Source organism: Caretta caretta, chromosome 27 (genome assembly GCF_965140235.1).
Source record: "Caretta caretta isolate rCarCar2 chromosome 27, rCarCar1.hap1, whole genome shotgun sequence".
Lineage (NCBI taxonomy): Eukaryota > Metazoa > Chordata > Testudines > Cheloniidae > Caretta > Caretta caretta.
Genome location: NC_134232.1, coordinates 534,552 through 666,708, shown reverse-complemented (window position 1 = coordinate 666,708; position 132,157 = coordinate 534,552). Strand labels below are relative to the sequence as shown.

Here is a 132,157-nt window from a genome sequence, read left to right as displayed (position 1 = left end):
TCACACTGTGGGATCCCCCACGACACCTGCCCTGCAGCTCAGCTTCAGGAAAGCAGGGTGCAGGCACTGGCATGATGCCACCATCCCTCTCCCCTTAGAATCATAGAATATCAGGGTTGGAAGGGACCTCAGGAGGACATCTAGTCCAACCCCCTGCTCAAAGCAGGACCAATCCCCAATTAAATCATCCCAGCCAGGGCCTTCCCCTGCCAGCTCCCTGGTTCTGTGTTTCGCAGGAACATCCCTCTGGTAGCACAGTTCCCCCCCTCCCTCCCCCAACCCGGGCCTCTGTTCACTCTGCACTCGGAGCACCCCTAGGCTTCCCTTGGGTGTCTCTCAGCCAGACCCCGAGCCCCCCTGCCTAGCTGGCAGGATGGCGCTGTGCTGCCCTTCCCCTGCTGTCTCTGTGACAAACCCAACAGCGAGCGAGGAGGCCAGGCTGAGGGAGCACTGAGCAGCAGTGACAGAGGGGCTGCTGGGTATGTACAGCACCGAGCACCACAAGGCCCACTCCCGCCCAGCGGGCTCCCATACGAACAGCAATAGCAGTGGGGGCTGCAGCCACCAGGTCCTGCCCACGACTCCCTAGCGGGCAGCTGCTGTTTGCAATCCTTCCTCTTCCCATTCCACCCGTAAAGGCTCTGAGAGCCCCACGCTGCCTTCAGAAGCCCCAAAGGCCTGGCCAGGTTCATAGCCAGAGGTGTGGCCAGCAACTTCCAGTCCCCTCCCACTTGAACCCGAGACCTCTAGCATCAGAAGTTGGAGCCTCCAGGGTGCAGGGGAATATAGCGGGTTTGGGGCAATGAACCAGTGCTGGTGACAGTGTATTTCTGCTGCCTCCTAGTGGACACAGCGGTGAAGAGATGCATGAGGGTTTGCTGTGAGGTCCTTGCTCAAAGCATTTCCTTCCCCCATGCCTGTGCGACAGACAGAGGGTTTGCTTGCCCGTTCCATTGCTGTACCCTAGAAGTGGCTGAATTCTCCCTGTGCCACAAGTGCTTTGGAAGGGAAGGAGCCGCAGACTCTGCTGAGGGAAGCTGTCAGAGCACCAGCTTTCATCATCGAATCCTAGAATATCAGGGTTGGAAGGGCCCTCAGGAGGTCATCTAGTCCAACCCCCCTGCTCAAAGCAGAACCAATCCCCAATTTTTGCCCCAGATCCCAAATGGCCCCCTCAAGGATTGAACACACAACCCTGGGTTTAGCAGGCCAAAGCTCAAACCACTGAGCTATCCCTCCCCCACCACTGATGCCTCATGGCACCGAGGTCCCTGGGCTGCAGCAAGTGGCACCTGGCAAATTCCCAGAGTGAGGTGGAAATCCACACTTCCCAAGATGAGAGGCAGGTGGCTGAAACATGGACCCCTCATGCCCCCCACCCCACAAGGGCTGGACCGAGGGCAGCGCTGTGGATGTGTACAACCGGTTTGCAGGCTGTATCCCCAGCGTGTTTGCGTGTGTCACATGCAATCACAAACCCCAGTAGGGCCGGAGCCCTGGAACTCCAGCACGAGGCTCCATCACCTGGTCTAGAGCAGGGGCTCTCAAAATGGGGGTCGGGATGCCTCAGGGGGTCACAAGGTTATTACATGGGGGGGTGCAAGCTGTCAGCCTCCACCCCGAACCCCGCTTTGCATCCAGCATTTATAACGGTGCTAAATATATAAACAAGTGTTTTTAATTTATAAGGGGGGTCGCACTCAGAGACTTCCTATGTGAAAGGAGTCACCAGGACAAAAGTGTGAGAACCACTGGTCTAGAGGAGCACATCTAGCCAGGGGCAGATTAAGACTTACTGGGGCTCTGGGCACAAAGAACATTCCCCCCACCCCCATTTTTAACATGGGCCTAGTAGCCTTGGGCAGGCAGCAGGGGCTGCGCTTTGCTGTGGGGAAGCTGATAAGGTGATCAGCTTCCCCCTGCTCGCACTGCCAGCCTCTTCGTGGTGGGGGTCTGAGGTGGGCCTTAGCCCCCCTTGCCATGAGGTCCCACCCCCTGCTCCTCCTCTTCCCCCGAAGCCCCTCCTCCTGGCCAGGCCGGAGGTGGGCTGTGGTAGGAGCCGCCCAGGGGGCCTGGGCTGCTGTGGGGAGCCCTGGATGCTCCAGCCACCCTTGGGGCGGCTCTTACCACATCTTGTCTCCCTCCCGGCTTCTGGCCTCGCCAGAGGGCGGGGCCTAAGGGGAAGAGGAGGAGCCGGGCACAGTTCCGGCACTGGTGGGCTCCCCAATTCTACAGAGGTTCCGGTGCTCCTGTGGGGGCCCCCAAATTGTCCAGGGCCACGTGGGCCTGTGCATTAATCTGCCACTGATCATAGCCAGCCTGCAGGGAGCCATTCACTCGTAAGGACATGCTGTGCTTTTCCCGGCCCTGGTTCATACATGGGGGGGTCCCAGCCCTCCCGAGGGCTGGGGGTTGCTGTGACCCCGTTGCCCTCACACACACACGATGAGAGGTGCCTTCACTCCGGCCCTGAGAGATACAAACTTGGCCCTCAGTAACATTTTGAGTATTGCTTCCCCAAAGAGGCGGGGGGGGGGGGAACGGGGCGGGCGGGCGTGCATCAGCTGGGATAAAGCCAAAGCAGCTGAGATCAGCTGGGGCAGGAGCAGAACCCAAGTTAAAGCCCCAGTGATGGCCAGAAGCAGTTAGAACAGGTGAAAAGAACAGGAGTGTTGAGGATACAGACTAACACGGCTGCTACTCTGAAACCTGTCATTATGGAAGTGGTGAGTTTGTCAAATACTTTCGGGGAGGCTGTATCTCTGAAGTCTGTTGCTCAAATAATCCCAAATTTGGACCACTCGCCCTGCGTTGCACCCCCATAGGGCACAGCAAATTTCAAGCTAATACGCACACAGGTTTCAGAGCATCTGGAATTATCCACCTTTAAACAGAAAGTGATGCTCAACTGCAGAATACCGCCTGCCCCTTTGTCTGTGTCTGACTCGGGGTGGGTGAGGGGTGCAGATCCCTGCTCCACGCCCTCCCAGCCACGCTGTCACTGCTGTCCACTGCCGGACGCCTGGGAACACCCTGGCCTTGGCTGGACAGAAGGTGACTTCTGGGCAGGGTCTGGGTCTCTGCGCTTGTTGGCTTCCAGCCCTGGGCTGCTCGGTGCATCTCACGGCTTCCCTCTGCTGAGTGGAATTCACCAGTGCAGGGCAGCGCCCAGCGCCCACTTACATCTCTTGTCTTTCTGTCTGTCTGTCTATGTCTGTGTGTCATGGCTAGCTATGTCTCTGTGTCTGACTGTGTCTGTCTATGTGTCTCTCTCGGCATCTGTCTGGTTTTGTCTCCGAAGACTCAATGATTTTCAATAAGCATTTTCTTGCATTACATTACAGAACCCTGCTGCCCCTCCTCCCCCACGCTCTCCAAGCTCCCAGACAAGCCAGCTGGTGAGCTTGTCCCAACGTGCTTTATCTTGGTCCCCAGGGAACGCTGCCCTGGGCTGATAAGAAGCTTCACCTTACCCAGAAGGCCAGTCTGTGCCTCTCAGGAGATGCAGCTTGTGAGAGGGATGGGCAGGGGCTGGGGCAGGGTTATGCCACCATTGCTCCTCCAGGACACGGTCTGGCTGGGGTACCCTACGGCGCCATTGAACAGCCTCCCATGGGCTGCTCCATTGCCCCAGAGTAGCAGGGGCCCAGAGCATGCTTCTCCCTCCGCTAACACATCTCCTCCTGTCCCTGGTGGCCTTATGCTGGGGACTGCCTGGAGGAGGTGGTACAGGGCTATTGTGCCAGCCCTACTCCTGGGGAACCCGCTGGTGCCAGGCAGGGGATCTTCCTTGGAAACCCCTTAAATCAGCTTTGCAGCAACTTCCTAGCAGCTGAGGCTCCGCAGAGCACTGCAGCAGCCCCAGGATGGGGGCCAGAGTTTACTGAGCTTCAGCCTGGGGTGTTTTTAGAAACAGGAGCAGCCTCTGGTATCGGCTTAAGAAACCCCTCCCACGGTCTGATTTCTCATGGGATTTTATTAATCAAAGCCCCGCTTCAACCAAACTACAAAGCAGCAGGGGACCGGCAGAAGCGCTTTGCCTTAGCTACCTCTGGTAACAGTTCAGTGTCAATATACTAACAGCTCTGCATGGCTCATGCAAATAATTGACCCCCTCAGCGCACCAAGCAGCGGCCTGGATGCCCTGAGAACGCGGAGCGTCAGCCCTCACCAGGGCAGGCCGGGCCACCTCCGTCAGATGGCAGACTGCTCCTGCAGGAAGCTTTCTGCGCCCCCTGCGATGCTTCTCTCGGGCTCGGTGGCCAGAGCAGCTTCGCGCAGCACCGTCATGTGCTCCTCCGCGGCAGACAGCGATTGGTCGATCCAGTCCATGCCACTGGTTAGGTGGCAGGCGTTCCTGGTCACCAGGACGAGGTGGCTGACAGACAGCAGCAGGGCTGTTGTCCTGCAAGGCAACCGGGATGCTGTTACAAGTCTTGGGGACAACAACACCAGGCCTCTGTACCACAGCGCCTGGGCAGGAGGTCTGGCCGCTGCACCCTCCCCTGGATGGGACGGGACATGCCAAAAAGGGGCTTTATCAACCAGTAGCTTTATTAATCTCTCAGCAGGAGGCAATGTGGCTGAGTGGATAGCTTAGTGGACTGGGATGCGAGACCTAGGTTTCTAGGCCTGACTCTGCCACTGGCCTGTGGTGACCATGGCCAAGTCACTGCCCTGCTCTGTGCCTCAGTTTCCCCCTTTGTACACTAGGGATACTTGTACGGATTTCCTTTGTAATGCACCCTGAGCGGTGATGCAGGAGCCAAGCGGTGGTGTTATTATATAGAGGTATTAGGACTACTGCAGTAGTGGCCCAAGCCCCAGGCACCGCATAAACCCAGCAGTCCTGTGTTGGGACACAGAGGTCCGTGGTGTTCACTGTGGTGTAACAGCAGCTCCTGGCAGGCCTAGCAAACTCACTGCCCTAGTGCACCGCTTTCCTGGCACTTCTCCATTAGTGATGTCCCGGGAGTTCCTCGGTCAGAGTTGGTGTTAATCTTGGTGTACAATGGTTGCACAGGTGCAGTGTCGGGAGTGAGGTGTGGACACTGACACTATGCTTTAACATCTGTCACCAATCAAAGAGGAAGGCAGGTGTTTTCCAGACAGGAGGTCAGAGGCATATCTCTGTTTAATTCAGCATTGTGAGCTCGCACGAGGGAAGCCGCAGTTATAGATGAGGTGGACAGAGGAATGGGACATCAGCAGGGAAGAGCGCTCCAGGGAACAAGCAACGGGGGGGATCTTACTGTCTCTGAGGACAAACAATGACCTCTGGGGATACAAGAAGAAGACAGAGACACTCCCAGGCAGGAACTGGACAGCCTGATTCCATTCATGAAAACAGGATGCTGGCCTGCCCTGGTGGGCAGCGCCACAACGGACATTTGGGTGCAAGAAATGGCCTTAGCCAGAGCGTAGCCTGGTAAGTTTAGGCTTTAGACGTTGCGTTCGGATTTGGTTTTCGAGGGAGCCTTTGGTTTCCAGTACCTTTGCTCACTAGCACTTGAAGCTCTCATCTCTGCTAATAAGCATGTTGTTTATTTCACTATAACAATACCCCAGTGCTGGGTGTTTTACAGGGCGCTGATCCTGACTTGAATCATTCACACTTTCATGCCCTGTTCCTGGGAGGCAGCAAACCTGCTATTCTTTGAGAGCTCAGTGGACAAGGGACTGGATACTACAGGGGACGCTACCAAGGGGCTCAGAGGGTGGGATGCACCTCTTGTTAACTGGCAAGACAAAGTATGGGCTGGCACGGCCCTGGGGAGATGGTTTGGGGGGCCAACAGACTGGAAGTGTCAGGGAGTTGACACCCAGTTAAGCTCAAGTAATTTTTCCTCTCGCTGAAGGCAGGGGAGGAACAAGGTGACCCACAGTCCTGGGTACCCCGAGAACTGTCACATTTATGTTTCTACGTTAAGGCTGGGTTTGTGTTTTCACGTAACATTGGGACTGTTTGGCCAGCCCCGTGCAAACTGAGCCCTGTTCTCAGTGGGCCCCTGGGCACATCTGTCACGATTATTGTTCTTTAACCTCTTTGTTCTGGAGGCAGCAGAACCTAGCGTACCCTCCCCTAGTGCGCAGCAGAGAATCTGTGCGTACAGATGGAATTAGCGGGGAGAGATTTTCAATCAACTCTAAGAAAAGAAACGTCTGCAGCATCTCACCTTCTCCCACATCTTTTGCTAATAAACGGCCATCTGTGTCCTGCCCACTTTCCATGCAGTTAAGCTCACTGCAGACGAGTGACAAATGCACCTAGGAGGGCACTAGTTGCAGTTAAGACAGGCCATTAATGCTGTTCATTTCTCTCTTTGCCATTAAACCATCCCTCCCAATGGTTGCTGTTTCCCACAAGTTACAATGGGCCAGGAGCTGCCCCATGGGCACAAAGCTGCTCCTGCCCTCAGCAAAGATGGCCGCTATCTCACTCGTAAAGATGGCTGCCGCCGCTGGCTCTATACCCAGCATGCTCGGCCCAGCTCCTGACAATCGCCCAGAGGACGGCAGTTGTCTCTCGGCTGCAGATGGCCGTGCAGAGATGTGCCCGTCTGCCAGTGTAACCCACACTCAGGATGAGTGTGCGTTACACCAGGACGCTGCTTCCCTCCTGGAGGTGCCTGTACGGCCGTGGCCCTCTGTACACGTCAAGTGTCTCTTTGGATCCTTCCCCTTCTCTCCAGCCCAAGCTGACCACCTCGCGGTCATTAAATTATGACCCGCGGCCTGTGCCCACGCAGGGGGCTAGGGAGGTGAAAGGGACCCTGTATCCCACTGTGCGCTCCGCCTGCGTCACCAACATGCCGCAGAGTGCAGCCAAGATGGGCCTCGTGTGTGGGTGAGGAGCGGGCAGGCGGGCGGGGAGTGGCTGGAGCTGGAGGGGCTGGCCCCGGAAACATCTCCCTCGAGCGAGGGGGAGGCAAGGGCCAAGCTGCGACTCTCAGAGTCGGGCACTGACCCTGATCGTGGGCTCGTGGTAACATGCCAGAGCCCTGCATGCAAGTGCGGCAGACCTTACTCATCTCCTGGGGCGTGAGCACCTTCCCACAGCCCACACACTAATTCACTCCCACGACCCAGCTGCTCCTCGCTCGTGGGGGAAGTCTGGGAAAGGCCAGGATCGGGCCCCCGGGGTGGATGCAAACAGCATGTTTCCATAGCATTAGCTTCTCCTGGAGCGCTGGGAAGGAATGTGTGCGCCAGAGCAAGGTGCAAACTCCACCAGGGCAGCAACGTAGGAATATAAATAACCATATGGAGCTTGTCCACAACAGGGCGCGGGCACCTAACTGCCAGGGTAGGTGCCTAAGTCCCAGAATCAGGCCTAACTGGGATTCACGAGTCCCCCGCTCAGCAGCTGTCAAACTCTGTAAGTGCCTAAACCCTCTGGGCACCACATTTTTGCAGTACCAGCTGTCTGGGTGCCCATGTTTCTGCCTGCGTGCGTATGCACTGCAGCCCCCACTCGGCATCCAGACGTCCCAGCGGGACGTGTGAACTGGAGGAAGGCAGACGACCCTCCGCCTAACTTCCTGTGGGCCCCAAGCCGGCAGGCGTGCTCAGAGTGTGCCTTCTTGCTCGGGGCCCTAAAGAACTGATGTACAATGGCAGTGGGAGAGGAGCTGGCAGGAAGACCCCCCTCATCATTTCTAGCCAAGGGATTAGCCTGCTCCCCTGGGATGTGGGGGAAGACCCCAGTTCAAGTCCCGCTCTGTCTGCTGAGAAGGGATTTGAACAGGAATCAGCCACCCTCCAGGGAAGTATCCTCACCACTGGGCTATGGGGCATTCTTGTGGGGATGTGTCCCTTGACGCTGTTCTCCTGTGGCTAAAGAATGACACCCTAAGAGCCAGTGTCTTTGGGTACCTCGCCCAGAGCTTACCGTGCATCCAGAAGCTTGGGATCCAGAGGCGGGTACATTGACCTCACAACATCATCCACCCTAGGGGGAAGAGAGAGCAAGCATTGCTTGTTTCTCACTGTATTTTGCAAGTGCCCTGGTAGTGATTTGGCTTTTTCCCTCAGCGAGCACATTTTAGAGCCTGGCATCTCTCCCTCTGGCTGTGAACCCCTACAGTGCAGGAAGGCACCTAGAGTCAGCGTCGCAGGAGTTCCCACAAGGGGGGGAGGCTGATTTTCATAAGAGTCCAACTCCCATTTGGCAGCTCAAGGAAGTAGTGCCCAGATCTGCAAAAGTGCCTCTTGCCCAGCGGCCCCCACTGAGATCAAAGGGTGGCCATTTCAAAAGTGTCTAAGTGATTTAGGAGCACAAGGCCCACTGGAGGCCAACGGGAGCTTGGCTTTTAGACTCATATGCCAATCCCCAGCAAAACCAGACACTTATTGAGGTGCCTAACTGGAGCAGAGCTCTTTTGAGAATCTGGCCCCAGTTGTGGGTGCTGAGCCCTGGGAAATCGGATCTTAAGCCCTGTCACAGATGGCACTGGCTTCCAGCTTGCTTTCTGGATGAAACACAAAGTGTTGGTTTTGATCTTCAAAGTGACAAGTGACAGGAAGAGCCACACAGCATTGCCAAGTCTCATTGATAATTGGTGTTTTTCTTAAAGCCCCAGCTCCTGGAGTCCTGTGATTAGGTGAGACTCTCAGCTTGCATTTGAAAAAAAACAAGGAAGGTTCTAGCCCCTGTGGCTGTGGAGAAAGGCTTGGGAATGGGACCTCAATGGCTCAAAGACCAAACAGCAAATCAAAAGCCATTTATTATTATTAAGATCTCATGAGATTTGAAACCTCACATGAGTTTTGAATGTTTGGGGTCAGCACTACTGTGAATTTGCCCATGCTGTCATTCAGGGGCTATTGCAAATGCTTGATGTTTCCAGGAGTTGCCTGCCCTTTGGAACTGCAGAGCAAGTTGAAGCTGTACGCCCCCAGTCGAAACAGACTGCCAATCCCCTTCACTTACCTGGGGCTGATCCGCTTTGCGACCACAATAATGTCACTCAGGCTCGCGGGGGATTTCATTCTGGCCCCAGAGCCCATTGTCATTGCAACGAGCTTCTCTGTCAAAGTGTGACAAATCTGTTGAGAGTGCGAGAAGTGATCAGCTTGGCTCATTAGAGGCCAGCGAGAGGGAAGGACTTGGCAGCCAAGTGGTTAGGGTGCTTCCCTGGGAGACACAGCTCTCAGGCCAATGACTATTTACAAATTTCATACGCCGTAGAATAACTTCAGCAGGAGAGCTGGTGGGACTCCCACCCCTGAACACCTCCTTGTGGGAGGGGAGACTTGGGTTTGAGTCCCTGCTCCCAACCAGGCAGAGTGGGGACTGCAACCTGGGTTTCCTACATCCCAGGGGAGCTAACCAGTGGGTATTTGGCATAAGGGCACAGTGACTACACCGGGCTGAGCTGGCCCCAGGAGAGGGGTCTCAGCTGAGAATCCCAAGCAGAGAGATGGGTGCCCAAATCCCTTAGGGGGCAGGGCTTAGGCCCCATCTCTCCCCTCAGCATTTCCTGCTGGCTAGTGTAGGTGGCTCCCTGATCATCTCTCTGGCTTCTAAGAAGCCCATTCTAAGGTGCCCAGCTCTGCCCATGCATCGTACAGGGAGCCTGGGGGCCCGGGGCTGTGGATTCCTTAAGAGCTGCCACGCCGGAGTGTAAATCTCCTGTGTGGATCGAGCCCAAAGCCTCTCAGAGAATCCTCCAGACCCCTTGCTTATTTCCTGGCGCTGATTCCCTGCACAGCAGCATGGGTTAATACGTGGGGGAGGCAGTTCTGTGGGAGACTTACCTTGAGGATGGCGATGCAGTGAGAGACCAGGCCCCTGTGAAGAAAGAGAATGCCTTTGGTCAGGAAAGCTGTCTGTCTTGTTACCAGCTCTTCTTCTGTCCACCAGCCGAAACTTCATCAGCTAAGCATTTCCCATGGGCTCCACAGAGCAGACCTCACTCAGGTATCATCACAATGTTACTTCACAACCAAGCCCTTAGCGATCCGGCTGGAAGCAGGGTCCACTTGTCTAATAGGGTGGGAAAGCCTGGTCCTCACCTAAAACTGAGGTCAACCTGCCTACGTGGCTGAGCAATGTGAAAAATTCACCCCCTGAGAGATGCAGTTAAACCACACTAAGCCCAGTGTGGACACGGCTAAGTTGCCAGTGGAATTCTTCCACCTCCCAGGCCAGTGCCTCTCAAGGGGGTGGAAAACCCGCTTCTGTCACTGTAGCGCGTGTTGCTGCAGCGCGGGTCATGTAACCGCCTGCTGAGGGAGGAGGTGGGTTCTCCCTCACGTGACTCTTTCATAGAATCATAGAATATCAGGGTTGGAAGGGACCCCAGAAGGTCATCTAGTCCAACCCCCTGTTCAAAGCAGGACCCATCCCCAATTAAATCATCCCAGCCAGGGCTTTGTCAAGCCTGACCTTAAAAACTTCTAAGGAAGGAGATTCCACCACCTCCCTAGGCAACGCATTCCAGTGTTTCACCACCCTCCTAGTGAAAAAGTTTTTCCTAATATCCAATCTAAACCTCCCCCACTGCAACTTGAGACCAGTACTCCTTGTCCTGTCATCTGCTACCACTGAGAATAGTCTAGAACCATCCTCTCTGGAACTACCTCTCAGGTAGTTGAAAGCAGCTATCAAATCCCCCCTCATTCTTCTCTTCTGCAGACTAAACAATCCCAGTTCCCTCAGCCTCTCCTCATAACTCATGTGTTCCAGACCCCTAATCATTTTTGTTGCCCTTCGCTGGACTCTCTCCAATTTATCCACATCCTTCTTGTAGTGTGGGGCCCAAAACTGGACACAGTACTCCAGATGAGGCCTAACCAATGTCGAATAGAGGGGAACGATCACGTCCCTCGATCTGCTCGCTATGCCCCTACTTATACATCCCAAAATGCCATTGGCCTTCTTGGCAACAAGGGCACACTGCTGGCTCATATCCAGCTTCTCGTCCACTGTAACCCCTAGGTCCTTTTCCGCAGAACTGCTGCCTAGCCATTCGGTCCCTAGTCTGTAGCTGTGCAGTGGGTTCTTCCGTCCTAAGTGCAGGACCCTGCACTTATCCTTATTGAACCTCATCAGATTTCTTTTGGCCCAATCCTCCAATTTGTCTAGGTCCGTCTGTATCCTATCCCTGCCCTCCAGCGTATCTACCACTCCTCCCAGTTTAGTATCATCCGCAAATTTGCTGAGAGTGCAATCCACACCATCCTCCAGATCATTTATGAAGATATTGAACAAAACCGGCCCCAGGACCGACCCCTGGGGCACTCCACTTGACACCGGCTGCCAACTAGACATGGAGCCATTGATCTCTACCCGTTGAGCCCGACAATCTAGCCAACTTTCTACCCACCTTATAGTGCATTCATCCAGCCCATATTTCCTTAACTTGCTGACAAGAATACTGTGGGAGACCGTGTCAAAAGCTTTGCTAAAGTCAAGATACAATACATCCACTGCTTTCCCTTCATCCACAGAGCCAGTAATCTCATCATAGAAGGCGATTAGATTAGTCAGGCATGACCTTCCCTTGGTGAATCCATGCTGACTGTTCCTGATCACTTTCCTCTCATGTAAGTGCTTCAGGATTGATTCTTTGAGGACCTGCTCCATGATTTTTCCGGGGACTGAAGTGAGGCTTACTGGCCTGTAGTTCCCAGGATCCTCCTTCTTCCCTTTCACCCAAGGCTGGAGCTCTCTTCCCAGCAGAGGTGTTCTGAGCGTGCGGCTAATGTCACCGAGGGCCTTCGGATGCTGCTCTGCTCAGCACCGGAGCATCGGCTGGAGGTGTCCTGCCACCCAGCGGAATCCGCAGCCCCAAGCTAGGTGCCCATGGGCCCCATACAATGCAAAGGCAAGGCTCAGCACCTAAGACTGGGATTCTCAGTGGCCAGCCAGCAGAGCAGGGAGTGGATGCAGAGGACAGGTGCAGGGCTTAGGGCCCAGATCCACCAGCTTACTTGGGCACCCCGGTCCCTATAGTTCTGGGCTGTAGGTGTCTGCCTGACAGGCCAGAGGGAGATGCCTCCCTTCCCTCGGGATTCACAGCGTGGACCCTGGCTGTCCTGGAGTGGGTGTCCGAGCCAGGCCAGCCCTTTCTTATGCTAAACCAGAGAGAGCGAGAGACTCCGCCTGGCTACAGCCAGCAGCCCAGGATCAGTGCATTCCCCTGAGGTGTGCAGACCCGCTTCCAGCCCCTGCTCTGCCTGGGGACAGGGACTTGCTTTCAGCCCTGCCACGTTTCAGGGGAGTGCCCTGACCACCAGGCTATTGCACATGCTGGGTGAGGTTCTCTCAGTCTCTCCCATCGGAGCCCTTCCATTTTGAACACCTAACTCAATGTATCACGAGGGAGGGAGCACGCCCTGGACTCTCTCGCCTGGTCCAAGGGCACAGACTGGGCGAGTGCCAGAGTTCAGATCCCTGTTACCTGACAGGCCGAGCCAGAGTGCAAACATGGGTCTCCCACTCCCCTGTGAACACCCCACCCTCGGGGCTGTGTGTTCCCGCCACAAGCATCCTCCTCCTCTCCATTACTTCCTAGCAGTCTGCGTGGGGGTCGGTGTGCTCCCCGCACACCTGCTGCATGGGCACCTCTCACGGTCTGAGAATCACGCTGAGGCTTAGGCATGGGGCACGTGTCGGTCGGGGGGGACAACGTCAGGACACAGGCAGCTGAGTGCATAGCTGGAGCCATGCCAGCCTAACCCCCTAGCTCCCGTCGCTCAGGGAGGTGGATGGAAAACCCCCTTCCAGAGCTGCAGGCTGCATCTGCACTACAGGGTTATGCTGGTGGAGCTATGGCACCGGGCTCTGCTGCTACGGCCCCGTCATGGAGACATCGCCTGAGACTCCTGTGGGGATCAAGGTGCCTCCAGGGCGAGGCAGCAGCTGAGCAGCGTGTCTGAGCGTCAGCAGTGCCCAGATGTTGGATGGAGATGCTTAAAGAGACAGATCAGAGCCTAAGTCCCTTGGTGAGTCTCACACCTAACACAGGAACCACTGGGTTGGATGGTCTGGTGGCCCCTTCTGGCCTTAACCTCAACCTCTATGATCCTCTGTGCTAGGCAGGACCCTGGACTAGAGGAGGGTCCTTTCTGGCCTTCAAGTTTCTGAATCTTTACTAGCTTGTTAACCCCCCACCTCTAGGGTCTGTGTTTCCACACCAAGGAAAATTCCTCACACCAAACCCCACCAACCACCCTGACAAGAAACGGCTCAGAGCACTTGGAACCAAGCCAGAGATTCCAGACCTGGCTTCCATTTTTGCACCTGGGCACAAACATTGTGGCCAGGGCTTTGTACCCCAAGTATTTGGAGTTGCAAATTAGGGCCCTGAACACACCTGGGTTTGCACAACTGCACTCATGGCTCAACAGATATGCAGGCTCTGCCTTTAGGCAATGGGGCCCTGAATGATTGTGCTTTGTATTAGAGCAGCGCCTGGGGACCGGGCTTTGCCCCAAGGAGTTTACAATCTACTCAGCCAGAGGGGGATGGGGTCGCCAGGAGAGCTGGGGCTAGAATCTGGGTCTCCTGATACCTAGGCCAAGGCTGCTCCACTAGACCATCCTGCTGCCTGCAGTAAGTGATTTTGCTCTTGATAAAAGCATGCTCCCAAGGCAGGCTTTGGCCCAGGCAGCAGGCGACCATCCTGGAGCCAAGGCAGGTAACCAGGCAGAGCTCGGGAGCCCGTTCTAAAGATCACCCAAGAGGCAGCTTTGAAATTCTTACGAAGCATCTTCAATCCAGTCCTCATTCTCTAGAATGGCCTCGATGTGGGGGTTTGTTATCACGACGTCGTCCAGCTCCAGCTCCGAGGGCTCCGACTGCGTCTCCATCGCCCCAATAAGGTCGACGATCGGTCTGGAACAAACAGGAATGGGTCATTCAGCACCTGGCACAGGGGGGCAGTCGTGATGGCAATAACTAAGGGGCACGTTTTCTAAGCACCCAAGGGCCAGATTTACAAAGGACTTTAGGCACGTAGGGGCAGCGCCCAAACAGGTTGGTGCCCAAGCCCCATGGATTTCAGTACAAGTTAGCACCTAACTTGCCTAGGTGCTTTTGACAATCCTGCCCAGCTCCTAGTTCCAGTTTTGGGCACCCGACCATCTTTGTAAGTCTGGCCCAAAGTGATCGAAGAGCCTGAGGGGACAATATCCAAGAATGCCTAACGCCCAGAGCCTCAAAGACATTTAGGTGCCTAACTCCCTTTGTCAATGGCAGAGTTTGAGCTGTTAGAGCCCTCTACTTTCAGCTGCATCTGGCCAAGATTTTCAAAAGTGACCTGTGATTTTGGGGGCCCAACTTGAGACTGTCCCATGGGTCCTGCTTTTCAGAAGGTGGGCACGCAGCATGCTGCCTGGGTGTAAATGATGTCCCAAGGTGCTGGGCTCTGGCGGGTGTGGCCCTTCGGGTTCTGCAAGAAATTCTCTCTTGGAAACGTTAGAAACACTATTTCTGACCCACCTGGATTTTCTGTTCTGTTACCCTGGGGATAACCGCCACCTGGGACACTCAGAACCGACTGAGCGTCCCTGAGTCTGCACAGGCTGAGCTGACAGAGCGGGACGGGGTCAGTGGTCAGTTCAGATTCCTGCCCCAACGTATGCTGAATGCCGGTGACAGCCTGTTGTTCTCATCGTGTGCAGACTCGTCCACTGGGGAATAGTCTCCTTGCCACATACAAATGTTAGTCGAGTCTAGTCTAGTCTCTGTAGGTTCCTCACCACCCCAGTATCTGAGCACCTTCCGGTCATGCACAAAGTGACGGGACTGCACATCTGTCTCCTGTGCTTTGTTCTCTCTCTCCTCCTCCGCCTGCCGGGCGGGGAGCAGAAATGCAAAGAAACCATCTATGCTGGTTTTCAAAGGAGCGTAAGGGAGACGGGCGCTCTGTTCTGATTGATTTTCAATGGGATCTGAGTTTCTAACTCCTTAGGCCTGTCCGACCCCCAGGTTTATATAACGCTGGCAGTTCGGGGGAGCGGATCGCTGGCCCAAGGCAATTCACCCCACTGGCCTGGATGTGGTTACACTGGGATAACGGTGCCTTGTATCTATTCCCCTTCCCACTTCGTAAAGCACTTTGATCTCCGTGCAACCACATCCGCACCCCGGGGTGCACTGCCTTAGGCCAGCAGTGCAGTCAAAGCCATACAGTTTTCTAATGAGGACAAGGCTTTTCTCTGCCGTCACGCTCTCTGCCTTAGTTCTCTGGCCATTTCTGTGTCCGTCGTCAGACACCAGATCACTCCCCCAGGCCCCGGCACACTGCTGCCGGCAGAGGCACTCGCTGCTGCGGCTGCCAAGCTGGGCAGACAGCCTGACCTGGCAGTGGAAGGTTCTGCAGGGCACCTCTGGTGCACGGAGCGCTGGCTCGTCCGTTCCAGCAGCTGTGAAATCTGCAGGCTCTCGGCCCTTCCTTCCGCTTTTCCAACATTCTTTTCGCTTCCTCCCTATTAATTTGGTGCGAGTGGAGGAGGGGGCTGGACACTTACTTGGTATCGTAATGGTTCAGGAGATCCTTGGGCCGGCAGTAGCGCTGCCTGCAAACCACCACAAGCGCCACGAAGGACGCCAGGAAGATAGTAGCGAGCACGCTGATGGCAACTATCACCACGGTTTCCATTGCTGACAAGCTGCTCTCCTGGGCGCAGTCAGAGGTGCAGTTCCATCCCGTAAGGCACCTCCAGAAACGCTTGATCTGGAACAAAGCAGCACGGAGTGAGCGCCCAGAGAGCAAGCGTCATGACCCACCGCTGCTCCGATGATCTGGAAACCTCTAAAGAAGCAAATGTCTCCGTAGAGAGACGGCTGGCCAGGGAAACATGGGGAAACATTTCACAACCATTTTTGAGACTTTCCCCCCATTGTTTCCAATTTCAGAATAGAACACTCCAAACTCCTTACGACTCGATAGGATCCGTCTATAGCGGGCCAAAGAATGAATGGGGCAGGGGAGAGAGGGATTCTCACCCACATTTTCCCTTTATTTTTCAATTGTTCAAAATTCCAAACTTCATAGAAATTGTTGTACCAATAAAATAAAAACCAGCAGGATCTTATTAAAGGGAAAAAGGCAAAATACCACATTTACTGTGAATACAGAAAGAATCATAGTGAGCAGTTAGTTATAGTTATAACATTCCATTCAATCTCATATTTATTCACACATTCATTCATACAAACATACACACACACACAGGTTCTGCAAGGTTGTTATGCTCAAATAAATTGGTTAGTCTCTAAGGTGCCACAAGTACTCCTTTTCTTTTTGCGAATACAGACTAACACGGCTGTTCCTCTGAAACCTTTTAAGGGTTAAATGCCAAATCCCAAAGCCAAACAACACTAATTACCTGTGTCTAGCAAAAAGGTCTGTCAGTTTTGCAACTTTGAATTAAAGAGTCAAATGGATTTTTAGTGGCATTATTTAAAACAAAAACAAAACTAACTAGTCCTTAGAACTTTACATATTTACACACACACAGACAGATACATACACGTTTTCTTTTCCTTAACATCCCTTCCACACTGCTCTGTTTTTAACATCTTACATTCCCTTTATACATTTGAGGCAGTTAAGTTCCAATAGAACCCTCTTATGTTCTTTTATCAAATTTGACTAAATTGTCCAGTCAAATGATTTTAATCAGATAGTTTATTTTTGCCTGGCTAATTTACAGACATTCCTTTGGAAAAGGGCCCATTTTTCTTTCAGAATGGCTGCAAAGAAACCAAGAATGCTCTTTCTCTAACACTTTCCTTTTTAACATTTTCGGTTAAAAGTTGTTTGGGTGAAATACAAAGTTTAACTGCTTAATTCCCTCCAGCCTCTGCAGAGTTAATTTTTTTTTTTTTTTACTCTCTTTTCTCTTTGTAATTATGCCTGGGGGTGCCGTACATAGGGCCTTCTCCCCCTTTACCTGCGTCCCTCCAGCCTCTGCAGAGTTAACTTTTTCACTCTTTTTGTATTCCTGGAGTGCCTCTTTCACTATTTTCAGCTGGCTTTGGGTATTTGTAGCCAGCACCTTCCAATTGTCTGCTCCCTTTTCCGTTTGTGCCTTTTCCTCTTTACATGAAGACAAGCGGAGGGAAGAATCCTTACATGCCTCCCACAACAACCAAATTGCTGCTGCATCTCTTTTGGCAGCACTAGAAGGTTTGTATATGAGGATATACTGAGCCAATCTATCCTCTAGGTCCGAAATAGTGCAGACATCAGCTAGGGCTTGTTTAGTCCAAGGACTGTGCCCACATTTTTGAAGGATTTGTTTAAAAGGTGTAATTTCTTTAACAAAAGGTGAGGTTGGAGTTCCTTCTGACTCCATTCCTCCCTCTGGTACTGGCTTACCCTGTTTTCTTTTAAACATCTTAACATGGATATTTCAATCTCTTTGTCACTGCTGGTATTACTTAGCAAGTGACACAGCCTAGATTCTGAAATCATAGCTTAATCTATGCGTTTTTCCCCTGCTACCTTCCCGGAGGCCAGCAGGTCCCCTGCTACCTTCCCAGAGGCCAGCAGGTCCAGTTAACCTATTTCTCCCTGCTACCTTCTCGGAGGCCAGCAGGTCCGGTTAACCTGTTCTTCCCTGCTACCTTCTCGGAGGCCAGCAGGTCCCCTGCTACCTTCCCAGAGGCCAGCAGGTCCAGTTAACCTATTTCTCCCTGCTACCTTCTCGGAGGCCAGCAGGTCTGGTTAAATCTGTTTTTCCTGCTACCTTCTCGGAGGCCAGCAGGTCCCCTGCTACCTTCTCGGAGGCCAGCAGGTCTGGTTTAATCTGTTTTTCCTGCTACCTTCTCGGAGGCCAGCAGGTCCCCTGCTACCTTCTCGGAGGCCAGCAGGTCTGGTTTAATCTGTTTTCCCTACTACCTTCTCGGAGGCCAGCAGGTCCCCTGCTACCTTCTCGGAGGCCAGCAGGTCTGGTTTAATCTGTTTTTCCTGCTACCTTCTCAGAGGCCAGCAGGTCCCCTGCTACCTTCTCGGAGGCCAGCAGGTCTGGTTAACCTAATAGAAATGCCTAGCTCACTAGAGCTGGCGGTGTGCACACCAATATTTACAATAACCGAGGTTTTTTACCAATATTCCCCCTTTCGCATTTCTCCACCAAAATGTTGTACCAATAAAATAAAAACCAGCAGGATCTTATTAAAGGGAAAAAGGCAAAATACCACATTTACTGTGAATACAGAAAGAATCATAGTGAGCAGTTAGTTCTAGTTATAACATTCCATTCAATCTCATATTTATTCACACATTCATTCATACAAACATACACACACACACACACACACAGGTTCTGCAAGGTTGTTATCATAGTTACCAGCCTTAGAGTTGCTCATGCCAAGCCACTGGCCAGGTGGCCTGGACATGAGGAGGGAGCAGGGCCTTGTCAGATGCTCGTCTGATGCTCCTGGAAGTTGGTTTGCAGAATCAGACCCCAAAGTTCTCACTTTTTAGAGTCTATTTTTATAGGAATTTCTTCCTATGCCAGTCTATGGGAATTGCTTCATCATGCTGTTGCTGAATCAATCAGCAGATAGCACATTCCTGACGGCTCCAAGATGTTATCTTGTTCTTTGGTTCTCCCATTCTTGAGGCTGTTGGGTGGATTCCAGTCTGCCCTCCGGGGGGTCCTCTGGTTATTTCCACTTGATGCCTTCTTCAGCCGATGGACACTGGATTCTTAGGCTGGCACCTCCCTGATCATTCAGTTATTATCCACACCAAGCATCCATCCACATACATCCTCTATCTCTATTTTAATTACAATTGTTAATACAACAAAAGGGCGGGGAGTCTCTGGGTGCTGTTTCTGTTGATAGAGTATTGCTTTGAGTCTCTCTCTCTGTGAATTGCTTTGAGAACAGACTCTGTCTTAGAATGTACTAACACAATTAGCAGCTTGCAAGTTTCACACATAGAGGGAGAGAAACAGTACCAAAAACCAAGAGACCTCTTAATTAGTAATACCCTGGAATTTGAACTATGGGGAATCAAACTCATTTGTGATTTTAATACAGAACTTCTTTAATATGATTCAACATAATGTCATTATGGAAACATTTCTGGTAGCTCTAATGCGTCAGGTCAAGCTACACAGCGAGAGGAGAGCAGCTGGCCAGGAACTGACCAGTGGGACTGTATGACGCAGTGGCCTGTGGTGTGAGGCTGGGCTCAGTGGCCCAGGGGGTTCATTCCAGTTCTATGTCTTATGTTCTCAATTTCATGCTTCAGGGCTTCAGCCCGTCACCTGCTGGGGTCAGGAGGGAAATTTTTTTCCCCTGATGCAGTCTGGGCTATTTTTTCTTCCTTCCTCTGAAGCATCAGAGATGGATGCTGCTGGAGACGGGTTCTGAGATGGTACAGAGAATCCTCTCTCTCAGATGCCTGGCTGGTGTGTCTTGCTCACATGCTCAGGGTCTAATTGATCATCTTCTTCAGGCTCGGGAAGAATTTTCCCCCAGATCAGATTGGCAGGACCTGAGGGAAGGGAGGGATTCACCTTCCTTTGCAGTGTGGGGCATGGTTCACCTGCTCGGATCATCTGTTCACACCCCACTAATCAATTCCCTGCCACTGCAGAGGCCTTGGCATGCTGGCACCTCGGTGTCCCCGTTCTCTGCCTGTGGCACACTGCAGTTCACTCTCTGGAGGGCTGTAATGCTTTCGTCTAATCCATAGCACTGGACTCAGTGCAGAGGCAACTGGGTGGGGTTTGGTGACCGGTGCTGCATAGGGGCTCAGACTGGAGGCTCTGATCGCCCCTTCTGGCCTTAAACTCTACGATCAACTGGGTCAGACCTGGTGACCTGTGAGCTCTGATCAGGGCCAGAGTGACTGGCGCCCACCCTCGCGCCGGAACACCAAGCACGGCAGCTAACCGAGTAACCCACAAGCATGGTTATTACTTATTCTATGAAGGCACCTGCAGACCTCACCCAAGCGCAGGGACCCATTGTGGAGGCGCCAACACCCCCGGAGACAGCCCCTGCCCCAGAGAACTGACAATTGAAAGGGCAGGGACTTGCCCGAGGTCACCGGCAGAGCACAAATAGAAGCCAGGTTCCCTGACTCCCACACCAGGGCCCTACCCTCTAGACCACACTGCCGGCCACAGACACAAGGTCTGTAAAGGTGAAGCTCAGGTTACGGCACCTCCCGGTGACCTGGCTAAACGCTGCCTCGCAGGAGCATTCGTTTCAAACCACTTAGTTAGGACAGGGTCAGGTCTTCCCCAGCCAGTCACAGAGACGCCCCGCTCCGAGCGTAACCAGCGCAATTGTCACGGCACCAGCAGAGCGCCAGGGCAGAGTTCCCAAAGCCCTGTATCCTGGCATTGAGCCAGCTCGGCTGAAGCAGCCCTGTGTGTGCAGTCGGGCACCTCAGGCCTGGTCTCCGCCTCACACGTTTCCCCAGCGTGACTGTTATGGTTCGGACAGCACCCAGGAGCAGCTCAGGGCCTGGCTGTGCCAGGCGCTGTACACAAGGTGGGCTCTGCCCCGCGGGGCTGACAATCTCAGTATGAGACACAAAGCAACAGAGGGAGACAGACAGACAAGGGGGCACAGGGGAACAATGAGGCAGTCCTGGTCAGCAGGCCGGGCAGTGGTCCCAGAGCACTGTCAGCATAGTGCAGGTCAAGTCTTTTGCAGGCATCATGGCAAAGGACAGTTTTGAGGAGGGCCTGACCAACGGCGCGGCTTTGCAGGCACTCGGGGGGGCCCTCCCAAGCACAAGGAGCAGCAGGAGTGATGGAGGCTGGGCTCCTGGGCCACTCAGAGGCGAGGGTTGCCATTGTGATAGCGAACGAGAGATGCTAGGTATAGTGGGGACTGGGGACTTGAATGAAGGCAAGCGGCTTATGCTGGATGCGACTGGGAAGGAGATGCGATCAGAGCAATAGGCTGGAGAAATGAACTCTGCAACAGCTTTCTGAACGGACATGAGCGGGGCAGGACGGCACGCGCCAAGGCCAGCCAAGAAGATGTTGTGGTGAGCAGGACGCCATAGGATGGGAGCCTGGACCAGCGCTCCAGCTCTGGGGATAGGGAAGGCCGGAGCTGAGAAATGTTCTGCAGAAAGAGCCAGTAAGATTTAGACAGACCAATGTGAGGACCTAGAGAGAGAAAGGGCTGAATCAAGGGATGCCCAGTTTCCAGGCCTGAGTGATGGGCAGGATCGTGTTGCTGTCTTTTGTGATGGGGAAAGGAGGTAACAGGGAAAAACTGAGGGGAGCTGAGTTTAGCCATGTTGAGCTTGGGCTGATGTCTAGTCATTCACTAGACGCCGTCAGAGAGACAGTTTGGGCTGGGGACAGGGCTGGAGCAGAGAGGTAGATCTGGGAATCAGTCACCAGCCCCAAGGTAGTTGCTGAATTTGTTTGCGGGGGTGACTGCCCACAGATAAAGTGCGGGACCAAGGACAGAGCCCTGTGGAAACCCCCAGAATCTGGAGAGGCGATGAGGAGGATCCACCGAAGGAAAAATGGAAGGAGCAATTAGAGAGGTATGAAGAGAACGAGGAGAGGACAGAGCCCTGGCAGCTAAGGGAGGACAAGATTTCATGGTTGATGGTGTCAAAGGCAGCTGATGAGGATGGAGCACAGGCTTTGAGCTTTGCCTTGGAAGAGGTAATTAAAGACGTTGGCATAACAGTTTCAGTGGCATGCAAGGGCAGGCCCTAGGTTGAAGAGGGTCTTTGATGGGACTGGAGGAGGAACTCCAGACAGCAATTCAATGAGCGTAGAGATGGAAGGTAGGTAGAGAGCAAACGGGGTCCAGTGTGGGTTCTCTGAAGGTGGGAGAGACTAGAGCATGCTTGTATTGTGACGGAACGAGCCAGAGGAGAGAGAAAGGCTCCGGAGACAAGGCCAGAGGTGGTGATGTTGCTGGACCCCTGGCCAGCTCTCACTCATGATCACCTGTCTGCCAAGGCCATATGACGTTGTTTGCACTTGGCCAGTGCCAGCCTAACGAATTGCCAGCCGGCTGCGGGCAGCAGTCACGCTGGTGCTGTGAGGAGACTCCTGGCACTGCAAAACCCATTCTGTTTGCTGGGTGACTCGGCCAAAACTTGTTGCTTTTTAAAATCTCATGATTTTTAAGCCAATCTTGTAACTTTTGGGGCCTGACACATGATTTCTGAACACTTGCGGGGCTGCCTTCGTCACCCCAGTCCCTCTCCCTCACTGGTCCTGGCTGGCCCCCCAACCCCGCTCTGTTTCCTCTGTCTGCTTCTGCCCTCAGTCTAAGTTCGGCTCCATGTCACTCTGTCCGTGGCCCTGCCCCAGATATTTGAAACTCCCAGAGCAATTGCAAGGGGGCTTCTTTTTATTGGTTGATTTGTTTTCAGCTTCTTTTCCAAAAATCTTAGTTTAGAATCTGCTAAGCTGCAGAAAATTGCCCCGGGTCTTTGTCAGGGGAAGATCCTGGAATCCTTAACCCAGGTAAATCAGGATTGTGTTATTATTGTATCTTTATTGTCTGTGTCTGGCATCCCTCAGCCTTCCCACTGTTGTTTGCCCAGCGCTGGGCCTGCTTCACAGGGACACAAGAGCAGCCAGACCCTGGGACAGGCCCACCCAACCCTTCCAGCACTGGCCCATGGAAGTACCCCAAGCACATAGAGCCCATCAGTGTCTGGACCTGGCTTGGGCCCAAATAGCACAGGTCCCCGACCCCGTGAGCACATGCTTCATGGGAATCCCTGAGCACCCCGGCTGGCGGGGAGGGGATGTGCACTGTTCTTTGAGAGGTATAGAAAGACGCTGGGGCACCAGGGAGCTGGGAGGGGGAGTGCAGCATGGGGAAGAGTCCTGTTCACTATTCAAACAGAGTTCCTTGTTGTGTGTTAGAAAAGACATTTACACAGGGGCCCAGACAGCCAAGGGATCCAGGAGCGCCCATACCCACTCCCGGTCCAGAGCACACAGAGATCTGGTAGCCCAGACCCCACCCAGGCCCGGCCCAGATGGCCCAGGGACTGCAGGATACCCAGGCTCAGCCCAGATGGCCCAGAAACCGTGGGAAACCCAGGCCTAGCCCAGGAGCGCCAGGTGCAAAGTGCCGTGGGTTCCCGCCAAGCTGCACAGAGAATGACAAGTCCCAGCCCTGCTGGCACAGGGACCCACGAAAGGGGTAGGGAGCTCGGCCAGCTGCCGAGCTGAGCTTGGGCAATCTGGTTTGCAAGCCCAGAGCCCTTGAGCAGAGCAGGTTATTGCTGCTCTCGCAGGGCTGGTGCCTGCCCTTGGGGTCTCTGCCCTGGGGAACCTGGGCAGGCAGGGATGTGGGGAGCAAGGAGGGTCATAGGGTGAGCTCAGAAGGACGGTCCGATCCTATAAACTGGAGTAAAGCTCCAAGTTTTCCTACCTGACTGCCGAGGAGCACAGCCAGCCAGCAGCGAGCACTTCCGCAGGGCCGGGAAATGGAGCAAACACCCGCAGCTCGGCCTGACCTTTACCCCAGTGATTAATATCCCAGCTGCTGCAAACCCAGCCGGGATGGTGCTGCCTGGCTGGGAGGCCTGGGGCGGCAGGGGCGCGCCTCCGCCAGCCTGTCACCCGCACTGCAGCGAATGGGGGGAGGGACTGCTCAGAGAGCAGCTCCAGGCCTATTGCTACATTGGCCCCCCCACCTGCTCCCTTTGGCCTGTCCCTGGCAGGGCCCACAGCCCCTAGTTCTTCCCTTTGGGGAGCTCACCACTTGCTTTCTCCTGCCAGCATTGGCCCCCTCCCCATGTGGTTAAATCATCAGCATTTGGTGTTCTCTCAAGCCCCAGCTGCCGGAGTCAGGTGATCATGAGAGGCGCATTCCTTCCAAAGAAAGAAAGTTTCTAGGTCTCCTGGTTGTGGAGCAAAGCTGAACACATGCCCCTCACCTCCTGTGCTCCAACACCAGAAGCCAAATCTCCCCCACTCCCATAAAACCCTTGTTATTTTAAAAAATCCTCCCCAGCAGTGCCAGGCGGATCAACGCCCCGTTGCAGCAGCTGGTGTCACCGCTAGCTTTCAGGCTGCACACCTGGTTTCCACGCTCACCTGCTGTTTTCACTGAGTCGGGTGAGAAATTCAGAAACCCACAACAAATGAATCCAGAGCCTGTTTAACAAAGCACTCTGCATGGTTCCATGTTCAGGGGCGTGCATGGGGCAGCAAGCAGGGGCATGCGCCCCCCCCAATCAGCGGGGGCACAGAACTCCTCCAGGGTCGGGGCGGGGAAAGCGAGATCCTCTGGCCCTGGGCCCCGGGGCGGGAGATGACAGCTCCTCCAGCTGCCAGGGGAGAGTGAGCTCCACCAGCCCTGGGACCATGGGGCAGTGGGGGAGAACCAGCTCCTCCGGCCATAGGGGGCACAGAAAGTGCCCCTCCAAAAGCGGCCAAATTTGTATTCCTGTGCACACCCCTGCCCACGTTGGCAGCCAGGGCAGTAGCGGCAACGTGAAACCATTCAGGCCATCCTGAAATAAGAAATAGACAATGGAGAAAACTTTCTGCTGAGGCAGAGCTCAGCACAAGCGCCGATTCTGAACTGAACCCCTGGGCTCCTACTGTGCTCACAAGCGCCATGGGATGACACCTGATTCCTTGTTTTTTTAAAGCTAGCTCAGTGTTAAAGGCATGGGAGTCAATGGGGCTATTCAGGACAGAAAGTTAAGACAGTGAGCTCACAGTTAAAGGCTGCATTGTAAGGTCTGCACAGAAAGGCGCTTACCTGCACTTGCAGGCAGTGTGGTCCAGGGCTTTCAGAAATCTGAGTTCTAACCTGACTCCTTCAGTGAGCTGCTTAAGTTAGTCACTTCACCCTTCTATGCCTCAGTTTTCCCCTCCCATGCTTTGTCGATTTAGCTTGTAATACTGTCCCGTACTGTCTCTTGCTCTGTGTTTGTTCAGCACCGAGCGCAGTGGGGCTCTGGGCTCAGCTGAGATTTCTGTCTTTAACATTTGATGTCCTCCCTGCTTAAATATGTAACGGTCACTTTTGACCATATCATCTTCTGCCTGGCATTACATAGCGCGATTTGCCATATTCTACTGCCCAGCACTGGGCGCTCATCTCATATGAACTATAACAATAGTGTGGTAAAAGGGAGTACAGTTAGGGTCCCCTGCCTGGGGCTGGACCTCACCCCACTTCCCGGCTTTGGGGTGAATGCAATCTCCCTCTTACTGTTGCAAGTTTTTTCTGATCTAGTTTCACTGTTGTAATATTCCCATTTAGATGGTGGAACCATGTGTCTGGCCTGGTGGCCCGGATAAATGGCTGCAGAGAGTAATTCAGGTTCACGATGCACATTTCAGTCCCACCCTGCAAACACAATGGGGCTACTCATGAGAATGAAATCACTACTGATTTTCCCAGGGTTGGGCCTACCTCTAAGAAATTCCAAACAGAATTCTATCTACAGACTGCAGATAAACCCCCGAGACCAGCCATCATTTTCGTGTTTTACCGTAGCTGATCTCCAAGCTCTAAACATACTGGACCAGATCCTCAGCTGGTGGAAACTAATGTGCGTCCACAATGCAACTGTCCTGATTTACACTGAGAACCTGGCCCACAAACATTTCTCTCTCAGTGTATTGTGAAAGGGATGTCTCACATATTAACTCCATATTCTGCCTTCGGCTCATTTTAAGTTTATTTTAGAGAGCACCCTCCTCCCCCGCAACAAAAATTGATTGTCACTATCATCAGCAAAAGCCTTCCTATAAAGTCATGCTAGAGACCCGACGAGAAAGGAAAGAACAGCCTGGCCTTTCGAGTGAATTTATAACTTATTGCAAAGGAATTTCGATTTCATGATGGCTTCTCTAACTCCCAGGAGGGAAAAGAGCAATCGACAAAGTGCAGCCTCCCCCAGGAATGTCTGAATTCTTTAATAGGATTAATGCTACAGTTTGAATGTCTTTTCTGCTACCAAACTGCTCACAGAGTGAAAACAAAGCAGTGCTCAGGGTTAGCCATTTACTTGCTGAATAGTTTGCTTTAAAGGACTAAAGCTAAGTTGCATGAAAGTTCCTTAAAATGTGTTTTCTCATTAGCAAGCCCAGCTCAAACACAGCCCGGGAAAGAACAATGCAGATCACATACCAAACTGATCCTTCCCCTTTGGAAGCAAGGCTGCCGGCTGCCCTCAGTCCTGGATCACTGTGCAGTTACCTGGAAATATTTTGTGTCAGACAAAAGGGTCCAACTTGCCAGCGCTGGTTAAACAATTTGCTTTCCCTTCAACCAAGATGGACTCTCTCCCAACTACTTAAATGTGGAGACGTGCCCACTCCGTTATCCGCACCGTGTGCTCTGGCTTGGGTGCATTCCTGGCTGGTGTGCTTGTGTGTGCTAAGAGTAAAACTGAACAGACTCGAACCTGACAGGGTAGTGACTCAACTGGGGGCTGAGAGCTCTCTGCTGGTCAGCTGCTCTCACACTGCACAGGCATTCCGGGACCCCTCTCAGGAGACACAAAGAACCACAACAACTGAGCAGATGCTTCATAGCTAGCTAGCAGGAAACGCCTAATCCAAACACTAAATGTCACCTTCGAATCTCTGTATTGAATTACCTCCCTGTCTGCCCCATACACATCTGTCTGTCCGGCTGGCCCCAATCACCAAGGGAGCTGAGAACCTCATTCAAGGTTTTCTCGTCACACACCCCTGTGAGCTAGGGCAGGGCTGTGCTCCCTATTGTACCGCTGGGGAACTGAGACCCGGAGAGACCAAGGGCACACAGGTTTCAGAGTAACAGCCGTGTTAGTCTGTATTCGCAAAAAGAACAGGAGGACTTGGGGCACCTTAGAGACTAACCAATTTATTTGAGCGTGAGCTTTCGTGAGCTACAGCTCACTTCATCGGATGCATTCAGTGGAAACTGCAGAAGACATTATATACACAGAGACCATGAAACAATACCTCCTCCCACCCCACTCTCCTGCTGGTAATAGCTTATCTAAAGTGATCACTCTCCTTACAATGTGTATGATAATCAAGTTGGGCCATTTCCAGCACAAAGGGTATACAAAGGGTTTCCACGGGATACATCTGATGAAGTGAGCTGTAGCTCACGAAAGCTCATGCTCAAATAAATTGGTTAGTCTCTAAGGTGCCACAAGTCCTCCTGTTCTTTTTGCGAATACAGACTAACACGGCTGTTCCTCTGAAACCTCTCTTTACAATGTGTATGATAATCAAGGTGGGCCATTTCCTGCACAAATCCAGGTTTTCTCACACACACACACCCTTTTTCCAAAAACCACACACACAAACTCACTCTCCTGCTGGTAATAGCTTATCCAAAGTGACCACTCTCCCTACAATGTGCATGATAATCAAGGTGGGCCATTTCCTGCACAAATCCAGGTTTTCTCACACACCCTCCCCCCCCCCCCCCGCCCCACAAAACACACACACACAAACTCACTCTCCTGCTGGTAATAGCTTACCCAAAGTGACCACTCTCCCTACAATGTGCATGATAATCAAGGTGGGCCATTTCCAGCACAAATCCAGGGCACACAGGCAGTCTGGAAGCCATGCACTGCATGCTCACGCAAACTTCAAACATTGCACGGGCACCAATTAACACCCATCCTGACATTCACTCCACTACAGCAAGAGGCTCACCAACAATTGAAATTTGGAGGGAAATTAACAAGGATCCCTGCAGCTTGGCGTCTTCAAGACACACTCTCAAGGCTGCAAACCCAGCATTTGACCTCAGACTTACCCTCTGGATCAGGTGACACAGATCGCGTGAAAGGCTGCAGCAGGGTCCCAGCTCAGAGGGCTAAGGTGCCAAGGAATCTAGGGCACACTTCAGGCAGAGCTCCGACAAACAGGGAATGATCGTAATAACTGTAGACCCACAAACCAGTTTGCAGGGAAAGGAGCTTATCCCAAGCCCAGTTTTGGTGCTTGAAAAGATATGAAAGCTGTGAAACTTGGCTAAAATAAGGGCATTTTTATGTCAACTTCCAGATAGCCATCGGTGACTCTCTGGGCCTGAGTCTCTTCTCCCTCATCGCAGCATAAACCAGGAGTAAATGTAGCAATGTCAGAGTTCTAGTGACATAAAACCCCGTAAGCCAGAGAAGAATCTGACCCGCTGTTCCCAAACCTCCCAGAACCACTGTGAGCTCATTTTGGTGTCATCCCATCATCCTACAGGCCTTTCCTGCCTAAAGACTGTTCAGCAGCAAAGACTCCAGGCCCGAGTCTCCATTGCCTCATATGTCACCTACATTAGAGACAAGAGAACACAGATTTGCCATATGGTGATGCTAGCCTCTTTCCATTCCACTAGTATCTCTGGAGCAGTGGTTCTCAATCCACGGCCCGTGAGCCACTTGTGGCCCAATCAGCACACAGCTGCGGCCCATGTGACATCCTCAGGGCCATACAGGTAGTATATATATTTTGTGGATACAGCCCACATACCACATAGAGAGCTGCATATATGGCCCATAATGGTAAATAAGTTGAGAACCACTGCTCTGGAGCATGTTAAACAGATGGTACTAAAGTCAGACATTGTTAAATCAGTGGGTCCAGATACCTTACATCCAAGAGTTTTAAAAGAGCTGGCTGAGGAGCTTGCTGGACTGTCAATGTTGATTTTCAATAAGTCTTGGAGCACCAGAGAAGTTCCAGAAGACTGGAAGACAGCTAGTGATGTCCCAATTTTTAAAAAGGTAAATGGGATGACCTGGGTAATTATAGGCCTGTCAGCCTGACTTCGATCCTGGGCAAGATAATAGAATGGCTATTAATTAATAAAGAACTTCAGAAGGATAATGTAATTAATGCAAATCAACATGGGTTTATGACAAATACAGCCTGTCAAACTAACTCAATATCTTTTTTTGATGAGGTTACAAGTTTGGTTGATAAAGGTAATAGTGTTGACGTAATATACTTCAACTTGGTGCTGCATGATAGTTTCATTAAAAAACTAGAATGATATAAAATTAACATGGCACACATTAAATGGATTAAAAACTGGCTAACTGATAGGTCCCAAAATGTAACTGTAAATGGTGAATGTTCTGCAAGGAGCAGGTATTGGCCCTACGCTATTTACTGATTTTATCAATGATCTGGAAGAAAACAAAATCACTGCTAAAGTTTGCAGATGACACAGAAGTTGGGGGAGTGGTAATAATGAAGAGGACAGATCACTGATTCAGAGCGATCAGGATTGCTTGAGTAAAGTAGGTGCAAACAAACACAAAAACAGTATGTGTTTTAATATGGCTTTCTGCTACAATGGTGACCAGATGCTCCCAATCTACCGCTTCTGTACTGACATGCTACTAATTAGTTTGGATACCTAGTTCTCTGAAAACATCCACTCAGTGTTCACCGGCAGTCAAAAAAGCAAAGAGAATGTTTGGAATCATTAAGAAAGGAATACATAATAAGACAGAAAATATCATTTTGCCTCTATATAAATCCATGGTACGCCCACATCTTGAATACTGCGTGCAACCTGGTTGCCCCCATCTCAAAAAAGAGATATTGGTATTGGAAAAGATACAGAAAAGGGCAACTAAAATGATTAGGGGTATGGAACAGCTGCCATATGAGGAGAGATTAATAAAACTGGGATTTTTCAGCTTGGAAAAGAGACCACTAAGGGGGGGATATAATAGACGTCTATAAAATCATGACTGGTGTAGAGAAAGTAGGTAAGGAAGTGTTGTTTACTACTTCTCATAACACAAGAACTAGGGGTCACCAAATGAAATGAATAGGCAGCAGGTTTAAAACAAACCAAAGGAAGTATTTCTTCAAACAATGCACAGTTAACCTGTGGAACTCCTTGACAGAGGATGTTGTGAAGGCCAAGACTATAACTGGGTTCAAAAAAGAACTAGATAAATTCATGGAGGATAGGTCTATCAATGGCTATTAGCCAGGATGGGTAGGGATGGTGTCCCTAGCCTCTGTTTACCAGAAGCTGGGAATGGGGGCAGGAGATGGATCATTTGATGATTCCCTGTTCTGTTCGTCTCTCTGGGGCATCTGGCATTGGCCACTATCGGAAGACAGGATACTGGGCGAGTGGGACCTTTGGTCTGACCCAGTGTGGCCATTCTGATGTTCCCTTAAGGAGTGCTCAGAGCTGCACACAGTATCCCTGGGCAGGCATCCTGTTGATTTTCACAATGGCATCATGAGACTGCCTGTAGGGATTAACCAAAGTGATGATGCATCATCTGCAAATTTTGCCACCCACAATTCACGTCCTGTTCCAGCTCATCTGTTACCCAGGTGTCTTTATATATATAGGTGGCGTAATGCTGGGGCCAGTTTTTCACTCCAAGCAGAGCTTTGAACTCTGTGTTGTGTAAGCAGAATACAATGTGCCCTCACACGGCCAGCCCGCAATCTGTGGGCTTTCTGGCCATTTTACGAGTGAGAATGAATGAAAAACAGTTATTAGAGACTGGGTCCCCCCATCTTTGCTTTTCCCTAGTTCCCTCCACTCGAAATGGCTGCCCCATCCCATAACTGGCAATGGGCCGGATGCGGCCCATCAGGCACTAATTAGTGCCATAGTTAAGCTGCTTTAAGCGACGCTTGCTCACTGGGGCAATTAAATCATCCAGGTTTTTAAAAAAGAAAACTGCCAATAGGTACAGCCATAAGGATGGGCTCATTGGCAGGCTTGAACCCTGGCCACTCAGTACCACAGGACAGACCGCTCCCGTGTGAACAAAAGGGTCGCTACCCAGACTGTGGTGTGGCCAGTACAGGGCGACTTTGCCACTGATTTGCACAACTCTTTGCTGTAAAGCTGTAGGACTCCTGGCTTACGTTCCTGGCCCTTGGGGGGGCTGGCCTTTGGGGGTGTCTGTGGTTAGAACCGTGGCTACAGATTACATGCACACGTACATGGGGGTGGCCTTTCTGTGTCACTGAGTGGCTGCAGGAATTCGCTCTCTTGTCACGAGCGGGCAGGGTTCTGGGCCCAGAGCTGCCTGCACAGGTGCTATCCAACTGCTCTGGTTTAGTGGTTATAAAACAGGGCTAGGCTGATACTTGCCTGTCTCTCAGTGAGGGAAGTGCGGTGTTGCTCCGTAATCCAGGTCATGCAGCACTGCATGGACAAGCTGAAATTTGCCTGCCCGTGCTCCAAGCCCAACACCCCTTCCTCTGCACTCAGGGCAGCGGGCGGAGGAGGGCTTGCTCCATGCCAGCTTGCTGAGCTCCTGAGCCAGCCACCCGCCAGCACACCTGAGCACACACGTGCCACGGGGGAGTGACGCTGCCCCTAGTAAAGATGGCTACCGCCAATGCCCTTTGTTGTCAAGCTAAGCAGTTTAATTCCTTTATTTAGGCTTCTTTTTTAAGCTGTTGCCAACATTTTTACAAGCTCCCTCCCCTGCCCCCCCAGCCCACACACTCCATTTCCACACTGGTGTCACTCTGCTGGTTTCTGGTACCTTCCTGCTCCCCGGGATGTTGACTGTAATGCCGCTCTGGTCGCTATTACCATGTGTTGTGCTCACGTGACCGGTCCTGGGTCAGGCCAGCTGTGGTTTAGATGCCCCGGGGCGGACTTTGCACACCTGCAACTGACACACATGCTGCAAGGCAGCGGGCAGTCAGTGCTCAGGCAGCTCGTGTGCACAGTGGGTGTGCAGGGGGAAGGGGGCACACTGATTGTAGGGCAATGCTAGCAGAGCTAAGTAGCCTTGGGCTGTCACTGCATTTCTGCCACCAGTGGTCACTGTGAGATGCTGTGCACCCAGCCATGCGCCCAGTCCAGCCCAGCCCAAAAAAACCCCTTTTCGTTTTTAATAAAATTTACCTTTTTTTAAGAACAGGATTGGATTTTTGGTGTCCTAAGAGGTTTGTGCATATGCTGTTTGGCTAGCTGGGGGCAACAGCTAATTTCCTTTGTTTTCTTTCTCAGCTCTTCCCCGGAGGGGGGCGGTGAAAGGGCTTGTGGGTACAATTCCCAAGTGCTCCTTCCTGGGTCCAAGGGGTTTTTTTGCATTTGGGTGGTGGCAGCGTTTCCCAAGCCAAGGTCAGAGAAAAGCTGTAACCTCGGGAGTTTAATACAAGCCTGGAGTGGCCAGAATTAACGGTTAGAGTCCTTGCGGGCCCCCACTTCCCGCCCTCGGAGTGACAGAGTGGGGATTGAGCCTTGACAACAACTGACTACCCCGGGAGTCCCTTTGTCCAGGCGTTGCTGTAGTAACCACGGCTTGGTCAGGCCACAGCAGGATGGCTGCAGGGATGCCCGGACTGCAGGCAGTTTGCAGGGGGTGGGGATGGGGCCTGTGCCCTGGGCCCCCATGGCCTCCTTTCCTGGGGTGGGGATGGGGTGTGTGTGCGAGGAGCTGACAGCGGCCTGTGTCTTCTTCACTCTATAGCAGCTGGTCGGGCGTACACCAGGCTGCGATGGAGTGATTTGGGCCTCACCTGTCAAACCAGCCGGCAGTGACCTGCCTCTGCCTGCTCGGTGAGGTGCCGTCGTGTCCTGCTGCCCACGGGACAAACCCTCTCTGCAGCTGACAGCCTGTCGGGGGGGCTGCCCTCACCACTCAAGCGCCTCCTGCTCCGGGCGCCAGCCGGGGTGCTGCTCTCGCTCGGCAGGTCATCAGCGGCTCGGGCTACTGGCTGGGTCACACACCAGCACGGCCCCCTGCCGGGGTAGCAAGAGTCCAACAAAACTCTTTGGCTGCCCCCCACTGGCATCTTCAGCCCCTGCGCCTGCCCTTTAAATTCAGCCCTTTTTGCAGGCTTCCAAGGAACTGGGTCTCCTTCTCAGGGCTCACACCACTTCACCAGTGGCTGGTGCAGGGACCCAGGCCTGCCACTGCTCCGGGCTCCAGCCCAGGGACGCTGCCCACAGCAGCCGAGCCCTCACTGCAACCCTGGGCCTCTGCCACCCGGCCCCTTTCTCATCACCCCTTAGCTCAGGGCTAACGGTCTCAGCCTCTCCCCCCCCAGCAAACACAGCCGGAGCCGCGCGCTGCTTATCCCTCAAGCGCCTGCGGCCAGAGGGAGAGAGCGGGGAGGCGCACCGTCTCACCGGGCCCCGCCAGGCACTGATCTCCTAGGGCCCTGCAACGCCTTTTAGCGGAGCCTTCCCTGGGGCAGGGTGTGGTAGAGGACCCCGGGGCCAGGGACGCCCTGTCCCACAGCTCCTCCTGCCCCTGATTTCCAGAGCCCTCAGAGGAGGCTGATGTAAAATGCTCTCTAGTGCAACATGAACCTCTGGGCTTGCTGCAGCCCGCCCTGGGCGAGGCTTTCCAGCCCGTGATATGCAGGGGGTCAGAGTAGACCAGGGGTGGGCAAACTTTTTGGCCTGAGGGCGACATCGGGGTTGTGAAACTGTATGGAGGGCCGGGGAGGGAAGGCTGTGCCTCCCCAAAAAGCCTGGCCCCCGCCCCCAATCTGCCCCCTTCCACTTCCCGCCCCCTGACTGCCCCTCTCAGAACCCCCCACCCATCCAACCCCCCCTGCTTCTTGTCCCCTGACTGCTCTGACCCCTATCCACACCCCACTCCCTGACAGGCCCCCCGGGACCCCACCCCCTATCCAACCCCCTCTGCTCTCTGTCCCCTGCCGCCCCCCTGGAACCCCGTGCCCCTTATTCAACCCTCCCTCCCCCCAGCTCCCGTACCATGCTGCTCAGAGCAGCAGGAGCTCGCAGCCTCGCCGCCCAGCCGGAGCCAGCCATGCCGCCCGTGCTGCCCGGCAGGAGCGACAGGCCAGAGCGCTGGTGGCCCGGCGAGCTGAGGCTGCAGGGGAGAGGGAACAGCAGGGGAGGCGCCGGGACTAGCCTCCCAGGCCGGGAGCTCACGGGCCGGGCAGGATGGTCCCGTGGGCCAGATGTGGCCAGTGGGCCATAGTTTGCCCACCTCTGGACTAGACCATCACAGTGAGCTGTTCTGGCCTTTAAATCTATGAATGACCCTAGGTAATTAGGATCAGCATTCACTGGTAGATCCCGTCCCTCAGCCCCATTCTCCCCTTGCACCATCCCTTACGCCTGGAGGCAGTCAGCCAGCCAGCCTCACTGTATCCAGGTGTTTCAGAGCCATGCTTGAATTCAGCTAGTTAGTGTTTATAACACCAATGTTAAGGATGCAGGCCAGGCCATGTGCTCGCTCAAAGTGGCAGATATATCAGCGAATGGGGTGTGCTCTGTCTGGGCAAATGCTTGCAGAGCACCACACTGAGGAAGAGTGGGTTAGATGTGTTCATGCCAATAACATAGGATGAAGAGTTTCAGAGCAGCAGCCGTGTTAGTCTGTATTCGCAAAAAGAACAGGAGGACTTGGGGCACCTTAGAGACTAAAATTTATTGAGCATAAGCTTTCGTGAGCTACAGCTCACTTCATCGGATGCATTCAGTGGAAAATACAGTGGGGAGATTTATATACACAGAGAACATGAAACCATGGGTGTTTATCATACACACTGTAAGGAGAGTGCTCACTTAAGATGAGCTAATACCACCAGGAGAGCGTGGGGGGAAGGAGGGGGAGACCTTTTGTAGTGATAATCAAGGTGGGCCATTTCCAGTAGTTGACAAGAACGTCTGAGCAACAGTGGGGGGAGGGAGGGAAATAAATATGGGGAAATAGTTTTAATTTGCGTAATGACCCATCCACTCCCAGACTCAATTCAAGCCTAAGTTAATTGTATCCAGTTTGCAAATTAATTCCAATTCAGCAGTCTCTCGTTGGAGTCTGGTTTTGAAGTTCTTTTGTTGTAATACTGAAACTTATTACAATATTGTGGTAATATTGGATGAAGAGAGGCAGCTTTCGCAAAGTGTTCTGTCCAGATTTCCCGCTTGGGTTGCTAATATTGGCAGATCATGTGATGTGCACTTCCCCTCCCACTGTCCAGACATAGCTTTGGAAAGTATTACTTCCCCTTGGCAAATTGTATTTTTAAAACACCCACCTCTCGGCTTTCGTTGGGTGCAGCTGGCAAAGGTGTTCCCATCACCAGCCTCTTTGTTCTACAGGGACGTTTTTCATGAACATTTTCACTTTTTTAATCAACAATTTTCCTTTGCTCGTTTTCTGGTTTTGAAAGGAAAAAATTTCCAGAACGATTTTTTTAAAAAACGCCGATGTTTCCCTTTGTTTTGGGTGGTGAGGCCAAGGGGAGGGAAAGCCCACCCTGGGGGTGAACCAACCAAACGCTTCCTTATTTCAAAACTGGTCAACAGTCAATGAAATATTTCAATACAAATTGCCGATAAAAAAAATTTCAGAAAGCACGTCAAATGCCAAAACTGAAACTAAATGGATTTTGACCTTTTCTGCATGATTTTTTTCCCTTTTGCTTTTTGACCAGCTGCTGCAAGACTCACTCTCACCCGGGGCACTGGATTTGGGAGCCTGAGAGCATTGTGCTCTCTCCCTTCTGCTGAGCTGCAGATTTCAAAACACTTTGGGCCAGGCTTTTAAAGGTATGTGGGTGCCTAAATACCTTTAAAAATCTTGCCCCTTATTATTAGCCCCATTAGGCCAATGGAGAAACTGAGGCACAGAGCAGTGATGTGATTTGCCCAAGGTGAGCCAGCAGGCCAATGGCAAAGCTGGGCTGGAACCCAGGTCACCCAAATCCCAGTACAACACTCTATCCAGTGAGCTACGCTGCCCTCCACACAGACAGCCCTGCCGTGGCTCCATCTAAAGAAACAGAGGGATTTGGGCCCACCCATGTGCATCACAGAAACTCCAGAGATTTTCCTTCTGTGCATGTGTTGGTGGGGAGGCGTGGTTGGGGGCATGCTGTCATTTGGCAGTGCCATATTGCTTGACTGGGTCTTGGGTGTCACCCTGCCCTTGGCTGGTATTCTCATGCTCTCTTCCTGTTCTCCAGAGGAACTAGTGGCTCTCCTCACTGTCACACCATGTACTTGGCTGGGTTTCAACCAGGGCTGGCTAATCAATAAAACCAGGAACCACGCTAAACCCAGGAACAGCCAGACAAACTAATGGGCGATCCAGATTTCATTCATATGCAAAACCCGACATTTGGAAGAGAACCAGCAGATCCACTGTTAGAGACAAGGCCTTTGCCCAGCAGGGGCAATTCCTTCAGGGAGAGTCAGGCATTGTGCGGCCCCACGGGATCATCATCATCTAGTCTGACCTTGGGTAGAGAGTGGGCAAGTGACTTTGCTGGGCATGACACCCATGGCTCCTGACCCTCACCTCAATGCCATTTTATTAGATCCTGTTTCATGTCCCCCATGCTGGGTAATAACAGGAGAGTTTCTGGTTTCTAAAAATCAAAACTGGCTCTTTCTTAACTGGGTGCTGAGTGGCTGCAATTGGCATTCCATCTTTCCTCGTGCACCCTGGGCTCCTCTCTCTGCCTTCCATGCAGGCAGCTACTCCGGAGACCTGGCTTCTCTTCCTGACCTTGAGCAAATCCCCTTTGTTTCTCTTCCTGTTCACACTGTGAATGCTTTGGGGCAGGGACCGGCTCAGAGAATTGCAGCTGGGTGAAAGATTATTGTGACAGTGTTTTCTCAGCGAAATGCAGCTCATTGAACAATCTGCACATTTACACCCAGAAAACTGGTATCCTTTGACACTGGCCAATGAAAACGCTTCAGTTCAAACCAAAAAATCTTTCATTCAGTTTAATTCAAATGAAAACAACACCTTGTCAGTGTTTGGGGCCCCCCCCCACCTTTCCTCTCCCCTTCTTTGTGTTTTGGAGGGGCAGGAGCACAAAAAAGCCCCTAACCAAACACATTATGTTTTAATTCCAATGGAAACAAAACGTTGACAAAAAAAATCCATCACATTTTGAACTTGTTTCACAGAAAATAACGGCCATTTCCCCACTAACCCTGCCTGCACTGTGTTTGTATAGGGCCTAGTAGAACAGGGTGTGACTGTAACACAAATAACAGACATGGCATTGACAGGTCTTGTGCCTTGAGGACTTGCCTGGGAATGAACGTGACTCTTGCATACTCCCATGATTCTCCAGTGACGAGGGGGCAAGCTTGTGGGGAGGAAGGCAGCAGTGCCTGTGGGGGATGGGTGCTGAAGGGTGGCTCGGGAGGGGGAAGATGTTAGCATGACTCAGGTGGGGAGAGGAAGAAGAAAAGGGGGGTCTGAGAGGGCGGGAGGAGTGGGAGACAAGTCCAGGCCTTGTCCTGAGGCAGCAGCTGGGGGGAGCCCTGCTCCATCAGGGACATGCTCTTGGCAATGGAGGCAGAGAAAGGGAGGCAGGAGGAGTCAGAGACCTAGGTCAGGCTCATGGATATTCAGCCATGGGGCGGGCAAGTATTTCTGAGCTGTGCAGGACCTGGCCCAGGTGGGGCTCAGAGGCCCCAGGCCCTTTCCTCATGCACAGGTTTGCCCTGGCCGATGTTTTGAAATGTTGGCAGCCCTGCGGGGCGGCCTCGCTGCCACTTCCGGGGCACCCTGCTGCAGGGAGACCAGGGCAGGTTCAGGCAAAGCACTAAAACAGCCTGTGAGCCATTTAAACTCACAGCCCAAGGCCTCTGCAGCCACCAACAGCTAGACGCCCAGAGGAGTTTGAACTAAGCCCCTCACCAGGCAGAGCTGGAGCTGTTCCCCTGGAGGAGAGGGAGCTGCGAGGGGTGGGGGGAGGTCTCCTTTTAATTCCAAAAGGGGAGTTTTCAAGGGGGGTTGGTTGGTTGGTTGGTTTCAGCCCCCTCCTTGGCATGCGCTGGCTCCAAGCTGTCTTAGCACCAGAGCCCACTCCCATCTCAGTAACGCAGCCGAGGCTGGGGGTGACACGGCCCTGGAGGGGGACTGTGGAGACCTGGGCTCAATGGTCTACGCTGCTGCTGGGGGGCCTGGAGCAAAGCGCTTATGGGGAGTGCTCAGCCACTCCCACGGGGGGCAGGGGCTGCTCTTGCTCTCCCTGGAAGCTGAGCTCTTTTGAAAACCTGTCTCGGCCTCTCAGCACTATAACAACCTCGGGGTGTTCAGGGTCCGCCCCCCAATGGCTGCAGGTGTCAGGGAGGCCGGCTGGGCTCCAGCCCAGGTGTCACGCAGCCCGAGGTGCCGCAGCGCGGCGTGTTTAACATGCTGTTCTGGTCGCGGGAGGGGATTTGGCGGTGCTCCCGCGGGCTGCTTTGGCTGAGGGGCAGATGTGCACACAGAGGTGGATGCCGCAGCACCAGGTCTCAGGGGGTGGCGTGAGCTGTGTGGGGGAGGGGCCCTGGCACAGCTCTTGCTGGCAGTTCCAGCAGGCATGGGGCGGACAGCTGATGCTGGTAAGCACGGTCCCCACTTCACTGTCTGGTAGGCTGTCCAGCCCCTTCTCCGGTACCTGCCTGGGCTGCTTTCACCTGCAGCGAAGTGAACGTGCACAGCCCCACGGTGGACCCTCCCCTCTCAGCAGCTGGACAGCCGAAAGCTCAGAGGCCCTGTGCTCTCCTGGGGTTGTTCTCCCGGGGAACAGCCTGGTACCAACCCCAGCGAGCAGGAGTGTTGTGCAGAATGACCAATCTGGTGACTGTTTTCTCTGACTCTGTTTCCCCATCTCTAAAGGAGGCCCACTGGTCACATGGCTCCAGTGGCCAATGACACAAAGTCATCCCAGGTAGCTGCAGCCCAGCATCAGCACTGACAGTTCATTGAGGATTGTCGCCACCATTGTCTGTAGTCCAGGCTGGGACAATTCAGTGTCACACACTAGCAGCCGCCGCGGTCCGTCCCAGGGACTCTGCTCCTTGCTTTCACTGTCGGCTCTGGCTCACCGCTGGGCTTAGCTGTCTGGGAAGATGTAGCTGTACTGATTTAAGATGTGCTCCACTATCTGGTTCTGGAAGACCATGTGCATTGCCATGTTTACTTCCTCGGTCTCTGGTCTCAGGAGAGTGGGCCCAAACACAATCGCCACGCTTTGCACAGACATCCGGTTCTGCTCCTTGTAGTCGATCACGCTGGAGGGAGAAAGGACAGTCAGTCACTGGGAACTTCCAGGGGCGTCTCTCACGCTGACAGATGCTGCACCTACATGTTACTGACAGGAATGGGCTGACACCAGAACCATGCCTGGCGTGAATCCAGCACAGCATGGCCGTGCCAGGGGACCAGGGCTCAACAAGCAAAGGGAGGAACCCAGTGATCCCAGGGCTCATCCAAAGGTTTCCATCTAAACTGTTTTCTGGTGGGAAGTTGGGTTTTTGACTAAATGAATTTTTTCACAGGACATGTCTGCTTCCACAAGAAACTGAACACCTGAAAACCAAAATATTTCAATTCAAAAATTCTGCTGCGATGTCTCATGGGAGTTGTAGTTTAGTTGCCTCAAGACCCCATTCTCCTCCTGTGGCTGGGTGCCTCAGCCAGACTACAACTCCCATGATGCATCACAGCTGGGGACTCCCATGATGTACTGCCTCTCCTGTTCAAGAGGGCAGACCATGATGCGTTGTGGGAGATGTAGTCCAACCAGGGAGCTTGGCCTATAGATAGGGGTCTACCAAATTTGCAGCCATGAAAATCACATCACAAATGGTGAAATCTGGTCTTCCCTGGGAAATCTGGTCTTTTGTGTGCTTTGTACCCTATATTATAGGCCGCGTCACTGCCAGCAGCAGGTAGAAGTAAGGGTGGCTTGGTAGGCTATTGTCATCCTTACTTCTGAGCTGCCTTAAGAGCTGGGTGGCCAGAGAGCCTCGGCTGCTGGCTGGGCTCCCATCTCTGAAGGCAGCGTCGCCGCCAGCAGCACAGAAGTAAGGGTAGCAATACCGCGGCCCCCCTGAAACAGGCTTGCAGCCCCCTTTTGGTTCAGGACTCCCAGTTTGAGAAATGCTGCAGAGAAATCACATTTTTGAGCTGGTCACGGCATACATAGCAAATTTTGTGGACGTGTGACACATCTGCAAAATTTCCTATTTATGCCATGACAAACCTGCGAAAAATGTGTGATTTCTCCGTGATTTAAGTAGACCCCTACCCACAGAAGAGAACGGGAACATGAGACACCCAAATTATAACTCCATGAGGCACAAAATATTTTGGGTTTTGGACATAATTTTTTGCCATTCAAATTTTCACTGAAAAAGAAGAATATCAACATTTTCCACGGAACATTTCGTGACAACAATTGTTTTTTTGTTTTCGCTTGAAGTAAAATTCCCCCCTGCCCCCGCTTTCTACCCAACTCTGGTTGAGCATCCTGCAGTGGGAGGAGCTGTTAAAACTCAGCAGGGTGGGAGCGGTCTGCAGAGTCCCACAGGATATGGGTGCTCCAAACACAACAATCGAGCTGAGGAAGAACCCTGCAAGGGGCATGGCCAGGGGAGTTTTGAATGATCTTCCAGGAGCCAAGGTTAAGACCAGGGGTGAAAATCACCACCCTCCCTTGAGGAGACTAGCAGGGAAAGGCATGTGAGTACAAAGGAAGCCAGCAGTAGCTTAATTTCCTTCTCCCCTTCCAAGGTCCTGCCACTAGATTTGGCTCTCTCACAGACTGCACTGTGCCCTGGAAGATCTGCCCCTATATACCTGCCAAGGGTAGCACCAGGCCCCTGTGGCCGTCAGCACTGTGTGGCCTTCTCTCCCCTACTCCAGTCCAGCACCATGGTACAGGGTGGCACGGGCTGGTAGGAGCACCTCATAACATTGCTGATGAGAGTCAAGGGAAAGGAAGTGGCACAGACGGACAGGATTAGTGCTCAGGCAGGAGCAGTGAACTCTGGCCTCCCTTGCTCCTGATGGCCGTGTTCAGACGTAGAGGAGAATTACACGAATGGCTGGGGACCGTGCAGATCAGAGCACAAAGATCCGTGCACATGGGGAGGCCTGGGTACCGGGCAAGCACTCACCAGCAGAGGTGGTGGAAGAGAGCCTTCATGGTGTCGTGGTTGGCCTCAGGCAGGGAACACACCAGGTCCCGGATGTACTTGCTGCGCTTCGCCTGGTCGTGTGTTTCTACAACGAGATGGAACACCAGGTCATTCCACCTTGGCAGAGAGCGCGTGGGTGGGAGGCCCTGGACTAGGACTCAGGAGATCTGGGCTCTGGCCTGGCTCTGCCACCAACTGGCCACGTGACCTCCAGCGAGATGTGGGGCTGGTGCAAGTTGTCCAGCATTGCCTTGGCATTGCTGGAGCTATAGCGATTCCCCCTGGGCGAGGACCTGCCCCACGTGATTTGCCCAGCGCTAACCCAGGGACCCACCACCGCTCAGAGTTACAAGGGTAAATCCACCCGAGCCTTCCTGTGCTCAGATACTCGGGGGGTGGGACCGTCTGACAAGTAACTAGATACAGAAATCACATCTTCCCCCAAGTTGGCTGGCGCTATATCCTGGTCCAAGACAGCCTGTGGGCCAGAAATCATTTCTCTCTGGTGTGGCTCTCGGTTTGCCCTGCAGCCCATGAAAGGCTGTGACTGTCCCAAGATGCTCCCATAAACCGCAATTCAAACCTTGCCTGGATTCTCAGCCCACTGCTCTGGGACCAGGCCCAGAACACAAGCTGGGTCTGTTGGCCCACGTCCAAACCAGCCAGGCCTACCTCTCTGGCCTTGTACCTCAAACAGAGACTGCGGAGGGGTTTAACCTTCCATGTGTTTCTCATGCATCCTCTTCAACAAATCACAGCTTGGCTGTGAAAGCAGAGCTGGTTGGATGGCTCCATAATATGGAGCCATTTTCAGAATGGCACCAGACTCTAAACAAGTGTCCAGAACGGCAGTCTATGCTGAGTGGGCCCCAGCATTCTCATTCGAAACCCATGATGTCTTAGCATGCGTCTGCACGAGGCCGGTGTAATTCCCTGCCCAGCTCAGGTACACACACACACGCGCTGAAAAGAGCCAGTTCGCCGTGCTGGCTCATGCTAGCTGCCCATGTACGTACCCAGTGGGGATTGCTAGCCCGAGCTGCCACTCATGCCTCTGTCCATGCTGCTAGCTCTCGGAGAGCTAGTGCGTGTCTATCTACCCACACTGGATATCGCACCTCCCAGTCACAGCATAGCTGTGCCCTTCATGATAATAGGAGAGATCCCTTCAGAGTCTGCTCTTATGTCTTGGCTGGGGAGATGGGGCCAGGCTTTGGGGCTGAATTGCGGCGTGAAGGGGCTCGGGAAATCCAAATGAGCATGGTCCTGCTGGGGAGAGGAGTGGCCGCCACCCACACTGCAGGCGTCAGACAGGGCTGTGGCTTCTCTCGTCCCTTACTTATCGCAGTGATGAATTTGTCAAAGTAGCTGAATGGGAAGAGCGGCTCTGGCAGCTCCCGAAAGAAGAGCTTCAAAGCCCCTGTGATGACGTGGACATCCTCCCACCGGCCGTCATCCAGGTCCAGATGTTCATCTGCAGGAAGGAGGAAGGTAGATTAGCCACTACTCTGATACTGGGCTGGGAGGGGCTTGCTCCATGCCATGTACGGATCGGTGTCAAGTCAGGCAGTCCTGGGCTCTGATCACATTGAAGTGAAGCGTCTGCACACGTGTGTGCAAGCTCAGGGCACAGAGGTGAGCGTGCTCTTCGGTAGTCCAAAGGGGGACGGAAGTGTCAGATACATATTTCTACCAGTGAGGGGATTAGCCATTGGAACAAGCTACTGAAGGAAGGGGGAAGAGTCTCCGGTTCTTGAAGTCTGCAGCTCCAGACTGGAGCCTTTTGGGAAGATGCTTTAGCCACACACAAGTTACTGGGCTCAACGTGGGGTGACGGGGCAAGGGTCTCTGGCCCGTGCTAGGCGGGGGTCAGCCTGGATGAACCAGTGGCCCCTTTTGGCCTTAATCTTGTGAATCAAACCAGAAGTAGAATGCTGGCCCTCTCTGGTGAAGCCCAGTTTCTGGAAGTTGTCTCTGCATCACTTGAGACCTCGCAGAGTTTAACAGAGGAGGATTAAATGTACAATTTACTACCTGCAGTCCCGTCAGCTCTCAGATGAAGCCAGGCTGGGTCTGCTCAGCACTTGGACAGGAGATCTCTAGAGAAACTGCAGGGGATGTTGGTGACCCAGCAGCAGACCGACCTCCCTCGGAGGGTGCGTCTACACTGCGTCGGAGGTGCTGTTGCCACCTGGGTAAACGTGCGCACTCCAGCTTTACCTGCTCTGGCACAGCTGAAAACAGCAGTGTGACCCTGACGGCACAGGCTTCAGCAGAGACTAGCAATGTGAGTCCGTACGTAGGGTCCCCTGTCCGCTTAGACAGCCTGTGCCACCGTTATCAACATGGCGGTACTTAGCTGTGCGAGCGCAGTTACGTCTACCAACGTTGCACTCACACCTGGGACTGCCGTGTAGACACACCCTGAGCCGGTAAGGTCCTAGTATCAGTGTGTGCAAAGGGTGCGGAGCTGCGGGAGTGCTATGCTTTTCAAGTGAGATATAAAACCAATCTTCCCACCACGTGTTAGCCTCACAGCTTTTTCGGTAGGAGGAAGAGAGTGAACAGGGATCGCTAACTCCTGTAATCACACTGTCTCTTTAAATTCCTCCCGGAGTTTCCATTGGATAATTTCTTCTTCACTTCCTGCCCCTAAACTGTTGGGCAGTAGTAAAACTAAGCAAGTGACCCCAGAGGTGGCTGCAATTCAATGATAATTTGCCCACAACACTTAAGCTATCTAAAAAGTGCCTCATTCTGTGTTTGTACAGCACCTAGCGCAGTCAGGTCCTGATGTTCTGGGCGCTGCTGTAATCCACGGGGGACGACCTCCGGATGAACAGGGCTAGGGAAATGCTATTGCTACCATCACTGCTGCAATACTCTTGACACAGATTTTTACCCCAATTCTTACAAACCCAACTGAAGGAGGGTCCCGCTGGTTCCACAGTGCTCGTGGGGTGCGTCTGCCTCTGCTAAGAGACAGCTAAGGGACCACCTCCCTCCCCCTCAAATGATAACCCTTGGGCATTTAAGAGGGAGGGAAGAGAAAAGGGGACAGAGCAGGAACAAGCTGCTTCTCTCATATTAGTCTGGCCAAATCCTTTAGTACCAGTGGGCAGGAACTGCTGCAAGATCACTAACAGCCCCCAGTGGAGACTGGCTCACTTAGGGCCTCACTTTGTGGGTTAGAACAAAACACAGGCTTTGAGGTGTGAGGCCCAGAATCTATCCCACAGTCTACTTGGCATTTCTTACAACCAACAGAGACTCATCGGGCAAAATCCTGCCCCCACTGAAGTCAATGACAAAACTCCCATTGGCTTTAATGGGCACAGGATCTCAGTCACAGATTTTAAGACTAGAAGGGACCACAAAGATCTAGTCTGATCTCCTGTGTAACATGATCAGAAAACCTCAGAGATTCCTGCATTGAGCCTGTTAACTTCTCGTTGAGAGAGAGAGAGAGACACTCCAACCCCCAACACTCCAACCCCATCACACCCTTAGGGCGGTTGTTCCAATGGTTATTTACCTTTGCTGTTAACAATGGGCACCCAATTTCCAGTTTGGGTTTTCTAGCTTAAGCTTCCACCCACTGAGCCTTGCTATACTTTTGTCTGCAGGATTAAAGAGCCCTTGGCTCTCAGAAACCTTCAGTCCTTTCGGGAGAAGCTCAATGTGCAGAGCTCTTCTAAAATGGGACCATGTCTTGTGGTGTCTCAATGGGAGCCGGCCCTTGGAGGTTGGGAGTAAAATAGCCCCTCTTAGCCTTCTCTTTCGGAAGCTAGGTAGAGAGGCTGAAGGAGCTCGCTCTCCAGGAGGCAGGTTTTCCAGAGTTTGAATCTAGAGCCATTAAAACTCGGAATTTCTGTTTTGTGGGAAATTCTGACACTTTTTAAGTTAATTCCAACCTGGAATGAAAACTTGAATTTTCAGAGTTTCCATGGAAGGTAAATGAACATTTTCATTTTGGAAAAAGTGAACTGGAAGAGAGATCTCCAGGGACTCTCCTGTTTCACTGGAAAACTCCCAAACGGCTGCTCTTGAATGATCCTTGGAACTCTTCTCTGAACTGTCTCCAATTTTTCAACATCCTTTTTACCATGGGGACACACTAGTCAGGTGACAAATGACTGACAGGCTCTCAAAGCATTACTAGGTTACCTGATCCTGTATTTTCTCATCTTTCTAAATTAGAAAGAGATTTTAAAAAGTCGAAGGCATGTTTATTTAAAGACATTAGAGGGTAAAAAAGCTACAGCTAACCCACTGAAAGCAGGCCTACCGTGGTCCACTTTGTAGCGCAGTTTCTGTATAGTTGCCAGATTTCCACTTATTCGATAAAGTCCATCAATGTCCAAACCTATTAGACCAGGGACCAAAACGACCCATTAGTCACCCTGCAGCTGGACAATGGGAATATGCCAACAAGGAGCTGGAGAGATGTTGCAACAGAGATTCACACATAAAGCAAGCCCAGTGTGAAGAGAGCCTCATGCTCCATAGGCGCTAGGAGGGCCAGCATTCTCAAAAGATGTGACAGATTTGCACAAGCGCTCAGCGGACTGGGTGCTGATACCTAGTGCTGCATTCCAGGGGTGCTTAGCACCCAAACTGCTTGGGAAACCTGGCCCAGGCTGCAGGGGCTAAGCACTTGGAAGTCTGGCCCCAAGCTCTTTTGGGCCTCTGCCCTGTTCCTTACAAAGTAGGATGCAGTGGGGTACTTGAGCAGTAGGGGCCCTCCATGCCCCAGACATGGCTCACACTTGCAGCCTGCCTTGGGGGAGGGAGCAATGCATTGGGATGCAGCAGGGTAGGTCCAGGTCTGCAGCGGCGGCGGCAGAAACCGAGAGGGGAACAGGGCCATGCAGATTCGAAAGAGAGTCGAGAAAAGTGGTTTAGAAACTTCTGTGCTACTTTCTGTTCTGTTTCTCCTCGGGACTACTTTTTACGGTGGGAGGGTACGTGCAGACACATCTCAACAGCTTGCTTTACAAACCCAGACTGAACCATGCCTCGAGATGAAGAATTCAGGAGCCAGATGCTAATAGCAATTAGCTGCTCCATTAGTCGGTTTGTGCGATGCTTCTTGGGAAGCTAAACCCCCTGAGCCTGCAGCCCCTTCTCGTAGCCCATGTGGGCCTGGGGACACCAGCTAACGCTGGGAGGGACTGCAGTACCAGAGATGGTGCAGCCAGGGCTGGTTACTCAGCACAGAAGGGGCTGCTCTCCCCCGAGGGCTGGGAGCCCTGGAGCATGGAAGGGGCTGGCTAGGGGCTCTCTTGGCCCCCTGCTCTTTACTGGAAGGTACCTCTTCGTTCCACCGTCTGGATGCACTGCTGCACAAACCCCGGTACCGTGCCATGCTCCCGCTCGCACAGCGCTTGCAAGGAGCAGCCAAACACTTGGTCTGAAAAACAAACCAACAAACCCAGATATTTAGGCAGTTAACTCGGGGCTCTGCTAGGGGATCAGGATGATTCGCTTCCTGGATCACTGGTTTGGGAACCCCCCCAAACAGCCGTGCTGGGGGATGAGCTTTGCTTGTGGCTGCAAATTTTGGGTTTTAGGAAGAAGGGTTTGTTCTCCTCGCAAGCACCCGCTCCCCAAAAAGCCCTGCCCAGCCTGTACCTTTAATGTACCCTCGCTCCCGCAGGAACTGCAGAGGGGGCCGTTTCTGGAGGAGCTTTCGCAACTTGTTCCGAACTTTGCTGGTGTCGCTCTCGGAGCCCAGGCTACTGACCGCCGGCCCGGAGGCTGCGGGAGACAAGGGAGAGCGTTTCACCGCGAGACCCGGAGAGGCCCCTGCAGGGAAGAGTCAGGCATGGTTCTGGGCAAAGACAAGGAGCCTCCCCCTGCAGCCCCTAAACGGGCTGCAGACAGGATGCAACACAGCTAAATGAAGGCGCGTTTCCCCTCCACTCCCAGCCACCCTGGCTTAGGGACCACCTTTCCCTGGAGCTCACCGCGCTGACTCCCCAGGCAGGGAGAGCTGGGGTCTGGCTGAGAGTTTCTGGGCAGCGGGTGGAGCAGCAGGGGAAGAAGAGGGTGTCCCCTATTTCCTGCTCTCCCCTGGGGGAAGCCTGATCCCTTGTGGCAAGGGCCTAGGAGCAGGGGACTTCACGGCCGCACGGCCTGGCTTTGTGGCGTCTGCACAGCACCTCTCTACTGAAGTGACCCCATTTCTGAATGCAGGAGATTGTGGCAGGGATCTTGGAGCCCTTCAGGACGAACACCCAGGCCCTGCTACGTGAGCTTGTTCCTGCCTCGGATGCTAATCTGGCCCTTGTCACTTGGGGATCTGAATCCCATGAGCAGGGGTGGGTGCCCAGGGGCGTGGCTTCTCTCTCTGCTCACCTGCCTGCTGGGGGAGAGAAACTCCTGGCAAATGGACTCGTCCTTCACCCCCCATTCGCTGCTTCTTGTGGCCTCCCCCCACCCCTACTAGCGCCATCCTTCTGCATCGCCACCCCACGGCCACCACAGCTGACCAGCTCCCGGGGCAGTGCTGGGCTGGGGGGGGGGGACGACGACGACTTTAGCCACCCCAATATTTGCCTTAGCCCTCCCCATAGGCCCCCTCCCAGCACAAAGGCCAAACATTACACAGAAGTAAGAGTGGCATGGTATGGCATTGCCATCCTTACTTCTGCAGTTCTGTGCAGCCCCCCCAGTTTTCTGTCTAGTCCACCTCAACTGGCTCCAGCCCCTGCCAGTTCCCCCCTCTGGTCTCAGTCTGCCTGGGTGACCAGCTGCACTGCCCCTCTTTGCTTTATACCAGAAAGAAAACTCCATGCTAGAGAGAGTCCTGTTGGGGGGATGTTACCACCCCAAGACTGATGCTGCCAGGTGCCCAGTGTCACTGCTCGTTGTCCCCCAGCTTCTCCAGCACCATTCCTGTTTACTGAACCCCATCCTAGTCCCCCTCCCACGACAGGACGAGCCAAAGAGCCAGACGTGACCTGGCCTTGAGCACACCAGCCAGGGGCAGGTGGGGGACCCACAGGGGTGGCTCTACCAATTTTGCCGCCCCAAGCAGTCGCCGCCGAGGGACATGGACTCTGAATGCCGCCCCAAGCACCGGCTTGGAAAGCTGGTGCCTGGAGCCAGCCGTGGGGACCCAGCTCGCATTCATGTTGCCATCTGTGCCCTTCAGCCAGCTTGCCCTGCAATGCAGCGTGGGGCACGCAATGGGGCCGATGCTGCAGCCTGCTTTGGCAGCACATCCGGGCTGTACGCAAGCCTCCAAGGCAAGGGGAGAATTTCCCTGAGTTACAACCACCCTACACTACCCCACTGCAAGGCCTGGGCAAGTGGGGGTTGGGAACAGCCATAGAACTTGGGGTTTCTGAGATCAGGGGCTGCAGAGCCACCCCACGAAGGCTGCTGTATGTAGAGGCTGCTCTCACTTGCCCAAGGAGCCGTTTGGCCCAGGCTCCAGGTGGTGAGCACTCCCTTAGCCTTCTGGGCTGTCTCCCAGCACAGAACTGGGCCCTCCGCCTTCGCTGTACGCTACTAGGGTATCCACACTGCTGCTCAGCTGCACCATACCAAGGGACGTTGGGTCGTTAACACAGCTCTGCCTGGACAACGAGCTCGGTGGCAGCACGACCAGCAGCTCCCAGGCAGGCTGGGCCTGGAGGCTGAACCAGAGCGGGCCCCCAGGCTGTTCCCAAGCAGGCTTCCCCGCTCAGATTTCACCCACTCACCTGGATTCTTTTTATCTTCATCTTTGTTGTTTCCTAGTCTCTCCTTGGCTCCAAATTCCCCAACATTTCCGTTCTCGTCATGAGTAGGAAATTCTGTTGACTGAGGGAGACATGGCATCAGATTGCTTTTGTCCCATCAAGGCCCCGAAGGAGCTCTGAGGCATGTAGCTCAGGGCAGGAGGTGCGGTGCTTTCCCGGAGCCTGCTAGACACGGCTGGGTAGGTTGGGAGGGAGACAGTGGATAATGCAAAATCCCACCCCCACCCCACAAATGATGGGCCACAAATCAGTCTGGACACAACAGATACTTGGACTGTCAGCTCTTTGGGGCAGGGACGGGCTTTTGTCCTGTGTTTGTACAGCACCTGGCACGCTGGGGTCCTGGGCCTTGGGGCTACTGCAGTGCCAAGAATGTGACAGCAGCAGGAGCCAACCTGAAACTGCTCCAAATTCCAATTTTTTTGAAGTTGGGATAAGAAAGAAACCAATCCTGCCATGCTGATCTCCCAGGGGGACAGCGGCTGGCAGGGTGTTTCTAGCTGCCAAAGTACTGTAAATCTCGTGAGAAAGCCGATCCTTGCCTGACTGACAGTCCCAAGGTGGCGATGCCAGATCCTAAAGACAAAACCTGGTTGCTGCTTCAGGAGGGGACAGAGCTGAGCAGGAGATGGGCAGGGAAGGGAAAGGGAGGCTGAGCAGAGAGCTGGGCCAGAGAAGGGGGGTCAGGGTGAGGCCAGTGTCAATGCTGAGGATGGGGGCATGGTGCGTAACCCACCTATCTGGGTCTCTGTGCCCATCTGGGGCTGGACTGTGTAAAAGGTCTTCTGAACAAAGGGGCCTGATCCTGGACTCTAGCCCAGAGCTCCTGCTGGTTGGCCCGGAGGTCCCGAGTTCAGGCCCCCCCCCAGGGCCAGCACCTCAGGAAAGCTCTAACAAAATGCCCAGAGAAGCCCCTCTCACCAGCTTGCTGATGCTGTCAGCGATCACCTTCTGCCACGTGGCCACAATGGGCTCAGAGTCGTGCTGGATCAAGAACTCAGAACCATCGTGAGTCTTCAGCTGAAAGAAGCAGGGTGGGAGTTATTGGGGTGAAACAGGTGCCATGCAGCCCCCAGGGCGAGCGGCCAAAGGGGAACTGACCCCACACCAGCTCCCAATGTGACAGCCCTCCAGAGGGTCCATACGGGAAGAAGGGCAGTTTATTTCTGTGACGAAGTGGGACTGTTCTTAATGTTTCCTCTGAATAGTGTGGGAGGTGCCTCAGTTTCCCCTATGCAGTTCTTAAGTATCTAGGTGGTGGGGTAAGGGTGTATGATCATTGCAGAGCCCTAGAGGGCAGGTGTGTGCAGGGGTCTGGACACAGAGAATGGCCGACACCCTGTTTCCTGGCAACTGATGGCCTGGGCCCTTCCCCCCTGCAAGGTGAGAGCTGAAGGGTTGGAGAACAAAGGAATCCGGTGACCTCCTGGCCCGGGAAAGGAGAAAAGCCCAGGGGAGGAGGGGCTAGAGGGAGTTTCAGTTTTGGGCTGGCTGGGACATGGAGTGAAGGGCAGATGTGATTGTCTGGCTCACTGCCCCCCAAAATGGACCCAGCTGAGGGGTTCTGTTCTCTGCAAGCTCTGTTTTAGACCATGTTCCTGTTGTCTAATAAACCTTCTGTTGTACTGGCTGGCTGAGAGTCACGTCTGACTGCGAAGTTGGGGGGCAGGACCCTCTGGCTTCCCCAGGAGCCCCGCCTGAGCGGACTCGCTGGGGGAAGCGCACGGAGGGGCAGAGGATGCTGAATGCTCCGAGGTCAGACCCAGGAAGGTGGAAGCTGTGTGAGCTGCGTGTCCTGAAGACAGGCTGCTCACAGAAAGGCGACTGCCCCAGAGTCCTGACTGGCTTCATGGGGAGCAGTTCCAGAGTGTTGCCCGGGGACTCCGTGACACTTTCCATGGCACAACAGCGATCAGGCACCAGTGGGCTGGGCTGAGACATGAACATGTGACAGGGCCCTTGCTGTTGGCCTTGACTTTTGTGCAATTTTACAGCTCAAGTCTCTGCTCCTTGGGCACCCCAAATTCCCATCGACTCAGATCAGGTAGGAGCTGGCCCAGGCTCAGCCCTTGTCTTCGGCACTCACAGTTCCTGAGGGAAAGATGCCTGGCTTCAAGGGGTGGATGGATCCCTTGCACTAGACTCCCTCAGACCTAAGCCCTGGCTCTGCACTGAGGCCTCCCCCTGTATTTAGCTGCATCTCTGAGCCATCTCTGCAGCAAGAGTCTCCCAGCTCGGCCCGCAACCTGGCCAGGCTACACAACCACCCTGAATGCTCTTCTGTCAGCATTGTTGCATCTACACCAGGGGCTTTGCTGGCAGAGTTGTCGGCTGGGGCGGGGGCGTGATTTTGTAATGCAAACTAATCATAAGTCGTTCAGGAACAGGGTTCAGCTAAACCAAAATAAACCACCCTTAAACCAAAGTTAGCATCTACACATGGTCTGCATTGGTTTAACTAACCCAGTTTGCACACAGACCAGGCCTTGGTGTTTCCAATCATTTTAGCCTCTTTACCAAGGCAACACATCTCTCCCCCGACCCAGCCCTCCGGCTCTGGGGACACCACCAAAGCCACGCTGCATTGAGTGGACTCACCTCCAGAACGTTCTTCTTGCTGGATTTCTCTTTGGGAGCCCAGGACACGGCAGCCCCCCGCAGATCCACAGTATGCTCGGGTGTGGTCAGCATGGCAGGGTGTTTCTGGGGGAAGGAAAGAGGATGGTCATGCCCCGGGAGATAGGAGCAGAGCAGTGAGGCTATATGAGGAGAATGTTTGCTCTACGTGGGCTATAAAACCAGCCGTTTGGGCTGGGCTCCCATGTCTGTCCATGGCATTTCCACCGGCTCAGAGCTGGGCGTGGGCAGACTGAGGCAGGTACAACCAGTGCTGTTCTGCCCTCCTGCCATCGCCCCTCAGGTGTGTGTGTATAAAAAGATCTTCTACACTTTCCACAGGATGCATCTGATGAAGTGAGCTGTAGCTCACGAAAACTTATGCTCAAATAAATTGGTTAGTCTCTAAGGTGCCACAAGTACTCCTGTTCTTTCTACACACAATGTGGCTGCGGGTACAAAGGGAAGCCCAGCCCAGTGCCAGACCCAGCACAAGGTGGCTAGAACCTTGGATGAGAGGACCCTGATCGGCTTCTTGTTCCATCTGAACTGGCAGAGGGCAACCCCTCCTCACTCCGATTGCCATGGGCCAATGGAGACAGGCCCAGCAGGAGTCAGGCCAAGCCATGGGAACACAGAGTAGGGGTTAGAATCTAGGCCTTCTGGCTCCCAGCCACCGAGCGCCTCTCGCAGGACACCTCGCCCAGAGTCAGCTGCACTGAAGCAAGCCGATCAGAGGTTAAAACGGTTTCGTTCCATTGGCGTAGACCAAAGGATTCAAATGCTGGTGGCTCAGAGTGCTGATCAGGCCTGCAGCATATCTGCTACAACACCGAGCCCAAGCAGGCAACGATCATGAGTCAGGCTCCAAAACAACCCTCTGATTGGCTTAAAAACATGAATTTAAAATACTACTGCTACGGGGTGTTTTCCTTTGCCTCTGGGTGCTGGAGCCATTTGGGACTGTGGTTCCCAGCTTTTTCTCCACAATCCGAGAGTAGAAACTTCCTTTTTTAAAACTGAAAGCTGAAATTCTCACCTAATTAGGGTGACCAGACAGCAACTGTGAAAAAAGGGGACGGGGGTGGGGGGTAATAGGTGCCTATATAAGAAAAACTCCCAAAAAACGGGACTGTCCCTTTAAAAACGGGACATCTGGTCACCCTACCCCTAATCACATTTGCAGGAGTTGGGGCTTTAAGAAAAACATCAAAGATCACGAGACCTAGGATAAAGCCACGAGAGGTGCCAGAACTCTCTCACCCTCTGCAGCATTGCAGCTTTCATTAGAAACAAAACCACCATAGTTTACCGCTCGTGGTTGCAGCGTGAACCACCCCAGCATAAGCAGGGTGTGACTTTGCAGGGATGTCTGCAGAAAGCCTGAAACAGCTCAGAGAAGAATGAACTCTGCCGGCGCCTAGTAATCACATCAGGGAGAGGGTCTAGGGGTACAGCTCAGTGAGGACAACTGACTTGTCATCGTTAACTATTTAATTTGTGCCTCCTGCTGAGGTCACTAGGAGACCTGCATGCACGGATGGTCATGGGCCATAACTAAAGATGTAATTCAACCCTCCCCTGGACTGGACACCGAGATTGCCACGAGTATTTCTAAGACTAGGGCAATACTAGAAACTTTTGCCTGGATAGCAATAGCAGGCAGGGGTGCAATATTTTTATGACATTTTAATCCGGGCAAAAACCCTAGCGTGGACACAGTTATACTGGCCAAAACGTCCTTTTGCTGGGAGAGCTCATTCTGAACTGGTATAAACTATACCAGCAAAACCACACTTTTGTTGATGGAAGCTGCATCTCCCCTATAACTGCGGCTAGAGGAGCCTAGAGCTAAATACTAGTGGGGGCAGAACTCGCATCCGAAGCAATCTGGGTGAGGAGGGGGCGACAGGCTAGGGGCCAGCACAGAATGCTCCCATAAAGGTGAGGAATGTCCCTTCCTGGATTCTCTCTCTGGTACGTCAGTAATGCTGGCATTGGGCACATGGTTATTGGTTTTGTGTCGGGGGGCCAGGGCTCTGGTGTGCATGTGGTTTGCTGGGTTTTTCTAACAGAACACAGTTTTCCACTGGAAAATGTCAGTGAAATAACCAGGCACTTTAATCCCCTGTGGAATAGCAAAGAGTCTGTCTGCTCCAACCTTGTGGGCTGGGACTTTCCACAGAGCAAGTGTACGTCGGGAACTAATCCGGAATAAGGGAGGGTTTGAATTGCAAGAGCAATATTTATTTCTGATTAACTCCCTGTACGGACTCTCTTATTCCGGAAGAAGAGGGCCTTTTCCTGGGTTAGCTTAATCCACCTCCAGAGTTACATTTCTATTCCACAATTGCTCTTCTGGTCAGTTTCCCTAGGGCTTGTCTGCCTATGGCAGTTAGGGACCCAAATCCCATTAGATTTCAGTGGGGATTTGGCACCTTATTCCCTGAGGTTCCTTTGAAATCCCAGCCCCCATAGTCCACCAGTCAGGAAATTGCATCAGGCATTTCAGTGGACTGAAGGGCTCCCCAGATGCATAATTTTTATTAATTCCCCCCCCCCCCACGACATGAGTACAGCTGTCCACCCTGGTTGACCCTCAGCAACAGAGTTTGCAGGAGTAGGCGTGGGGCCCTAAAGAGTTCCCCGCAGCGTGCGTGGATGTTGACGTTGCTGCGTCTGGCTAGGGGCCTGCTTGGGGCATGGGGCTCCCTGCAGATACATTTCTTCTCTTGCCCTCATTCTCTTCCCCATGCTGCAAAATGCTGCCAAATGTGTTGCAAGCCCACATCAGCCCTGAGCTGCATGACAACGCCCACCAGCGCTGCGAGCAGCCTTCCCTGTTTCGAGCGGCTCTGACCACAGCTCGAAGGCCACGCGAGGGAGTTCTGGGTTTCCTTTGTCGCTGGTGGTAATTTACTTGCATCTCTTATTATAAACACTAACCTGGGAGGGGGAAAATAGCCCTTGCAGAGCAGCTCTGCCCCTGCCCCTGCTGAGTCACTCCACTAGCATCCATCGCCTAGAAGGGGTCTGGGAGCCACATGGGGGGGGGGGGGGGGGCTTTTTGAATGCAAGCCACATACTCTAGGGAATGTCACCCAATTTCAGATTCCAGAGCAGGATTCAGCTGGTCAAATCGACTGACAAAGCTCTGCTTTGAGAAGGGGGTTGGTCTAGATACCTCCTGAGGTCCCTTCCAACCCTGAGATTCTAGGATTCTATGGTCCCACTATTTTCAGGGTCAACTGGGAGACAAGTCAGCCAGGCCCAGAGGCTGCTTGCACACTTTGCTCCTTGCAGAAAGCTTGCTTGGTACCCGGGAAGCAGCTCCTGCAGGGTGATGAAGGAGGGAGGGTACAAGCCAGGGAAAGGTGGGGGTGCATGGGGAAGGGCCAGGAAATTGTTGTGCTGGTGAGCAGCCTGCAGCAGCTCCCAACCTGGGCCTAGCAAGGACAGTAGCCAATGGCTGGCAACTCACCAAGCTGCTGGAGGACAAATGTTTTGACTCCTTAAAAAAGAAGGTCAAGATGCCCCCCTCCAGGACGGTCCAGGACGAGCTCCAGTTCTTCCTGGGGGAGGAATGGTGAGGAAAGCATTAAACCCAGATACCGGTTATGCTGGCAGGACCCTGTTCCCATGCTGCCAGCTGAGGAAGGGAAGGTGTGGGGCAGCCCTACGCATGGCACAGCCCCTTCCATCAATGGCCTCCTCACTTGCTAAGGAGACACTGGTTCCTTCAGTGCTGGTTGGTCTGGGAGTCCTATGCAAAAATCCTCCTTCCCGCACTTGGAGCTGTACACAGGGAGAAGTGCCGAGTTTGCTGGTCTGTGGCCAGATGCTGGCGCAGCCCTCTGCTGTCTGGAAGGGGAGGGGAGCCAGCTGGGGAGGGGAGATTAGACCCAAATGAACGTTGTCTACCTAACCCTGCATCCCACTGCAGGCTGCTCAGGCTAGGGGCAGGGAGCTCTTGGCAAGTTTGCTCAAAACGTGAATGTTTGCAACAGCAGGTGCATAGATTTCAAAGCCAGAAGGGACCATTATAATCTTGTCTGACCTCCTGCATAATAGCTGGGAGCTGTTCTCGGTTCTGGCATCCCCAGGACTGCCCGTGGGCCCCTCTGGTGAGCTGGGATACTGCAGCCCTCAGGCTGAACCGGGGTGTCTTCACCGCACAGCTAGTCTGGGGGATCGGCACCGGGTGTGAGCAGCCAGGCTGCAAAGCCCTGCCGGGGCCTCAGTGGTGCTGCGCTCCCCCATGCGTGTCACTAGGATTTCAGGGGGGCAGCCCCCAGTTCTTTGTGCCACACTACATTGAGCTGCTCTCGGATCCTCTGCCCTTGTGGGCACACAGGAGGGAATTGTGGGAAGGCACTGGAGGGCTGCAGTGGTTTAGCCTCTGTCCTCACTGCTGTGCGTGCAGGTTACCAGCCCCAGGGAAGGCAGACCCAGGGATCTAACCAAGGCCCACAATGGGCCAGCTAAGCCGAGTTGAAACCTGCACCCCACTTGGGCATAGGAGTTGTGTGTGTGGATGGGACAGGGGTAAGCGCCCAGGATAACTCTGCACTGAAGACAAACCCCTGGACAGAGCTTGTACTGGGGGAAATTGTCCCCTAGGCAGCTCCGTGACTGTCCTGGCCCCTGGAGGATGGTGCAGTGCTGTATATGGGCCGTAGCTGGAGAGCAAATCCCTCCTCAGTCTCATCTTGGAATGGAGGCTGGATCTTGCCAAATTTGGAGAAATTTGCAGAATGCATAAAAAATTGTGGCAACACCCTCAAAGAGCGGGATTGGCTGAGACTTTCCTAGTTTAGTCTCCCTAGCTCAGGTGTGTCCAGGGCCCTCCTCACTCTAGTATCTGAACAGCTCTGTGGGGTACGGCCAGGGATGAGCTGCCAAAATCTTAACAACCGGTTCCCGCCTCACCCCATGAGGGGGTCGTGGCCCACTCCCTGGGACTGCGTTACCTAGGGAGGTGGTAGAATCTCCTTCCTTAGAGGTTTTTAAGGTCAGGCTTGACAAAGCCCTGGCTGGGATGATTTAACTGGGAATTGGTCCTGCTTTGAGCAGGGGGTTGGACTAGATGACCTTCTGGGGTCCCTTCCAACCCTGATATTCTATGATTCCTGCCCCATCCAACCCCCCACATTCCTTGACGCGACCCCCCACCCGGGACCCCTACCCCATCCACCCCCCTCCCCTGTTCCCTGACTGCCCCCAGAACCAGGCAGGAGGGTCTCATGAGCCATCATAGTGGGTGCCCAGCCCGCCCCACCCCTAAGAGCCAGAGGGACCTGCTGGGGGGCGAGGTGGGGAGTCCTGGGGCAGCTCCCAGGAAGCATCCGGCAGGTCTCTCTGGCTCCTGGGGTAGGGTAGCGTAGCTGGGGGGGGGGGGGAACAGGGGGAGCGGCCGCTCCCTCCACTGATCACATCAAAAGTGGCGCCTTAGGCACCGACTCCGTGGGTGCTCTGGGGCTGGAGCCCCCATGGGGGAAATTTGGTGGGTGCAGAGTCCCCACCGGCAGCTCCCCACCCCGCCCCATGCCCGGCCCCAGCTCACCTCGCCTCACCTCCACCTCCGCCCCCGAACGTGCTGCCCCGCTCTGCTCCCCCCAGGCTTCCTGCGAATCTGCACGGAGTTGGTGCCTAAGGCACTGCTTTTGGCCGGTTGTTAAATTTAGAAGCCCTCACAGGACAACCGGTTCTAAAAGGGCTTCTAAATTTAACAACTGGTTCCAGCGAACCGGTGCAAACCAGCTCCAGCTCACCACTGCGTAGGGCTGTCAGCCCTCTGCACACATGGAGAGACACAGGGAACCCGTTGACACTGCCGGCGGGGGGGACTGCAGCACGCGTAGACAGACCCAAGCTACCTCTAATCTAGCTAGCGCAGGTACCAACAGCAGCGAAGCCCAGGGAAGAAGAGACTTCTGTGCGCCCTGTACAATCCCACCCGTACCCTGAGCACCGGCTTGAGTGGCTCACAGCACTGGAGAACACACTGCTGCGGCTCGGTTGCTCTCGGCACTTGGGCTAGCGAGATCCAGGCTAGCTTGGCTCTGGCTGTGCATGCTGCAGTCACCCCTGGTTGCAACACAGCGACACTGAGTGACCTGACCCAAGATCACACAGGAAATCTGTGACAGAGTGGACTCCTCCCGTCCCAGCGGTTAATATCGTGAACACAAACAACTTGTTAGTGACAGAACAAGCAAAACAACCCCCAGCCCCCCCAAACCTTAAAACCAGGGAAATAAGAAGTTATGGGAAAAGGCTCCTTTATCCCTTGCCACCTCCATACTGCCCTACCGCACGGCTAGCAACACACTGCCAGGCGCCCAGAGGCTTTTGCTCCTGTCTCCAACCATACCCCGCAGCAGCACGTCCCCTGGATTCATTCAACTCTCCGCCTTAACAGCCACCTCAGAGCTCCTGTATCAACAGATCGGCACATCTGACTCATGCAGCCCATGTGTTTGGAAAGCTCTTCTGCCTTAACACAGCCCAGGCTGCACTGAGGCTGTGCTGGGGCACAGCAATTAAGTCAGCTTCCCCGTGGGGTTCAATTCAATCTCTCCTACCCCCAGATTGTCCAGGGAGCCGCCCTGCCCTGGTCCAGCCAGAGCCCTGGGGAAGCTGTGCAGGGGGAAAGCGCTGTTCCCTCAGCCCCACTGCAATGTCACCTGCTTGGTCAGGAGGCTAGAATGGTAGCAGATTGCCCAATGAGTATGCTCAGCATGAGGTCACTTACAGCTTTATCCTTTTCCTCTGTAAGCCTTTGCTGCGAATGCAGACCGGACCTCAGTTAGGACCAGCCACGGACCAGCCACACCCTCCCAGAACAGATTTAATCAGTTGCTTATGAGATACTTGGAGCGGAACAGCCTCCTGGTTAGTAAGACGCCACTGTGCACTTGTCCGCACAGCTCACCCCCTGGGTCACAATGGGATTGAATGGGTGGGCTGCAGTTGCACCATTCATGGGCAGCCATGTCATGAGACGGGGAGCTGCCCATGCGAGTCACTGGGTGAAAGCTCTGGCCTGAGTTGTGCAAGAATTGAGGCTAGGTGATGGCAATGGTTTCTTCTGGCTTTAGAAATCTCTGACTGAACAATATGCACTCCCAGGAAAACAAGAAGTGGGGGCTTACAATCTGCCTCCAGCACTGGGGCTGTGTGCTGGGGATGCCCCAGCACCGGGGGAATGAGAGCTCAGAGTTTAGCCTCGTTATAGACTCAAGGTGCTCCATCTATGTAGCTTAACAAGGAGAAGGTGAAGGGGTGACTTGATCACAGTCTGCAAGTACCTACATGGGGAACAAATAATGAATAATGGGCTTTCAGTCTAGCAGAGTAAGGTCTATCACAAGCCAATGGCTGGAAGTTGAAGCTAGACAGATTCAGACTGGAAATAAGGTGTAAATGTTTAACAGGGAGGGTCATTAGCCACCGCAACAAGTTACTGAGGGTTGTCAGTGATGGAGAATCACTAACACAATTTTTAAATCAAGGTTGGATGTTTCTCTAAAAGCTCTGCTCTGGGAATTATTGTGGGGAAGTTCTCTGGCCATTATCCAGGGGTCAGACTGGGTGATCACACTGGTCCCTTCTGGCCTTGGGATCTAGGAGTTGACACAGTGAGTTGGACTGCGAGTTCCCCAGCACTGAGCCAAACAGGATGAGAGCAGCGTTTGCTCTGTGGCAGGCCAGCGTGTTGGAGGGCTGCCCTGGTGCTTCTTGCCACGCTGAGACTCTCTTACCGTAATCGCTTTCCTTTATCAACTGTTTTTGTCCGGTAAAGAACTCCAGCCTTGTCCAGGCTTTTGAACTGAAATCAAAGACAAGTCAGGGTTTACAGCCGCCCTGCGAGCATTTCCCAAGGGAAACCAGCTTTCAGACAGCTGATCATCAGCACCACTGCTGGAATGGCCACAATGCGCCATTCGAGTAGGGACAGGGCCTGCCCTGGTGCCATCTCCCTCCCTGCCCGGTAAGCACTGGGAAAACACCCATGGATTTTCAGTTGGGCATCTGGATCACAAGCTCACCAGGGCCCTATTTCAGGAAGTTTTCGGAGCACACACTTAGTTGGAAGCCCACACGAGCACGCCCATTGAAATCCACAAGGTGACCCACGCGCTTCAAGTCAGGCACATGCTACAGCACCTGCCTGACGCGAGGCCCAGCGGCTGCCTGCTGTTGGAGTGGGGTCAGGAGAGGAGAGGAGAGCAGGAGGGTTGTGGAACAGACTGATTAACTGAGCAAATCCCGGAGCTGTTCCTGGCCTAGGGAGCTGCCTTCCGCGAACACCCCTCTCAGACTCAGGCGCTGCTGATCCCTGCAGATGTCCTTTATGGTCACGATCGCTCAACAGCTACAGTACCCCTTGAGTTAGCCAGCCTGGGCCCTACAACAGCTGCCCAGCCCCGGCCATGCAGGTGCCACCCCCACAGGGACCCAGGCAGGTGAACAGAACCTGTTGGGGAACGGCACCAAAGCCCAGAGTTAAAGTCAGGTCTGCTGACGGATCCAAAGGAGCCAGCACAGGTGCATGCCCTGCCCATGACCCCATCAGCAAAATGAGCCCAGCCATCTCCCTCACCTTCTCCTCTTTCTGGATGAGGATCGCTGGCATGCAGTTGTGCCAGCTGGCAAAGGGGCTGCTGTCCTGGCTGGACCCGCTGCTCGCTCTCCGGTGACCTCCTGGCACAGAGACCTGAAAGTGGATACTAGTTAGTCACAAACCATATTTATCACTAGTGCTGAGAGCTCCAACCAGCAAACCCCATTGTGCTGGGAGCTGTACACACAGAGTAAGGGACAGCAGAGAACTTCCTCTGAACACACCAAAGTTGGGAGGGGAAGGGACAGAAGCAGCCGAGAAGCAGGGGCTCACCCAAGGTCACCCAGCAGGGCAATGCTGGGAATAGAACCCAGGTCTGCCACACGCCAGGCCAGTGCCCTGGCCACAAGACCATGTTGTCCTCCACTTTCCTGGCACCTCCTCTGTGCCCTCTGGCATCACTCTGCTGCCTGGAGTGAATCACCCCTGACCAAACGTGGCAGCAGGCAAAGCAAACCCACCATGCCTAGCCTTCATCTTCATACCGTAGCTAGTACTTGATGGCTCAGAGGCTAGTCCCTGGCCAGCGTGAGAATTTCTGTGAGGCTCAGGGAACAGCCTGTGGCGTGAGATAGGACTGCCCTGAGCTTAGCAGGGAGAAACCCCGATATCACTGGCCAGCCCATTCTCCAGCCCAGCCTCATGGCCCCACGAGCCAGGCGCCTGGCAGGGGAAGGAGGGTTTGCTTTAAAAGTGTCTGCCACCAGCTCCGCTGAGCAGGCCCCGTGCCGACGCTGCGGAACAGTGCTGGGGTGGGGCGGGCTCACCTCGGCACAGCCCCTTCCTGGGTGGGGGAATACCAGTGTTTGCAGGGAGCCCTGTATCCCCCCCAAGAGAGGGGGCCAGCTCCACCTCAAAGCTTCCATGGAGTGCAGCTGCCTTTTCTGCCTGGCCAGCCTATTTAAAGCCACCCCACCCTTGAGGGGCTCAGAGTTACTTTGCTTTCCAGCCCTCTCGTAGGCCTGGTCGCTGCAGCGGGGTGGCACAGCTGTAATCCCAGAGCATGGACTAGCTGCCCTGGGGTGAAACGGGGCTTGCGCTGGGGCAGCTTGGAACTCAAGGTTAGGTAGAGCCCCAGACTAGGTGGTCTCTGGGGCAGGGCCCATGTTTGGTACGTGCACGTACAGCACCAAGCACAGGGGCCCAAGACCTCGGGCACCACCACTGCTCTCGCTCCATCAGGGGTTCTGGCCTTGCCGTGGGAAGGTTCTCTGGGCTGGGCCATGCAGGACGGACGGGAGGGTCAGCACAGTCCCTTCTGGCCTTGAAACCCACGAACACACCTTTGGCAGCAACAAGATGCTCACCCTTCTCCTCGCCCAGCCCTGCTGCCCCAGAGCTCTGGGTCTCCTGAGCATCAGCCCTTTAATGCTGGGAATTCCCCAGCCGTCGCCCCTGAGACTCCGCTCAGCCCTCTCCCCCTGGCTCTGCACCTACACCCCTTCACTTCTACCGAGCCCGCTGAACTCTCTCACTCCCCTCCCTGCCACTGGTGCCCACCCGGGCTCCCCCCAGCACCTGCTTCCTTTGTTCCTGCCCCCTCACTGCTGAGCGCCTCTGGGGAAATCCAGCACTTGGGTGGACTCGCCCACCTTCCCATCTTCCCTGGGGAGCAGCTCTGTGCCCCACTGGGACGCCAGGCCAGTCTGTTCTCAGCCTCTCTCTTCAGGTGCCCCTCCACCACCTCTGCAGCCCGGGGGCTTGCCAGATCATTCAAAGGGCAGGTGGAGTCTCCAGCACACGTCATCCTCCCCTTCCTTGTGCTGCCCCAATGCCCCTTCACTCTCCCCATTCCACTTCCACCCCGACTCCTCCCCAAGACCCATCAGGCTCCATTTCCTCCTCCTTTCAAACACCGTACATCCTGCCTGGCCCTCGTCTCCCTCCAATGACTCCCACCCCCCCACCGGCTCCTCGCCAGGGCCACGCTTCGTACCGTGTCCGAAGTGAAATGGTCAGGGTAGAAGGCTTGCCCCTCGGGGTTGTTCTGGCTGCACCAGCCCGGAGAGGGGCTCAGCTCCGCTGAGTGCCTGGGGGATCTCCCCGGCAGAAGGTAAGGGTAGGTGCTCTGCTCGTAGGACCCCACCGGGGAATAGTCCTCCTCCGGGTAACCGTCCAGCTCCTCGGGGGACAGATCCGGATAGTCCGTTTCTGGAGTTGGCGGCTGAGAACATGAGAGATCACTTCTGTGCACCCCTCCTCCTCCCACATGCTCCCTGTGCCCCACCTCGGTGAGCTCCCCAGACCTCCTCGCAGAGAGGAGAGAACCCAGCAGGATTCTCCTGCGGTTCCCTGGATCCTGGAGATCCCCAACACCTCCCCCTGGTTTATTCCCCAGACCACCACCCAGAATCCACCCTGCCCAGTCAGCTCTGTTCCATGCTGCACCTCACCAAATCCAGCCATCACCCGCACTCTCCAGAGCTACTGGCTCGGGCTCCCCCTTGTTCCTCCCTCCTGGACCACCCAGCTTTTCTCTCACTCCTGCTCCTCCTGGTGGCTCACCCGCTGGTCCATGGGTCTGTACTGTGCAATTGCGGGCTGCATCTCCTGAGTGCTGGGCTCGTCTGTAGCTGGGGGCGGTTCCCACGATGTCTCACCCGTTACTGAATTATAGAAAAACACCTGGCCGCTGGCGTCATCCACATACTGGCCCCATTCGGCCACCGCGGGGCATGGGACAAGAGACGGCGAGGGAGAGGGAGCAGGACTCACTCCATCTTCTGGGCACCCGAACGGGGAATCCCAGGTGGTCTCGCCCGTCACTGAGTTGTAGTAGAACAAGTGCCCGCTGCCCGTGTCCGTATGGGTCTCCCAGTCCGCGAGGACGCTGCTAGGGCAGCGCTGGGGCGGGGAGGGGTCAGTGACTGCTGATAGCTGCCGGAGCTCCTGTATGTTCACATACACCGGGGTGGGGTTCTCCTCCTCCTGGCAGGCCTGGGGAGAGATCGGGACTACAGTCTGTTAGGCAGCTGACAGTGTCAGGCTGGATTTGGGATGGCAGCACCGGGTGGGAGGTGACGTGGGTGGGGTCTGGGCAGGGATGGCGAGAGCATTCTGGTCGGACTGTCAGGAATGCGCTGGCCTCGATGGGGAGAACGGCCAATGGAGCCAGGGTTGCTGGGAACTCATGGCAGGGCTCTGGCCACCAGAGGGACATTGCTGCACTGTCAGGCCAGGCTCCCTTCCAGGGCTGCTAAGCCCACCTGTCCAAAAGCCATGAGCCAGGCCCCAAAAGTCATGAGTTTAAAAGATAATAAATACTGCAGCCCGAGGACCTTTTGGGCTTTGAGCCCTTGGAAGTCATAGAATAACAGAGTTGGAAGGGACCTCTGGAGGCCATCTAGTCCACCCCCTGCCCAGAGCAGGACCAATCCCAACTAAATCATCCCAGCCAGGGCTTCGTCAAGCCTGACCTTAAAAACTTCTACCACCTCCCTAGGTAACGCATTCCAGTGTTTCACCATCCTCCTAGTGAAAAAGTTTTTCCTAATATCCAACCTAAATCTCCCGCACTGCAACTTGAGACCATTACTTCTTTTCCTGTCATCTGCTATCACTGAGAATAGTCTAGATCCATCCTCTTTGGATCCACCTTTCAGGTAGTTAAAAGCAGCTCTCAAATCCCCCCTCATTCTTCTCTTCTGCAGGCTAAACAATCCCAGCTCCCTCAGCCTCTCCTCATAACTCATGTGTTCCAGACCCCTAATAATTTTTGTTGCCCTTCGCTGGACTCTCTCCAATTTCTCCACATCCTTCTTGTAGCGTGGGGCCCAAAACTGGACACAGTACTCCAGATGAGGCCTCACCAATGTCAAATAGAGGGGAACGATCACGTCCCTCAATCTGCTGGCAATGCCCCTACTTATACACCCCAAAATGCCATTGGCCTTCTTGAGAACAAGGACACACTGTTGACTTATGTCCAGCTTCTCGTCCACTGTCGCCCCTAGGTCCTTCTCTGCAGAACTGCTACCTAGCCATTCGGTCCCTAGTCCGTAGCGGTGCATTGGGTTCTTCCGTCCTAAGTGCAGGACTCTGCACTTGTCCTTGTTGAACCTCATCAGATTTCTTTTGGCCCAATCCTCTAATTTGTCTAGGTCCCTCTGTATCCTATCCCTGCCCTCCAGCGTATCTACCACTCCTTCCAGTTTAGCGTCATCCACAAACTTGCTGAGGGTGCAATCCACACCATCCTCCAGATCATTAATGAAGATATTGAACAAATATCTGGTCACGTTTTCCAGCTTTCCTCTGCCTAGGAACTCACTCTAATGTCAGAGAGCTGAGATCTCACATGACTCCAGGAGCTGGGGCTTTAAAAACCAAATAAACACCGTCACAAGACTCATGATAGAATTGTAACCATTGGCAACTCAGCCTCCGCAATCCCGAACTCCACCCGTGGGAAAGAGCCTCACTTCTGTAACACATCTTCATGGGGGCTTGCCCGGTTTTGCTCCCCGGCCCCACTGCTGCACCAGGCTCTCCCCAGGCTCCCCCAGGAAAGCCCCAACACAGCAGTTTTGGAGCCTTCACTGACAGCCCCACACTGCCAAGCCATTCATTCAGCCCCTCCAGTGCCAAGCAGTCAGCCCCCCACCTGCCTGCCCCCCCAGTGGGCATCACAAGCTCTACGTCACCTTCTCCCGGCCCCCCAGGGTGGAGGTGGCATTGCCAAAGCGTGCTGCAGCCTGGCTATCCCTGCTTGGCACAGCTGCCCTTGGGGGCATTGCAACCAGTGGAGGAGCTCACACTAGCCCCTCAACACTGACAACATGCTGTGTACGTATCTGGGGACAAAATAATGACACTACAAAACCCCTTCTACAGAAGGAAGATCGATAAAGTCACTAGAGATACAGCTGGGTAGAGATCCATTATTGTGAGTACACAGGGCAAAAACTACACAGTGCCATACCTGCACTTGAAGTCTAAAAATAGTGGCATGGTAAGGCTGTGTAAAAGCAGTGTATTGCACACAACAAAAACCCAGCATCCGCTCCTCTAATTGGGCTGTGTTCCTATGCATGAAAGGGAAGGGAAGAAGAGGAAGGATGGCCCAGGGGTTAGAGCCCTCACTTGAGAGAGCTCAGTTCAATTCCCTTCCCTGCCACAGACTGTGTGATCTTGGGCAAGTCACTTAATCTCTCTCAGCTCCCACCTGCAGCAGGGGGAGAATAGCCTTTTTGCCTCATGGGGGGAGGGGAGCATTGTGAGGTGCTCAGATAACCCGGCAAGGGGTCCCATGCAGCAGACTGAGGCGGGACCAGCATCCTTTTGTGTTTGTACAGGTTTCAGCAAATGGATTAAAAAAACCCCAACCAACCAACCTGCACAATTGTAGTTAAAGCAGGGTCACTTTTTTGGTGCCAATAAGCCTAAAAACCAGACTTCTTCTTTAGATATCTAGATTTAATCATCCAAATTTGGACTTTTTGGCCCAATTTAATGGAACATGAACAATGTCCAGTTCCCTCTGGAAAGTCAGGGAATGCACAACCTCAGAACATTGTCAGCTTTCTGATAAATCCCATTTCAATTGCAGGACATTTTAAATTTTCCTACTACAAGCATAGAAAGCTTTCCCTCATGCCCCTGTTGGCGTTTCTAAATGTCATCTGAGCAAGAGGGAAGACTGGCTTATTGACTGTACCAGGAAACTAACTGGCTTCAGGTAAACTGCTGTCAGGTGCCCAAAGGAAATGAGCTGATAAGACAGACAAGTTGTTTTCTCCTTGTGAGCTCTGCAGTTCTAGGATCGTAAATGTTATTGGAGCTATAATGGGTACAAAGTTTTCACACAGAAACACAGAGAATCAATTGCCCTGCAGCATCTCCCACCCATCTCCCACGGTACACACACACAGAGCCAGCAGTCTCAGTTGAGAAGCCAGCCAAAAGGGAGGCAAGGAAACTGAGACACTGAGCAGGGAGGTGACTTGCTCACACTCACACAGGCAGAGCCAGGAACAGAAGCCACCTCTCTCACCTGGCACCCTGTCCCCATCCGCGAGACCAAACTCGGAGGCTGCTCAAGCCAACCTGCAGCCCTCAACAGAACTTCAGTGTGATGCCCCCTCCTTGGTGCCGGAATCTTTGCCCCCCACATCTGAGAACCTGAACTCAGCAGAGGCGTGACAAGGGGGGGCAGGTGCCCCCCTTGACCACTGACTGAAGCTGGGAGGTGTAACGGTGTTGCCCCTTACCTTGGCCCAGCCACCCCTCCGGCATGATGGAAGGGCAGCTGGGCCAAACTGGAGCAGTGCTGTGACCCCATGTACCACGTTACAATACCAGTCAGAGTTGGCCTGGTTGCCTCCCCTCCCCACTGTTGCAGTCCTTCAGGCGCCACTGCAAATTTCACCAGCCAAGCACTCAAAATAACCACCCCACCCACCTACTCCTCCCAGAAACCTGCTGCCTCTGGCAGCTGCCTAGAGGTAGAGCAGCCCCTGACCACAAGGTCCCCACTAAAAGTCCCCAGAGCAATCACTGCTTTCCCAGCCTCTCCCCTCTCTTGGGCGCTCCGTATCTTGGGTTGATTCTGCCCAGTTGAAACTCATTGAATTATTTTAGGCCCCAGATAATATTTCTCTCCAGGCCCCATTTCCCACAGTCCCCCCGTCAGTGTTGCCGGCTATATTTACCAACATGCTACCTACTTCCTCTTCCTTTCCAAACCAGTGATGGAGACAAACTACGTACAGAGTCAACATCAGTCTCTGGGGCGATTCACTGAACCCTTTGCAACGTAACACGATTCCCATCTCCGTCACCCTTTGTCACAGACCTACAGCCAAGACACTTTACTATCTGAGAGCGATTCCCTGAGCCCCTGTCGGCTGAAGCCCGCTCCAGGGTATTACAAGTGCTCCGGTCGCCTTGTCTGGCTGAGCAGAAGGATGCTGCACCCTCGGCTCAGCTCATAGAGACAGTTACTGTTCCCTGCTGAATAAGATCTATGTTTCCGCACCTGGGATGAGCTGAACAAACGCAAGGCCCTGCTCCGAGATCTGGGCAGCGGTTTAGGGGCATGGGTGTCCATCTTGCAGCCTCCGGGACCACGAAGAGGAGCGAGTGCAGGCACTTTGGCGGGCAGGAGCGTCACAGCGGCAAAGCAAAGGGAACTGGCCTGTAGCGAGAGGCCAATCGAGAGAGGAGAGAGACTTCCCCAAACCTGCCCTGATATGGGCCTGAGCCTTTCACACGTTTCCTGTTGGGGTTTGTGGGGCGGAAGGGTTGCCGTGGTTACACGAGTTTCAAGTTATGCATAATTAGTTATTTGTTGACATTTTACATTTTCTGGTGACCTGGCGGCTACGTTCATGCTTCTAAAAGTTGCTCACTGGTGGCAAAAATCTGAGCAGTAACTTCTAGGATTAGGGCAGCTCGAGAGGAAAGAGCCAACATTTAACCCACCTTCAAAGGTTTGCTTTTCTAAAGATTCCCTCCAGAGCCAGAACAGTCTCTCGTCTACAGAGAGGACTGTTAAATTCCTACCTCCCGGGAGGAAAGTGACACAAACACCATCCGGGGACTGGCAAAGAACATAGCAAATATTAAGGACTGAAAAATACCGTCATGCTCAGCTGGAGGGAAAGGATGCAGCCAGTTGAGGGCGCCGTTACTCAGCTCAGCATCCAGCCTGCAGAGGGCTCCATAACCCTATAGGAAAAGGGGCTACCATGGGGCAGCCAGGGGCATCAGCCGCGGCAGGGAGTCGGTGGCAGGCAAGGAAGCAGCCTGTGGCTGGCGGGGAACAGGAGGCATGTGGGCAGCTGCAGGTGTGAGAGCAGGATAGCGTGGATGGATGGGCCGCAGCGAGAGCGCAGACCAAGGAGCCGGCCATGGGCTGTGTGTGCTGGAATGGCTTCCAGAGGGGGCGTGGCCCTAGCACTACGTCTGGGGAGCTGCACGGAACAGAGTTACCCTTGACCCCTTCACGGGGCTGCCCTTAGGGGCTGGGTTAGGAGCGGGGGTGGCATTCGTTGGCTGGTGCAGTCCTAGTGCTCATGGCACTTGTTCCTGGCAGCCCTCCCGAAGGAATCCTCCATCACCCGGAACGTGCGAGTGGTCACGGGAATCCACCAACAAGCCCAGTACCCGGAGCACTTGCCACGCTCGCCTCTGTTCCCGGTGTGCCCAGTGCGCTACCCAACCTCTCCAGGGAACTGGACCTGCCGCACTCCCAGCCACGCCTGGCAGGAGGCCGGGTTACAACAGTCCAGCCATGTGACAGTGGAGAGTTAAAGTTCCCACTGGAAACTCAGCCTGTGCGTTAGTCCATCTTGTGTCGCACCAATGTGGTGATTTGGTTAAAAAAAGAAACTGACAATCGTGCCTCTTTGAGAGGAGCTGCATGTACAAGGGCATGAGTTCACACCAGCTCTCTGATTTACCGGTCAGCGACCGGCTGAAAACGCTGAACAAGTCCTCGAAAGCCACTGAAGAGCTCTCCCTTAGATTTTCAGAAACAGCGTCTCCCGGGGGTGGCTCAATAGACCCAGAGGAGACCTACTCCAGAGTCAAACATGGGCAGAGCAACAACCCGTTCAGCAACCTCTGCCTGAGTCTGAGGATGGGGCAGACAAATTCCGATTAGAATTTAGGCACAAATCTGTAGCTTCTCCACCCAGTAAACTGGAGGGTGCACAGGGAAATGAAGTCGGGGGAGAAGAAGTACCATGTGGCTGGAGGTTTTCACTTTTGCGGAACTTTCCTTGGCCCTGACTCAGCAAGGCACCTAAGCACACGCCTAATGTTAAGCATGGGAATGAAACCCATTGAATTCAGTGGGGCTAGAGTAACAGCCGTGTTAGTCTGTATTCGCAAAAAGAAAAGGAGGACTTGTGGCACCTTAGAGACTAACCAATTTATTTGAGCATGAGCTTTCGTGAGCTACAGCTCACTTCATCGGATGCATACTGTGGAAAGTGTAGAAGATCTTTTTATACACATAAAGCATGTGTGAAAAAACCTGGATTTGTGAGAAAACCTGGATTTGTGCTGGAAATGGCCCAACTTGATTATCATACACATTGTAAGGAGAAAGAAAAGGAGGACTTGTGGCACCTTAGAGACTAACCAATTTATTTGAGCATGAGCTTTCGTGAGCTACAGCTCACTTCATCGGAAGTGAGCTGTAGCTCACGAAAGCTCATGCTCAAATAAACTGGTTAGTCTCTAAGGTGCCACAAATACTCCTTTTCTTTTTGCGAATACAGACTAACACGGCTGTTACTCTGAAACCTGTCATTGTAAGGAGAGTGATCACTTTAGATAAGCTATTACCAGCAGGAGAGTGGGGTGGGAGGAGGTATTTTTTCATGCTTTGTGTGTATAAAAAGATCTTCTATACTTTCCACAGTATGCATCTGATGAAGTGAGCTGTAGCTCACGAAAGCTTAGGCTCAGATAAATTGGTTAGTCTCTAAGGTGCCACAAGTCCTCCTTTTCTTTTTACTGAATTCAATGACTCACATGTTTCAAGTTAAGCATGTGCTCCAGGGCCAGGCTGAATCAGGGCCGCAATTGTTTTTGGATTAATCCCTTCATCAAACTACTTGGCCTAGAAACGCCAAGTATTGTTTATCCTTTTGCCCTAAAAAGGTCTGGCAGCCAAGATCTCTTTTTTAAACCGTTTTGTGTGGTCTTGCAGTTGTTTTATAGAACAGAGCTAATACAGCACACAAGGTTCTTGGGGCCAGACCAGCTAACTACATAGGCCACTCCAGAGTTTCATACTGAAAGTGCAGGGTTCATTTTGTTAGTAATGATGAAAGGAGATTTCATAGCTGCTGTGTTGTTTCGCTGACCCACACAATCACAGCACTGAGAGCCAGGATTAGCGTAAAAGGCAACATCATCTAAGCAGCAAAGACAGGGAAACCAGATTTAAGCCAAACAAAGGCCTCACTGCAGGAGAACCTTTGAACACAATATTCTGAGGAGAAATGCAGGCTGACTCATGGACTAAACTCTCAAGACATTAGCATGCTAAAGCTGATCTATGCTTGCAAACAAGACAGCTTCAGACTCTGCAGTTTCTCCAGACTCCCTAAAAAGAGGCATCTAGAATGGCATCTAAAATCATTCCATTCCCGGATGACACATGGCAGTGAAATGGCAAAGAAGTTAAATGAAGCATGGTTATATTATATTATCAACAAGGCTAAGTTTTTGTCATGGATATTTTTAGTAAAAGTCAGGGACAGGTCACGGGTAATAAACAAAAATTCCCAGAAGCCTGTGACTTGTCCCTGACTTTCACTAAAAATATCCCTGATAAGATGGGGAGGTGGGTTCAGCACCCACTGCTGCTCAGGGTCCAGGGTTCCCCATCGCTGTGGTGAGTGGGAGCTCCAGGGTTCCCCTGCCTGCAGGGGCTGGGCTGCTGCAGGGTCCCCTTGCTCCCCAGAGCAGCTGGGTGCTCAGGGGGGTCCCCTGCAATGGCTGGGCTGCTGCAGGGGGGTTCTCCCACCGCCCCGATGGCTGGGCAGATGCAGGGGGTTTCCACCAGGGTGGGGGCTGGGAGCTGTGAAGGGGCAGGGTGGGGGCAGCTGGGAGCTCTAGCCCTGGGACAGAAAATGTCACAGAGGTCAATGGAAGTCACAGATTCTGTGACTTCCATGACATAACCGTAGCCTTAATTATAAGCAAAAATCTACATTAACAAGAATATTAAAGTTGCACAGTCAGTTGATCAAAAGACAGGAAATGCCAGAGTAAAGGTTGCCCATGCAATCTTAATTTGGGCCCGCATGCATCAGGATGGGACTGGGAGTGGCTAAGTCATTATGCAAGGTAGCCTGTTTCCTCTTGTTTTTTCCTACCCCCCCCCCCCCAGATGTTCTGGTTTAACTTGGATTTAAACCTGAAGAGTGGTCAGTTTAGATGAGCTATTACCAGCAGGAGAGTGAGTTTGTGTGTGTATGGGGGTGGGGGGGATGTGAGAAAACCTTGATCTATGCAGGAAATAGCCCGACTTGATTATGTAAAGAGTTGTCACTTTGGATGGGCTAGCACCAGCAGGAGAGTGAATTTGTGGCGGGGGGTGGAGGGTGAGAAAACCTGGATTTGTGCTGGAAATGGCCCACCTGTTGATCACTTTAGATAAGCTATTACCAGCAGGACAGTGGGGTGGGAGGAGGTATTGTTTCATATTCTCTGTGTGTATATAAAGTCTGCTGCAGTTTCCACGGTAAACATCTGATGAAGTGAGCTGTAGCTCACGAAAGCTCATGCTCAAATAAATTGGTTAGTCTCTAAGGTGCCACAAGTACTCCTTTTCTTTATGCATCAGGATGCAGTTTTAATCACAGACTATTGTTTTCCCCACAGGGCCCTGGCCTCATTCAGTGCCCAGTGGATTAGATAGCAGTTCATTATTTCTTTTTAGCCTTCTCATTCAATATACAGCCCCAGGCCTTGTTTACTGCACACCCTCCAAACGCTGCACTGAATTCAGAATTATTCATTTCCTCCTAGGCTTTTCTGTAGTGCTCATGGCTGCAGGAATCAAGTACTGCACAACCAGTCCTGAACTCACTGTAGCAACACAAGGTGAGATAGCATTACCCCCATTTTACAGATGGGTACACTGAGACACAAGGAGATTACTTTTGCAAAAGTGTCCATGAATTGCAGGGGCCTTTGTTCCTGGGTGCTCAGCTCCAGCCACCAAGGGCCTGTTTTTCCAGAGGCACTGAGCACTCACAGCTCCCACTGCATTCAGCTACAGCTGGGAGTGCTCAGCGCTTCTACACATGAGGCCCCAGCTGACTCCAGTTGGGTAGGAGGCACACGCAACCAGGAGACACCTGAAGTCTTTAAACCGTGATTTGAGGACTTCAATAGCTCAGACATAGGAGAGAGGTTTATCGCAGGAGTCGGTGGGTGAGATTCTGTGGCCTGCGTTGTGCAGGAGGTCAGACTAGACGATCATAATGGTCCCTTCTGATCTTAAAGTCTATGAGACCCAGGATAACCCGTTGTCTCCATGCCACCCCCTAAGTAACATGGCCCAGGTTTTCATTCCAGAAGGGAACAGCTGCCTGACCATGTAGTTGGTCCCCTTTACTCTCCCCCCCATGCCCCTCCTTCGCCCCCTAGCACCCAGCCAAACCTCCCCCTGCTTCCATATGTTCTGTGTTTGCTCCTATAAAAGAGCCACCAGGAAAGGAGAGAGAACAAACCCCCCAAATAGCCCCTCACCTGTGGTGGGCCAGCTGCCAGCTGGAGCCTAGCGCCAGCCATCGAGGGGCATTTATTCCCAGCCTGCTTGGGCTTGGTGCAGCATTCTCACCCGGCTGGCTGGGAAAGGCAGGCCCAGGCCAGGTGGCCATTTTAGAAGGCTGATCCTTCTGGCTGTGGCAGGATGGCTCCCGGGGCCCTTTATAAACAGGGCTCTTCCTGCAGCTGGAGAAGCAGAGCTAGGGAAGAGGGGGGGATAAGTGGCTCCCAGCGGGTGCGGGGCCTGGCGGGAGTCGGAGCTCCTCTCGGCAGGAGAGGCGGTGGCAGGAGGCACTTGGGCAGGGGGCTGGCAGGATAAGCGATGGGTGGATTAGTGCTAAGATGGCAGCTGGGGTGGAACCTGAGGGGCTGGCCCCAAAGCGAAGGCACTTGCAGCCTGATGGAGAGGTTCCTGGGGGCAGCAAGGAGACCTGTAGCTCCAGGAAAGAGGGGAGCAAGTGCCCCATGTTGGGGGGCAAGGCAGCTGCTCCCTGGGCTGACAGGCAGGGGCAGAGCTCAGGGCATGCTATACCCGCAGCGAGGAGGGAGGGCTGCTACAGGAGGAAGAGGTCGGTGGTGGTGGCTGCTCCTGCTGCTGCTCCCCCGCCAGAGACCCAGCAGCTGCTCCTGGCTGCCCTTGTTGAGGAGCGAAGGCTGCGGAGGGCAGGAAGGAGCAGACGAGGAAAGGGCTGGCGGGCGAGCTGGCGAGGCTCCTGGGAGGGGGGTGAGGCGAGCCAGGGGAGCAGGAAGGATGGCCTAGCGGTTGGGGCTCTGGCCTAGGACAGGGGAGATCTGGATTCAATTCCCTGCTCTGCCCCACACTCCTTGGGTGAGTCACTTGCCGTGCCGGAGCCTCAGCCCCCTCTGAGCAGTGGGGCTACCAGCCCTGCCTCTGAGGGGGCTGAGGCCAGAGCCGTGCGAACAGAGGCGCTCGGACGTTACAGTAAGAGGGGCCAGGTAAAGAGCCTGGAGGAAAGGAACAAACTCTGCTAGGGCGTGAGCAGCTGCAGCGAGACCCGTGCCCGAAGGAGGGGTGGAGGCACCAGCCCTAGAGACGTGGGACTGAGCACTGGTGGGGGGGGGCTTCAGCCCCAGGGCGTCCCCTCAGCTCAGCGAAGCGACCTGGCCCGCTTTGCAGGAGGGAGCCTGAGCGGTCTCGGGGTGAGACCACAGGCCTCAGGCAAGCGCCCCTGCCCTCAGGCTGGCATGAATCCCGCTCCGGAGCCACTGGCCCTTTCACAACTGCCACCACTGAGCAGGACCAAGGAGAAGGGACTCCCCCCCCCCCCCACATCTCCCCAGTCACTGCTCCTCCAGACCAGGGGAGTCTGGGGGTCTCTTCCCACCCAGGCTGTTGCTGCTCCGCCTGGCCCAGGGGAAAGGGGGGTTACAGGGCTCCCCCTTCCCTGCAGCCCATGCTGCTTCTCCGGGTAGGGTGACTCTGGGGCTGCCCTTCCATCTCAAGGGCCGCATGTCCCCCCCGCCCCAGTTCTTGGGGCTAGGGGAGTGGGTCTTTCGCCAACCCCCCTTTTATGGGAGCAGCAGTGCCAGGGAGGCTGTGGGATGGGGGATTGTAATTACCGGGTCATTCAGCCCTGGCCTCACAGTAACTCTGGTGCCAGCTGTGGGACAGGGTACCCCTGACAGGTCTGTTCCATCTTGAAACCCCATGGCTATATTCCAGACAAGCCCGGTGTTCAGGCTAGTGTAAAACTCCTAAGGGGGCACACGTAATAAATAGGAGGGGGCCAATCCCACCGCATGAACCTACTTGACACAAACAATGCACTCCAAAGCATCCATCTGCCTAGTGAGGGTCCCTGACATGCCCTTAACTCTGACCCATAGCAGCAGCCTGAGCTCCATTGGACACCTGAGATCCTTCTCCAGTCACCACACAGGATCCTCTTTTTAGGGACTACAAAAACACATCTGGATACTTCTCCTCTTAATGCTACTGAGCTGGTACGAAGGCAGGAGAAGCCCATTTCCGTGCCTAGGTACTGCTGGTGAAGTGACCCTCACCTGTGGAAATGGAGCTTGGTATTTCAAATGTCTTTGGGTTTGGTTTTCTTTTTTTTAAGGAAACAACAACATTCTCCTGAGGGTGTTTTGCTGCGACTGCCTCCAAGCATGGGGCGTGAGTGGAGAGAATCAGACTGAGTTCAATGCATGGACACGTTAAAATCTGTGCTACGCGTGGGAACTGGGGCACGTACAATGACAAGCACAAGAGAGACATTCTTACACCTCAAACTGTACATTTAAGTGAATAGATTCCCGGGTCCCTGTATTCTTGAGAAGACCCCTTTGAATGCTGAATTCCTGCATGCGTCCTGCGAAGGGGCTGCTTCTTAGCTAGGGACTTTTCCAGAGGTTGTTCAGGCATTCAGCAGCTGAGTTACTATTCTGGCAATAAAAGCAGTCGGAAAATCACACCCTAGGTGAGTGAAGGGGATATTTTGACCCTCCCTGCTCTGCAACTGGCCCAAGCTTTCTGGGATTCCACCTTGGGATAAGCGGTGGTATATGATGTTCCCAGGCGATAGGTTTGAGTTTGCGAGGTCACCGGGACCGGGATTATAAAATCCGGTTTAGCTGGGGACTCTGGGACCACAATGCAGCACACATAGAATCATAGAATCATAGAATATAAGGGTTGGAAGGGACCCCAGAAGGTCATCTAGTCCAACCCCCTGCTCGAAGCAGGACCAATTCCCAGTTAAATCATCCCAGCCAGGGCTTTGTCAAGCCTGACCTTAAAAACCTCAAAGGAAGGAGATTCTACCACCTCCCTAGGTAACGCATTCCAGTGTTTCACCACCCTCTTAGTGAAAAAGTTTTTCCTAATATCCAATCTAAACCTCCCCCACTGCAGCTTGAGACCATTACTCCTCGTTCTGTCATCTGCTACCATTGAGAACAGTCTAGATCCATCCTCTTTGGAACCCCCTTTCAGGTAGTTGAAAGCAGCTATCAAATCCCCCCTCATTCTTCTCTTCTGCAGGCTAAACAATCCCAGCTCCCTCAGCCTCTCCTCATAACTCATGTGTTCCAGACCCCTAATCATTTTTGTTGCCCTTCGCTGGACTCTCTCCAATTTATCCACATCCTTCTTGAAGTGTGGGGCCCAAAACTGGACACAGTACTCCAGATGAGGCCTCACTAATGTCGAATAGACATTATGGATGTTAGGAACACACCTCTCCTTTTCACATGCATGTTCCTGTGCGCTTTGTACTGTGTATGTCTGCAGCTGCCCCATCAGTGCAGATGGGTGTAAATGTGCTTCCCAGCTCCTGTCTGTGCCAGTGGGGCAGGGATAGAGGAGATAGTCCCACAGAGAGACACCTTTCAAAGTAGCAGCCGTGTTAGTCTGTATCCGCAAAAAGAACAGGAGTACTTGTGGCACCTTAGAGACACAAGAATCAGGGAAGACTGGGAACGGACTCACCCATTGCCTTCCCAACCAATTCACCTCTAAGCATGCTGAATGACCTCCGAGCTGGTGGGGAAAGAGTCCATCCCTAGTCGAGGGGCTGGCACCTGGACATGCCTGGCGGACAGGAGAAGGGCTGGGCAGTCATTTCATACTGCCACGCTTCCTCCTTCAAGGCTGCAGAAAAGCTGTTAAAGGAGAACACTCTGCCCTTAACAGCCCTGACCTGTGACAAGTGGGCAAATAAGTCATGAGCCAGCAGCACCCACCCTGCCTGGCCCATACAGATGGGTGCCACCCCACTTACCTCTTGGGAGGCCCAAAGACATCGCTAGCCCAGAGCCAGCCACTCTGCACTTGTGCCCTGCTCCTGTAAATCTCTACACACCACCCTATGTAGGGCAACAGTAAGAAAAGGCTGGTTGCTAGCTACTCACAGTGAGGCAAGTGGGGCTGGCTGAGACTCCTGGCTGCTCCGGGCTCTGATCCCCACCTGTAAGGCACTAGGGTGAATCCATTCAACAGCCACCTCTCTACCCTGCTTACAGTTTCTTCCCATTTGCTCACACATCCTGGTCTGGATCAGGTAAGACACATACTCTAAATTGCATAGGGAGGGGCTAGTCCTCCTTGGGTTTAACCCGTCTGTTGCCCATCCCAGCTGGTGGGGCGTGTTCTGACTAATCACAAAGGACTGGCTTAAACAAACTCAACCTGTGCAGGTTTCAGAGCAGCAGCCCTGTTAGTCTGTATCCGCAAAAAGAAAAGGAGGACTTGTGGCACCTTAGAGACTAACCAATTTATTTGAGCATAAGCTTTTGTAAGCTGCATCCGATGAAGTGAGCTGTAGCTCACGAAAGCTTATGCTCAAATAAATTGGTTAGTCTCTAAGGTGCCACAAGTACTCCTTTTCTTTCAACCTGTAAAGAGACCAAGCCCTTAGAGGGAGTCTGCGGGACCCTTCCCTAGGTAACGTTCCTGGTAACGCAAGAGGCTAGGTCTGCTCTGGAGTCTGTGGCCATCTGTTTGTAGGGCGGGGAGGCCGTTCTAGCCAGAGCAGTTCAGCAAAATCCAGAAAGGTGAGGAAATCAGGTCTGTCTTATGCCCTTGGTGTGCGGAGCCCGCAGCATCTCTGTCCCTGTGAGCGGGGGGGGGTCTCTCAGCACGGCCCCACCTGCTAGTGGAGTTTGGGTCCAAAGCATTAGCAAGCAGAACCTCTCTCCTCAATTCAATTCCCCCATTCCCCGCCCCCTTGAGGACACAGCCTGGCCTGCAGGGGCTCAGCAGCACAAGGGCTGACGTCTGCAGAAGTGACTAGTGAATTCGGGCTCCCACTGTGAGGCACATTAAAGGGCCCTGACTTTCAAAGGCTGGGCCTGGCCCCTGTCTGCTCGGGGTGTCAGGTTAAAAACCCCAAACCTGAGGCCGTGAGGATCTCGGGCCTGGGACTTTGAATCCTGTTTTCATGTTTCCTACCATGATGCCTAACCACAGCTGGGAGCAGGCTTGTCTGCCCTGGAGAAAAAGGCATCTGTGTGCCAGGCGCATGCTAATGCAAGTGATGTGACGCTCCTAGTGCGCACAAGGTAGGTGCAGCAGGTAAACCCAAGCAGTCGGGGCGGGGTTACCTGAACCAGCTAATGCAGGTTCATGCTAATGCTGCTGGAGCTGCAGCCCGGGTCAGCGTGGGGTGAAACTATCTTTTTGCTAGTGATGCCAAGACGTGCTGGTTGTTAACATGTGTTAAGCCAGACCTCCTCCAGAGAACGGGGGGACCCCAACGCCGGGGGGGAGGGTTATGGGGCTCCTCATGGTGAGCGCTGATCGTGACCAAACTCAGTCTTAGCCCTGCCCCCCTCCACTAAGTGATGGGGCATTCCCAGCCCTCATACATGCAACATCTCACTGACCAACAGATTGGTTCCAAGATAAACCCAATACATCCCCCGACCCAGGGCACAGTGCAGTCTCCAGAGATCCTCTGGGCTCTATGCTACCTTCCCCCACCCCTGCACCCCGGCTTGCCCTCCCACTGCACCCGGCTGCCTGGGAGCTGGGGTGGGGTGGGAGAGGGTGGGGGAAGGAGTTCCCAGCCAGGGAGGGGCAGGACTTTGCCCCAGCTCCTAGCAGCTAGGAACTGACTCCCCACCCTTGGCAGACTGCCGCACAACTCCCTGAGGGCCGGGGGTACTAGCTAGTCCTCAGGAGGCATCCAAAGATCTGCACCATTGCAAAGGTGCTTGATGAGTCCTGAAATCCCTTTATGGGCCTGCAATGAGCAGCCACTTCCTGCCGCTGCCAAGCGAGGTGTTTTCTATCTTTGGCCTGTCAGCTATGAAAGTTCAAAACTCTGCCTCCGATGGGTCACGTGGCCAGCGACGCAGCACACGGCTCACCTAGGCGATAGGGCTGTTAAACCGGCAGAGCCTAAAGGGAGTTAATTCGGTGGGTGCTTAAATCTTTCCCAGTTGTTCACCTTTTGGACAACAGTATCCACTTCTGGCTTCTCCTGGGGGTGAATTTTTGTTTAAAGAAATTGAAATTGAAGATGGGGGGGGGGGGGGGAGGGCGTGTGAGTGGGGCAGGGAAGGAATATGCTTCTTGCCACTGTTTAAGTGTGTGAGCTTTTGTGAGCAGTGTGAGCACACCAGGGCTTTGGGGTTAAATCAAAATGCGGCAGCAGGATGGTTCCTAAATCACAGATGTGCTCCACGCTGCCCTACTGAGCATCTATTTTAATTTGGCTGAATTGCTGGGGCTTGACTAATCACCTCTGCGCCCCCCGCCCATTTCTGGACGAATATAATAAGGCCACTGACTTGGCTGCTGGCAGAGTTTGAACCTGCAACCATTGGTTCTAAAAGCAGGATGTCCCACGCTCATGCTAAAGGCTCCTCTCTTGCTGCACTGTGGGAGCCAGGGCAGAAAGCCAGACACCACCAGCATGGCTTGAGTGTTTTTTAAGCAGTGGGTGAAAAACAATCCAATTTTAGGTGTCAGAGTAGCAGCCGTGTTAGTCTGTATCCGCAAAAAGAAAAGGAGGACTTGTGGCACCTTAGAGACTAACCAATTTATTTGAGCATAAGCTTTCGTGAGCTACAGCTCACTTCATCGGATGCATCATGAAAGCTTATGCTCAAATAAATTGGTTAGTCTCTAAGGTGCCACAAGTCCTCCTTTTCTTTTTGATCCAATTTTAGATATTTTATTTTTTTGTGAAAAATGCTCCTGTTTTCTGAGCTGCTCTGGAGTTGGGTTTGTTTAATTAACACTCCCCTGCTGTTCAGCTGGCCTTGTGAATACGCGTGTGAGGTTCACGGGGAACACATCACCCCAATGGTTCCCCGGAGCCATGCAGTGAGTGAAGATCCATGCAGAAGGCAGTTGGAGTTCCAAGGAGTGTTTTCTCCTCCTAGCCGTGGCTGGGGGTGTAGGATGAGCTGAGTAGCTGTGTTTCCTTCCAGGGTTTAGCCCCAGAGGTAAAGCTGCTGCTGACATCAATGGTGCAGATTCCAGTCCCAAAGGCCAGATTTTCAAAACCAGGTGCAACCTGGGGTCCCTCGAAAGCCCAGCCTGAGCTGCTGAACCCTTGCCCCTTGTTCTGCTTCTGGAGCTCTGCTAGGGCCTTATCTGGGCCCTGCAGCTGTAAGGCCTGGACATGGAATGGCCTGTGGGGCACAGGCCCACAGCCTCAAGGACATTTAGGCTCCAAACGTCCACTGACATCAAGGGAAGTTGGGAGCCCTGTCATAAATATAAAGGGAAGGGTAAACCCCTTTGAAATCCCTCCTGGCCAGGGGAAAGCTCCTCTCACCTGTAAAGGGTTAAGAAGCTAAAGGTAACCTCGCTGGCACCTGACCAAAATGACCAATGAGGAGACAAGATACTTTCAAAAAGCTGGGAGGAGGGAGACAAACAAAGGGTTTGTGTCTGTCTGTGTGCTGCTCTTTGCCAGGGACAGAACAGAAATGGAGTCTTAGAACTTTTAGTAAGTAATCTAGCTAGGTAGGTGTTAGATTATGATTTCTTTAAATGGCTGAGAAAAGAATTGTGCTGAATAGAATAACTATTTCTGTCTGTGTATCTTTTTTGTAACTTAAGGTTTTGCCTAGAGGGGTTCTCTATGTTTTTGAATCTAATTACCCTGTAAGATATCTACCATCCTGATTTTACAGGGGGGATTTCTTTATTTCTATTTACTTCTATTTTTTATTAAAAGTCTTCTTGTAAAAAACTGAATGCTTTTTCATTGTTCTTAGATCCAAGGGTTTGGGTCTGTGGTCACCTATGCAAATTGGTGAGGCTTTTTATCCAACATTTCCCAGGAAAGGGGGGGTGCAAGTGTTGGGAGGATTGTTCATTGTTCTTAAGATCCAAGGGTCTGGGTCTGTAGTCACCTAGGCAAATTGGTGAGGCTTTTTACCAAACCTTGTCCAGGAAGTGGGGTGCAAGGTTTTGGGGAAGTATTTTGGGGGGAAAGACGCGTCCAAACAGCTCTTCCCCAGTAACCAGTATTAGTTTGGTGGTGGTAGCGTTCATTCCAAGGATAACGGTGTAATATTTTGTACCTTGGGGAAGTTTTGACCTAAGCTGGTAAAGATAAGCTTAGGGGGTTTTTTCATGCAGGTCCCCACATCTGTACCCTAGAGTTCAGAGTGGGGGAGGAACCTTGACAAGCCCAGATACCTCTGTGGAATTGGGCCATAGAGTTTAAGGCCAGAAGGGAGCGGTGACACTGGGGGAATGGGCGAGGAGGAGCGGTGACACTGGGGGAATGGTGACACTGGGGGAGAGGGCGGGGAGGAGCGGTGACACTGGGGGAGAGGGCGGGGAGGAGCGGTGACACTGGGGGAGTGGTGACACTGGGGGAGTGGGCGGGGCGGAGCGGTGACATTGATGGAGTGGGCGGGGAGGAGCGGTGACACTGGGGGAGTGGTGACACTGGGGGAGCGGGGCAGGGAGGAGCGGTGACACTGGGGGAGTGGGGCAGGGAGGAGCGGTGACACTGGGGGAGAGGGCGGGGCAGAGCGGTGACATTGGTGGAGCGGTGACACTGGGGGAGCGGGGCAGGGAGGAGCGGTGACACTGGGGGAGTGGGCGGGGCGGAGTGGTGACACTGGGGGAGCGGTGACACTGGGGGAGCGGGGCGGGGAGGAGCAGTGACACTGGGGGAGCGGGGCGGGGCGGGAGCGGTGACACTGGGGGAGCGGTGACACTGGGGGAGGGGAGGGGCGGGGAGGAGCAGTGACACTGGGGGAGCAGTGCGGGAGCGGTGACACTGGGGGAGCGGGGCGGGGAGGAGCAGTGACACTGGGGGAGCGGGGCGGGGAGGAGCAGTGACACTGGGGGAGCGGTGCGGGGCGGGAGCGGTGACACTGGGGGAGGGGAGGGGCGGGGAGGAGCAGTGACACTGGGGGAGCGGTGACACTGGGGGAGCGGGGCAGGGAGGAGCGGTGACATTGGGGGAGCGGTGACACTGGGGAAGTGGGCGGGGAGGAACGGTGACATTGGGGGAGTGGGCCGGGGAGGAGCGGTGACACTGGGGGAGTGGTGCGGGGCGGAGCGGTGACACTGGGGGAGCGGTGACACTGGGGGAGCGGGCCAGGGAGGAGCGGTGACACTGGGGGAGCGGGGCGGGGCGGAGCGGTGACACTCGGGGAGCGGTGACACTGGGGGAGTGGTGCGGGGCGGAGTGGTGACACTGGGGGAGTGGTGACACTGGAGGAGTGGGCGGGGAGGAGCGGTGACACTGGGGGAGCAGGGCAGGGAGGAGCGGTGACACTGGGGGAGCGGGGCGGGGTGGAGAGGTGACACTCAGGGAGCGGTGACACTGGGGGAGTGGTGCGGGGCGGAGCGGTGACATTGGGGGAGTGGTGACACTGGAGGAGTGGGCGGGGAGGAACGGTGACACTAGGGGAGCAGGGCAGGGAGGAGCGGTGACACTGGGGGAGTGGGCCGGGGAGGAGCGGTGACACTGGGGGAGTGGGCGGGGCGGAGCGGTGACACTGGGGGAGCGGGCGGGGCGGAGCGGTGACACTGGGGGAGCGGGGCAGGGAGGAGCAGTGACACTGGGGGTGCGGGGTGGGAGCGGTGCGGGGCGGGAGCGGTGACACTGGGGGAGCGGTGACACTGGGGGAGCGGGGTGGGGAGGAGCAGTGACACTGGGGGAGCGGTGCGGGGCGGGAGCGGTGACACTGGGGGAGTGGTGACACTGGGGGAGCGGGGCGGGGAGGAGCAGTGACACTGGGGGAGCGGTGCGGGGTGGGAGCGGTGACACTGAGGGAGCGGTGACACTGGGGGAGCGGGGCAGGGAGGAGCGGTGACATTGGGGGAGCGGTGACACTGGGGAAGTGGGCGGGGAGGAACGGTGACACTGGGGGAGTGGTGACACTGGGGGAGTGGTGACACTGGAGGAGTGGGCGGGGAGGAGCGGTGACACTGGGGGAGCAGGGCAGGGAGGAGCGGTGACACTGGGGGAGTGGTGCGGGGCGGAGCGGTGACATTGGGGGAGCGGTGACACTGGAGGAGTGGGCGGGGAGGAGCGGTGACACTGGGGGAGCAGGGCAGGGAGGAGCGGTGACACTGGGGGAGCGGGGCGGGGAGGAGCGGTGACACTGGGGGAGTGGGCCGGGGAGGAGCGGTGACACTGGGGGAGTAGTGCAGGGCGGAGCAGTGACACTGCGGGAGCGGTGACACTGGGGGAGTGGTGCGGGGAGGAGCGGTGACACTGGGGGAGCGGTGACACTGGGGGAGCGGGACAGGGAGGAGCGGTGACACTGGGGGAGTGGTGCGGGGAGGAGCAGTGACACTGGGGGAGCGGGCCAGGGAGGAGCGGTGACATTGGGGGAGCGGTGCGGGGCAGAGCGGTGACAGTCGGGGAGTAGTGCGGGGCAGAGCGGTGACACTGGGGGAGTGGTGTGGGGAGGAGCGGTGACACTGGGGGAGCGGTGACACTGGGGGAGCGGGCCAGGGAGGAGCGGTGACACTGGGGGAGCGGGGCGGGGCAGAGCAGTGACACTCGGGGAGCGGTGATACTGGGGGAGTGGTGCGGGGCGGGAGCGGTGCGGATTCTAGTTCTGATTTACACAGTTCCCGGTCGGGTTTTTGGAAAGATCTTTTCCCCAGCTGTCCCAGAAAGCAGCACGCTTCCCAGCGTTATGGTTGGGAATGTCTTGGCTCTAGGGGCGAGTGGAATGGCTGAACGGGTCTCTGCTTAGCACGAAAGGGGGCCGAGGCGTGCTTGGCTCCTGCAGATGCTGCTTCATGCCGCCCGGTCGGTGTTGGAAGGAAGCCGCGCGCTGGCTCTGGGTGGCTGGCCCGGCTGTGGCAGCCGATGGCCTTGGCGGGGTGAGGCTCTGACAAGCCATCTGGCACACACCGCCTCCTGTGCTATTTATAGCAGCACGCGCGGAACGCCTGCAGCCTTTGCACCGGAGCGCAGCGAGTGGGGTGACTTAATGGGATAACTAGCTGCGTGAGGTGCGGTCTAGGGTGTAGGGCACCAGCCGGGGAGTCAAGAGAGCTGGCTCCTGGTCCCAGATCTGCCACAACTTCTGGGTGACCTTCGGCAAATCAACCCCCCACCCCCAAAAAATCCTCTTTCCGTTCCTGCTCTTTGTCTTGTCTGCTCTCTGATTATAAACTCTTGAGGGCAGGGACAGTCACTGCAGAGGTTTATTATGTACGGCACCCGGTACCATGGGACCGGCCAGACTGGATCAAAGCCAAGGGTCAGCCAGGCCAGTGTCCTGCGGCTGAGTGGCTAAAAGATCCCCCCCCCCGCCTAAGAGGGGGATCCACAGGAAGGTGTAAGAACCCTACAGTAGCAGCTGTGGGATAATCTGCCCTCCTGACAGGTCTCATGCCGTTCTCTGCTAGGCAGAGATTGATGGAAGCCCTGTAGCTGGCAGTTTAATGCCCCTCCCAGAACTTGTGATTGTTAGTTATGATAATGCTGGAAGGCTGGATAGCCTCATCCACAGAAATGTCCCATCGCTTTCGGAATCTTCTTAAGTCCGTGGAGTCCGCAATTTCATGTGGCAGGGAGTTCCACAGTCTAATCACACTATGTGTGGAAAAAGCATTTTCTTGTATCAGTTTTGAATTTCCCACTGACTAATTTCATTGACCAGTCCTTTGTCCCTGTTCTGTGAGAGAGGGAGAACAGTGGCTCCCGAGCTCCCTTCTTGAGCCCAGTCATTATTTTAGCGTGTCCCCTCTCCTTTCTCCTTTCTGAGATGAACAGTGGGGCCCTGATTTGGGGAGCCTGTGGTGCACTTAAGTGAAGCATTGGTGGGCTGACTGCTGTCACACGTGTGCTAGCACTTGCTGGTATTTTCCAGGACCGTTACTCTCAGCATGCTGGGGCCCTGGGGATCATGGCAGCACTGGTTGTGCACCCTGGAGGCCTTTTCTGTGTGATGAACTAAGTTCAGGGCTGAGGGATTAGATACCCCTCCTGCAGCTAGGACAAATGTAGGGAACCCCATTCCCCTGGGAATCAGAGATGTGTCGGACTGGAAGGGACCTCAGGAGGTCATCAAGTCCAGCCCCCTGCGCTGAGGCAGGACCAAGTAAACCTCGACCCTCCCTGACAGGGATTTGCCCAGCTTGTTCTTAAAAACCACCAGTGACAGGGACTCCAAACCTCCAGAGCCTGTTCCAGAGCTAACCACTCTGAGAGTCACAAAGATTTTCCTAATATCTCACCTAAATTTCCCTTGCTGCAGATCAAACCCATCACTCCTTGCCCTACCTTCAGTGGAGATGGAAACAATTGGTCACCATCCTCTTTATAACAGCCCTGAACATATTGGAAGACAGTTATCAAGTGTCCTGTCCCCCCCACCTGCCCCCAGGTCAGTTGTCTTTTGTCAGGACAAAACAAGCCCAGTTGTTTTAACCTTTCCTCAAAGATTTTCTGAGCCTTTGATCATTTTTGTCCACATTTTTCCTAGTGTGGCACCCAGAACGGGACACAATGCACCAGCTGAGGCCTCACCAGTGCCAAGCAGAGCAGGACCATTACCTCCCGTGTCTTACACACACGACATTCCTCTTAATACAACTCAGAGTAATATTAGTCTTCTTTGCAGCTGCATCAGATTGCTGGCTCATCTTCAATTTGTGAGCCTCTGTCACCCCCAGATTGTTTTCAGCCGTATAACCATCTAGCCAGTTATTCTGGATTTTGAAATTGTGCCTGTGATTTTTCCTTCCTAAATGCAGTATTTTGCACTTGTCTTTACTGAATTTCATCTTGTTGATTTCAAACCAATTCTCCAATTTGTCAAGGTCATTTTGAATTCTAATCCTGTTCTCTAAAGTGCTTACAACCCCTGCCAGCTTGGTGTCACCTGCAGATTGTATAAGCATACTCTCCAAGTCATTAATGAATATATTGAATATTACTGTATCCAGGACTGACACTCCCCCCCGCCGGGACCCCACTAGATATGCCCTCCCGGTTTAACAGCAAACCATTGATAACTACTCTGAGTACGGTCTTTCAACCAGTTGTGCACCCATCTTATGGTGATTTCATCTAGACCACATGTCTTTAGTTTGTTTATGAGAGTCATGTGGGGCAGTGTCAAAAGGCTTACTAAAATCAAGATATCTCACATCTCCTGCTTCCCCCCATCCACTAGGCAAGTCACCCTGTCAAAGCAGGAAATTAAGTTGGTCTGGCATGATCTGTCCATGACAAATCCATGCTGGCTGTTCCCTAGCACCCTATGAGCTGCTAGGTGCTCACAAACTGATTGTTTAATCATGTGTTGCAGTATTTTTCCAGGCAGCAAAGTTAGTCTGACTGGTCTATAGTTCCTCTTTGTTCCCCCATGTAAAGACAGGCATTATGTTTGCCCTTCTCCAGTCCTCGGGGACCCTCCCCTCTCACGGGGGCCCAGAGCCCCAGTTCCAGCCTGAGCCCAAACATCAACACCGCTATTAACTGAACAGCCGCGGTGTTCAATTGCAGCGTAGACCCCTCCTGTCTGTCTCAGGTGCCTCCAATCCTCTGTCATCACAAATGACAACCTCCCTGCCCTGGAGAGTCTTCCTGCCTTCTCAGGAGCTGTTCTGGGGCAGAGACCTACTGGTCTCCTTCCCACAGTGAGAGAAGATTCATTTCCCCAGCACCCCAGGGGGACGTTCCTCCTTCTCCTGTCAGGGAGCAGCTGGATAGGGCACAGCCCTTCTAGTATCCCACTGCCCCCCATAGTCTCTGCTTTCTCACCCACTGCCCGAGCTTTGCTACATGCCTGAGAGCTCACAGCCAGCCAGAGGCATGAAGGTGAGATTGCCCCTCTCCCCAGTCCCTCAAGGCCCACTAGTGCTACTTCCTAATCCCACCCATCATGGTATGGTCTCATATGGAACCGCCCCACACTGGACCTGGAGTCCACCATCCAAAGAACAGCCGGGGTTTCCCTGGACACAGGGATAAACCAGAGCCAGTTGAGAAATGGAATCTTCGTCCCCAGTAAATTGCAACATTCCCACATGTTTTGTCCTGATGCAGGATGAAAGGTTGAACTATCAAAACTTTTCAGCACCACTGGCTTCACTTCAGTTGGGAAAAGTCAGAAGAAAACATCCTGCTAACCTGTTGCATCCGATGAAGTGAGCTGTAGCTCACGAAAGCTTATGCTCAAATAAACTGGTTAGTCTCTAAGGTGCCACAAGTACTCCTTTTCTTTTTGCGAATACAGACTAACACGGCTGCTACTCTGAAACCTGCTAACCTGTGTCTTGTTTGGATTTTTGGAAACAAAAACAACAACAAAAATCCATTGGTTTTCCAACTGGGTTCTGAGGACTTTCCGGGCTCTTCCCCCTTCTCCACTGGGAACCCCCACTCTCCCACACGTTGGCCCCTTCTAGCTGGAAACCATAAAAAAGTGTGAAATGCATTTGCCCATTTTATCACACCTATTTACCTCCCCTTGACCCACCCCCGTTCTCATTCCAGTGGGAAAAGTAGGGCAAAAAGCCTTGAAAATCCCCAAACCAAACGGAAACACTGAAAATTTTCAATGTAACAAAAAATGAAAACCCAACACAAAATTGTCAAAGGGGTTCAGCGGCGCTGCTGCTCGCCCCTCAGAAAGACACCGTCCAAGCTGACTGGCTGCCATGCAGCCCCATTTCCAGGGACAATGTTTTGTTAAATGTTGACCTGCGCTAGGCAAAACCTTTTCCTCTGCCAGTGAGATCAGCGGGCTTGGCAGGGTGGGCACGTCCAAGAGTAAATACAGCGCAATGCAAAACCACCAGTGCAAGAGGGCAAGTGGAGAGCATCGCATGGCGCTGCCAGCTGGAGGGGTAATGCCAACACGGAAATTTTACAACACTGCGTTGAGGCCAGATGTGGACCCAGTATAACTACGGCTGCTATACCAGATCAGTACCACCCATCGTGTGGACAGAGTTATACTGGGAAAAGGAGCCTTATATCAGCAGAGTTTATTGCCCTTCACATCACACAGGGATTAACATGACAATACAAATCATAATACTAAAACAATCCAACAGGAATTACGACCATTCCAGATCAGTGGCGACGTACATGTATCTATTAGGGCCTAGCGGGTCTTTTAGAAAGAGGGACATAGCCCGAATAACAAGCCTGAACATGATCAGCGCGAGGCAAGAGGTAAAACTGGCATGAGCGGGTAATCTGCAGTACAAACAGGTGAACAACAGGCTAGCATGCCTTTGGCGTGACATCTAGGGGTGAAAACAGACATGCATAGGCAAAAAGTTCACAATCTCCCTGTCAATGTGTTTTGTGTGTGGTGTTAGTCCTCACCGTGTAGCTTCCTGCCAAGTTTTAGCCTCCAGCCAGGTTTGCTGAATGCCTTCAGACTCACCTTCCAGCCTGAAATGTCACAGAAATAAAAAGCTCCCCATCTATGGCGAGCACTTCTGGCTTAAGAAGGGCAGTGCATAACAGTCCCATGCGTGTTATACATCTTCCACTATAAACAAAACCCTGGGTTCAGGGAACGTCCAGGCTGCCTGAAGAAGGACGCTGAAATCAAGAGGAATGGTGAAGAAAAGTCTAGTCGTGCCACATTAACTCTGCCCCAGTACATATACAGAGACAGTCTAGTTACACAATCACCAACTATTTTCCAGTGCAATTCCACACCGCACTTTTTTCTGCAGGCAGATACAAAAGTGTGACCTCTTGTGCTCTAGTTTTTACTTCTTTAGGTTTGTACACACAGCTGACAACCCGTAGGGCACATCTACAATTCCTGGCTTGGGTAGATCATAGAATCATAGAACCACAGAATATCAGGGTTGGAAGGGACCTCAGGAGGTCATCTAGTCCAACCCCCTGCTCAAAGCAGGACCAATCCCCAATTAAATCATCCCAGCCAGAGCTTTGTCAAGCCTGACCTTAAAAAACTCAAAGGAAAGAGATTCCACCACCTCCCTAGGTAACGCATTCCAGTGCTTCACCACCCTCCTAGTGAAAAAGTTTTTCCTAATATCCAACCTAAACCTCCCCCACTGCAACTTGAGACCATTACTCCTCGTTCTGTCATCTGCTACCACTGAGAACAGTCTAGATCCATCCTCTTTAGAACCCCCTTTCAGGTAGTTGAAAGCAGCTATCAAATCCCCCCTCATTCTTCTCTTCTGCAGACTAAATAATCCCAGTTCCCTCAGCCTCTCCTCATAAATCATGTGTTCCAATTCCCTAATAATTTTTGTTGCCCTCTGCTGGACGCTTTCCAATTTTTCCACATCCTTCTTGTAGTGTGGGGCCCAAAACTGGACACAGGACTCCAGATGAGGCCTCACCAATGTCATATAGAGGGGAATGATCACGTCCCTCGATCTGCTGGCAATGCCCCTACTTATACATCGCAAAATGCCATTGGCCTTCTTGGCAACAAGGGCACACTGTTGACTCATATCCAGCTTCTCGTCCACTGTAACCCCTAGGTCCTTTTCTGCAGAACTGCTGCCGAGCCACTCGGTCCCTAGTCTGTAGCAGTGCATGGGATTCTTCTGTCCTAAGTGCAGGACCCTGCACTTGTCCTTGTTGAGCCTCATCAGATTTCTTTTGGCGCAATCCTCTAATTTGTCTAGGTCCCTCTGTATCCTATCCCTACCCTCCAGCGTATCTACCTCTCCTCCCAGTTTAGTGTCATCTGCAAACTTGCTGAGGGTGCAATCCACCCCATCCTCCAGATCATTTATGAAGATATTGAACAAAACCAGCCCCAGGACCGACCCTTGGGGCACTCCACTTGATACCGGCTGCCAACTAGACATGGAGCCATTGATCACTACCCGTTGAGTCCGACAATCTAGCCAACTTTCTATCCACCTTATAGTCCATTCATCCAGCCCATACTTCTTTAACTTGTTGGCAAGAATACGGTGGGAGACCGTGTCAAAAGCTTTGCTAAAGTCAAGGAACAACACGTCCACTGCTTTCCCTTCATCCACAATGCCAGTTATCTCGTCATAGAAGGCAATTAGATTATTCAGGCATGACTTGCCCTTAATGAATCCATGCTGACTGTTCCTGATCACTTTCCTCTCCTCTAAGCGCTTCAGAATTGATTCTTTGAGGACCTGCTCCATGATTTTTCCAGGGACTGAGATGAGGCTGACTGGCCTGTAGTTCCCAGGATCCTCCTCCTTCCCTTTTTTAAAGTTGGGCACTACATTAGCCTTTTTCCAGTCGTCTGGGACCTCCCCCGAGCGCCAGGAGATGTACGTGCATTAGCTCTGACTTAGCTAATGTGCTAAAAACAGCCTCATGGCAGCCGCGGCCTGGGCTGGCCAGCTGAGCACGCGCCTCGGCTCTCAGCTGGAGGTGTCGTCGAGTGACTAGTCTGAGTTGCCACTTGAGCTGGTGCACGCACAGCCACCTCTAGCTGCTGTGGGGACATAGCCTGTAACCCATGCCCATGAACCAACACTGCTCTTGAAACCTCCCTCGACCATGAGTCGACACGTCTGCCACAAGCAACAGCATCTCAGAAGAAGCCAAGGCCCCCTTTCAGGTCCCCCGTGGCCTTGCAGTGTGGCAGCTATTTCTAACCAAGGGCTCTGCAGCGAGTGCCAAAGCTTACGGCTCCACTCCGCTCCCCTGCTCTGATTGGAGCTGCAGAGAGAGCGGTCTTTCAGATGAGCCACTGCCAGGCTTTCTGGGTCAAACCCAACTTCTCAAACTCTGGCAGGGCTTACGAGGGAGCCGGCGCTCTGGTGTAACTGACTTCCTAAGCCTTTAGGGTGAGGTCGGGTCTCCACCACACAACAGGCCTTCCGCTGACGGCACCCTTCTGGGGGCTCAGAGCCCCCTGACCCAAATGCTGGGGAAGCGGGACGAGCTTGGTGCTGCGGCAGCCTTGTGCAATGCACCCCTTAATTCTGAGGCCTGGTTCTTGTGGGGCTGGGGAATATTTGTGACGATGCTGCAGCAAACTGATTGCAGGAGATCCCTGGCATGGGGCAGGTCTCTGTAACCGAGGGTGGGCTGGAGAAGAGGCAGCAGGGCCCAGCAGGAGTCGTGCTCTGTAGCGGTGGTGCCCAGGGAGAAGCTGGTAGGTTTTACTCTGACGTTTCTATTGACTGTAGCAGAAAAGCCCCAGTCACCGCCCGCTGCCACCCGCTCCCCTGGCCTCGATCAGACCCAGGCTGCTTCTCCCTGCTCCCAGCCCTTTGTGCTAAGGAAACCCTGGCCCTGGGCATGGGCCCCGCTGGCCCAGTGGCTAATCTGCCACTGCCCTGGCGGCCCATCAGTTAGACCCTGTCCCCTCCCCTCGGACTGGCAGCTGAGTGCTGTGCCTGATGTCACCCGGTGTCTCTCTCCACCCTGCCTTGACTGGGGGGTAGGAATCCTGGCTCTGTTACCTGCCCCAATAGCACATCCATTCTTCCTGGAGTTTTCCTGTCCTGTGCTCCAGGTGCATCGTTTTTGGCAGCTCGAGCCAGTGACCACTCAATGGAACTGGGCTCCGGGAGAGCTCAGCCTCCCTCCATATGCGGCTTCAGAGAGGAGCAAAACCAGCCTGCAAGCACAAAGTAGCCCCCACACCATCGCCAGCTCTTGCAATGTACTGTGAGCCTCACAATGTTTGGTGTTGCTCTTAAAGCCCCAGCTCCTGGAGTCATGTTAGCTTGTTAGACTCCCAGCTTTCTTTCTTTTCTTTTTTTTAAGTAAATTTTTAACCCTCCTGCATGCAGAGGACAGCTTGGGAACGTGATCTGAGTGTGACCCTGACGGCTCAGAAACGAGAACCTGAACTTGATTGTATTTTTCTAAAAATCTCATGACTTTTCAGCCAACCTCATGATTTGTGAGGTCCTGACCCAGGATTTCTGAATGCTCAGGGTTGGCCAAACTGCCTGACTTCCAACCAGACACCGGTGGAGTGTTATTAGTATTTTTAATATTATTATTATTAAACTGCGAGAGGGGAAGGATGGCCCAGTGGTCAGAGCACTATCCAAAGGCTTGGGAGAGCTGGATTTATATTCCTGCTCCTCACAGACTTCCTGTGTGACCCTGGGCCAGGCATGTGGTCGCTCTGTGCCTCAGTTTCCCATCTGTACAATGGCGATAACAGCCCTGTCCCATCCCGCATGGGAGTGTGAAGACAAATCCCCAAAGCTGGCCAGAGACCAACAAATCCCTTTCACGACAGTTTTCAAGAGTTCAAAATCTGTTTTTGTTTGGCCTTGGAACCAAACCTTGGACACGTATCAGAACATGAGTTTTCAGATCCAAAGAGTCAAGGTTGAACTGCAGGTCTCTCTCTCTCTGTCTCTGACCAGACACCTTCCCCTGAAAACTGTCAAGCTTGATACATTTCCACTAAACAATGTGGCTTTGATGAAACAGCATTCTGGAACTCTTTCTTTGAAGCCCAAATAAATACCTTCTAATAAACACATTAAAGACTGTGAGGGGCGCAGAAACTCCAGTGAGGAGGCCCTTAGAAGTACCGTAGATAAATATGTTTTTATTATTTAATACGTTTAGTCGTTTATTTGCACTGCAATCATGCCTCGAGCCCTCCAGTGCTAGAGGTGTTTGAACGAGCACTGTGAGAATTGATTGTTTATGGGAGAGACAGAGAGAATCTCCCCCTCATTCTCCTGCTCAAAAAACACGGAACCAAGAAAAAAAGTCCCATCGGCTAGAAACATTCAGGAGCGAACATTCCCCTGCGGGAGCAGCCAGGCCTGAACGAACGGAGCAACTGTCAGAAAGTACCATGTGGCTGACAACAGGGTTTGAATGAGAAGGGTCCGGCAAGCTGGCCTGGCTCCCAGCTTAGTCAGCTTTTGTGTAACACTCCCCACACCGGCTGCGCTACTCCAGAGCAGGACAGCTTGTCCCTGGCTTTGTCTTTATTGACTTACGCACGACGACGGCTTCACGGCAAGCCACAGAACCAGTTCGAAACCTGCGTTAGCGGCTGCGAGGGACGAACTGGAGGCTGCTGCACAAGTTAGTGGTGTTTAGGCCAACGCCCCCGGGAGGGAAAGGTGGAAATGATGGCCTGACCCTTCGCGGCTAATTGATTTGCAGGTCAGAAGGGACCATTATGGGCACGACCCTCTGCACGGGGCGGGGGGGAGACTTGCTCTTGGGCCAGGAAGAAGACATGGCCCTTTCAGGCAGGCCAAGTGAAGCAGGCAGTGCCGAAACCCCATTACTGGCGGCTGGAATTTCTCCCCATCTCTCCAGCCACCAGCAGTGTCAGTGTCAGGCACAGAGTCCCGGAGCGCCTTGGGGAGGGGCTGAATGTGAAAAGCACCATGGCCTGACGTCTGGCAGGCTGCATCCACCCACCCCGCCCAACCTGCCCCCGGGAGCAGCAAGCAGCAAGCAAAGGGAAGGAGAGCCGCCCCGCCCTGCACCCTGAATCACAGCAAACAGCTCCCTCCTCTGGGCCTCACGACCTTTCCAAGCCAGGTTTCAGAGTAACAGCCGTGTTAGTCTGTATTCGCAAAAAGAAAAGGAGTACTTGTAGCACCTTAGAGACTAACCAATTTATTTGAGCATGAGCTTTCGTGAGCTACAGCTCACTTCATCAGATGTATACTGTGGAAACTGCAGCAGACTTTATATATACACAGAGAATATGAAACAATACCTCCTCCCACCCCACTGTCCTGCTGGTAATAGCTTATCTAAAGTGATCATCAGGTGGGCCATTTCCAGCACAAATCCAGGTTTTCTCACCCTCCACCCCCCCACACAAATTCACTCTCCTGCTGGTGCTAGCCCATCCAAAGTGACAACTCTTTACATAATCAAGTCGGGCTATTTCCTGCATAAATCCAGGTTTTCTCACATCCCCCCCACCCCCATACACACACAAACTCACTCTCCTGCTGGTAATAGCTCATCTAAACTGACCACTCTCCAAGTTTAAATCCAAGTTAAACCAGAACATCTGGGGGGGGGGGGGGGTAGGAAAAAACAAGAGGAAACAGGCTACCTTGCATAATGACTTAGCCACTCCCAGTCTCTATTTAAGCCTAAATTAATAGTATCCAATTTGCAAATGAATTCCAATTCAGCAGTTTCTCACTGGAGTCTGGATTTGAAGTTTTTTTGTTTTAAGATAGCGACCTTCATGTCTGTGATTGCGTGACCAGAGAGATTGAAGTGTTCTCCGACTGGTTTATGAATGTTATAATTCTTGACATCTGATTTGTGTCCATTTATTCTTTTACGTAGAGACTGTCCAGTTTGACCAATGTACATGGCAGAGGGGCATTGCTGGCACATGATGGCATATATCACATTGGTGGATGTGCAGGTGAACGAGCCTCTGATAGTGTGGCTGATGTTATTAGGCCCTGTGATGGTGTCCCCTGAATAGATATGTGGGCACAGTTGGCAACGGGCTTTGTTGCAAGGATAAGTTCCTGGGTTAGTGGTTCTGTTGTGTGGTATGTGGTTGTTGGTGAGTATTTGCTTCAGGTTGCGGGGCTGTCTGTAGGCAAGGACTGGCCTGTCTCCCAAGACTTGTGAGAGTGTTGGGTCATCCTTTAGGATAGGTTGTAGCTCCTTAATAATGCGTTGGAGGGGTTTTAGTTGGGGGCTGAAGGTGACCACTAGTGGCGTTCTGTTATTTTCTTTGTTAGGCCTGTCCTGTAGTAGGTAACTTCTGGGAACTCTTCTGGCTCTATCAATCTGTTTCTTTACTTCTGCAGGTGGGTATTGTAGTTGTAAGAAAGCTTGACAGAGATCTTGTAGGTGTTTGTCTCTGTCTGAGAGGTTGGAGCAAATGCGGTTGTATCGCAGAGCTTGGCTGTAGACGATGGATCGTGTGGTGTGGTCAGGGTGAAAGCTGGAGGCATGCAGGTAGGAATAGCGGTCAGTAGGTTTCCGGTATAGGGTGGTGTTTATGTGGCCATTGTTTATTAGCACTGTAGTGTCCAGGAAGTGGATCTCTTGTGTGGACTGGACCAGGCTGAGGTTGGTGGTGGGATGGAAATTGTTGAAATCCTTGCAACAAACCCCGTTGCCAATTGTGCCCACATATCTATTCAGGGGACACCATCACAGCCAGAAAAAGTCACATTGGAAATTCGGCACAAATGTGTACCAGGGAGGGGAATTAAAACCCTGGAACAAGCTCCTGGGGCTGCGGGGTGGGGAGTGGATTCCTCATCTCTTGATGTCTCCAAATCCAGGCTAGACGCCTTTCTGGAAGCCGCTTTAGCCAAATACAAGGACAGGAGTAAGGGGGTGGAGGCCTTTGCTCTCCAGGAGGTCAGACGAGATGCTCTAACGATGATCTAACACTTTCGAGCCTTAGAGCTTGTCTGCACGCTGCAACGGTCTCGCTCGGGGTGTGAAAAGACACCCGCTGAGCGCAGCAAGCGCTGTAATGCGTCAGTATAGACTGTGCACCAGCGCCGGGAGCCGCGCTCCCACCGCCGGGAGCCATTCCCCTCGTGGAGGTGGTTTTGTAGAGAGCTCTCCCAGCGCTCTGCCGCAGCGACACAAGCCACGTTAAAGTGCGGCCACGGAAGCGCTTTATCGTTGCCAGGGAAGACGTGCCCTTAGACGCTAAGAGTCCAGCCGTACCCCAGGCAAGGTTCTCCCATCGCTATGGGGCTGCCCTCTAGCAGGAGCAGAGAAGCAGGGGCACAAGTCCCACCAAGAGCTGATGTGCTGTCGCTGGCAGCCCACAGGGCCAGCGTGCCCAGGGGGTGGAGTCCAACAACCCAGCCACCCCCGCCCAGCCACTGCAGGGTGCCCCCCTTTCCCTGGGAGCCGGTGGGGCCCTGGCTGGCTCCCCGTCAGGAGGCGATGGCAGAGAATTGGGCGTTTGGCAGCAGATGGGGCAGGCGAGCGCCAGGACAGGGCAGTGACTGTTATGCTGACAGTATAGGCCAGTCGATCCCCAGCAGACTCTGTGGCCTAAGCCAAGCCTGGCTGCGTCCTTACCCTGTACAACCCCCTGGAAACCGAGCTGGATCCATCCGCTGGCTGGTGCTGGGACAAAGGGGAGGCTGGTCCCCTATCCGGCAGCTGCCGCCATGACTCTGAGGGTGCAGCTCCTTCCCTGCCCCGGCATCCCCGCCCGTTCCCGCAACGCCCCCTGCACTTTGGTCAGTTGTGGAGGGAGCCCAGCACTGGTTCCAGGCCTGGGCCTAGAGGGTCTCTGTGCTGGGGGCATTCCGGGGGGGTCCCCCCACCCCACAGCCTTCACGCCAGGCTAGCTGATGCAAAGGGGCTGCAGAGCTGCACTGCACAGGGTCATCAGGGAAGCGTCACAGCACCGTAACTACGACGGGAAGTGGCAGAGCTGGCTGGAAAATGGGAGTCTCCCTGCTGACCATCTGCCCCTCATTGGGTGGAACAGTTCCCAAACTGTGGAGTTCAAGTCCTGGTCCCCGGCGGAATGATTCCAGGAGAGCATTTGTCCCGGATTCCTTGGGGCGCCGCTTGGTGCCTGCCCGAGGCCTCGGGGTGGGATCAGCCTCTTCCAGGTTGGGGGCTTAAGTGGCCTTAGGCCCCCTCACCACGAGGCCCTGCCCCTTCTCCTTCTCCTTCTCCTCCTCTTCCACTGAGGCCCTTCCCCTGGCCAGGCTGAAAGCCGGAGCTGGGCCATGGTAAGAGCCGCCCACGGAGCCTGGGCCGCTGTGGGGAGCCCAGACCCTCCACCCACAGGTGCCAACTTCCATTTTTCTGGGTGAGTGCTCCACACCCCCTCTCTGCCCCTTCCCCCGAAGCCCCACCATCACCCCGACTCTCTTCCCACTCTGCCCCCTCCCCAAGAGCACTCTGCCCTGGCTCCACCTCTTCCCACCCCTGCTCCGCCCCCTCCCTCCAGCGCCCCACCCCCGCTCCACCTCTTCCCGCCCCTCCTCCGCCCCCTCCCTCCAGCGCCCCACCCCCGCTCCACCTCTTCCCCCTCCAGCGCCCCACCCCCGCTCCACCTCTTCCCGCCCCCGCTCCGCCCCCTCGCTCCAGCGCCCCACCCCCGCTCCACCTCTTCCCGCCCCTGCTCCGCCCCCTCCCTCCAGCGCCCCACCCCCGCTCCACCTCTTCCCGCCCCTCCTCCGCCCCCTCGCTCCACCTCTTCCTGCTCCTGCTCCGCCCCCTCCCACCCACTGCCGAACAGCTGATCCGCAGGGGCTGCTGAACAGCTGATTGGCAGGTGGCTGATGGAGTCGGTGTCTGTGCCACCAAGCATCTGGGGTTCCCCATAGCAGCCCGGGCTCCCTGGGCGGCTCTTACCATGGCCCAGTGCCGGTTTTTGCCCTGGCCGGGGGGCAGGGCCTCAGGGGGAAGAGGAGGAGCAGGGCGGGGTGGCCACTGAGTGGGGCAGGCTCCTGCATGTGTTCCACTTTGCCTTTTGAAAAGGTGGTCACCCTAGTTCTCCAGTGTCCCCCCACTGCTGGTGATTTTATCAGTCTCACAATATTTAGTATTTTTTACTAAATCACCAGCTCCTGGAGCCTGATGATTCTGCAGAATCTCAGCATTAGACAGACAGTGAGCACCTAGCTCTTAGCCTTGTCGGGAAAAGTGGGACACTGAGCCGCTTGTGAGCTCAGAAAATGGGAGACAAAGGAACGGAACCCAAACTGGACAGCTTTCACGGCCCTCGCCCGCGGCTTGGAGCCTGGCTGTCGCTCTCTGAATGCCTGGCATGGGAAATGCTGCAGGGATAGTTTCTAAAGCTGACCTGGGAGCTGCTACTAGCCACTTCCTCAAGAACTAAGAGGAGAGCAAGAGTCTGGAGAAGAAAATACGGCAGCTTCAAACTGCCCCGCGAGCTGCAGCAGTTTCTGGAATTGAACATGTTTGCTGATTTGATGAGCCACAAGCTGCAGCTGAAAAGGCAGCCAGGCTCCCGGGGCAGGAGAGGGGGAGCGTAACCCAAGGGACCCCGCTGGAGAACGCTCAGAGTCACAGCGGCCCCTGCTGGTCCCTTGCCGCTCTGTGAGCACAGACAGGCGGAGAGAATTTGATAACTAAACAAGGCAGCATGAGGGTTCTAGCTCTGACACTAGGCTTCCACCCAGAGATCACCAAGCACTTTGCAAAGGCACCAGAAAGTATCATTAACCTCCCTTTACCGATGGGGAAACTGAGCCACAGGGCAAGGAAGTGACGTGTCCAAAGGTCACAGCTGATCAGGGCTGTCTCTAACTTCCCAAACAATAATGCAAAAGCCCAAGCATTAATGCCACAGCACAGTTGTCAGAGAATTCCAGCGCTGGAAAGGCAGGCATGGCCTGAAATTCAGGTTTCCCCACAACAGTCACTCAGCATTAGTGCATGTGAGGCGCCGGCAGTAGAAATGCTGCTGTGAAAGGGGTAGGAAGACTCCGAACTCAAGTTATTTTCTAAAAAGAAAAGGAGGACTTGTGGCACCTGAGAGACTAACCAATTTATTTGAGCATAAGCTTTCGTGAGCTACAGCTCACTTCATCGGATGCATACTGTGGAAAGTACACAAGATCTTTTTATACACACAAAGCATGAAAAAATGGGTGTTTATCACTACAAAAGGTTTTCTCTCCCCCCACCCCACTCTCCTGCTGGTAATAGCTTATGTAAAGTGACCATTCTCCTTACAATGTGTATGATAATCAAGGTGGGCCATTTCCAGCACAAATCCAGGGTTTAACAAGAACGTCTGGAGGGGGAGGGGGTAGGAAAAAACAAGGGGAAATAGGTTACCTTGCATAATGACTTAGCCACTCCCAGTCTCTATTCAAGCCTAAGTTAATTGTATCCAATTTGCAAATGAATTCCAATTCAGCAGTCTCTCGCTGGAGTCTGGATTTGAAGTTTTTCTGTTGTAATATCGCAACTTTCATGTCTGTAATCGCGTGACCAGAGAGATTGAAGTGTTCTCCGACTGGTGTTTGAAAGTTATAATTCTTGACGTCTGATTTGTGTCCATTTATTCTTTTACATAGAGACTGTCCAGTTTGACCACACTTCAATCTCTCTAGCAATGCCCCTCTGCCATGTACATTGGTCAAACTGGACAGTCTCTACGTAAAAGAATAAATGGACACAAATCAGACGTCAAGAATTATAACATTCATAAACCAGTCGGAGAACACTTCAATCTCTCTGGTCACACGATTACAGACATGAAAGTTGCGATATTACAACAGAAAAACTTCAAATCCAGACTCCAACGAGAGACTGCTGAATTGGAATTCATTTGCAAATTGGATACAATTAACTTAGGCTTGAATAGAGACTGGGAGTGGCTAAGTCATTATGCAAGGTAACCTATTTCCCCTTGTTTTCCTAATTACCCCCCCCCCTCGACATTCTTGTTAAACCCTGGATTTGTGCTGGAAATGGCCCAGCTTGATTATCATACACATTGTAAGGAGAAAGAAAAGGAGGACTTGTGGCACCTTAGAGACTAACCAATTTATTTGAGCATGAGCTTTCGTGAGCTACAGCTCACTTCGGAGCTGTAGCTCACGAAAGCTCATGCTCAAATAAATTGGTTAGTCTCTAAGGTGCCACAAGTCCTCCTTTTCTTTTTGCGAATTCAGACTAACACGGCTGTTACTCTGAAACCTGTCATTGTAAGGAGAGTGGTCACTTTACATAAGCTATTACCAGCAGGAGAGTGGAGTGGGGGGAGAGAAAACCTTTTGTAGTGATAAACACCCATTTTTTCATGATTTGTATGTATAAAAACAAACATCTTCTGTATTTTCCACAGTATATATCTGATGAAGTGAGCTGTAGCTCATGAAAACTTATGCTCAAATAAATTGGTTAGTCTCTAAGGTGCCACAAGTCCTCCTTTTCTTTTTGCGAATACAAACTAACACGGCTGCTACTCTGAAACAAGTTATTTTCTATCCAACTTTGCTTGGTTTTGGGACTGTGAGATCAGAGCAACCTCTGGGAATGTCCCAGGCTGAGGAGCTGTCCTAGGAGGACCATTCAGGGGGGCGTGACTGGGGCCTGGGCCAGCCCCCATGGGGGGCGGAGAAGGAGCACCACCTAGGTCTGCTCCTGCCCTGCACCTGGGGTCCTGGCTGCCAGCCCCACACCCGAGGCTTTGTTGCTGGCCACGCGCTCAGGGCTTTGCTCCCAACCCTGGCTGCTGGCCCTGTGCCCAGGGCTCCATGCCTGCCCCCATCTGTGGCACCAGGCTCAGCCCCCTTACTCATCTGCGTCCCCTCCTCCTGGAGCCGCAGCCCTGGCTCTGGGGGGTGGGAGGGCACAGACAGGGGTCGGGGGGGCGCGAGGTAAAAAGTTTGTGGACCACTGCTCTACACTGTTGTGATGATCTTTGTACAAAACACACCTAGTGAGGCAGGGGCGTAGCCACGGGTGGGCCTGGGTGGTCTGCAGCCCACCCACTTAGCACCCAGGCCCACACAAATCTGAGCAGGGGCATGGTGCTGCCACAGTGGCCCGGAGCATCACTCGGGCACCAGAAAGCCAGGACGGAGCTCTGCGCCTGCCCAGCAGAAAGCTACGCTCCAGCCACTCTGCCCTGCCATTGTCTGAGCCGCCCCATGCACCTGCCCAGCTCGGCAGGTGAAGCCCTGTCTGGGGCACCTGGGCTAGGAAGAGGGCATCGGGGGAAAAAGTGAGTTAGCACAGTCTGTCATTGCCCATCCACCCCCATTTCCACTCCTAGCTACGCCACTGTTGGGAGGCATCGTTTGAAGATTAAGAACTCGCTGGCCAGTAACACCATGGTGCAACGTGTGCAGCAACATTACATGCTAAGTTCGGACCATGCGATGAAATCAGGACTGAGGGGTGTTTGCCAGACGAGTCCGGGGAGGGGGTGAACCTGTTTCTCAAAGACAAAGCACAAGCTGACGCCTCTAGCCAGGTGCCATCAGAGCTGATGGGCCATCACCTGCCAAGTGGCCGTTCTTTGACAAGGAGAGGGGCAGGGACACCAGCTCTGCATCTTAGCAAGCAGCAGCCTGGACCCTCTCGCCCCCCAGCTCCATGCCTCCTTGCTCTCAGCTGCAAAGAACTTTATCCAGGGGTCACTCTCGGGAAAAGCCATGTCCCAGGGTGACTGTAAAAGTGAGGGGCAGCTGCAGCCCACCCATCTTTCTCTTTTCACCTCAGCCAACGCAACAAGCAGCCGTGGCCTCTGGGAGCAGATCTCGGCCTGAGAGCTGGGTCAGCAGCGCTACGAGACACACGCGGCAAGGGACTTCACCTTGAACCAGGCCGAGTTTGCTCAGTTTCAGAAGCGGTTTATCTTTGTTTTTCTTGTGACTATTTCTGACCTGCACTCACTTCAAGTCTCTCTCTGTGTAAGTCACACAACTTGTTTTAGTCTTTAATTAACATGAAGCCAGTGATGGGAATTGTGGGGGTAACTCCGTTTCGGGCGGCAGACCAGTGCACTGATCTCCTTAGAGGCGCAACAGACCTAGGGTATCTGGACTACCCAGGAGAGGGCTGGCCAGTGCAGAAAACACTTGTGGGGGACGGGGGGGGATTCAGGACCGGGAGCGTGTTGGGGTCACCCTGCGAGTAGTAACCAAAGGCTGCTGGAAGCCAGACTGTGGCTGGTGTTTGCTGACAGTCTGCTGAGGCCGGAGCTGCTGGACCAGGGCTGTGGCTACAGACACACACTTGGGGTGTGACCCGCACGCTGTTTGGCTGTTTGTGAGCGGCCCGGGTGGGAGCTATGGCAGCGAAGCTCTGTCAGGCGCCCCAGGTTGCAGGGCAGGGCTGCCGTAGCCCCTTGCTGGCCTGGGTCGTGCCCCGCAATGGTAGAGCACTCCTTGGAGATGTTAAAGGGAAATACTAGGATATTCTGCCCCCCGGTACAAGCTCTGCAGGCAGAACATGTTGAGCTGGTGTCCTTCCAGCTCAGCTATTCAGCCTTGCCAGCTGGGGCGCTGCGTGGAGCTAGGAAGCTGATTGCCTAGGACAAGCTACAGGACTGGGCCTTGAACAGACCAGACAGACACAGGGCTGAAAAAAATAAAGAAAGGCCAGAAAAGCCCCTAAAAACCCCCAGACCAGCCCTTCCAAGGGTCTCCTCATCACCCTGCAGAAGCACCACAAAGGGGAGCACAAATCAGGTGTGATCCCGGCAGCACTTTGCTCGTCGTCAGTGCCTTTTCTCTGAGGCGCTCCAGATGTGTAATAGTCCTGAAATTAGCAGCATATTCCTTGCCCCCCCCACCCTGGCAATGAGGGAACGCTGGGGTGGGGGTGGGGGGGACTTGCCCAAGGTGGCTGAGTCAGCCCAGGGACCCATGAGTTCCGCTTTGTGGCCCAGAAGGAAGCTGTGCTACTCACCTGAGCTGGTCGGCTGGACTCTGCCCACGGACCTGCCTTCTCCTGTCTCTCCAGGTCCTTGATGGATTCATAAATGTCCTCAGATTGGCTCTTGCTGAGAGGCTGCAGGGAAAGCAAAGAGCCCACTGCGGTCCCCGCCCTGCGTGACCCCATGTGCCCAACACTAAGTCGGGGGTTGGGGGTGACCCTGGCCAGGTCCTCCAGGGACTGCGTCGGGCGCATGTGCTCGATGGGGGTGATGTGCAGCGCCGGAGAGTGACTGCTCCTCTTTGCACAGTGAGGGTTGTGAAATGAGCTCAGCACCGGAGGGGAGTCTTTCCCCTCTCCTACAGCTCGAGTCAGGGTCTCGCCTTTGAAGCTGGTGTCTTTGCAAGCGGGCCCCAAAGTTCCAGACCCTGAGCACAGGGACCTAGCCCCCAAGTCAGTGTCGCGTTCATTGGCATCCACTTTGTGCTGCTCTTCCTGCTGAGCAGTGCTCAGGAATTTGTACTCGTATGCCAAAGGCTGGTCTTGGCCAGCCCTGGCTGGCTGTAGGACAGTTGTCTCCATGGCATCCCTGGAGACCAGCTCTCCAGGGGTCTCTGGAGGAAGCTCAAACACACTGGTTGGCCGGCTGACTGGGGGCAGCTCCTTCACGTACTTTGCCGGGATGTAGAACGGCCGGGCGTCCTTGCTTTTTTTAACATGCCACCAGTGATCATTTGTTCTTCTCAACAGGACGTACCGCTCATTGGGCTTTATGGAAATGAGCGTCCCGTCCTTAGCCACGTACTCAAACTCGTACTCCACTAGGACGCACACATCCTCCAGAGCGCCGGCTGGTTCCATGTCTGGCTGAGGAATCCCTGCACCTTGGAGCTACTTCCTGTGAACGGTTCCTGTTTCCTCCGCCTGAAAGACACGAAGCAGGGAACAAGTTTACAACCCGCTAGCCCTGTCAGAGCCTGCTTCCCCCTGCTCACTGATGCAGTCTCTTTCCAGTCACTCTCTTTACTCCAAAAGACCTGATTTCAGCTGAACCCAACCATCACCTGTTAACAGGGAGAGGAATTAACCAGCATAGGTGTAGTTGGACTTTTATATTTGGGGGGCAGGCTCCAGTCAAGCCAACGGGGCCGTGCCTGGGGAGGGCGCGGCAGTAACTCAGAGCCTTCCCCATCTAGTGTCCCATCTCCAGCCATTGGGGAGTTTTGCTACTGGCTGTCACCGATGGGCCACGTGCCATTGTAGGCAGTCCTGTCATAACATCCCTCCATAAACTTATCAAGCTCAGTCTTGAAGCCAGTTAGGGTTTTTGCCCCCACTGCTCCCCTTGGGAGGCTGCTCCAGAACTTCACTCCTCTGATGGTTAGAAACCTTCGCCTAGTTTCAAGCCTAAACCAGTTTATAGCCATTTGTTCTTGTGTCCACATTGACACTTAACTGAACTCCACTGTTTCTTATATATATACTTCCTGATATTTATCCCTCTGATGTATTTATAGAGAGTGATCCGATCTCCCCTCAGCCTTCGTTTGGTTAGGCTAACCAAGCCAAGCTCTTTGAGTCTCCTCTCATAAGGTAGAAAGAACAGGAGGACTTGTGGCACCTTAGAGACTAACAAATTTATTAGAGCATAAGCTTTCGTGAGCTACAGCTCACTTCATCGGATAAGGTAGGTTTTCCATTCCTTAGATCATTCTTGTAGCCCTTCTCTTCACCTGTTCCAGTGTGAATTCATCTTTCTTAAACATGGGAGACCAGAACTGCACGCAGTGTTCCAGATGAGGTCTCACCAGTGCCGTGCATAATGGTACTAACGCCTCCTTATCTCTACTGAAAATACCTCGCCTGATGCACCCGAGGACTGCATTAGCCTTTCCACGGCCGCATCACATTGACGACTCATAGTCATTCTGGGATCAACCAAGACACCCAGGTCTTTCTCCTCCTCTGTCGTTTCCAACTAATGAGTCCCCAGCTTATAGCAAAAATTCTTATTGTTAGTCCCTAAATGCATGACTTTGCACTTTGCACTGTTAAATATCATCCCATTTCTATTACTCCAGTTTACAACGTCATCCAGATTTTCTTGTATGATATTCCGGTCCTCCTCCATATTGGCAATACCTCCCAACATTGTGTCATCTGCAAATTTTATTAGAACACTCCCACTTTTTGTGCCAAGGTCAGTAATAAAAATGTTAAATAAGGTTGGTCCCAAGACTGACCCTGAGGAACCTCCCTCCAGCCTGACAGTTCACCTTTCAGTGTGACCCATTGTTGTCTCCCCTTTAACCACCTCGTTATCCATCTTTCAGTTCTCATATTAATCCGCATCTTCTCCAATGTAACCAATAATTTCTCATGTTAAAATATGTATCAAATGCCTTCCTGACATCCAGGGAGATTAGATCTACTGCATTTCCTTTGTCTAAAAAATCAGTTCTCTTCTCAAAGAAGATAGTACTAACTTAGGTATGTCTTCGTTAGCAACGTTAAAGCTCTCCCAGCGCTGTAAAAAACCCACCTCCACGAGGGGCGCAGCTCCCGGCGCCGGTGCACTGTCGACCCTGGCGCCTGACAGCGCTGAAACTTGCAGCACGCAGGGGGGCGTTTTTTCACACCCGAGTGAGAAAGTTGCAGTGCTGTAAAGTGCCCATGTGGACAAGGCCTTGGTTACCACCGCTTGAATCCAACAATTGCAACAATAATAGAAAAATCTACAATTACTTTCTATCATTTAGGCTACTTACTTTTTGCAGTTCATCAGGCTTAGAACAGATCATTTAACTGTAGGAAACATCCTAAAGGCCCTTTCTTATCTTAATCACCTGTTAATCACTCTGTTTATAAACAAAATTCTGACTCCCTGTCTCAGGGGCCCAAGTGTGACGAAGTGGGACTGTTCTTAATGTTTCCTCTGAATAGTGTGGGGGTGCCTCAGTTTCCCCTAGGCAGTTCTTAAGTATCTAGGGGGTGGAGTAAGGGTGTATGATCATTGCAGAGCCCTAGAGGGCAGGTGTGTGCAGGGGTCTGGACACAGAGAATGGCCGACACCCTGTTTCCTGGCAACTGATGGCCTGGGCCCTTCCCCCCTGCAAGGTGAGAGCTGAAGGGTTGGAGAACAAAGGAATCCGGTGACCACCTGGCCCGGGAAAGGGACAAAGCCCAGAGGAGGAGGGGCTGGAGGGGGTTTTCAGTTTGGGGCTGGCTGGGACATGGAGTGAAGGGCAGACGTGGTTGTCTGGCTCACTGCCCCCAAAATGGACCCAGCTGAGGGGTCCCGTTCTCTGCACCTGCAAGCTCTGTTTTAGACCATGTTCCTGTCGTCTAATAAACCTTCTGTTTTACTGGCTGGCTGAGAGTCACGTCTGACTGCGGAGTTTGGGGGCAGGACCCTCTGGCTTCCCCAGGAGCCCCGCCTGAGCGGACTCGCTGGGGGAAGTGCACGGAGGGGCAGAGGATGCTGAATGCTCCGAGGTCAGACCCAGGAAGGTGGAAGCTGTGTGAGCTGTGTGTCCTGAAGACAGGCTGCTCACAGAAAGGCGACTGCCCCAGAGTCCTGACTGGCTTCATGGGGAGCAGTTCCAGAGCATCGCCCGGGGACTCCGTGACAACTGGTGGCAGCGGTGGGATGTACTGCACCCCGTGGATGGCGCTTCCTGCAGTAAGTGACTGGGGAGCAGTAACACGAAGGGGGATTGCCGAGGACCAGGCCTGCTGAAGGCTCAGAGAGGAGCGGTTTCGGGGGGCGGTTAACCCCTGGGAGTGTGTGACCAGCGAGAAGGACTGTGCAGTAATGGGGTCCCCCTGGGGACTGCAGTGAGCAGTCTCAGGGGCGGAGGAGCCTGCAGCTTGGCCCGGGGAGAGAGAAGGACTTTTGCAGTAACAGGGTTCCCTTGGGGATTGCAGCGAGCAGTCCAAGGGGCGGAGGAGTCTGCAGCTCGACCCTGGCAAAGAGGTGGTGACCTCGAGAAGGGCTGGCACACTAGGGGTTCTCCCTGGAGACCGTGGGGAGCTGAGAACACATGGGCCTGTGAGTCCACAACAACTTAGGAGGAGCGGAGTGATGGCCTGTCACCATCTCCTTAAGAAGGACATTGTAACCCTGTGCAAAAAGAGAGGGTTGAGCGTTGGAAAGTTCACCAAAGCAGAGTTAATCGTGCAGCTGGAGGAGGATGACCGCTCTAAGGAACAGATTCCTGACCCCAACTGGGGCTATAGCAGGATCTGGGAGCAGCTGGAGTGGGAGCCAGGCATCGCCAAGACTCCTGTCCCCGACCAGACGGGGGTATTCACGATCGGGTTCCCCATCGGGGGATCGAGACGGACGGGATTGGAGCTGAGTCCGAGAGAGCAAGAGGACCCTGGGAGACAGCGAGAGCCCGAGAAAGAGCTGCAGAAGCAGCAGCAGCATGAACTGGCGGTGGTGGGGTGGAGAGGCCTAGGGGACCTCCCCGGGGTGAGTGGGGATAGATCCCGGGGTGCCAGTTCCGCAGGGAACCTCAAGACTAAATTGCTGCCCCTGGTTAAGGATGGGGGGGAGGTGGATGCCCACCTCACTGCCTTTGAGCAGGCTGGAGATTTGAACCAAGGGGACCCTGCGGAAAAGCCCCGGTGTCTAGCTCCCTTGCTGGGTCCCAAGGCCATAGACTCCGTCGGCCAGATAGTTGGGGATGTGGACAGGCTCCCACTCCTGACCCCAACCTATATGTCTGTGTGGAGTTTCCTGGGGCCAGGCCCCTCGGACCTCCAGTGGGAGCAGAAGGTGATGGTCAATGCGGAGACATTCTTGGGGTGGCCAAAGGGCATGGGCTGCATAAACCTTCCCACATGCGGCCTGCGAGTGCTATCGACCACCCCTGACCTAAGGGAGGGCGTGAAACTGGAAGGGCCTGGTGTAACTCCTACCAAGGAATGGGAGAGATGCTGGGGCATCCATGGGAACGTTGGTGGCTTCGAACTTCCCCAGGTCACCGGCTAAAGTGACCCCGCTCAGTTCGATCTCGAAGGGGGGAGAGATGTGACGAAGTGGGCCTGTTCTTAATGTTTCCTCTGAATAGTGTGGGGGTGCCTCAGTTCCCCCTAGGCAGTTCTTAAGTATCTAGGGGGTGGAGTAAGGGTGTATGATCATTGCAGAGCCCTAGAGGGCAGGTGTGTGCAGGGGTCTGGACACAGAGAATGGCCGACACCCTGTTTCCTGGCAACTGATGGCCTGGGCCCTTCCCCCCTGCAAGGTGAGAGCTGAAGGGTTGGAGAACAAAGGAATCCGGTGACCACCTGGCCCGGGAAAGGGACAAAGCCCAGAGGAGGAGGGGCTGGAGGGAGTTTCAGTTGTGGGCTGGCTGGGACATGGAGTGAAGGGCAGACGTGGTTGTCTGGCTCACTGCCCCCAAAATGGACCCAGCTGAGGGGTCCCGTTCTCTGCACCTGCAAGCTCTGTTTTAGACCATGTTCCTGTCGTCTAATAAACCTTCTGTTTTACTGGCTGGCTGAGAGTCACGTCTGACTGCGAAGTTGGGGTGCCGGACCCTCTGGCTTCCCCAGGACCCCGCCTGAGCGGACTCGCTGGGGGAAGCGCACGGAGGGGCAGAGGATGCTGAATGCTCCGAGGTCAGACCCAGGAAGGGGGAAGCCGGGTGAGCTGTGTGTCCTGCAGACAGGCTGCTCACAGAAAGGCGACTGCCCCAGAGTCCTGACTGGCTTCATGGGGAGCAGTTCCAGAGCATCGCCCGGGGACTCCGTGACACCAAGTTGGGAGAAGTCTCCTGTCTCCTCTGCAGAACTCATGACATTGCACTATCAGGCTGCCTGCCTGAGGCTTGCAGTTGGGGTTGGGGAGCAAACGTCCCCCTCCCAAACTCCGCCTATGTAGGAGCAATTCACTGAGGGGCATGGTGGATTCTCCATCACTGGCTGTTTCTCTATCAGCTCTGCTCTAGGCATTATTGTGGGGCAGGTCTCTGGCCTGGGTTATCCAGGTCATACTGGATGATCACAATGGTCCACAAGAGGGAAGTGAACCCAGCTCTCTCAGGTCCAGCCTAATGCCCTGACCTCTGGACCACCCACTGCTCTACTAAGCTCCTGAGGCCCATGCCAATTCCTATCTGAGTCACCAGGAGTCGAGTTGAGGCCGTGGGCTGAGCTGGACCACTTTGCTGCGCAGACCTGTTCCATCACATCTGGCTACCTCCTGAGCCAGCTGCTGAGCTTGCTCCACTGACTTGCCTGTTGTTCCTAGGGAAGCACAGAGCCCTGGTGCACCAGTATCAGATGCTCACCAGGGACGGGGGACATATTTTCAGCAGAGCTGGGTGAAAAGTGGAACTTCAGCTCACCTTTGAATTTCCGGTGGGGCTTTCAGAGCTGAGTCAGCCAGAGCCTGTCCCAGAAAGGGCCTGTTTGCTGGTACTCAGGGCAGATGGGGCCAAACTGTCATAAGAACAGCGATCTAGAAGAGCACCATCTAACTTGAGCTGAGTGTCCTAATCCATCCCCACACACGCAGCTCAGACTTAACCACCAGCTTCTCCAAATCTAGCCTGGATGGCAGACTGCGCATCACCTCCTCAGTCCCTTTGGACTCTGGGGAGCGGTGCAAAGCTTTCAGAGTGACCCCAGTGGGGTTTGCAAACTTGGGCCCAGCCTCAGAGTTTGGGTAATAAAAGCCGGCGAGTCCAGCTGAGTTGCCCTTTGAGGTTCTGAGACGGATCTGCAGCGGGTGTAATCTGTCATCGTGCCATTGGCTGCAGTGGACCAATATTAGAGGTAGATATGCCCAATGGCCTGTGATGGGATGGGATCTGAGTTACTATAGAGAATTCTTTCCTGGGTGTCTGGCTGGTGAGTCTTGCCCACATGCTCAGGGTTTAGCTGATCGCCATATTTGGGGTAGGGAAGGAATTTTCCTCCAGGGCAGATTGGCAGAGGCCCTGGGGGTTTTTCGCCTTCCTCTGCAGTGTGGGGCATGAGTCACTTGCTGGACTGCACCTTGAAGTCTTTAAACCACAATTTGAGGACTTCAAAAGCTCAGACATAGGTGAGAGGTTTTTCGCAGGAGTGGGTGGGTGAGATTCTGTGGCCTGCGTTGTGCAGGAGGTCAGACTAGACGATCATAATGGTCCCTTCTGACCTTAAAGTCTATGATTCTATACAGCATGACCTCCTACAGCTGCTGTACGTGTGCATTGCTGAACCAGACCCATGATTCACTGCCCAGCTCTCTCTGGAGCAGCTGCACAGTGTGTAACCTGCAGAACCGCTCCCAAATATGCATTATTTAGAATATACCCTGGCACCACAGAACGGGGGCACTCGAGCTTCTCAGTGAAATGTTATAAGACTTTTTTTGAACATAGGCCAAACAACATATTTTTACCCTTTAATCTCATTTTTGGAAATGAGTGAAACTTTCCAAAACAATTCAGCCTGAGACTGAGACCCAGCCTGGAAGATTTCAGCGTGAATGGCTGAATTTTGGCAAAGTTATAAGCAACCCATACCAGGGTCTTAGAATGAGAAGTATCAGGCAATCATAACTAAAGGGGCTGTTACGAGCACCCGCCCAGGAGTGGTGGACCAGGAAGAGAGGGGGCAGGGGGCTAGCGGAAATATCGTGGGGACTGATCTATGTTTCTGCCCCTGCGAGTTGTTCCCTGTAAACTGTGTGTGTGGCTGCTGTGTCTCCCCCAAGCTCCGGGTGCTTGGCAAGCCACCCCCGCAGGCCCCTCCTTGGGATGCTCTGTATGTGCCAGATCCGGGCCCTCCCCTTGGCAACTGCCCTCCTTTGTACCCAGAGACGGCATGAGACAGGGCAGCCAATGTAGTGAGTGAGCCCCGTCACAGTATATTAGAAATGCTAGTTAATAAACACAACTATGACATAGTTGGCATCACAGACTTGCTGGGATAATACGCATGACTGGAATATTAGTATAGAAAGGTACAGCTTGCTCCGGAAGGACATGTAGGGGAAAAGGGAGAAGGTGTTGCCTTATTTATCAAAGATGTATACACTTAGAAATAGGGGAGACACTGGTTGAAAGTCTCTGGGTAAGGACAAAAGGGGATAAAAAACAAGGGTGATGCCATGCTTGGGAGTCTACAACAGACCATCCAACCAGGGAGAAGAGGTGAATGAGGCTTTTTTTAAACAACTAACAAAATCATCCAAAGCCCAGGACTTGGTGGTGATGGGGGACTTCAACCACCCAGACATCTGCTGGGAAAATAACCCAGCAGGGCACAGATTATCCAACAAGTTATTGAAATGTATTGGAGACAATTTTTTATTTCAGAAGGTGGAGACAGCTACTAGGGGAGAGGCTGGTCTAGATTTTATTTTTGATAAATAGGGAGGAACTGGCTGAGAATTTGAAAGTGGAAGGCAGCTTGGGTGAAAGTGATGGAGTTATGGGTGAAAGTCATGGAGCAGGTCCTCAAAGAATCAATCCTGAAGCACTTGCATGAGAGGAAAGTGATCAGGAACAGCCAGCATGGATTCACCAAGGGAAGGTCATGCCTGACTAATCTAATCGCCTTTTATGATGAGATTACTGGTTCTGTGGATGAAGGGAAAGCAGTGGATGTATTGTTTCTTGACTTTAGCAAAGCTTTTGACACGGTCTCCCACAGTATTCTTGTCAGCAAGTTAAGGAAGTATGGGCTGGATGAATGCACTATAAGGTGGGTAGAAAGCTGGCTAGATTGTCGGGCTCAACGGGTAGTGATCAATGGCTCCATGTCTAGTTGGCAGCCGGTATCAAGTGGAGTGCCCCAAGGGTCGGTCCTGGGGCCGGTTTTGTTCAATATCTTCATAAATGATCTGGAGGATGGTGTGGATTGCACTCTCAGCAAATTTGCGGACGATACTAAACTGGGAGGAGTGGTAGATACGCTGGAGGGGAGGGATAGGATACAGAAGGACCTAGACAAATTGGAGGATTGGGCCAAAAGAAATCTGATGAGGTTCAATAAGGATAAGTGCAGGGTCCTGCACTTAGGACGGAAGAACCCAATGCACAGCTACAGACTAGGGACCGAATGGCTAGGCAGCAGTTCTGCGGAAAAGGACCTAGGGGTGACAGTGGACGAGAAGCTGGATATGAGTCAGCAGTGTGCCCTTGTTGCCAAGAAGGCCAATCGCATTTTGGGATGTATAAGCAGGGGCATAGCGAGCAGATCGAGGGACGTGATCGTTCCCCTCTATTCGACATTGGTGAGGCCTCATCTGGAGTACTGTGTCCAGTTTTGGGCCCCACACTACAAGAAGGATGTGGATAAATTGGAGAGAGTCCAGCGAAGGGCAACAAAAATGATTAGCAAAAAGAAAAGGAGTACTTGTGGCACCTTAGAGACTAACCAATTTATTTGAGCATGAGCTTTCATGAGCTACAGCTCACTTCATCAGATGTAAGTGACTTCACTGATGAAGTGAGCTGTAGCTCACGAAAGCTCATGCTCAAATAAATTGGTTAGTCTCTAAGGTGCCACAAGTACTCCTTTTCTTTTTGCGAATACAGACTAACACGGCTGTTCCTCTGAAACCTGTCAAAAATGATTAGGGGTCTGGAACACATGACTTATGAGGAGAGGCTGAGGGAGCTGGGATTGTTTAGCCTGCAGAAGAGAAGAATGAGGGGGGATTTGATAGCTGCTTTCAACTACCTGAAAGATGGTTCCAAAGAGGATGGCTCTAGACTGTTCTCAATGGTAGCAGATGACAGAACGAGGAGTAATGGTCTCAAGTTGCAGTGGGGGAGGTTTAGATTGGATATTAGGAAAAACTTTTTCACTAAGAGGGTGGTGAAACACTGGAATGCGTTACCTAGGGAGGTGGTAGAATCTCCTTCCTTAGAGGTTTTTAAGGTCAGGCTTGACAAAGCCCTGGCTGGGATGATTTAACTGGGAATTGGTCCTGCTTCGAGCAGGGGGTTGGACTAGATGACCTTCTGGGGTCCCTTCCAACCCTGATATTCTATGATTCTATGATCAGAGTTCATGATTCTAAGGAATGGTAGGAGGAAAAACAGCACAATCAAGATAATGGATTTCAAGAAGGCAGATGTTAGCAAACTCAGGGAGTCGGTAGGTAAGATCCCATGGGAAGCAAGTCTAAGGGAGAAAACAGTTCAAGAGATTTGGAAGTTTTTCAAAGGGACATTTATTAAAGGTACAAGAGCAAACTATCCCACTGTGTAGCAAAGACAGGAAGTATGGCCAGAGATCACCCTGGCTTCACCAGGAGATCTTCTATGATTCCATGATCAGAAACTCAAAACCAAAAACAAACAAACAAAAGAGTTACAAAAAGTGGAAATTAGGTCAAATTACAAAGGATGAATATAAAAAAACAACATAAGTATGTAGGGACAATATTAGAAAAGCCAAGGCACAAAAATCATAGAATCATAGAATATTAGGGTTTGAAGAGACCTCAGAAGGTCATCTAGTCCAATCCCCTGCTCAAAGCAGGACCAATCCCCAACTAAATCATCCGAGCCAGGGCTTTGTCAAGCCAGGCCTTAAAAACCTCTAAGGATGGAGATTTCACCACCTCCCTAGGTAACCCATTCCAGTGCTTCACCAGCCTCCTAGTGAAATAGTGTTTCCTAATATCCAACCTAGACGACGCCCGCTACAACTTGAGACCATTACTCCTTGTTCTGTCATCTGCCACCACTGAGAACAGCCTAGCTCCATCATCTTTGGAACCTCCCCCCCTTCAGGTAGTTGAAGGCTGCTATCAACTTCCCCCTCACTCTTCTCTTCTGCAGACTAAATAACCCCAGTTCCCTTAGCTTCTCCTTGTAAATCATGTGCCCCAGCCCCCTAACCATTTTCATTGCCCTCCGCTGGACTTTCTCCAATTTGTCCACATCCTTTCTGTAGTGGGGGAACCAAAACTGGACACACTACTCCAGGTGGCCTCACCAGTGCTGAATAGAGGGGAATAATCACTTCCCTTGATCTGCTGGCAATGCTCCTACTAATGCAGCCCAATATGCCGTTGGCCTCCTTGGCAACAAGGGCACACTGCTGACTCATATCCAGCTTCTCATCCACTGTAATCCCCAGGTCCTTTTCTGCAGAACTGCTGCTTAGCCAGTTAGTCCCCACCCTGTAGTGGTGTATGGGATTCTTCCCTCCTAAGTGCAGGACTCTGCACTTGTCCTGGTTGAACCTCATCAGATTTCTTTTGGCCCAATCATCCAATTTGTCTAGGTCACTCTAGACCCTATCCCTATCCTCCAGCATATCTATCTCTCCCCCCCCCCCAGCTTAATGTCATCTGCAAACTTGCTGTGGGTGCAATCCATCCCATCATCCAGATCCTTAATAAAGATGTTGAACAAAACTTGCCTCAGGACTGACCCCTGGGGCACTCCACTTGATACCGGCTGCCAACTAGACATCGAGCCGTTGATCACTACCCGTTGAACCCAATAATTGAGCCAGCTTTCTATCCACCTTATAGTCCATTCATCCAATCCATACTTTTTTAACTTGATGGCAAGAATACTGTAGGAGACCGTATCAAAATCTTTGCTGAAGTCAAGATATATCACATCCACCACTTTCCCCATATCCACAGAGCCAGTTATCTCATCATAGAAGGCAATCAGGTTGGTCAGGCATGACTTGCCCTTGGTGAATCCATGTTGACAGTTCCTGATCACCTTCCTCTCTCCAAGTTCTTAAAAATGGATTCCTTGAGGACCTGCTCCACGATTTTGCCGGGGACTGAAGTGAGGCTGACTGGTCTATTGTTCCCCAGGTTCTCCTTCTTCCCCTTTTTTAAATATGGGTACTATATTTGCCTTTTTCCAATCATCCAGGACCTAAACTTTAGAGATTAAACTAACTAGAGACATAAAGGGTAACAAGAAAACATTCTACAAATACATTAGAGGCAAGAAGAAGACAAAGGACAGGGTAGGTCCATTACTCAATGAGGGGGGAAAACAACAACAGAAAACGTGGAAATGGCAGAAGTGCTAAATGTCTTTTTTGTTTTGGTTTTCACCAAAAAGATTAGTAGCGATCGGACGTCTAACATAGTGAATGCCAGTGAAAAGGAGGTAGGATCAGAGGCTAAAATAGGGAAAGAACAAGTTAAAAATTACTTAGATAAGTTAGATGTCTTCAAATCACCAGGGCCTGATGGAATGCATCCCAGAATACTCAAGTAGCTGACTGAGGAGATATCTGAGCCATTAGCAGTTATCTTCACAAAATCATGGAAGATGGGAGAGATTCCAGTGGACTGGAAAAGGGCAAATATAGTGCCAATCTATAAAATGGGAAATAAGGACAACCCAGGGAATTACAGACCAATCAGCTTAACTTCTGTACCCGGAAAGATAATGGAGCAAATAACTAAGCAATCAGTTTGCAAACATCTAGAAGAAAATAAGGTGATAAATAGCAGTCACCATGGATTTGTCAAGAACAAATTGTGTCAAACCAACCTGAATGCTTTATTTGACAGAGTAACAAGCTTTGTGGATAGGGGTGGAAGTGGTAGATGTGGTATCTTGACTTTACCTTTTGATACTGTCTCACGTGACCTTCTCAGAAACAAACTAGGGAAATAAAACTTAGATGGAGCTACTATAAGGTGGGTGAAAAACTGGTTGTAAAACCATTCCCAGAGAATAGTTATCAGTGGTTCACAGTCATGCTGGAAGGGCATAACGAGTGAGGTCCTGCAGGGATCAGTTCTGGATCCGGTTCTGGTCAATATCTTCATCAATGATTTAGATAATGGCATAGAGAATGTGCTTATAAAGTTTGCGGATGATACCAAGCTGGGACGGGTTGCAAGTGCTTTGGAGGATAGGATTAAAATTCAAAATGATCTGGACAAACTGGAAAAATGGTCTGACGTACATAGAATGAAATTCAAGAAGAACAAATGCAAAGTACTTCACTTAGGAAGGAACAATCAGTTGCACGCATACAAAATGGGAAATGACTGCCTAGGAAGGAGTACTGTGAAAAGGGATCTAGGGGTCATAGTGGATCACAAACTAAATATGAGTCCAGCTAGTGACCATTGGATCATCCTTCCTCTTTTAGAGCACTGCACTTCTGAACAAGCTGCTCAAACCCCCTTAACTCTGTCCCTTGCCAGTAACTGCCTCCCCCAAAATCCAGAGGTTGCCTGCTCTTGTGACTTTTATCTTGAGTATCATGGTGTCTGGTGTTAAAGCCCCATCTCCCGGAGTCCTGGGATTATGGGAAAAATCTCTGCTTTTTTAAAAAAGGACTTTTTAGTCCTCATAATTGTGGAGAAAAGCTTGAAAACACGGCCCGTGAACCCTGTAAAGACTCAGAGACCAGAAGAAATACAAAAAGGACACAAAATGTATTATTTTTTAAACACTCATGATCTTCAAGCCAATCTCATGACGTCTGCAGGCCTGATTCATGACAGGTGAGTGTCTGAGGCTGGCAGTGCTGATGATGTGTTTCAATTGTGCATGTCTCGGATATGAAATGAGCTGCTTTGTCTCCACCTTTGCCTTTCCTGTTTTCATGTAAGGGCTCGATGCCGGTACCCACCCTGGGCCAATGGAACCAAAGAGCACAGGACTGAGCCCTCAGTTCCCTGGACATATGAGCTTTGGCTATGAAGACACCACATTAGGCTGTGTCTGTGCTACAAACTTTGGTCAACACAAGTTATGTCGGCCTCCAGCCTCCGACCTCCAGCAGCCAAAGTTTGTATGTTGCTCGTGCGCATGCCTACCTGGCTGCTTGAGTCGACGCTGCGTGTACTGACCAGAAGCGCTCATGTCAGTGCAAAGTGTGGTGCACCACAGGGAGGTATCCCCGGGTGCCAGGCACCGCTGTCCAGTGTGATAGCTTTTGGGAACTTTTGCACTGTGGGGTAGGATCAAAATGACTCGCCCAGGGATCTCTGGGAGCTCGGGGTCAAGTTCTCAGCATGTAACTTTCTCCATCCCATAATGCCATCCATACCCCATAATTGTCATGCTTTTTTTAAAATCCCACAAACTTGTGTGGCACTTTTTGGTGTCCAACATCTCTGACAGAGGCCTGGAGCTCACAGAGCTTGGCAGCATTCTCATGAACTTCACAAATACAGACCGCACGATTCTCCCGTATTTGCAGACCTGCGGGACTTACTGCAACAATGGGGAACATGACAGTTGCTTGGAGGACAGTTTGCTGAGGGACGCAGAGAAAAACAATTTCAGGTTGTGGCTGGCGCTCACAGAACAGCTGCTGGCATCCCTACGTGCCCTCGCTTTAAGCCAGCGCTCCCCCCTGCACCTCCTACAGCTACGTGTGGGGGGTACTCAGAGCCTACAGGTTCGGTCCCTGCTGGGCCCAGCTGTTCGGTGCAGCTGGAGCTGGGCATGGGGGAATGCGGCTTTTCCTGCCCCCCACGCTGGGCTGGGTTGGTGCCAGAAGGTGCCGGTGTGCTGCAGAACGGTCGGCATGCGCCTCTGGCATCACTGGGGAGGGGAGGGAGAAGTGGCAGCCGTGTAAATCAGGTGATGAATCAAACTGGCCGCAACAGCTGCGGAGCTGATACATATCGGGGGGGAGCCCTGTTAGTCTGTATCCACAAAAACAACAAGGAGTGCGGTGGCACCAGGAGTGGTTTACCACGCACGAAAGCTTCTGCCCAAATAAATGGGTTAGTTTTGAAGGTGCCACCGGACTCCTTGGTTTTTTTTTGGAGCCGACACAGTGATTAGTGCTTTGAATGTGGGTCAGAAAAGAGCCCAGCCTCCTGCTGTGTTCATCCAGCACCTTGCACGGCGGGGCCCGGGCCCTGCCCGGGTTCTCTGAGCGCTGCGGCAATGCCATCATGACGGGAAAACGGCATTTCCTCCCTCCCACGTCACAATAAAGCTACATGTTCTTCTCAACCGCTGCCAGGGAAGCCAGCAAGGAATGCGGCCGAATCAGCCGTGGGATGGAGAATAAAACAAGGAATAGCCTAATGGCTTGATATGGCTCACTGGGGAGCCCGGACGCTGGGAGCTGCACAGGTCAGCCCATCTCACAAGGGGTACTGCAGAACCGGAGGGACCCAGAGAATGATCGAGCGCCTGGGAAAAGTCTCTGTGCAGAGACTGAAACCATTGGGGTTGTTAGAGAGGAGACAAATAAGAGGGGACGTGATAAAAGTCTGTGCATAGTGACTGGCAGAGAAGGGAGATTGGAGCATCTGTTTTCCCTGTCTCATAAGAATGAGAGCAAGAGGACAATAAATGCCATTAAAATTCAAACCCTATCAAAGGAAATATCTGTTATGCACAACATGTGATTAGACTGTGGAACTCTCTGCCACAGGAAGATGTTCAAGCCGAAAGCTTAACAAGATTAAAAAAGAGATTGCATAAAAGAATATGCAGAGTTAGAATAGTTAACGCTAACTAACATTTGGGGAGACGTATTAAATCTCCTGGCTTAAACGCGGACGCAATCTCTGACTATCAGAGCCCAGGAGAACTCATGTGAGGGCAGATTATCCCCCCATCTGCTACTACAGGGTTCTTGCACCTTCCTCTGCAGTGTCTGGTGCTGTCCACTGCCAGAGACAGGACACTGAGCGGGAGGCACCTCAGGTCTGACCCAGCCTGGCAGTGTTTGTGCTAGACACACACTGTCTGTGAGACGGGTTTCCAAGACAGCCCCATCTCTATTTGTCTCTCTGCCTTGAGGAGCCCGGGAATGGCAGACAGGCAAGCAGGGCCCACACGAGCACCTCCTTACGACAAGGAGAACAATAAAACGTGCACAAGAGAGATGCGATGCTTCAGGGTGGGCTGCCTTTACTCTGCTCCCCCCGCCCACCGCGTTCTCCTTTTCACCAGATACTGCAGGAGATGGTGACCCGGGCGTGCTCCAGGCATGGGGCTGCTTGGACCTAACGGAGCCCCGCTGAATGTGGATCCAAGCAGTGGGACAGGAGGGACCACAGATCATCTCATCGGAGCTCCGCCGCGAGCTAGGCCGGGGAACGTGCCCCTGCTCCCCGGCAGCGAGCCTGTGTTTGTCCACAGGAGCTCAGCTCCAGCACCTGCTGCTCAGAGGCACAATCCTGCATGCTGCCCTCAGTGGGAGGCAGTTCTGTCCGGACCACAGCAGAAGCAGGGTCAGGCTCCAAATCTGCGCCCCTCTCCCCCTCCCTGTGCCTCGCCCCCAGGCTGCTGAGACACTGCCCGGGAGGCTGGGCTCACTGCATCCTTCGAAAAGCCCTTCCCCAAAGCAGGGAACGTCTCCTGAGGGGCCTGGGACTTTCAGAAGTGACTCAAGGGGGGGCCATGTCAGCCCCACCCCTGGAGCCTTGGAAACCCCCGCTCCTGGTGCCGGACGTGACGCCCCCAGGCCAGCCCGGCACAGAGGCCTCTCAACAATTGCCCTGATGGCTGGGGAGCTGAGCACAAGCATCAACCCTTTAAAAATCCTAGGATCAAATCCAGAGCCCGCAGCAGCCTCCAAACCAATTTGCTACAGCACCTGCCATTCACTTGCGTGTCTCAGCTCCAGGTACAGCCCAAGATTAAATACGCCTGAACATGGTAGCACTGAATCGACTCAAGCGCATGCCCCATTGTAAAGTCAGACTATTATCCATGAAGCCGTCTGAACTGCTCACTGCGGTGAAACGTTTAGCATTATACAGTGGCTTATGACCACTGACCTGGAAAACCATCAGACTTCATTTGGCTCCTGTGTGTCAAACTCTTTCATGGGAGCTGCAGGGCGAATGAGAAACCGATGGCCAGGTCTGAGAGAAACTCCAGCTGAGACAAGCACACACCCCTATGGTCTCAACTCCACCAACAGCTAGTGATCCCCCCCAGCTGCCTTACATTCCCTTCCTGACTTTGGATTCTCTTTCAAGAGTGTGAGGGAAATCAAGGCTCTGGAAAAGAGCTTCCCACCCCAGGAACTTTCCGAGAGTCATCCAGCAACCCGGTTGTTCATCACTCAGCCCCACTCAGAAATGCCTGGTGCATTTACCTGCAGGCTCACATCTTGCTAGCTCCTCTCCAGCTACGTCGCACCAGTTTCCATTTTCTGCATTTCCGTGGCACGCTGGTGCCAGCTTTGCCGACTGCTTGAGAGCAGCTTGCAGCCACCCTATGCCTGCCGTGGCAGGAGCGACGCAGGGAACCTGTTTCTGGCTGCGTGTGTTGGTGACTAAAGCTGGTCTCAACTTGCCTTCTGCTCACTCCCTCGTTTCCTGTTCAACAATACAGAGAGCGAATTCACAGAACCAAGATTCTCACCAACTTCCTCACATCAAGAGGATCTGTAGGTCAGAGTGGGGGAGATGACAGCAGTGCAGAAAATTCTTCCTTTAACCACACTGCGCGCCTGTCCCGTCCCAGCACCGGATCTTCCTTAGGAGACTGAAACTGGCCAGCCCCAAGAGAGCCGGTTTCCTTTGAATCCCATCAGACCCTCGTCTGCTAAGGAGCACAAGTTTCTCTCCAGCTCCCGACACAACTAGACGTGATCACACCATATTAGAAATGAGGTCTGAGGACAGCACCAGACTACAGGGAAAATGGCTCTGATCCTCTGGTGTGCAATACATTTACTCCTGGTAACTCGGAGAAAACAAAAGCCCTTTGCAGCAATGGACAGCCACTCCCAGAATTTCCCTTCCTGCTTCCCCTCCTGGCATGTGGTGGGCATCTTGCAGCTTCTCCCTTCTCCTGGGAGAGGGGCCGGGGTGAGCAGGTCGGGAAGGGAAGGAGTTCCCCCAGGGGAGCAAGTTGTGTCCCATATCTCCAGGATTTGTGCAGGGCTTAACTGGGAGGGGGGGAGTTGGTGCCATTTTCTCTCTTCCCACCTCCAGGAGCAGGAGCTGTAATGTGCAGGAAGCCCCACCCCACGGGATGGAGGCAGGGCCAGGGAAGGACAGCAGAATGCCTCATTGGCTTGTTTTGTGCCATTTGATTGAGACAGCAAGGCTCAGCCCCCAACTTCCCAGTAAGGCGCTTGCCTGAATTCAGTCCAGCAGGCCCCTCGCTGTCTGCTCCAGGACCCCCTGGTTCCCGCAGACACCGGCGCTGGCTGACCTCAGATCCGCCTGAAAGTCCAGTTTGCTCTGCACGGTTGGTGCTGTTTCTCCACCTTTGCCCTCCGCTCCATGTGAGCAACAAGGAACCAGGCCAGCTCTCACACCAGCAGGATGGATGCTGAAGGGTCTGGGTTGCAAATGCTGCTTCCAGGGGTGTTTGAAAACAAGGGGTTAAGTTTGCTTTGCCCGAGCTGAGCCCCTTTACGGCGCAGCCGAGGCACCAAGAAGCAGCCATGGGGAGGAGCAGAGGAAGCCCCTTCATTCCAGTGGGAAGAGAGGTTCCGGCTGCAGGAAGCCTGTGGCGGGGAGGTGGGGGCTCGCTCCGGAGCAGCAGGCTCCAGTCAGGCCCATCCCGCCAGCCTCAGCGTTCCCTTGCACTGCTCCGCCCCGGTCTCGGTGCCCAGCACTGAACACGTGACCCAGGGGCAGCGTCCCCAGAGCCATGTGCAGGTAGAGAGGAGCCAGGAACCATCCCTTCCCTGTTCCACGAGGCCTCTATGGCCACCCCCAACCCACGGCTGCTGCCTTGTTGCACTGAGGACCCGATCCCTGGGCACTGCCCGACCGGAGCTCCCACAGCCACAGCAGTGGCCAAGCTGCTGCAACCCACCAACCCAGCCAGATCGGCCTCACACCAGAACTCAGGGCGGTGCGGGGGGGACATGAAGCCATTTGAACAAAGGGGTCCTGAGCCAGCAGGGACAAGGGCGCACACAGCATCACCCAGCCGGGCACCAGTCCCACACCGGCCCTGCTGACCCGCTCTCTGACAGGATCATTAGTAGGGGCAGGCTCCCCAAGTTCCCCCCTCCAGCCTGTGGCTCCTAGGGCTTCTAAGCAGGCAACCAAGGGCCCCCCCCCACCTCTCTACTCCCCCTGGGAGCTGGCTCCTGGTCCGCACCGAGCCCCACAGGGCAGCAGAGTGCAGAGTTCTAGCAGGGGCAGCCTCAGAGGCAGCTGGAGAGACAGGACCAGAGCAATGAGGAACTAATTCAGGGGGAGAAAGGGCTGAGGACAGGGCATTCCTCCCTGCAGGAAAGTTTGTCCCGATTCGAGATCTTTTTTCCAAAACCAAATTTAAAAAAAAATGGGTGGGAAGTTATTTTCATTGTCCAGCCAACTCTAATCAGCCTTTGTTTTCTCATGTGGATTTGAGAAGTCTCCCATTACATCCCTGTGCGCCGATCTCTGAGCGAATGCAACCAGCACGGCACTCAGAAATATGCAGGAGCACAAAGAGCAGGAGACTTCCTGTGGTGATTTTTAAAGCTGACAGAACAGCGATCCCAGTCACCTCAAATTCTGCAGAAGAAAACATCCCTCTGGCAGGAGACCATCTCAGGCAGGAGGAATCTGTTGTTATTAGGAGTCAAAGGGAAGGTATGGCGCTCTGTACCTCAAATAGCACCTGGGACCCCCGAGTCACCACTGTGATAAGATGATGATGTGTTTTGTACAAAGTATGCTTTGTGAGGTACCATTTGAGAAGCCATGATCTGTTGAGTGTTATGATCCTGTTGGATTGTGTGTAGTACCGTTGTATCTGAAGTTAGGAAGTTTTCCTAGATGTGTGTTACTGAAATGAGGTTGGGAGACACCCACAATCGGAACTTTCAGTGGCAACAAAGGAGCAACTAACATTGGCCAGACAGGCGTTGATGGCCCATCAAGAACAATCCACTCTCCCAGAGACTCCTCAGAGAGCACATAGACGGCCGAACATGTCACAGCAAGGATCTTTCTAGCTGGAGAGAAAGTGTTAGTGAGCATGGACATCACCACTTGGCCTCTCTCCTGCCCCTTCTCAACACCTGGAAGATCGTCTGGAAGACAAAGACTGAACTGGGGAGATTGATCTCAGGCTGAAAGGGAATCCAGAAGATTAAGAACTGTGAGCTGCCTGTAACATCTATTAGGGTGAGAAACTGCTCGATTCAAACCTTAAGCCATGTCTATATTGGCGCTTTCATTGTTAAAACTTTTGTTGCTCGGGGGTGTGAAAAAAACGCACCCTGACTACAAAAGTTTTAATGACGAAAAGCGCTGGCATGGACAGCGCTTTGTTGGTGGAAGTCCCTCATTGGGGGTGGTTTTATTTGGTCACCGGAAGAGCTCGCTCTCGGCGATAAAGAGCACAGTGTAGACCCAGCCTTCCCTAGTCTGTAGAATTTAGATTGCATTTTTACATTTATTTCTTATGTAACCAACTCTGATCTCTGCGCCTGCTCCTTAGAATCACTTAAAATCCATCTTTCTGCAGTCAACAAATCTGTGTCACATTTCTTCTGAACCAGTGCGGAGGCAGTGCTTGGAGAATCTCAGCTGAGGTTAACAGGGGCTGCTGCACGTCCACTACCCGTCAATGGAGCAGCGAACCAATTGATGAGCTTGTGCTGTCCAAGGGAGTCTCGAGCTGTGGAAGATGGTGCAGTTCCGGGGTGATTGGCTGGTGCCACCCTCTGTACAATTCCTGAGTGGCTTGCAAAGCCTTCATGCAATTTAGCTGGGTGTGGGCCTTCCCATGCTGATGGCTGAGTGATCACAGTGCCTGGAGGGGGTTACTGTTGTCACTGGCATAGGTTTGTGAGAGAGAGCTCAGGCTGGAGAGTTAAGGGGGAGCACAGCTGTCCCATAGTTCCAGGATGTACCCTGGGGGTCCCATCACAGAGGGTCAAAACCAGCCTGGTAAGAGAAAGCGCAAACATGGAGTCACTCTACAGTCCAGTCAGAGCCAGGTGCAGTTGTTGCTTCTCGCACCCACAGGACGGTCATTCTGGTCTTTGTTCTCAAAAAGAACAGGAGGACTTGTGGCACCTTAGAGACTAACCCATTTATTTGAGCATAAGCTTTCGTGAGCTACAGCTCACTTCATCAGATGCATACTGTGGAAAGTGTAGAAGATCTTTTTATACACACAAAGCATGAAAAAATACCTCCTCCCACCCCACTCTCCTGCTGGTAATAGCTTATCTAAAGTGAACACTCTCCTTATAATGTGTATGATAATCAAGTTGGGCCATTTCCAGCACAAATCCAGGTTTTCTCCCCCCTCCCCCACCCGCCCGCCTGCCTGCCACACACACACAAACCCACTTTCCTGCTGGTAATAGCTTATCTAAAGTGATCACTCTCCTTACAATGTGTATGATAATCAAGGTGGGCCATTTCCAGCACAAATCCAGGGTTTAACAAGAACGTCGGGGGGGGGAGGGGGTAGGAAAAAACAAGGGGAAATAGGTTACCTTGCATAATGACTTAGCCACTCCCAGTCTCTATTCAAGCCTAAGTTAATTGTATCCAATTTGCAAATGAATTCCAATTCAGCAGTCTCTCGCTGGAGTCTGGATTTGAAGTTTTTTGTTGTAATATCGCAACTTTCATGTCTGTAATCGCGTGACCAGAGAGATTGAAGTGTTCTTCGACTGGTTTATGAATGTTATAATTCTTGACATCTGATTTGTGTCCATTTATTCTTTTACGTAGAGACTGTCCAGTTTGACCAATGTACATGGCAGAGGGGCATTGCTGGCACATGATGGCATATATCACATTGGTGGATGTGCAGGTGAACGAGCCTCTGATAGTGTGGCTGATGTTATTAGGCCCTATGATGGTGTCCCCTGAATAGATATGTGGACACCGTTGGCAACGGGCTTTGTTGCAAGGATAAGTTCCTGGGTTAGGGTTCTGTTGTGTGGTATGTGGTTGCTGGTGAGTATTTGCTTCAGGTTGGGGGCTGTCTGTAGGCAAGGACTGGCCTGTCTCCCAAGATTTGTGAGAGTGCTGGGTCATCCTTCAGGATAGGTTGTAGATCCTTAATAATGCGTTGGAGAAATGCGTTTGTGTGTGTGGGGGGGGGAGAGAGAAAACCTGGATTTGTGCTGGAAATGGCCCAACTTGATTATCATACACATTGTAAGGAGAGTGATCACTTTAGATAAGCTATTACCACCAGGAGAGTGGGGTGGGAGGAGGTATTGTTTCATGGTCTCTGTGTATATATAATGTCTTCTGCAGTTTCCACAGTATGCATCCAATGAAGTGAGCTGTAGCTCACGAAAGCTCATGCTCAAATAAATTGGTTAGTCTCTAAGGTGCCACAAGTCCTCCTTTTCTTTTTGTGAATACAGACTAACACGGCTGTTACTCTGAAACCGGTCTTTGTTCTGTGCATCTTGGACCAGAAGAGAATTTGGTTCTCATCACAGGTACAGGGAAGTGGCGGTAGGAGACTGAAACCTGCCCGCTGCAGCTGGAAGCTGCCCTGCTATTTACAGATGGGAAGCGGCATGATCACACTTGAAAAATGAAAGAGGAAGCTCTAGTTTGCTGAGCTAAAGCTGATGGTGGCTTGGGGCTCTGAAGAGAGACTTCCCATACAGCAGAATGTTGAGAAGCCCAGAGGTTAAAACAGCTCCTATAAGAACTAGGGTCACAGCTCATGACCCAGCAGAGAAAGTAACAGAAAACTCCAGCGTGTTGTTGTCACGGAGTCCCTGGGCGATGCTCTGGAACTGCTCCCCATGAAGCCAGGCAGGACTCTGGGGAAGTCGCCTTTCTGTGAGCAGCCTGTCTGCAGGACACACAGCTCACACAGCTTCCACCTTCCTGGGTCTGACCTCAGAGCATTCAGCATCCTCTGCCCCTCCGTGCGCTTCCCCCAGCGAGTCCGCTCAGGCGGGGCTCCTAGGGAAGCCAGAGGGTCCTGCCCCCCAACTTCGCAGTCAGACGTGACTCTCAGCCAGCCAGTAAAACAGAGGTTTATTAGATGATAGGAACATGGTCTAAAACAGAGCTTGTAGGTGCAGAGAACGGGACCCCTCAGCTGGGTCCATTTTGGGGGGCAGTGAGCCAGACAACCCCGTCTGCACTTCACTCCATGTCCCAGCCAGCCCCAAACTGAAACTCCCTCCAGCCCCCACGCCTCTGGGCTTTGTCCCTTTCCCGGGCCAGGAGGTCACCTGATTCCTTTGTTCTCCAACGCTTTAGCTCTCACCTTGCAGGGGGGAAGGGCCAGGCCATCAGTGGCCAGGAAACAGGGTGTCGGCCATTCTCTGTGTCCAGACCCCTGCACACACCTGCCCTCTAGGGCTCTGCAATGATCATACACCCTTATTCCACCACCTAGATACTTAAGAACTGCTAGGGGAAACTGAGGCACCCCCACACTATTCAGAGGAACCATTAAGAACAGTCCCACTTTGTCACATCTCTCCCCTCTTCGAGATTGAACTGAGCGGGGTCACTTTAGCCGGTGACCTGGGGAAGTTCGAAGCCACCAGCGTTCCCATGGATGCCCCAGCATCTCTCCCATTCCTTGGTAGGAGTTACACCAGGCCCTTCCACTTTCACACCCTCCCTTAGGTTGGGGGTGGTCGATAGAACTCGCAGGCTGCATGTGGGAAGGTTTATGTGGCCCATGCCCTTTGGCCACCCGAAAACCCCAGGTGGTCAAACTGGGATTGGGTCTTCTCCCCAACAAGCTGGCCAAACACAGCCACTTGGTTATAGGACTGTTTAACTTTCTTAACAACTTTCACTTCATCTGAGACCTTCTCAAAGCTATCCACACTGGGTCTTTCAACAGGAAAGTTAGTGGATCCATTCACAACAGAAAATTTCTTGCTGTTAGGAACTGAAACTTTCTTGATTAAATCACTTTCATGCCCTTCAGTTGCAGTGAACTGCTTGCAAAGAGTCCATGAGGATTCCTTTCGCTAGGGCTTTTCTATGCAACCATTCACCCCTCACAGAAATTCTGCTCTTACCCGCTTTACCTAGGGCTTGCTCTAGAGGAACACTTTCCTGAGCAACAACAGACTCTTTCTGGGTCTCCCTTACATCCAGAATTACCTCTGGCCCATCAGGCAGATTCCTACACAATCCCCTTTCGGGCAAACTTACAGACTTCCTAGATAAAAGGTCAGAAGCATTCTCCTTCCCTTTGCCACACACAAGTTCAGGAATCTTTTCCTTCTTGCGACAGGTTTCCACACCCTCAGTAGGTAACACAATCACATCACCTTCATGCTCTCCTTGTGCCCTGGCTAGGATCTCACCCTGATTAGACAGAGTTGCTGCACCCTTTCCCAACAACACACGAGCAACAGGCAAAATACAAGCACCAGAATTGTCTGGTCTCTGGGATTTTACATAGACACTAACTGGATGCGACCTAGTTACAGGGCCATTCTCCCGAGCAGACCCAAACTTAGGACCATTCCCTTCCTGGGCTTTAGCTGAATCCAGAACCAGCTCTGAGACAACTGCACGACCCTCAACCATCACAGGCTGAAAGACCCCTTCTGTCTGCTCCACAGACAAAGAAGAGCCAGACACACTTTCTCCTTTCCCAGACACACAGCTTGGGATCTCTTTCCCCTGGTCCCAGCATGCAAGGCTGGTCACAGACAATTGCTTGGAGATCAGGACAGCTCCCTCCATAGGCAAGTCAATACCCCTGACAGACACAGGCATATTTCCTTCCCTGTCCCAATTCTCCACCCAGCTAACAGGTAAGGTCCAGGGACACTCATCTTCCACTCTCCTCGCCTTCCCACACTGCTGACTAGACACAGCCATCAGCTCACAAGGCTGCCTAGGCTCATCCAGACTTTCCTTACCAAGCACCTTGCCACTTCCCACAGATCCCCTGCCCTGCCTGTGTCTCCCCCCAGTCAGCTGGGGTCTCAGCTCCCACTGTGCTCAGCGCTGCCCTTGCTGACTCAGTGGGGGTAGGCAGCGAGCTCGCTGCTTTCCTCACTGCATCAGAGCCTGAGCCCCCTAAGCCCCCCTCTCCGGTGTGCAGGGGGGTGGGGAGCATCTCTCTGTCCCACCCAGCCCCAGGGAACTGGTTACAGGCAGGTAGGTAGCCTAAGCCTAGTAGCTCCTCCCTGCTGCCAGCCAGGTCATCTGCATTTTCACTGACTATTTCCCTCTCCGCCGATTGGTTCCCTGGATTCAAATTCAAACCCTTGGCCGTTACCGGAGCAGGGCATGGATTCTGTCCCAAAAAGACACAGTCACCCCACAACAGGGTCTCACAGCTGATATCCTGGAGAACCCCAACGACCAGCCAGCCCCACCCCTCCTGGATCTGCACAGGGATCTGGGCCATAGGCAGGGCGAGGGGCTTCATCCCTGGGACCCTCACCCAGCCCCTCAGCATCTGAGGCTGCACCACCCAGGGCCTGACACCAGTTCTCTCTGTCCCAGGATCTCGCCACCCCAGGAATGTCTCCCCATTGACCATCACCTTCCGCTCCCACTGGGGGTCCGAGGGGCCTGGCCCCAGGAAACTCCACACAGACATATAGGCTGGGACCAGGAGTGGGAGCCTGTCCACCTCCCCACCCATCTGGCTGACGGAGTCTGTGGCCTTGGGACCGAGCAAGGGAGCTAGACACCGGGGCTTTTCCGCAGGGTCCCCCTGGTTCAAATCTCCAGCCTGCTCAAAGGCAGTGAGGTGGGCATCCACCTCCCCCCCATCCTTAACCAGGGGCAGCAATTTAGTCTTGAGGTTCCCTGCGGAAGTGGCCCCCAGGGTCTATCCCCACTCACCCCGGGGAGGTCCCCTAGGCCTCTCCGCTCCCCCACCGCCAGTTCATGCTGCTGCTGCTTCTGCAGCTCTTTCTCGGGCTCTCGCTGTCTCCCACAGTCCTCTTGCTCTCTCGAACTCAGCTCCAATCCCGTCCATCTCCGATCCCCGGATGGGGAACCCGATCGTGAAGACCCCCGTCTGGTTGGGGACAGGAGTCTTGGGGATGCCTGGCTCCCACTCCAGCTGCTCCCAGATCCTGCCATAGCCCCATTTGGGTCAGGAATCTGTTCCTTAGAGCGGTCATCCTCCTCCAGCTGCACGATGAACTGTGCTTTGGTGAACTTTCCAATGCTCAACCCTCTCTTTCTGCACAGGGCTACAATGTCTTTCTTAAGGAGATGGTGACAGGCCATCACTCCGCTCTTCCCAAGTTGTTGTGGACTCACAGACCTGTGTGCTCTCAGCTCCCCACGGTTTCCAGGGAGAACCCCTAGTGAGCCAGCCCTTCTCGAGGTCACCACCTCTTTGCCAGGGTCGAGCTGCAGACTCCTCCGCGCCTGGGACCGCTCGCTGCAATCCCCCGGGGGACCCTGTTACTGCAAAAGTCCTTCTTTCTTCCAGGGCCAAGCCGCAGGCTCCTCTGCCCCTCAGACTGCTCATCGCAGTCCCCAGGGGGACCCCATTACTGCACAGTCCTTCTCGCTGGTCACACACTCCCAGGGGTTAACTGCCCCCTGAAACAGTCTCTCTCTGAATCTTCAGCACGCCTGGTCCTCGTCAATCCCCCTTCGTTTTACCGCTCCCCAGTCACTTACTGCAGGAAGCACCATCCACGGGGTGCAGTACATCCCACCTCTGCCACCAGTTGTCACGGAGTCCCTGGGCGATGCTCTGGAACTGCTCCCCATGAAGCCAGTCAGGACTCTGGGGTAGTCGCCTTTCTGTGAGCAGCCTGTCTGCAGGACACACAGCTCACACAGCTTCCACCTTCCTGGGTCTGACCTCGGAGCATTCAGCATCCTCTGCCCCTCCGTGCACTTCCCCCAGCGAGTCCGCTCAGGCGGGGCTCCTAGGGAAGCCAGAGGGTCCTGCCCCCCAACTCCGCAGTCAGACGTGACTCTCAGCCAGCCAGTAAAACAGAAGGTTTATTAGACGACAGGAACATGGTCTAACACAGAGCTTGTAGGTGCAGAGAACGGGACCCCTCAGCTGGGTCCATTTTGGGGGGCAGTGAGCCAGACAACCCCGTCTGCCCTTCACTCCATGTCCCAGCCAGCCCCAAACTCACTCCCTCCAGCCCCTCCTCCTCCTCCTCTGGGCTTTGCTCCTTTCTTGGGCTAGGAGGTCACCTGATTCCTTTGTTCTCCAACCCTTTAGCTCTCACCTTGCAGGGGGGAAGGGCCAGGCCCTCAGTTGCCAGGAAACAGGGTGTCGGCCATTCTCTGTGTCCAGACCCCTGCACACACCTGCCCTCTAGGGCTCTGCAGTGATCACACACTCTTATCCCACCCCCTAGATACTTAAGAACTGCCTAGGGGAAACTGAGGCACCCCCACACTATGCAGAGGAACCATTAAGAACCGTCCCACTTTGTTACAATTGTGACTAAGCATCTAACCATCCTGGAATGCATCTGATCCCTATGGCGTTTGGGCTTCCCCCTGGCTCTGGGGAACGGCCAGGCAGCTGCAGCAGTTAGAGGTGGAAGAGAGCCACTAAATACGAAACCCCCACCAGCCGATGCAGCACGGTTCCAGAAAGGGACACTTTCTAGAGCTTCCGCTTGTGAACATTTCACAGGATAGGGCTCTGTTGCAGTAATGGCTGGAAAAATGGTACCAGATGTTTAGCGCTTCTTGTCTCAGCAGGTAACATGAGTGGGGAAATCACCCACATTAGCTGAAAACCCTAAAGAGCCCTGGGAGTAGGGCAGACTCTCCCAAGGGTGGGGTCAGGACTAGCTCACCATGGAACAAGTCATGGCTCAGCCCCCAAGGCCAGTAGATCCCCTTACTCAATAGCCTCATAGCTCTGCATAGCACCTGTCTGCATGGAGTCTAATGCTAGCACCACCTGTCCCATGTCTCAAGGGCTTCCCTTGAGGGCACGGACTAGCGGCCCCATCACGGAGCCCCTGGGCACAGGGGGCTCTGCAAACCAGCTATGCCAGATCTTGACCAGTTGAAGGGTGCTCTGCAAAGAGTCAGAAACAAGGACCAGGGGGCTGAGTAACTACAAGAGCTCCACACACACAGCTTGGGTGAACAAGGAACATGCTGCCGTCTCCAGCACCGAAGGTATAAACACCTAGGAGACGCACTGCTCAGGGTGGAACGAGGACTCGTAAGGGGAATAGCATGATGCAATTAAGCTGAATATTTGGAAATGTCCCAACAGTGAAAGCTCTTAGGGTGAGGAATAATCTCCATTGGGGAGTGGCTCCTGCAACACTAAACTGGGTGCACTGAAGTAATAAGGAGGAGCTCTGTCTTGCCTCTGCCCCTTGCAGGTCTGATTTATTATTTAGACTCACAAGAGCTTTAATAAAATGCCCAGCCAATAAACAGCCCTGTGCATTCCTCCGAGTAACTCAAATACCCAGTGATGACCACACCCAAACTGAGACCAGTCAAACCCGTTCACCTGATCGGCAGAGCCCCACGCCGCCACCACGCACCTTCAGGGAGACGTTGTGGAGAAAGCCTCCTTACTGCCGGGCAGCGCTTCATGCCCCATGCCCATCTCTGCGTGCTGGCCGGCCTGTCTGCATGCAGTCGCCTGGCTCCTTGCTAGAAACTCCGCTGCTGGGCACCCCTGTCCCTTGCTGCTTTTTAGCCTGGGAGTGGGGAGGTCTGGCACCTGGTGGAAAGGGGGCATCTCCAACCCATCTGCCATGCCTCCTCCCAGCCATCCAGCCTCGCCTTTCTCATGGCACAGTTCCCCCGGCTGGCTTTCCCCCCGAACCCAGGAAATAGACCAGGCCCCAGCTGACCTCCCACTGAGAATTCACTAGTTTTTAAATGGTAACAATCACACTGGATGAGCCCCCAGCTAAGGTACCGTAGGGAACAATCCTGTCTGCCTAGCAGGGGGACACCCTTACCCAGCAGGGCTCAGGACAGGCAGTGCCAGAGGATGCTGTATCCAACCCAAAGCACCCAGACACGTCACTAGGCAGAATACAATGACCTTCGCTGGCATTTTGCCAAGGTATGATGGTTAACGAGTCTATTCTTACAGACAGTGTCATGGGATCCTTAATGACAGCAGGTAGCTTACTGCTCCATTTCCCGTCTTGCCCATGCTGCACCACGGAGCAGAAGGAAAAGTTCTGCCTGCTGAATAACCACAGACCCCTCCCTGTCACACTGAGCCCCTCCAACCTGCTCAGCCAGTGAGGGCGTGCTGGCTCACAGCCCACATGGCATGGCTGCAGCCCCTGTAAATGCTGCTTCCACAGCAAGGTCTGGGCAGAAAGGGCTGGCATTCGGGACAACTTATTTTACCAGCGTGTATGAAACCTCGCTGGCTGGGAAGCTCCCACTGGCAGAGGAATGAGCTGGGTGCAGCTCCTAGGGACATGACATTACTGTGGGACAGGTGCAGATGTCTGCACGGCAGATGCTACTTTGGGATTGTACATGTCCAGTTTTCAGTGGGAACCCCGCATTGAATCCTAGCGAGTGACAACTCAAATGGAAGGCTATTGGCAGCAGTGAAATCCCTGAGAAGCCAGGGCTCTGCACATGGACCAGGCCGGGGTGCAATGGAGCACTTCACAGATCTCTCACTTGTCGGTTCAAACGGACACAACCTCCTCCATCAGCAATGAATGCTGTGTCACTGAGGACCACCCGCTGTGCTGGGGTGGGGGTGAGGTCTAGGATTAAGGCTAGTCTGTGGCGCTGACATTGCTGTGGAGTTTAGAGTGTGCTGCTGAGCAGCCTGGTCCCACGGGGGACTCTGCCCATGGAATGAACAACCCTCAAGAGTGCAAGAAAGAGTGGACTGGAAGGTACGAGAGACATGGGCTATTATAAAACACGCGTGTGCACCGTGCAGTCAATTCGCACACAGAGATAAGCCCAGACTCCTGCCCTAGAGGGTTCACACTCTGAGTTAGAAGACACAGACAAGCCCATGGCAAGGCATGGAGCAGCAGTTCAGGAAACGGAGGGCTGTGGGAGTTACCAGTTCAGACGGAATCGAGGAGGAGATCAAGGATGCTTGGGGGATGAGGCAGAGAGCAGTGGGACATAGGGCACAATGCTACAGGGGAAGGAGACAAAGGGAGCTGTAAGACGAGAATGGGGGAGGAAATGAGAGGGAGAAATGGCAGCAGAGAGAGGGACAGTGGGACTACGCAGGAGCCTTGCAGCTGAGGACAAGGGGCTTGAGAGTGATGTCAGAGGAGACCGGCAGCCCGTGGGGGAATGACGTGGCGCGAGCCGGAGCTCAGCAGCAGCGGGGTTTGGGCACCCGGGGAGCCAGCCGAGCAGTGCCACAAGACAGAGAAGGTTACGGTGATCCAGCTGACAGATGTCGGGGGTTCAGCAGGGGCAAAGGGCAGCTCCTGGAGAAGCAACTCCATGACTTAGCCAGCGGCCAGAGCACGAGGGATCTGTGTCAGAGGTGGCACCGAGATGGGGCATCTGGAGAGCGAGTGCCCGTGGGGACAGGGACGGGGGGAGGAGGAAGCCCAGCCGCCTAGCGCGAGCGAATCTGAGCAGGGGCTGCTCTCTGAGTGACGGCAATGTCACATCTGCTGCTTCTCCCAGGCCTGGGGGGCTGCAGCGGTTCCCCTCCCCCCTTCCCAGGCCTGGTGTTCTGGGGGGGTGGGGGTAGGAGCCATCCTGCTGCTCAACGGACGGGAGGGGGAAGCAGAGCTGCCCGGCTCCCTGCTCCCCTCATGTGAGAATGGCTTCAGTCCTGGAGAGGAAGGGGGAGGGAGCGCGGTCTGCTTCCCGCAGCACTTCTGATTGGCTGCTCTACTGCAGAAGGCGGGGCGGTGGGAAAAGCAGCCAATCAATCAGAGCCTCCCCTCTCCCCCTCCCGGCAGGGCTGTAAGAAACCCAGTGGGAGCTGTAGAAGACGTGTTTCCAGGTCTGCACCCCCTCTGACTAGCTGCTCTTACAGTACTGGATGCACAGGGGAGTGGGGGGTGGGAAAGAGACAAGCTGGATCCAGGATCACTGCTCAGCCATTAAGGGAAAAATGGGTGACAAATGCAAAGCTCTTCTGGCACAAACTCCAACACACAATTTCATTTCCACTTGCCTGTCCCG

At 53.4% G+C, this 132,157-nt stretch overlaps 2 protein-coding genes and 1 long non-coding RNA gene across 7 annotated transcripts; 1 reads left to right on the top strand and 2 right to left on the bottom strand.

Moving 5' to 3' along the window:
- Window positions 1-3,958: 3,958 nt before the first annotated feature.
- On the bottom strand, window positions 3,959-26,342 carry TMEM98 (transmembrane protein 98). Of its 3 annotated transcripts, none has more exons than XM_048830350.2 (7): window positions 26,078-26,342; window positions 15,481-15,686; window positions 13,712-13,843; window positions 9,760-9,793; window positions 8,933-9,048; window positions 7,892-7,951; window positions 3,959-4,405 (listed from the first exon to the last, which is right to left on the bottom strand). In XM_048830350.2, exons 2-7 carry the CDS (start codon window positions 15,609-15,611, stop codon window positions 4,195-4,197), a joined length of 684 nt encoding a protein of 227 aa, XP_048686307.1. In that variant the 5' UTR covers window positions 15,612-15,686; window positions 26,078-26,342; the 3' UTR covers window positions 3,959-4,194. The 3 variants fall into 3 exon arrangements, with proteins under 3 accessions (XP_048686307.1, XP_048686309.1, XP_048686308.1); XM_048830352.2 differs by having other exon boundaries at window positions 26,147-26,342; XM_048830351.2 differs by lacking the exon at window positions 26,078-26,342 and adding an exon at window positions 23,357-23,459.
- Window positions 26,343-36,601: 10,259 nt separating this feature from the next.
- On the bottom strand, window positions 36,602-102,096 carry ARHGAP27 (Rho GTPase activating protein 27). Of its 3 annotated transcripts, none has more exons than XM_048830467.2 (15): window positions 101,269-102,096; window positions 62,315-62,746; window positions 61,746-61,973; window positions 59,789-59,902; window positions 58,947-59,014; window positions 54,665-54,755; window positions 51,166-51,270; window positions 49,489-49,587; window positions 48,529-48,628; window positions 46,451-46,624; window positions 46,131-46,229; window positions 45,105-45,182; window positions 42,156-42,290; window positions 40,796-40,901; window positions 36,602-38,905 (listed from the first exon to the last, which is right to left on the bottom strand). In XM_048830467.2, the coding sequence occupies exons 1-15, from the start codon at window positions 102,094-102,096 to the stop codon at window positions 38,728-38,730; spliced, it is 2,835 nt and encodes a 944-aa protein (XP_048686424.2). In that variant the 3' UTR covers window positions 36,602-38,727. The 3 variants fall into 3 exon arrangements, with proteins under 3 accessions (XP_048686424.2, XP_048686425.2, XP_048686426.2); XM_048830468.2 differs by having other exon boundaries at window positions 46,451-46,576; XM_048830469.2 differs by lacking the exon at window positions 101,269-102,096 and adding an exon at window positions 66,786-66,976.
- Window positions 91,932-102,067, top strand: LOC125626910 (uncharacterized). The gene is made up of 3 exons (XR_007353862.2): window positions 91,932-92,052; window positions 100,078-100,268; window positions 101,986-102,067. It is a non-coding gene; the product is annotated as an uncharacterized LOC125626910 (long non-coding RNA).
- Window positions 102,097-132,157: the final 30,061 nt, after the last annotated feature.

Excerpts from the sequence above, each read along its gene's own strand:
- TMEM98 (XM_048830350.2), bottom strand. The coding sequence starts at position 15,611 with ATGGAAACCGTGGTGATAGTTGCCATCAGCGTGCTCGCTACTATCTTC. Across the intron at positions 13,844-15,480 it reads CTGAACCATTACGATACCAA|ACCGATCGTCGACCTTATTG; the intron begins GTAAGTGTCCAG and ends TGTTTGTTCCAG. Across the intron at positions 4,406-7,891 it reads CCCAAGCTTCTGGATGCACG|GACAACAGCCCTGCTGCTGT; the intron begins GTAAGCTCTGGG and ends GTTGCCTTGCAG.
- ARHGAP27 (XM_048830467.2), bottom strand. The coding sequence starts at position 102,096 with ATGGAACCAGCCGGCGCTCTGGAGGATGTGTGCGTCCTAGTGGAGTAC. Across the intron at positions 54,756-58,946 it reads GATAAAGGAAAGCGATTACG|GAAGAACTGGAGCTCGTCCT; the intron begins GTAAGAGAGTCT and ends TTCCTCCCCCAG. Across the intron at positions 40,902-42,155 it reads CAAATTCATCACTGCGATAA|AAACACACGACCAGGCGAAG; the intron begins GTAAGGGACGAG and ends ATCTCGTTGTAG.